General features: G+C 40.6%; 1 protein-coding gene across 2 annotated transcripts; it reads right to left on the minus strand.

Annotated features, from left to right (window-relative positions):
- Positions 1–19,106: 19,106 nt before the first annotated feature.
- Positions 19,107–99,939, minus strand: mpped2a (metallophosphoesterase domain containing 2a). Of its 2 annotated transcripts, XM_085276139.1 has the most exons (8): positions 99,473–99,939; positions 98,016–98,125; positions 96,943–97,214; positions 71,201–71,382; positions 62,732–62,957; positions 23,810–23,925; positions 22,310–22,423; positions 19,107–21,038 (listed from the first exon to the last, which is right to left on the minus strand). In XM_085276139.1, the coding sequence occupies exons 3-8, from the start codon at positions 97,053–97,055 to the stop codon at positions 20,920–20,922; spliced, it is 870 nt and encodes a 289-aa protein (XP_085132265.1). In that variant the 5' UTR covers positions 97,056–97,214; positions 98,016–98,125; positions 99,473–99,939; the 3' UTR covers positions 19,107–20,919. The 2 variants fall into 2 exon arrangements, with proteins under 2 accessions (XP_085132265.1, XP_085132255.1); XM_085276129.1 differs by lacking the exon at positions 98,016–98,125.
- Between the last annotated feature and the right edge of the window lie 44,240 nt (positions 99,940–144,179).

Below are 144,179 nucleotides of genomic sequence, written 5' to 3' on the forward strand. Positions count from 1 at the left end.
GTGCTTGCTTATAGGGGGCTGTCTGATTGTTGGGTATTTCTTTGTCTTATTGTAGGGTCTTTACCTTATAATGTAAAGCACCTTCAGGTGACTGCTGTTGTGATTTCGTGGTGTATAAATAAAATAAAATAGAATTATGTTTCATACAGGCAGGTTTGGCCAGTCCTGCAGTGGATCATTAAAAATGTGACATAATTTTTAGATTAGAAATCTTAACATCAGCTGTTCTCACCTAATCCTGTCAAAAAGTGCACATATATTTATGTAATACGCATTGCATACTAGTGTATAAATAAATACATAAATGTTTGAAATACACGATGCCTGATTGGCGCTCACAGTTTCCTATAGGGTCCACTTGTTTACAAGGAGACAGGGAACATACATAAACGCATACATCATTATAGTATGATACTAGTAGATGAACAGAGGTGTTCAGAAACATTTTCTCTTTGCTTTGTGTGAGTATAGAAACAAACAGAAGGGGACACACGGGGACACCAGATAAAATAAAAGCAGCATCAAAGTACATACAACATTGATTTGACAAACAAGACAGAGCCAGAGCAATTGATTAGAAAATCCAGTATTAATGACTTTGCTCAGCACAGTACACAGTGTTATTGCAGCAGAATCACCCGAGGAATCAAATCAGACCAAAGTAAACACTGTTTGCTTTGAATTACTTTCAGTATCAATACGATCTAATATGCATATGAAAATAATAAAATCTGACTCCACTAGTTTACTCATGGTATCACTTCGATAGTACTGAATTAAACCGGGGGACAGAATTACAGGTGCAGCACTTCATACTGAGGGCTGTATGTAAATATGTTTTAGAGTAAATGCAGACACTGCTGCATCCTGGTGTGATATTATAATGGGAGACAGAGAGAGAGAAAGAGAGAGAGAGGGCATGTGAACGCCGAGAGGAGGTGCAAAGGTGTTACTGGGATGGGGGTGCGGGGTTTGGTTGGAGAAGCTCATTCATCAAGTCATTACGGGAGGTGGCTCCTGCGGTATTTCAGGCTGTCCATCAGTGGAGGAAGAGGAGGATGGGGAGAGATTCCCAAAGGAGGACCAGTGCTCGGCTGCCTCACCCACTCACCCATACCCCCCCCCCCCCCCCCCCCCCCCCGGCTGTTCCCACTCTGCTTCTCCTCTGACGGCTCACCTTGTGACTACTATTACTCCCCCTTCTTCCTCTCCTCCATCACCTCGACTTCCACTTTATCTGCCCCCTCTATTACATCTTCCATCCCTCTCCAATTCTCCATCTCTCACTGCACACACCACACACACCACACACACTACACACACCATCCTCCCTCTAGATTCTCACTACGTCCCTCACTCTCTTCCTTTTTTACATTTCTCCTGGGAGGCAGCCCCTGACTCTCAGATGTCCCTCGCATGCCAAAAATTACTATTGACATTTCAATTCAGTGGGGTTTTTTTCTCCTACTGCTCTCTGCTGATGCCTTATAGCAGGAGGACATTTACATGTCAATGGGCCAGACAAAAAAAAGGAGGCAGAGTGTGCCTGCTCCTGTTCTGAAGACAGTGGCTGTAACACTGAATTTGTGGTGACGAAGAGGCTTTGTGTGCTGGGTCCCTCTGGATATTTAAAATGGATTATTAATATATAAAGAAACTCTTTGCCAAGGATAAGGTATCATCAGCATTTTCTTGTGGCTTTACAAAATGTGCCACAACCCCCTCTGATCTGTGAGGCAAAATCCTGGATTTTCAGATCAGACAGTTGATCTTCAATCCGTGAACCGATCAGCGAGTCTGCCAATCCCCCCCCCCCCCCCCCCCATGTAGCCAGAAAATGTCCAGGCCATTTATGTCCACAAGCCACCAGTCAATGTTTGCAAATGTGTATAAATAAAAAAAAATTTCATGAGCATGGCCGTCACAAAGGGTGTTTATCCAGTGAATTTCAGAAAATCCCTTATTTCTATTGCTCTCCACATGATTACCTGCATGCAACCAGAGCTTTCTCAGATACCATTGGTTAGTTCAAGTGGACAAAAAAAATTAGGAAGCCATGTAGAATTAAAAAACAAAAGATGACAAACAACTCGGTTGATAGAAACCTCTATTAAAAATTGAACATACGCTTTTAATACTTCTAACTAACGTAATCTGCAGTGTTGCATCAGGTTGTGCACAAAGTGAACAAGTCACAAGTTCCAAAACCAATTCTGAAAAAGGTGATCTGAAAATAATTTGCAAATTTCATAAAGCCATATTTTATTCACACTAGAATGTATTTTACTATTTCATGAAAAATCATGTTTCATTTTGAATTTGATTGCAGCAACACGTCTCAAAAAATTTGGACAAAAATCAGCTGGAGGAACAAGACTGGGTATAAAAAAGAACAGTGTCTACAAATTGTTGAACTATTTCAGAAGACTGTTCTTCAATGTTCATCAGTTGTGAAGACTCATTCGTCACCTACAGTACATAATTTAACCAAAAATTTAAAAAAAACCTGGAGAAATCTCTGCGTGCGAGGGATGAGACTGATAATCAATACTGGATGCTCGCGATCTTCTGACCCTTAGGTGGCATTGCATTAAAAACAACCATGATTTTGTCCTAGAAATGCATGCACTCAGGAACACTAAAAGAAGTCACACAGTTCACCGTGTCATCCACAAATGCAAGTTAAAGCTCGTTCATGCAAAAGACCCATACACAAACATGATCCGGAAACATTGCTGTCTACTCTGAGCCAAAGCTCATTTAAAATGGATGAAGGAAACAAAACAGGAAAACAATATTAACTCCTAATTACAGCCAATAAGAAACATATGCAAACATGTGGATTAAGTCAAATTATTATTAGCAGTGCACACACAGATTTTTTCTCTCTGCCACTTGCTGGACTGTCTCAAGTTCAGACCTGACGACACAGCCTTCTTGATAAGTTTTTCTTCTTCCTATTCCTGTCTGCTATGCCACCTTCTTCTAACAGCAAACAACAAAAAAGCAGCACACTAGCCACCACTGTATGGTAGACCCTAAAAAGAAAGGGTTAGCAGATATTCATCAGGGAATAAATAAATTCGTCTTTGTCCCTTACCGCACACATATGGCTTTCCAGTCCAACTTACTATCGAGTTGCAGACCAAGACACCAGTGGTTAAAGACCACTTCCTTCTCAGTGCACCAAATGGTTTATTGGTGTTTGTTGTATCTTTCTCCTACCCCTCTTGAATTCCACAACCCAAGAGGGTTTTTGCAATGGTAAGATGGAGATGATTGCACTCCAATCTAGAAAGTCCTTAATTTCTCCTCTGTATTCCACATCTTCACCTCCTTTGATTAAGCCGACAACTGCTGTAGCGTCAGGAAAATTTGGAAGGAAGCAGCTGTCAGTGTTGTGCTGGCAAGCTGCCATATAGATGGTGAACAGCAATGGGGCCAAAAGGGTTCCTTGTGTTGCTGGGGTGGTGTGCAACTGTCAAATCTGTAGAAAAAAAATCCTGTTTGGATCGTCAGCCAGATTCTGATCACTATCAGTTAGTGATAGTGATCACTTTTTCCTCCATCTTGCTGTAGCTCCACTCTTTAATGAAACTAAAAGTATGACAAAGGAGACCGAGGACTGTGCAGCAGCTAGAATATTATCTATATCAGCTGGTCTTCCTCAGTCTCCCAGGCATGCACGAACTATTGTTAAAAGACAAGGAGATGCTACACAGTGCAAACATTGGACTTGTTGCTGTCATCAAATTCAAAATATGCTAATATATATATATTTTTAAATTTACATTTACTCAGTTTAACATTTTCTATGCTCCTCTGTTTCCAAGTTTTGCAGATCATTGCGTTCTGTTTATATTTACATTCTACACAGCGTCCCAACATTTACGGTATTGGGTTTGTATACTTCTGCAGAAACCTGGATAACTTGGATAAAGCTCTATTTACTTTTCCAATACTGAACAGAGCTGTCAGTATGTTATTTAAGCCCGCTAAGCAATAAAATAAAGCACATTGTAGACAATGTTTGACTGTGTTTGTCTGCAGCGTATAAAACCTGATATTGCACAAGAAAAACAAATAAAACAAATCTTTCTTTTTTTCTTTTTTCTTTTTTTCTTTCACTGGGGGCACCATATGGGTTATGTGGGACAAGACAGGGATTAGAGATATTGATTGCTGGTTGAATATAAGCAGGGGCGTGAGTTGTCCCTGAACCTTAAACACAAGAAGGGTTTCTGCACTCTTGGAGTAATGCGACTTCAATTGATTCCATAGTGTGTTTGATATAGAGTCTACCCAGAATGCAGTCAGTTTATTCATGCATGAACACATTGGAATGTTTTTGTGCCAGAGTATATTTCTCTCATAAGCAGGTTTTTCAGACATGCATCTTCATTTCCTAAGCCCTGTAAGGTATCACCACCTGACGGGTCCCGAGGCACCAGGGATTCCGCCTCGCTGTGATTATCTTAAAGGAGATGCATTGCATATGTAAATGTCCTGTTTTGGAGCGAGCTGGCAGTTGTTCAAGCGAGTAGAGGATAAAAAAAAAACCCTCAGCATTGATCTGCCCTTCTGCATTTAGTCTGGGTTAAGTGTTCAGCTTCCATTAGGACCAAATTCATGCAGGGGTTTGTATAATTATGCCAGAGTCAATCCCCATTACTCCTTAGCACTATCGAGCAGCTGCTTACTTTAATAAAAACACATGTCAAATTCAGGGAGAAGAGCTGCTGTGTATGTCCGCGTGCCCGTTTTTTCCAGCGTGCGTGCATATTCTTGTGTTTGCACATAATTTGAATCAATACACATAGGAAGGAGGCATTAAAGCAGCAAACCAGTTGCAGGAGGCAGAAAAGCAGCAAGGAGGCCTTGTGCACCAAATGTTCTGTGAACTCCACAGTCCTTTCAATCAGTGCAACAAACAACTCTTTCAACATTTGTCTCTTTCTCCAGGACACGATTCCTCTTCTCCGCTCCGTACTGGAGACCATCAATCTGTAGCTTCTCCCTGTTGCCCATCTTTCATCATTTCTGTGTTTTTTTTCCCCTTCCAATAAGAGCTTTCAAGCCTGACCTTTTGTGCCTTTGGAAAGGACTGCTGTGGGTAACAAAGACTGCCAACCAATCACAGATTGGTCCAACTGGCCTTGGGTATGTGAGTCTCATTCTTAATGATAGGAAAGCCAAATTTTGGGATTGCTGCTGCTAACTCCTAACACGCATGCAGACACGTGATCACTTCCAACTCTGTGCCCCTGCCCTGACTAGCAATTTGTTATTTTTACAAATCATGGTCTCAAAAAAATGTTCAAAAGAGGACCAGTAATCTCTCACAGCCTTTTTGTAATGTCATGAATTTACGAATACAACAAAACCTTTGCTAGAGGATTAAAGGAGTAGTTTAACATTTTCTCAAATACTCTTTCTTACTTTCCGAGAGCTTAATCAAAACTATAATTTATAGTACTGTGCAAAAGTCTTGAGTTAGCCCTATTTTCTTTTACAGTTTGCAAGAAAACTTGGAAATAAGTGCATTATTGAAACATGGAAACAAACATGGAAATACAGGTTGCTCAGAAGCAAAGCTGAAATGCTCTCGCACCTATTCTTGCTTCCATTGTCATGCTTCTGTGTTCTAACATGTCCTTCCCCTCCCGCAGTGAGTGGCTGTCGGTGAAGAGTGTGGAGCCTAGACGTGAGTTACTTTTCCCTGGATTTCTGGAGTCCCGTTTTCCCAGCAATGTTGTATATAGCACCTGGTGACTGGACTGTAAATAAATACACTTCTAATTGTAAGATTTGAAGTCCTACCTGGCATCTATGACAACCACACCAAGATATGGCAAGTTTCTGGCTACAAACTCGTTGGGAATACCTTAATGTATAAAACGGCTATTTAATGCCTGTCAAACGGTGTCATCTTTGGCATTTCCAACCAAAAAGAATTTCATATGTTGACAAAGCTTAGATTCATCCCTTTAGTTAGGTACTTTTAAATGGCAAGAAAGTAAAAAGAACTGAGCTCAGTTTGACCAACAATTTTGTTTTAAATACTAAGGCAAAGATTGAAACAAATGCTTTTCTGAGACAATGTTCTGTTCAAAACACAAAAATGAAGCAACAACAACCTGTGTCTGCAAAAAAGTTAAAATACAGAGATTGTTTTCCGGTGGATTTTAACAGATTACGCTGCTTTCACATCATCATGGGAACAACTTTGGTTCTTTTTGATAGCTTGTTGTTGTGTTTGTCAAAAAATTCTCGTGTTTCAAACTCCATGCCACATATGTAGCGGTGAGAAAGTAAGGACGATTTGAACAGTGTGTCACCACCCTGATGAATAAAGCATAGCACACAGGAGAAGAGTTGTGTAATGTCTTTGATGGGCTGGCATTAAACATCACACTGGGCTGCACATCAATATGTGTGAGCTCTCACAGTAAGACATTGAAACACCAAGAATATATCCAAGTACTGACTGTCTAAAAGTTTACCCAATCACTTTATGACCAAAGATGACGTTTTTGCATTCACAAAAATCTTTTAGCATAAAGACCAAAAACAGAGGAAACATTTAGCCTGGCTGAAGGCTATGTTATGAAGAGCTACTGGTTTTAGCTTTAAATTGTATTTAGATATATAATAATGTGCAAATGTTTTGCTTCCAACATTTTTAAAGTCTTGAGAAAGTTGTTGAGGAAAATCTTTGAAAGCCTTTCAAAGTTTCAAAATATCAAGTAGGTGACATCACCCACTGTTTTTGAACTAGTGTGAAGTAATGGTCTAATAAAATACTAGAGCAACAAGGTCCAGTTTAACAACTTCAAGTAGTGGATGAGGCCTAGTTAAACTCCAATCAACTACAGCTGTCTGTGTTGGGACTAGAGATGGACCGATCCGATATTACGTATCGGTATCGGTCCGATACTGACCTAAATTACTGGATCGGATATCGGAGAAAAATAAAAAATGTAATCCGATCCATTAAATATCACGAAAGCACCTCACAAAACTTGCAACACGCCGTAACTCGCCTCAGAACGTTAGCACGTCGGAGCAGTATGCATCACGTGATAGAGCAGCTGTGGCATGCGGGACCTGTCGGTGGTCTGGATAGCATTTGGAGCTTCGCTAGCAACCCGGCATTTCATCTCCGACAAAGTTATCCCCGAGAGAAGTAAAGCAAGTGTGTAAGTCCATCTCTGAATGTTTGTAAAGCATTCCTGCGTTAAGCTTAACAACCGATATATGGAGCGACTGCCTCTTCTTGCTGCTACTTCAATCATGAAACTGCTTAATGATCAGCTGAGCGGAGCGGAGCAGAAAGACATACTTTTCTTTCTTATTCTCATTTAAAATGTCTAGCTTTTAATAAATAATTATCTGACACCCAAAGTTTTAATTTGATGCAAAATGAATAGAAGTCAATTACTGTATATAGTAACTATTAAGTCTAATATATATATATACCCTAGTAAGCTATAGTACTTTTTCCTTTGGGAAGGCACCATCTGTGCAGTCTGCAATTTTGTTGAAGAAAGATGTTGAATCTATTTAATATTTTAATACATTGAAAAATAATTGATTTCTGTGCATTTTTTTTCCACACTGCATCAAATTAAGGTTGATTACGTCGATTAAGCATCATGAGGTGGAGCGTGAGGGGTGGTTCCCTATTTTTTATTTATTTATTTTTGTTGTTGCTGGGAGTTGGAACCCTATTAGTTAGGTTGCTTAATATTTACGCTAAGTACTCTTTAAAATACCAGAATAGGGAGGATGGTGTAGGTTTAAGTTTATTAGATTGATCAGTATTGCTGAACTATGAAATATTTTTTTTTGCATACAGGTATAACAGAATAGCTTTAGTGTAGTTGTTGTTTTAAACTTGAGTATGAACTTATACAAAATGCAGCAAGATATTTAAAAAAAACAGTTTTGTTGAAACACACTATATCGGATTCATATCGGTATCGGCAGATATCCAAATTTATGATATCGGTATCGGACATAAAAAAGTGGTATCGTGCCATCTCTAGTTGGGACACGCGTTTGCACATTGCTCCATTATCGAGGAAGAGTTCTAAAAATTGCCCCTACTCAGGGTTGTTATGAAGGGATAAACTATCCTCAAAGTTCAAAAGCATCATTTCTACCAGGCTGTAAACCTGATTTTGAATGCTGTTAAGTTTACCATTTTAACATGGGAATGTATGGAGACTGACTCGGTTTTGGAGCCAGCCTCAAGTGGACATAAGTTTCTGTTAATTCCAAGTTGGCTTCATTTTTTTCAGCTTGGGAGGCTGAAAATCATTCCACAACATCATACCGCATCTATCTTGACTGATTTAACACCTGTAACACACACAAGCTGGCCTTTGGTTTTCTGCATGTGTTCATCATTAACTTTGACAAAGATGACTCCCTTTGTCTACTTTCTTGTAGGACACACAATTTGAAGGAAACAATGTCAATGTAAATGACTGAAGTTTTTGATGATTTTAACTGTTTCGAACTCCAGAGCCCACACTCTGGGTTTATGGCTTGTTATGTAAAGATGACGAATTCTGGGACAGAACAAGGGGACAGAAATTTTATGCATGCAGATTTAGGAGAGTCTCTGGTGCAATAGATGCGGCTGTCTGTGAGAGTGTCATTGCGATTACATTGATGTAGTGGAACAGAGAGTGAATGCCATGTTGATGGGAGGGAGATCTTGGATGTTTTATAGATGGAAGTAGGCCAGGGAGTGTGGAGGGAGGCTTCCGGGTGCTGTAAATGCAGAGTAGGTGGAGTTCACTGATGAACTCCACTTCACACATGAGAGAGAGAGATTTTTGTGGAGCTGTCCTTCTTCCCTGACTGCCACTGGAGATGAAATTGCAACCAATTTCACTGAAAGTAATTTACAGAGAAGTAGAATTTCATGCAGATGCTGTAAAAACCCAATAATAATCTCGAACCAGGGGGAGCTCTTCAACCTCCATGTCAGGAGCAAGAAGGGCAATTATTTTATTACCTCTTCCATTTTTATTTTTTATCTACCTGGTCCCCTTTGTTGCTTCAGGTTAGCTAGCTAAGGCTAATTAGTGAGTTGCATAGCAACAAGAACAATAATGAATGCTCCTTCAGCCCTTTGAGCTCCTGTTCTCTCTGTTGCTAGTGAACCTAACAGCTGAGCTTTGTAAATGAGCTGGAAAAAAAACCCTGGATCAAATTGCAGCCGTGATGACGGTCATAACAACGGCTCTGTAATAAAACCTGATGAACGTTGTCTGCAGATGCTGTAGATCTATATTCCGCACAAATGTTTTTTCTTCATCTGCTTTCCTGTGACGTCCTCTCAAACGCAGTAATTGAGGATTTAATTAGTCAGAGAACAAAGACAGCTTGACCTTCTCTCTGCAGGTTCAAAATATTTGTGTGCATCACATGGTGAGCACACACTTCCTATTTTCCTCAGGCTAGTGTTTTTCCTTAAATACACTCGGTTTTTGATTCCTAACACACAGACACCTTGATGGAAACTCACATCCAGCTTGTTTACCGAGATGACATCGATAAAATGACATTGTGTGTTTCTGGGTGCCACAGGTTTGCTCATCTTCACTGAGTTCCACAGGAGAGAGAGAGAAGGATATCCTTGTTATCTACCCAGCGCTCACAAAGACAGTAATTACACAAAAGGCCATTCAATTAAAGGAGGCCATGCACCTACACGGCTAGTTACGAAAAAAAGAAAAAGAAAGCAGAATCGTTAATTAAATGATTTAAACCTTGACTCAAGGCCACCGCACTGAGAAAAAGAGAGATGAGAGACGTCCCTCGGCTGAATCCTCTGATCAACACCGGAGGAACACAACAGTCAAAATAAGTGAATAAATAAAGGGAAAAAAGCATTAATAAGTTTCTGCTGGTAAGAGATTTTCTGATATTTGCTTAAAGTTCTGTTTAATCAACTAAAAGAAAATGTATTCCACACTATTCCAGGTGTATGTTCCAAATGATTTTAAAGGTGCTATTTTAAAGGGAAACGTCAATATTGTTACCGTATAGCAGACAATGGTCTTTCCTGAACTCTAACCATACACCGACAAACATAAAAAGTACAATGATGCTCGTCTCACTGCAAGGGGATATCTGTACTGCAAGACTGGAGAGACTTGAAGCAAACAATGTTTCCTCGTGACAGTAATAGAAAACAATGTAAAGTAACTCAAGTTACCTTTCCTGAAACACTTGCTTTTGGAATTTCTAACCATTTCATGGTTTGATCCCAGAGTTGAAGCTTTATCATAACCGCTTTTGCACATATGCCAGGCTGGTAGATTTGGGACCACATCTGAGGAGGCAGAAAAATCATCAGATCACAGTGTGGGGTGTCTGAGGTAAAACAGTATTTTACTGTTTCCACATTGTTGTACATTCAGTACTTGTGTTCAATTTGAGCTACGAGAGCTGTAGTTGCCAAATGCAGTGGCGTGATTGGTCAGATTTGTTTATTTACATGGGCGGTGTGAAAGGATTCATTAAGAATAGATGAGTCTGAAAATGATTTTTCAAGTCACAATATATTTGCATGAATTTCATGTGTCCGGTGTGTAAAGGGTCAGATATTTCCAAGTGGGAAGATGTTTGCCTGTACTAAATAGTAATAGGTTACAGGAAACGTTTATGTTTTTTATTTGTAAGAAAAAATATTATGCATCAGCAAGAAGTGATCAGAAGTGACAACTTGGGACAGAGAAACATGTTTTATGCGTTTTAACAGTACATCAATAAGTAAGACATTATATAGGCTTACAATACCTTACCTTACAAATGCTTATCTTACAATATGGAGTGCTATAGGAATTCAGCTTAATTCAGAATCAGAATCAGAATCAGAATACTTTATTGATCCCTGGGGGAAATTATTTTTTGTTACAGTATATATATTGAATTAAACTGAATTCATTTTAGCTTTCACTTTCAAAAGAAAGTCTGAGGAAATTGCAAAGAAATTGCAAAGAAATAATTAGAACTTCATGGTGTTTGTTGCTGCAGAATTCATTGAATTTGCTCTCAGTCACAAACGAGACGTGTTTTCTATTAAGGGTTTAGTTTTAATGAAGTGCAAATGTTGCCTTAATTATGTGCCATGTATCCTTAAAGACCTTGTTTGTATTTATGCAGCATTTGCCAAAGAAACAGTGTTTAATTCATCTAACAAAAGACATCAAATGCTTTCACATTCTCTGCCGAATCCTTTTGAATTTCACTGCGTGGCAGTGCAGAAAGGAGAGCTGCTGGATAAACAACTGTGACACCGAGGTTATCATACTCAATTAAGCCGCCATAGCTGAGAAACAGATCTTTTGTCATGAGAAGGCAGAGGGGCCGAGGGCGAGGCGGTGTCTCATGTCGAGTGGCTGCTGTTAACTCTCAGGGCAAACACAATTGACACTGTGTGCCAACTATAACAGCTGTAGTGCGTCTGAGTGAGTCTCAGTGTGTGTGTCTGTGTGTGTGAGAGAGAGTGTGCCAGAGATTTGCGTCATCAGGGAAAAAGAAGAAACTCTGGCGCCAACGGAGGGTTTCACAGGACAGAAGGAGAAATTCTTCAGGATTACGAGAAGAAAAATCCTCTTCAGATTCTCTGACCATCTTAAGTCTCATCAGTCTCTAATTCTGTTTGCTGTTTGCATGTGACTGAACTGCTGCAGCAGAAATTGAAATGTTTCGTTAATGCTAAATGTCTTGGAAGTCCTTGGGAGCTTTTCTCTTTTGTTTCTTTCTTGTTTCTCAGCATGGTTCTGACATTCATAAACGATTAAATGACTCACTATATTTTAAAAGACAACAAGGAAAGTCTTCAAATGTTTTGTGCCATCACAAATGACACCTACTTGTCTTTTGGTGTGGTCACTTTGCTTATTTGACCTTTTTTCCCCACACATAAAATTCTCCCATTACTTTCCAGGATTTAAAAGTCTTGTCATTTGTCTTATGATATTGTAAGGCTTTAAGAGGCAGTTTTACCCTGAAATTACCCTCAACCCAAAACAGAAAAGAATACATTTCTTTGTAGTATGTCTGACTCCTTGCTTTATTTAGTGTGAGCTTGCATCTTCCAGTTTTGGCTCCTCAGCCAGTTTGTGGTGCAGGTTTGAAAACAATTTTGTTTTTTTAAATCAAGTTTTTGCCAAGGCACCAGCCTTTCCCAGAGTGCCCTCTTGACCCTCCCAGTGCTGTGGTTGGCACCCTCATCAGCCAGCACAGCCATAATGCTCTCCATATGGCAGACAACATCTCCTGCTGAGGGACTCCTTGATTTCTATTAATACACACACTGTAATAAAGGGCTCAATTGAATTAATCAGCTTGAAGACATTAATCAGACATTAACGAAGTATTAACCTCTGCACTGCACTGCTGTTCGCGGTGTCTGCCTGCCTGTTTACATCTCCACTCACATCGACCTGCTGCTCTGTTCCTTGGAAGGCTGATAGTTCAAGATCTGCTTTTTATGGTGCTGACATGAAAGCTGACTTTGTGGCTAAGTTTTGTATTTGAGAAGGCAAAATAAATTATCCACATCATCCACAATGGAAAAGACATTTTTCATTTTTTAATAAAATGGAAATGTGGTGCAGCAGGTGTGGTGCGGTGGTGTGGTTTAGTCTTGGCCGTTGGTGTAATAGTATGAAAAACAACATTATTTTGTCATCTATTTTGTCATTTTTCCTCATATTATATTTTTTAATATGATTGCATTCGATAATTGATATGCATTTGAAATGTATTGAAAAGCTGGAAAGTTTCCACTGGAAAAAGGAAACAGTTGAGTTTTGGTGTCACAGATACAAAGATGTAATAAGGGGTGACGCTGACTGTGAAGTAGTACAGTTGGACAGGGAAGGAGCTGCATAGATATATCACCTCAACCTCCTTAAAGTATGGAACAGTGCCACCTGAAAGGAGTAAGTGCAGCGGATGGTCCGTGGTCCTGGTGTCCCTGAAGCAGGCAGGGCTTCACGGCCAACCCAAAGAAGTGTGCTGCTGAATGGAGGGAGGTACAGTATTTGTGGTACCACTTGGGAGGTTGCATGTGTGCCCTCAGATGGATAAAAGAGCAGCCATTGCATCCTGCTCATGTCCCAAGACCAAAAAAGAGGTGAGACGATTCTTGGGGCTGGCGGGTTACTACCGCCGGTCCGTACCTAGCTTTGCAGAGCTGACAAGCCCTTTCACCAAAAAGGGTGCCCCAGATCTGGTTCGGTGGACAGAACAGTGCCAGGTGGCGTTCGTGCAGGTGAGGAAGTCTCTCTATGGGGAACCTTTGCTCTAAACTTTTCCCTCCCTTTTATTCTGCTGACTGACGCCTTGAACAGAGGGCTGGAGGCAGTTTTGTCCCAGCAGGTAAGTGGGGCGGTTGACCGCCCAATTGTGTACATCAGCAGGAAACTGTGTGAGTGGGAGGCCAGGTGGTATGGTGGAGAACGAGTGCCTGGCCATCCAGTGGGCGGTCGACTCTCTTCGTTATTACCTCCTGGGCCACCTCTGTTTAAGTTATTCAGATTTTCTTAAGTACCATCAGTAATGTTTCTAAACAACATTAACACTGAATAAGATCCTAAAGCACAGTAAATTTATTGTATAATTTGCCCCTGTTGGAGGAATATGGGGCTACTCTTATCCAGGCTTAACTGAAGAAGCAGCAGAGTTCTTCTTCCAAAAAACCTGAAGTGTTTTTTCTTCATTTTCAGGTGCAGTTGTTGCAGATCTTTGTTCTGTGCTATGAGGTTTGTCATCATGCTGCAGCTCAAGTTTCTTACAAAGTTTCTCCAGTTCTTCTAATTTTGGTTGCTTTTCTTTATTCTTTTCTTGGAGTTCTTTGTTTTTCTCCTGCAGTTCTTTATATTTTTCTTCTTGAACTTTCTTTTCCTCGTGCATGTTATTGTTGTTTGTTGTACTTTGTCATGGATGGCGAGTAACTCTTGATGTTTCCTCTGCAGATTGTGAAGCGTACACCGGATGTCTTTATGTATTTTTTCCTGTCTTTGCTTCTACTCTTGCATTTCAATGTTTGTGTATTGGACTTCATTATACAGTCTCTGCAAATGTTTTTTTTTTTTTTTGGGGGGGGGGGGGGGGGGCTAAGGGGGTAGACTCCAGGGGGTAGGTAATTCTCCCTCAACAAACATTACACTTTGCACAATGCGATCGAGACAAGTACCGTTCTCGTGGCAACCGGAAAACCCAGACTCATTACTAGTGGTAGCGTGCTTTACATCACTGCAAGTGATGCTTTGCACCAACCTCCCACAGGGGTGGCCACTGAAAACACATGCTCAGCACCTGAAGATTTTTCTCAGAGTAATTTCTGGTCATCCATCCTATAGCATGTGTTACAAGTACTGCCATTTCCTATGATGACACGCACACATGCATACACAAGCTCACCAAGTGAAAACAGCTTCACTATTGCTGCTGGCAACAATTTGTCTGTTACCTGTTTGGCAAAATCAAAACATTTACCGTCAGATGGGAAAGCTACACTGATGCATTTGACTGTCACGAATTCTGATTGTCCATTTGCAATGTTCTTGATTAGTGAGTAATGGGACAACGGTGGCCAATAACTGTAATTACGGTAATTCACTAAACCCCACACAATTATTCAATGAGGCGCCTACAAAACGGCAGCAAGAAAGGAGAACACGAGCGAGACGGTGAAAATCAAGAAGGAGGTAAATTATATACCATTAGACAAATCTAGCCTTTGTCTCTGCGGTGATGTAAAGAAACTGTGGAGGCGCTAATCATCTCCAGTCAGTCAGCAGATCCACTTGTGATAATCACACATTGTATCGGGGTCGCGGGGGGTCAAATCTCTTCCAGTTCAATCAGCTCTCAGAGATTCTTTTGAAACTCTGAGTGCGAAGAGAAATAGCTGCACAAATCCAGTCCTGCGGGGGAAATAATTAACTTGGGAAAATAATCACCCAGTGAACTTTCAATTTGATTTAATTCAATCAAGTTTTACACTTGGAACTGGCTAAATTAAAACTGAAGCAGTGCCTGTGTCTGGTTTGCACAAAGCTGTGGGTGACATTTTAAATGCACGCCATTTTTCACTTTTCGCTTAGGAAATGCGAAAAGGCTTTTTTGTTCTCTTTTAAACGTCACAAAACTCTTTTTTTCTCTTTTTAATCCCCATTTTCAATTAGCTTCTTCAAATAAACCCCAAATAATGTAAACTGTTATAATAAAACATTTGGTATGAAAGATGTTAAGTAAGACCATGTGGGAAAGATGAGCAAATGGAAAGCATGAGCCTGCATGCCTCTGATTTAGAGAATTATTTCACAGCAACCCCACTCACGCCAAATGAGCTCCAGATTACAATAATACCACCAGCGGGCAATTAAGTCCATATAAACAGCGCATGCAGAGCGCTGGCACCAGGATAAGCCACACACGTTCCCACAGGTTGATGTGGGCGCTCGGAGCCTTCACCCTGTCTTCCTTCGAATCCGTCAGGAGCAGATGAAGGCTAACCTGACAAACATCCAATATTACCAGCAGCTGCCTAGGCAAGGATAATTAATACAGCCGGCAATTTGGCGGAGCTATAAATGTCCTGACGCTGAGACATCAAGGGCTGACTGACAGAGAAACTATCATTAACAGAGAGGGCAGGAGGGAGACAAAGAAAGGAAGAGGGAGAAGCAACGATAATCCAGGAAACAGAACAGATCTGTCTGCGACACACTAAGAAAACCAAACGTAATTATCACTGTCAAAGGATAAATCCACTTTAAAGACAATCCTTTGTTCATTTCCTGCATAGTTGATGTTAGCTGACTGACTGTTTGGAGCACTTCCAAGGCTGATATATGTAAACTCTTCATGCTGAGTAACTTTACCAAGGAAATAAATAAAATAAAATCAGGTAAATTCAGCAGCACAATTTGGTTTTAATAATAAAAAAAAAATCTAAAGTACTGACTCCTAAATGTAATTTTAGCAATAATTCTCTTCACATACGCTGCCTGACTGGCATTTTCTTCATGGTAATGGCGCTAATGAGTGTTGCCTACGTAGGACTGCCAGGAAGAGACACAGAGATAAGTGGAATGGAAATGAAATTCACAGACTTGCAGAAATGCCAGGCAAACTAACAGTTGGCAATTTAGACGGTCTATTATAGCAAATACCAGTAGTAGAGATGTGGTTGTGTGGCATATGGCTCCAATGCTGGGTGGGTAACAGGTTGAATTTATCTAAACTTAGAGGTGTACAATTGAAATTATTACCAGAATGGGAGGTCTTACCTCCCCAGCCAGAACATGGAGTTTACAGTGGCTCAAATAATTATTTGATTCCACGCTGAATTTGTAAGTTTGCTCATTTACAAAGTAATAAACAAGTAATAATCATCGTGTTTGTTTCATTTTAATGCAGAAAGACTATCAGCCAAAAACAAAACAAAAACCATATAAGCTGACTGACGCCATGGAGTGAAAAAGTATCAACCACCCAGAATTCAGATTCCCACATATTGTGTGCCTGCCACAAATTACAATCAATTAATTATAGATCTCAACTCATTTTGTGTATAAAGCCCACGTTCATAGAACCATTTCATTTCATTCCAGCCTCTCCACCACCATGGACAAGACCAAAAATGTCAAAGGACAGCAGGGACAAGATAGAGTTGCACACACCAAAAACACCAGCAAGAAGCTTAGTGAGAAGGTGACAACTGTTGGTATGATTGAAGAAATATAAATCTGATCATAAATCGCACTCATACAAGATCTTGACTCATGGGGTGAGGATGATCATAACAAAGGTGGTGGAACGACCACAGAACGGCGTAATGGATTGGAATCTTGCAGCGCCTGCACGATCCCCCTACTCAAGAGGGCACATTTAAAAGCCCCTCTTAAGTTTGAATCAACCAAAGAACAACAAACACACAGTCGAGCACGGAGGTGAAAACATTATGCTTTGGGGTTGTTTTTCTGGTAAGGGTACAGGATGACTTCACTGCATTGAGGGGCCAATGGATCTTCAATGGATCTTCATCCCTCAGCCAGAACACTGAAGAGCACAAACATACCACCAAAGTTACAAAGGAGTGGCTAAAAAAAGAACATTAAGATCATGAGTCGGGCTAACCATTCTTTAGACCTCAAACCTACTGAAAAACTGTTGAAGGAGCTAAAGCTTTAAGTTGCCAAGCAGCCGCCAGTAAACCTAAAGGATTTACAGAGTTTCTGTGAAGATGAGTGGGCCAGAATCCCTCCTGAAATCTGGTGACCAACTACAAGTTTGAGTAACTACTCAGCTATGCTTCGCTTCGAACATATTTATTTCACTCAATGACATGCAAATCAATTTTTAACTTTTCAAGTGATCAAAAAAACATTTCCCCTACTGTACATTACCACCGACTGTGTTACAAAGTGGTGCATGACAAGCTCATTGCTTTATATGTGGATGACTTAAAACTGATGTTATAAATGTGCAAATGTCCACGTTCGGACATTTACCTTTGTTAGCTGAGCATGTTGTTCATCAAATTAGCATTGACTGTTCAGTGTTTAACATTAACACTGGAGTTCCAACATATTAACACAGGTGCAGTTGGCTAGATAACAGGCAACATGTTAAAGCTAATTCAAATTGTACTGCTCTGTAACAATCATATTGCCTTCATATATACTGACACTATATGAGGGTCTGGATCAAAGGACTGAACACTGCAGATCCACAACATGTGCCTACACACGATTTGAATAAAAGTGCCCACATGCATTCACACCCGCTCTAAGAGACCGAACAGCAGAGCCAGAGCAGCCATGTCTCCTCCTGCTCATCTGTGGCCTATGTTAATATGATTAGACTGGATTATGGTAATGTGCTGGGGGATCTGGTGGGTGTGGGGCGATGCCTTGCTGCTCTCGTTTCGGGGAATAGTTAATTGGTTGGGCTGCTTTGATGTTGTGGTGATGAGAGAATGGGGTTGGTGGGAAAGGCTGGCAAAGGCGCTCTACAACTCGAGCCCATTTTATTTTTGGCCTATGAGGGATCTGTGCTGGCAAGTGGTAAAAAGGAATGAAACCTGATGAAACCAATGTGCAGATCTGCAGCTGAAACACTGTGAATATTCAGATGAGTGTGGGAGAAACGCGAGCCATATTTGAATTCTCTGTCACTTTACTGTGGCATCTAGAGTCAACTGTTGATCTCTGTTTTTACCAAGCATCGTTTGTGATACAACTAAAAAAACTATTTTTATTTTTATTTTTAAATGTATGTAGTCTTTTAAAATCTGGCACCTGAAATGTCAGCATATTGATTGAGTGCTGTGGATATTCAAAGCATATAACCGTCAGTAACAGATCTTACCTTTCACTAATAAACCGTAAGACTAATCCAATATTTTACCTGTAGTCATGAAGTCATTTTCATATAGCAAGCTGATGAGTTCAGGGTGCAAACAAATTGATAATTTCGCTTTAGCAGTTTTTTTTAATCTAAACAGTCACAGCAGGAATAAAAATCCGCTTCACTTTATTTACAACTGTGGGGTCAAGACTTCTAAGTGTTTTGTTCTGGCCTCACCACAGAGAGGGCTGGCAGGTGTGCTGCCTGTTGAGGCAAAACACCTGCTGTGAGGTTAGGCTGTACAGATAAGCATACATTTACTTTGTAAATAAGTATTCAAATAAGTATTAGAAAGTAGGCCAAGCCTGCTCGCAGCTGTGTTGACTGGCTGATACAAACCAAGATCGTTTTTCATACAACTTCAGCTTCCTTTTTTTAAAAAAAAAGCAAAACTCTTGGTTGGTTTTGCATAAAGTGGATTGTTGCCACAGTAAAAGTGGATATACATATGGCACATAACATCAGGGAATACATGGAACGCCATAACTAAGTGCCATAATATACAGAAGCATCTGTGCTGAGTATGGCCTGGAAGTCCCCAGGTCAAAATGGGAGACACCAATGGGGTGGAGAATGGTCGAGCCTGTTGGACTTCCAGATACAGACGGACAAACTGGTGGTGGCTAACCATTTTTGGAATAAAAACAAAGATGGAGTTTCATAAGTAAAAATCTTGCAATTTTATTTGCATATAAAGGCAGCTAAATATATCACAATGAACTGAAAGAGAGAACTAACATTTCCATGAAGAGGGATACAATCAGAGAAAGAGCGAGAGAGGAACAGAGCACGAAAAGAGCATTTACAGCGGCAAAGTTGAGACAACTATTGGCAACTTTTTTTTTTGTGCTAGCAAGATTGCATTTACACACAGTGCAAAATTAGAAAAAAAGCAATAAAACACAAATACTATCAAATTTACACTTTAAAGGACAACTTAACCATGTTTAGGCAGGTGTGTTGTTGGGAACAATCAGCACCTGTTGGATTGTGACAAATTTTTCCTCTCTCATCCAAAATAAACATCTACCCTACTGGGAGAATTGATACAAAAATCATTAAAGAAACGTCTCAAGAGATTTTTAACGAGAGAATTAAAGAAACATGGCAAACATACAGGTGCATACAGAAAAAAATGCACTTTTTTTGTCAAACAACTTTTAGTACAGATGTTTTACAACATGAATATATAATATATATATTTTTATACATTACATTTTCCAGATCAGAAATCCATAACGGGGCAATACAAAGGGAATTTTTCCGGCTGTAACTGGATAGTCTTCTGTCCCTGCGTTGGTTAGGTGTTGTTTTGCGGGGATGATGGGTAATAAATAAGGACTTTTTTCTCTGAGCTTGCAGAGAAGGGGGGCTCTAGCTGAGAACATTAAAGCTAGTTTAAGGCAGCGTCCCTGTCAGCCAATAAGAAAAAAAGAGGAACTGACAAGAGGTTCGAAACAAACAAGAAGAACCCAAATATGAAATATCGTGATGACACATCCATGGTATGCATTATCTGGCTAACACAAACCAAACGTTAAAAAAAAAAAAAAATTATACAAATTCACATAGCATCATTTATCTTACAGATCTGACCATTATTTATCAAGAGCAAGATTGTTTAATCACAAAAATCCCCCTAAAAAGGAGAATACCAGTATCAGCCAGGCTCATAGCTCAGCAGTCCCTCCAAATCTGCACACATTTAGACTTTAAAACATTTTTATATTTTTAATTCAAACATTCCAAATTTCTGTTGTAACAAACCATGTGGTGGTATGGAAGCCTTGAAAGAGAATATACCGTACATTTAATTTAGTTAAAAAAGAAGAAGATAAAATTCAATTTGAGATCACAGATTTCTTCCCTGTGGCCAAGTAGTGTTTTAAGAGCGTGCAAGTTGAAAGCATTGTTCTCATCTGCCGTTCTGCACTAAGGCAACATCTTTTTGAGGGATTAATTCTTCCTGTGGCTGACAGGAAGCGGAGTGTGAAATGAAGCTGCGCCGACATAATAAACACTCGACCCTACACAGTCAAAATCAGGACAAAAGAAAGTTTCTTCAGGGATTATCTTTGCTTTGTCAAAGCCGTTTCTCATATCGAACAAAGCTGGAAAGCATTCTGGAGGAAAACGGGCCCTGATATCTCCAACTGTTCTGACTGTGTGCAGATGAACAACAACAAGAATAAAAAAAACAGACCGGGACTGCTGGCACAAGCTCAAAAACAAAACAAAACAGAAAACCTAAATAAAAAGCAATGGTATTCTCCTTTAACACTCCCACACACGCTCCCACCCCCACCCTGTCTTTAAATCCTCTCCGTCTCACAACAGGTTGGAGAAGATTCAAAGTTGCCAAAGAACCACTTATAACTTTATTTTTAATTTTTTTTAAACTTGACATATTTTTTGAAAAGAAATTGTTTTTCCAGCCCTTGACCCTCCCCGCCCCCCCATCCTCTGATCTCAGGAGCTGGAAGGGTTGGGCAGGTCGAACACGATAGGGGGGTTGGTGGGCTGGAAGCTGACGGTGCAGGTTGAAGCGTTGATGAATGTCGTGTAGCCGTCTGTCATGATCCCGTACCCTGGGGAGGCGGGAAGGGGAAAATGAGTGCCAGAAATAGGTAACATTCGATCATGTAACAGAGTTTGTAATACACTGTTTTTACCAAATCAGTCCTTTGATCACTCAATATACCAATTTCACACACTCAGTTTAGCAATTTGTATGCTTGAATTTACTTTGAGTGTTTCCATGAATTCACAAGGTTCATTTTTCAGCTTTATTCTACTTCTCATCTTGCCACTAATTGCTGTGAACTGTTTGATTTGGGTACAGTTAATATGCAGCAGTTAAACACTTTAGACCACACACATACACACGTGGTCAGAATACGCTGCAGGTTCTTTGCATGTTGCATCAAACAGCAAGACGTTAGCAGCAGATCCTTTAAGTCCTATAAGCTGCGAGTGAGACCGGCAGTGGATCAGGCTTGTTCAAGCACATCCCTCCAGCTATGCCTGCTTTTTTGCTGTGTTACTTCCTTGGACCACAGGCAGCTCGTGCTCACTAATGCTGTGGGGGAGCACCACACAAGCATCAGTGTTTGGGAGATGAAGTTCTGTGACCCACTGCTCCTGCAACCAAAACCTAGACTGCAGTAAGTGATTGTTTAATATGTCACAGCACTTGGCCCGTGGGGTTGGTATGAGTCAATCAACGTTACTTATTGTGTTCTCAGTTAACTGATCATTCGCATTGCCAAGGAAGTTATGTGATTAGTTCTGTTTGGTTTTTGGTCAAGTGGAAATCACAGTAGCTCATTTGTGCTTGTTTGTGTATTTGTCTTCACACAATGAAGGACTTTGGCTATTCAACCAACACAGCTGCATGTGTGCGCAGTTCTCCACAAAACAACAGCACAACAGCCAACTGGCTGCAGGTCTTCACCCTGAAAAGCTTCACCTTGTAGACTAAGGTCTGCAAAAAGCGCTAATGTGTTTGTATTGTGTGTTCCCTGGCACCAAAATAGACCAACAGAAAAAAATAGTGGTTATTAAATAAGTAAATGATTACTGTCCAAATTATTATTTTTTTTCCTGAAATTCATGGGCCCTGAATCTGTGCATCCCTAGAAAGGTAAGAAACATTAGATTCATCTTCCTTTGTCTTGACACATTTTAAAATCAACAGAGCACAATTTGTTGATTGTGAGCATGTGCACGTGTGTAAAAGATCCTTTTTCTACACTTGCACTTGCCAAAGGCCACCTCCCCATCATGCAATCAGAACGTATTCTCCTCTGAGGTCCCCAGAGTCAAGGACAGTTAACAGTTTGGGTTTTATTCCCAGTACCTTCGTGTATGCCTCCAAAGGCATGAAGCTTGGGTCGCACCCTTTTCTGGACCGTGTTGAGCAGCTCTACACAGCCAACCCGCTGTAGCTCCTTAGGAACCCAGTCTCGGAAACCTGCAGAAAGATTTCACAGCTGTCAAAACAGTCCTGGTGTTACTGTCTTTGCTTCCATTTGATCAAAACAACTGTTACCTGTAACACATCACCTTAAAATAAGCAGCAGAAAGATGTAAGTTAGCATTAATGACGTGAAACCCCAACAAGAACAGCTGAAAAACAAAATGTCTCAAGCGTGAATGTAAATGTGGAAACAAACAAAAAACACAATCACCACCAACATACATGTGCGCACACACATATCACTCAGTACTATTAACTGGACGACTCCATATGGCCAACACTAAGCTCTACAGTAAAAATATCTGTGAATATACGTATATCTCCATCTATCATGTTCTGAACATACAATGGGTTTTTATGTTGAGCAGATTCATGCTGACATTAGCAGCCATTTATCACGAGTGCTGAGATAGTCTCCATGCACAAGGTCAAATAAACTTTCCCTTATAGTTTGAATTACTTGAGTCAGCAGTTCAGAGCATTATGACTACTACAGGTCAAATCGGGAGTGGACCTTTTTCCCCCCAAAACTTTTTCAGCAGATATTAAAATTTCGGTGAATCACTACCAATTCACGCACAGCTTTTATTAACTCAAACTACCAGTTGAGGCTCACTTTTGGCACTGTTTGACCACAATAGAGAAGTCTTATTTCAGAAGAATTATGTAATAGCAGAAATAAAACAACTGTTCATTTACTGGGTTCATATCTGAATTTCATAGCTTTAAAATGTGTCTGATGAATCCATATTTTTTCTCCACACTTGTGCAACACCCCTCTTTTCCCATCTCATTGTTTTGGATCTTCCATCTTTGGAGAATCATCCTAAATTTTCATCTTAAGCTGCCCCCTTCCTCCAGTGCTGCTTTCCTATCCTACGGTCTCTCTCCAGTTGTTCGCAGCATCTGTCACACTGCTGTGAAATCGAGTTTCCATGCAATCAAACAGCCACAGTGGCTGCCGCAACAACAGCAGCAGCAGTAACCCTCCGTAGGCGAGAGGAAAGGAAATCACTCAATAAAGCCAGATGGAAAGCACAAGGAGAAAAACACAAAAAACAACACAAACACATAGCAAAAAACAACAAAAAACAAAAACAGGACCCAAACAACCAGAAGGAAAACTAATATATATATATTCACTTTGTTTTTCATGAAGTCAAACACAAACATTGAATTATGAAGCATGTCGGAGTGTTCACTTTAGTTACTGTTGGATTTAGATGGAAACAACATTGATTATAATGTAAGACATGCGGAGATCTGCTCAAAGACGACCTACTGTCAAGCCACCAGTGACTTCACATGCATTTTGAAGAAAGAGCCCCGACTTCATTAGAAACTGCAATGCAGGGGCTGTGATTGGTTAATTGGACTCACCGAGTGGAGGTCCGTGGGTCATCAGGATGTCGATGCCCTCGGGGATGAGGTTCCATTTATCCAGCAGAGACTGTCCTCGAGGCAGGTTGAACCCCCATCCGTTAAACCACGGAGTCCTGCAGAGGCAGAGGGGAAGAGATCATATTAACATCACTCGGGAGAGCAACTGCACCATGATTACGCAAAGCAAAGATGATATCAGAAGGCAATAAATACCACAAAATGTATGCACCTCTGTGCAACATTACCAAGTCAGTGTAGCAGATAAATGGCTGTTTAATAAAAGCACATCTCATCTTGTGTCCCGGTTTATTCCACTGACTAATATATTATGTAAATGCTACATTTTAACCAGTTAAAAACCAAACCAAAGATTAGAAAAAGGTAACATAGTAGTAATAACAACTGGCAAAAAGGCTCATACAACGATAATGCAAACTTAAGTCTAAAATGTTTCCAAACTACAGAACAGGATAGGGTTTTTCTTATAAGACGACTCCAGGAAGTTGTGCAACACATAACTACAGTTCAATTTGTCCCATTAAGGCCTCAATCACATAGGCCTATAGACTGGTCGGCACCCCTAGCAATGACTGGTCGCTAGGCAAAAACTGAAGAGTCCAAAGAGTGAGACCATTTGCCTTCAAAGTAAAAGTTTCCCCTTTTGAAATGTGGTGGTTTCAGCAGTGAGACACCAGTTTTGCTGTTTACTAGGGGTGCAACGATACACAAAATTCACGGTTCGGTTCGATACTTTGGTGTCACGGTTCGATATTTTTTCGATACAAAAAAAAATGTTCATGCCTTTTTAATTTGTCATTTATTAAATTTTCACGGCACATTCTGCACCACATCTCAGTGCGTTCATCATTTGTTTGAAGCCAGCTCACCTCCTGCAACTACTTTTCCGAGAATACGTGCTTCTTTTGTGGTTCGGACTCCTGACATTTCTTTGGAGGTGGAGGAACATCACAGTAATTGCTTAAAGGAGCTTCTTCGACATCTTTAAGAGTTCTAAACAAATGTCTGACCTCCTCCTGAAAATCTTATGTACGCAAACACGCGTTGCAACTTCTTATCTTGTGCGCGTTTTTTATTTTGACAGCGAATGCGCACCTGCAGACCACTTATGTGCAGCCCTGGTTATTTAGCTCGTCATATTGCAGCCACAGAAATTCTTTTGTCCATGAAACCATAAAGCTGCACTTTCTTTTTGCCTTATAGTCTGATTTGTCATTACGTTTTGTGGTAAGCTTTTCTTTGGCTGTCACTTCTTCACCCTGACCTGTCTTATTTGGCTCAGCAAAACTAAAATATATATCCTGCTGCTTTTACACACGCACTCACATAAGCTCAGCGATTCTCTGCGCGATCAACCTCTCACATGTTTAAGCTTGCTGCAGGAGATTTCACTTGTCATGTTTGCATAGTAAGCTATCGATTGATAAGACGATGTCAGAGGAATTGGTGTGCAAATTATCATCACTCACCAATCAGTGCTGTCGCTCTCTATACACAGTTTGCGCGATTGCAAAGTGAAAGCAAAAAACAAGCGCAAATTCAAACGCGATTTCAATATGTCACATATTGACAGTGGCTCACCGATGCCAATGACATAATTATCCAGCTACATTTCCGAAAGAATGCAAAAGCATTGACATATATTTTTCCTTCCTACAATAGGCCGACGGGCAGGGCAGAGATAGATTTCAAATTCAAATTCAAATTCAAATTTTTATTTGTCACGTACACAGTCATACACAGTACGATATGCAGTGAAATGCTTAGACAACTGCTCGTGACCTAAAGAAAAAAAAAGGAAAGGGCTATGAATAAGATAGGAAATAAATATGAAAAATTAAAAAGTGTAAATTTAACTAGGAATGAATAAAATATAAGAATATAAAATATAAAATATAAAGAATGAAATAACTGTACAACACAAATTAGAATGAAGGGTAAATTTAACTGGGAAAGAATAAGATAAAATATATAAATTAAAGTTAAAAATAAAATTACTGTACAACAAAATACACAATACACAGTATAGAACTATATAAGAATGTATGAAGAAATATAAATAAATAAATATATATATACACACACACACAATTTTTGGATTTTGGTAGCCCGACTGGAAAAATCGCTAGCCCCGGGACGTCGGGCTAGCGATTTTGCGAACCCTGTATCTGATTGAGGAATCACTCATCTTTGGAAAAGAGAGTTTATTACAGAGAAATGGCTCTTTCCAAAATACTTCTTCTGGGCTATATTCTCAGCAGCATATTAAACATATCAGGTCCCCATAAGGAGAATCATGTGCTAACGGCTGTCTAAATGACTCGGTAAAGTTTGTAGCATGCGTGCTTGTTGTTTTTGTCTGCTTCCACTTGTCTTTGCACTAGGATGATGTCGGCGTAAATGTGCAGTCATATTCGTTGTGTTCCCACTAGTGCTGTCAGCATAAATCTCGTTGAAATGACTTTAACGCCACAACACGGCAAATCTCCGTTAACGAGTTACCGCGGACCACCCCGTGCATGGGGCTGGACGGCCAACACGTTAATGAGCTAACTGCGCTAACACACTAGCTCCCACGCATGTAATTGAGCATTGCGTGGCACATCCAACATACTGTTTTACTTTAGTCCATGACTCGCTTACCTTCAGGGTCATACGTCACATGAAAACCAAAATAGTTCCAAACGCCAGATCTGAATGAGGGTGGGGGAGGTTCAATTTGCCATGTTGCAAGGAGAGCTTAACTTCTGTCTCGCTAGCTTGCCCTGCGCTCAGTGAATCTGCGTTCGACTACTCCGCCTAGGCTGCACTGTCGAGCGCAGATCCACTGAGCGCTCAACACAGACAGCATCGTTAGAAGGAAAGCTGATAAAATAAATTAAAAATTTTGTATTGTTCGATACATATGCGTACCGAACTGAAAGCACTGTATCGAACGGTTCAATATCGATATTGTTGCACCCCTACTGTTTACCCGTGAACATGGGAGTGATTAGTTTGGAGGACTGGAGAAGCTTTAAATTCAAAGGGTCACAATCGTTGATTTGTTCATGTTAGAAGCCAAAATAAATGACTGACTGTGCAGGCCTGGTAGGAGGAAGAAAAAAAAAAGTGAATTTCTAAACAGCAGGGATCCACATCACATGTCAACCCCCACTCCCTCTGCTTCCTTTCTACAGATTGATTGACAGCAGCCGGGCCACCTCCAGCAGCCTGGATGGGAGTCTGCCTCTCTGGGGTGACAGGCAGCATCTCAGCCTTCCCCAGCAGACACAAAGAGCCTCGATCTGGCTGAGTGGGAATGAGGAATAGATGGATGGATTGGATGGATGGATGGAGGGGGTAGAAACAGATGAAGAAATAAAGTGAACTGCACAGGGGTTAGATATAGAAGCAGAGCTGTGGAAACCAAAGGGAGAAACAGAAATCGAGGAGAGGCTGGTTGATAAATTGAGCCTTCATTTATCACAATAGTGGTAATAGCTGAAGAAGGCTGACAACACAGGAAAGGAAGATAGATTATCATCACATAATACCTCAGTATATAAGCTGACCTACTGCTAGAAACCCAGAAAGAAAGAAAAAATCTTTTGATTTTAATTTTAGGGTTTTAGTTCAGTGCAGCAGAGTCACTGATGAAAAGATGACACCATTCCCAGGTTACTTTGGGACAGACTGCAGAGTTTAGACCAGCTTCCTGTCACTTAGCAGTGGTGCTGGGTATGGCATTTGACCGAGGGGAAATCAGGGCTCCACAAACATCAATAGGCTTTGTTACAGTGAAAGATGGACGCTCCAGCGCAGATCAATACCTACTGTTCCAGAGGAGGGCCAAGAGGGGCTAAACAGAGCTAGCACAGACTTGAGATGTGTAAAACATAAGATCACAATCCCCCCGGATCATTCTAAAACACAACTGAGCAACAAAACTACACTGCTGAAAATAAGAGCCTTAAAAAAAAAAATCCTATTAATTCACTGTGGTGAGAGAAACAAGCATTATAATGCAGTCTAAGCTCCAGCTCAACCTGTTTGGAGTATCGAGTGTTCTTATGTGCTTGGAAAGAAAAAAAAAAAGAAAAGCCAGTGGCGGCGGCAGAAGCTTGCTCTTTGATTTGCTCACTCAATCGTTGCCTCGTTCTCTCGCTCAGTGGAGAGCTGAGAAATGAGGTTAAAAATGAAATGTGAGGAGTGCGCAGGGGAGTGAAGGCCACAGACTGAACTGATTAATTAGAACTAATCACACAAATCGGAGCTAATGGAAGTCTAATGGATTACTGGGAAGACTCGCCACTTCTCCGATGGAAACAGTGCTGCCGCTGCGGTGTGGACAAACTTAGAAAGCTGGTGAATCAGAGCAGAGCTGGCCTGGTCGGCTTGCTGCACACAGAACGCACCAGCAGAGCATTTGTCTGCCTCAGGTTTTGACTAATAGCGACAAGGCCAAACTTTGAAAAATAGCCAGACACATTGGTCCCCCCCCCCCCCTCCCCCCTCCAGTAAAATAAATCATGGTTTCTTGCAGCAGAAATAAATAAACATCTGGACCCTTGATTTTGCTCTGTGTTTCACATGTTTTCTCTCACATAAACACATTCATCTGAGAGATGAAACATAACTCCCGACATGAGCTGTGGATCCAGAGCCAAACTGAAAGGTCCTGACTGAATGCAGTACTGGCTGCTACAGATCGACACCACAATGCCCCCATTGTCGGCTGTCTGCCTATGAAATATACCTTCTATGCAAGTGCATTTGTTAACCTCTGCCAAGATTAATGACATCCCAGTCGCATAAAGGAGAGACTGTTTCCTGCGTGGCTGTGACACAGGTTTTATTATACTGTACTGTTGAGTGTATGTGTGCGTGTGTAGTGGGCAGAGTGCGCATCCAAGAAGCTTCCGAGTAGGATGTGAGCAAACAAAATGTACTGCTACCAGTCTCCTTCCTGACTGCATATATGCAGGCCAATGCATGTGTATGTGTGTACATTCTGAGCCCAGTCTTGCCTTGACACTCGCCATCTGGAGAGCGTCACCGTGGCAACAAAGGAGAAGCGTCTGGAGGCAAGCGCAGTGGGAAGTAAAACACAGCCACAGAAATAGAAGCAGAAGTAAGAGAAAAGGAGAAGGAAGTGAGGAAGGATGTGCAAACACCGCAAAGATGGGAGAGAAAGTGGAGGAGTAGTTGTGCAGATAACGTGGAGAGTGAATGAAAAAGTTCACCTGTCAGATGTTGTCAGGTTGCTTTTGTGCAAACTTGGGAAAAGCGAGTGTTTAAGTTCAGCGGGAGGATAATCAAACGTCACGAAATCATCAGGAAAGGTGAACCGTCTTTAACTCGAACACCACTGGTTTCAAACACCAACACGCAAAACAAAAAGAAAAAAGAAACGCTGCATTAAATGCACAAGAAATGGGTAACCATAGTAACAGGAACATTAACCGACCCCCCCCCAACCCCCAAGGGAATCAAACAGTGCCAATGGGTTAAAAATCTGCAGCCTTAGCTGGCAGTAAGAGGTAAACCAGACAGAAGCCATTTAGCCCTCGTGTGCAGAACGCCAATATTCAATTAGGCCGGTGGACATCATTAGGACGGCAGCACGGAGCCTCTATGGGCGTGACACCACTCTTAACCCCCTGTACTCCCCCGAGCTGTTCTTTCTGGGTCCTGTGATAAGCTACAGGACCCCCCCCCCCCCACACACACACAAAAACACAATGCTTGATTCTTCTCATTACATCTTTTATTCTGACTCCTCCCTTCCTAAATGGATCATTTTAAGCATTTTCCTTCTCACCACATCTCATCGGATCAGCTGTTTTTAATGGTAAATGGTAAATGGTCTGTATTTGTATAGCGCTTTACACTATACACAATCATCCACCCATTCACACACTGGTGATGGCAAGCTACAGTGCAGCCACAGCCGCCCTGGGGTGCACTGACAGAGGTAATGGTAAAGGTCCACATTATTCAGTAACATCATGATGAGCCAACACGTGTTGTTGGTGTTTATGTTAATAGTTTGAAATAAACTGTGATTTTGTGACAGTACAGCTGATATCAGACTTTCAGTGATTATCACCATTACAAAAAAGTATTAATTAACAGATAAGTAATCAGGTTAGTGCGGTAAGCTTATTTGTTAGCGTCCTGTAAACAAGAAACATCATGCGCTCAGGGGAGGAGATTAGAGAAACACGACACTAGGGCTGGGCTATATCATCCTGTTCACGGTAATACCGGTGTAATTTTGGGCAACGATAGGAAAATGAAATATCGCGATAGAATATGGGTAAAACGCGCATGCGCAGTGCCTATGTTTACATACGCACATGGCGGCGACGCAGAATGAGAAGAGCGAAAGCGGATTGTTAAATGAAACGGATGAACCAGAATTGGTTTGTAAAAATGCTGCAACTTCGGTGGTGTGGAACTGGTTTGGCATTTGTCCGTCAGATACACAACAAAGCACTATTTTTGGTAGAGCATGCTAGCGGGCCGTCTTTATTACCGTGTTGTTTGGAAAATACGGCACACTTAAAATCAATCCTTTGATTTTTCTGAAAGTCAACAGTGCCCCTTATAATCCCGTGTGCCTTATGTATGAATTCTGGTTGTGTTTACTGACCTCGAAACGATTTTATGTCGTACACGGCGCTCGAAAATCTGTCAAATGTTTATGTTTGACTTTGCTAAGCTACGAAGCCGAAGTAGGCAGGAGCCTCGCGGAGTGATACGTACTGTGCTTCAACATAATATTATGGTATTGTGTGTGTATAACCTCTTTTTTTGGTCATATCACCCTGCTCTACACGACACCCTCTTGTTGATTTCTGTGCCGTGTTTACACATAACCTGGTTTCTAATCTGCTTCCATGACAAAAAATGTACAGACAGCAAGAAGAAGGGAAAAAAAAAAAGACTATTGAAGGAGAGAACAAGTCACAGTAAGGGGAGCCAAAAGAAGTCTCAATCGTTCGGTTTTCATATCAGACAAAAACTGTACCTAAAGAACCAATCACTGCTAGTCCATATTTGAATGTGCACCTTCTGTTTTAACCAAAGACATCTACTCAGGTTTTTGATCTTACAACACTTATCTTATAGCAGCATGTTGACTAACTGACACTGTTGCTCGACACCAGCTTCTTTTCTTACGGATGAGCTTCTTTGTTTAGTGCAGTCTAACATATTTTTTGGCCTTCATAATATAGATCACAAAGAATAATGCAGTAAGATGACTGTAAATCCACCCAGTCTAAACTAAGGTCAAACTCTTCCATTATGTTCCTAAATCTCTCACACACACACACACACACACACACACACACACACACACACACACACACCTGCATTTACCGTGTGCAAAGAGATTGTTTACCAAACACAGTACAGACTCACAGCCACTTCTTGTCATATCTCACTCGACATACATCTGAGTCGGCGCTACAGACCTAACAACAAACATGATGATGCTTGAAACATTAGGCAAACACTGACACTGTGCTACTGTATCACTACACCTTGTTTATTCTTTGAGCTCAAAGACCGAACAAAGACTGGCTCCTCACACACTGCATCAGGCCCTAAAAGGCTTTGGTGCACCTGTTTTATGTTCATACCAAGTGTTCATTTGTAATCTAAGGACAACAAATGATGATAAGCACCTATCATTTTTATATATTTCCTGTGTACAAGACAAGCCAACACACCAATGGATTTATCAACGAGAAGGGCAGCTAGCCGCCATAAACAACATTAAAAACTGGTCACTTTGAGACCGCAAAAATTCTAACCTGATTCTATGTTTCTTTACCTAATTATATGGAAATCTGGCCAGTATTTATTGCTAGGTAGACCGATCAATGGCTGCCATCTCATATACATGAGCATCCACTAACATTTGTTTTAAAAAACACACAAACACTGACATAAAGAGACTTCTGATGTCAGAAGCAAAGGACATGCTTCTTTTTAGTTGGCATTTGCATTCAGCACTCACAGAAAGTCTCACAAGCAGAAATAGACAATCATTTGTGAAAGCAGAGAAGTAGGAAACTGACCAGCATGCAATGAAGCTGCAAACAAAATCAAGTTTAAGGGGCTCAGATTAAGTTATTGCCTGTTATCACACTCTTTCTGAGCAACACTGCCAAAATCACAGGTGAAAATACTGCAAACTCTCAATGTATCGAACAGTATTGTCCCCTTTTCTAAAATCAGGTCAGTGTGTGACCGTACCCATGTTACCCAGTAACCAAGAGTGTGTTTCATTTAGAGGATTTCTGCTTCTTTTCCATACTTAATAAGGGCTTGACACTCAACTAGACCCCTAAGGAATGTTCCAGCAGGATGAAAAATTGTGCATACACGTGTGCGTGTTTTGGTCATGTTGAGAGCAGAGATAAGCTCGAAACATGTCACAGGTAAAGTATGATACTCTGGCTAAAAGCAGGAGCACAGCTGCACACTGGGATATCAGCTGGGTGCTGAACACAAAACAGGGACCAACAAGGTGCCTGTGACCAGCTCAGAGATAACAGCAGAAACAAGGAGGGAGAGTTAAGAGTGTGTGTGCAAGTCCAGCGATCCATCGTGTCTGACCTCTGAGTCAGAGCAGCCCTGGGGTCAGCAGGGGGAGGGGTCTAATTGATCAACCTGTCAGAACCAATGAGGAGGGCCATGTTAATGGGACTTTTATAAGCCCCGCGGGACGCACCGCCTGACACTGAAAGCCGTATGAGTATGTGCAAAGCAGAGTTCATTCCCTGTGTGTGTGCGTGTGTGTGTGTGTGCACAATCCCAGAGCCCAGGTAGCCTTATTAAAAGGAGCCAAGTGGAGACTGGCTGGGTTTTGACAAATGGCCTCTCAACACCAAGGCCACCTTTGCAAACTTTGGGGACAAGGTAGAAGGCGAAGTCACAAGGGTGAAGGGGCCATGTTGTTGTGTGTGTGTGTGTGTGTGAGTGTGTGTGTGAGAGAGAGAGAGTGGGAGAGTGTGTGCGTGTTTGAGCTCTGCTCCAGCACTAATAACCTGTGCCTGGTGACTGATGGAGTGTGGAATGGATTAATCTTGCTGCAGTCATGCTGCCAAACACAGAGGCGCTAAGGGTTAGCCACCAGACTTAGCTCACTTAGGAAAGGCTATAACCATGGGGACCGGCTGTTTTATACACACACACACACACACACACACACACACACACACACACACACACTGTCTCCCAGGGGTTCGTCTCCACACCGAGATGCAGCCAGCTGCAGTTTGACCTGCGGGCTGCTAATGTAAAACAAGCACTGCAGACACCTCACAGCAAACACAGCTGCTCTCGACGACCCGGCAGCTCCCAGCACGAGAAACAGAGGAAAAGAAACGGCAAAGGGCCAGTGCCCAACGATGTAACAGGAAATCAAATAAGAGTAGAGAGGGTCAGAGTGTATCCCCTGCCATTATTACATCTAAGAGACTTCCTCAATAAACACCTAACACCCCCCCGCCTCGCTCTGCAGCACAAACTCACAGCCTAACAGCAGCCGTAGGTACAATGGATTAGCACAGACATCAAAGACTCCACAGACTCCACTAACTGAACCTGAAAGTGCCCGTCTATGAAAATACATGCAATGCATCTGTGTGTCTGTGTGTGTATATGTTGTCTGTTTTGCCAAGAACTGAATGTAGAATGTGGAAAGCTGTGGCTTTTATGTAAGAACTAGTCATTAAGTTGTTAATATAATGGAACCAAGAGTGCTAAAACGATTTACATCCAACCCACAGAAAAATGGTGACTTACAACTATTCAACAAAAATAGAAAAACAAAATCAAAACACAATTTGCCTTTTTTTTGCTGGTATAAATGCCTCAGACACTTCTGACTTCTGTATTTTGATTACAATGTAAGAAGGCTTGTGCCTTAATTTTAAAAAGCCCGTATCAATGTTTTTTAGTAAACCTAAAACAACCGTGGCTGCAGTAAAAGTCTGCTTGGGTGCACAAGAATTAATTAATGTTGAGGAATTTAAATATTTGGGAGTGCTACTAGACTCTAAATTATCCTTTAAAAAACACATTAAAAAGTAGTAAAAACTGTAAATGTTAATATACAGAACTTTAGACATATCCGCACATCATTAACAGACACAGCAGCTATGATACTGGCTCATATTGAATATTGTATTACAAGTTGGTCCTATACGAGCTCTGCTGCTACTGGGCCAATTGAAGTATGCTACAAAAGAGCATTGAAAATATTAGATAAAAAACCTTTTTCATATCACCATTGTCAAATTTTAGAAAAATACAAGTTTTTGAATTTTACTAATTTCACATTATTTAAATCTGCCTGTCAAAGCTATACATGGTCTGGCGCCTCCACCAATGAGTGATTTTATTAAACAAAAGTCTAGCAGTGTTGCCGGGTCTCGACTGACTCGAGCCACTGTTAGAGGTGATTGTGAAATGGCATTCAGGCGGACCACCTTTTCACAGAATGCTCTGTCATATCAGGGTGTAAGCTTCTGGAATAGTCTTCCACTGTCAGTGAGGGAAAGTACAAGTCTACCCATCTTTAAGAGTCACTTAAAAGGGCGGCTGAGGGACACACAAACATGTAATCATGTTTAATAATCATGTTTTATATTGGACGGGAAAAAGAGTTAGTGTATTACAAAAAGGGAACAACTGTTAGTTCAATGGGTGAACACAATATCACGACGGTCAGGGCATGTACAATATTGGGGTTTGTGCAATATAATTGATGTGTTTCCGTTATTGTTATCTATACTGTCCTCTGTGTCCACTCTCCTTGTCATTGTTTGTTCTAGTATAATGTGATCACTGTTTTTGTCCTTGTCACATGACCTGTAAATAGTGTCTCTGTATGTTTTTACTAACTTGTGTTTAACACCAACCTGCCAGAGGGTCTGCAGATGGAAATTAGCCCAAGGCTATAATCTGGCATATTTACATTTGTTAAAATGTTCATTAATATGTATTGCCCCTCTTTCTAAAAATAAATAAATAAATAAAATAAATAAGTATAATCAAAAACACCAATTCTGGTTCCCAAAACACCAATTCTGCACAAACAATACACTGTAGGACAATTGTATCAATAATGCATTACACTGCATTATGGTAAATTAACCAATCTTTTTTTTGTCCCACTCTAACCATAGATCGACCTCAGTGTCAGTATTAACTGGTGTGGCACTGGGTGATAATTCTGCCCCAATATTAGGGGTGAAACAGACACATCTCTCTCTCTCTCTCTTTTTTTTTTTATCTCAAAAACGGAGAAAATGTCCACCGTAGTTTACTTGATTTTCAGACTGATAATCAAAATAAAATGAAAAATGGCAAAAACTATTTTTTTTAATTTCGCCTTAAAAATGCTTATTAACTGATTGTTAAACTGTTGTAAAATAACTTAATAATCATTTTTGCTTCAGTTTTAACATTTTCTACATTTCTTTTCAGATTTATTAATCTTACCAATTTCCTTTCAAGTCCAGTTCACAGGACCAGTTTCTACTCAGCATTACTCTTCTGAGGCATGAATGCAAACATGTTTGTTAGTTGTAGTGACTTTGTTTTCTAGACCATCATTTGCCTTCATTGGTCCCACTGAAGTTTAATGTAACAATGCAGTAAAGTTACATTTCCAACAGATCTCAACTTAAATCTGTTTTGGTGCCTGTGAAATGCTTATTACAAGGCTTTGTGTGAAGCAGCTGTAGTAGCAAGATGAGAAAAGGTATAAGAGCTGCTTGCGGACAGCTCAGGTGGGGTTGGAGTGAGCAGTTAGGTGTTATGGGAACATAGACACGACTACATGGAACACGGAGTCCAAACACTTTGAAATATGGATCCGCCAGGAAGGAAGGCTGGTCTGAGAAACTGTAGCCCAGACTAATAAAGAGAGGGAATCTGGGTCCTATTCAGAGGCTGTATGGGAGCTGGGGGCAGGGGCCAAGACCCATTCAACCTTCCCTGAGACACAGGGACAAGGGTCCATTACCCTCCTCCAGCCCCGGCCTCACCGAACTTGATCCTGGAGAACAATGTATGAAGGGGGGGAGGGGCGGCGGGAGGGAAAGGAGTAAGGGGAGAGGATAATATCTCTGGGAAATTAGTGAGTTTTCTTCTGTGACAATAACTGACAGGCAAGGTTTCATTACCCAGCTCTGCTCCAAGGACCATGGCTGCAGCGTTTTTTCTACGCATTTCAAAACGGGACAAGGTGAAAATGGAATGAATGCACGCAGTCGCACAGGTGTGTCTTTCAGACAATTACAAAGTCTTACTGCTTTTCTTCCTCGGCACAAAGACGACAGCTCCGGGTCTACAAGTTAATTGAAAAAAAAGAACTGAAAAAGCTGTTTTGAACAGTTGAACTTTCATTTCTGACATACAATACTGACAGCAGATAAGACATGAAAGGAAATTATTAAAGACAGCCATTGTGCGTTTTGGCCTCTGCCAGTTGTTGTACCAATTCAGGCCTAAAGCTGAAGGTCTGCTGCACATCAGACATGAACAGAATTTAAACAGAGTCAAAGAATAATGAAAAATAAATTGAGTTGTCTGACATGGAAAAGTTATAACTTAAGAAGAATTTGGACTTCAAATCCTTGTTTCTTTATGAAAAAGACACACGGTGTTCAAAATAAATCACTTTTCAAAACGTCAGGTCTGTATTATCTGCCCAGGTCCCTGTGCATTCTTTTACTAGGCACTTTGCAATGCTAGTTTTTATGCCCTGCATTTAAGGACACTTTTCTGAATGGCCTCTACCTTTACGGAAGCTTCACGGTCAGGGTAATGTCAGATTCTGGTGACTGACGTCAAGTGCCACTTCAAAGTGAATTTTTTCTTCTTCTTTTTGTCCCCTACTCCAACCATCTTCACTAATTTCTAAGCTCAAAAGTTAATGGTGACTGCTACTCGACCTGTACATACAACTAGGGCTGGGCGATATTATACCGTTCACGGTAATACTGATACAATGTTAGGCAACAATAAATAAATTAAATATCGCGATAGAATATGGGTAAAGCGGGCATGTGCAGTGTCTTTGTTTTCATACGCACATGGCCGAAAAAGCATGGTGGCAACGGAGAATAAGAAGGGGAAAAGCGGATTGTTGAGTGAAACGGATGAACCAGAATTGGTTTGTAAAAAATGGTGCAACTTCAGTGATGTGGAACTGGTTTGGTGTTTGTCTGTCAGATACCCACCAAAGCACATTTTTTTGTAGAACATGCAAGCGGGCCGTTGTTATTGCCATATTTGTTGGACTAAGGTGCTCGTAAAATGGCAGTAATCTGGGTCCAAAACTCCATCCACTTAGGGTCCCAAAGTTAAACGAACACTGCGGCATCACTGAGTTAAAAACTGTCTAAATTCTTTCATCTTTAATAAAACGATCAGCATTGCCACTTTACCAGGTGTAACAATTAAGTTTAATATCCAGGCATCCATGAAAACAGAATTTATTACATTTAACAGAGTTAGAAGTTAGCAAGAAGTTAGCGGAAGTTAGCTTGTTAATTTCACTAGTTACCTAAGCATGATATACCATGTTCTGTTCTGAGATTACTGAAAAAATTTAAACATACAGCTCTGCTATCACTTCCAACATAAATGAAGACAGAAAACTAAACAGCAGTGATGTTTGTAGGGTTACTGAAGTTAGGCTAGCTGGTATGTAATGATGTGCTACGTGACCGCTAGCGACACAGCTATGTTAGCATAACATAAACAGTGAAGCTGCAGGATGAACGCTAACACTTTTCCACTCAATAAAAGTTAACGCGAGAGTTCCTGATGGTTAGAGACAAATGCAATCGCATGGCAGGATGCTGTAAACGAACCAAACTTCAGTCAGGAGAACAACTGAGATAATTCATCCACAATACGAGGTTATTGTTAATATACTGCAACAACATGGGAATAGAGCAGAAGTGTGAGTTGAATAAAGTTTGATTTATCTGACTGCTTTGTTTTGCTTAATGTACCTTATAATCCCGTGCACCTTACGGTCCGAAAAATACGTATTTGACTTTTTTATTTGGCACACTGCAGTTTAATGTTGCAAAGCACCTCTTTTTAACTTTATTGGATATTATACATGGTTATGCTCAGGATATGTCAGCCCATTTCTACTGGAAATCTTTTTTGGTTAAACTGTCAGCAAGAAATTTGCATTTGCACTGTTAAATTTTTATATAGCTTTAATGCACATAAAAACAGCTGCTTGTTTAACCCTCTGGGCTTGTTCAAAATCACTACCCTTTCAGCTTGTTCGTGGCCAAAAGTGGCCACCAAAAGATTAGGTCTGTAATTTTTATTATTCTTATGGGGTTTTTTTGCCATTTTTTCTGCATAAAGCTTTTGACTAACTTCAGTTCTTTTCAAAAATATAAAATAGTTATTACTTTTTAAATTTTTAGCGCTTTAAACACCAGTTTGTCCACTGCACTAGCTGGAAGACAACCCCAAATCTCGCAATTTTATATAATTGCATTGCTACTGAAATTTCTTGTATTATTAATAGTAGAGTCTGGGACATGTAATTGATTCACATCAACATTGATTATAATGCATTATTATTTTTGTGCAGGGAGAGCAAAAACATAAAAACTCCCTCTCAGCTTGTTCGTGGCCAAAAATGGCCACCCCTTGTTTACGTTTACAAAATGCTATAAAATTCATATATATTAAGAAAAAATTCAAATTCAGAATTTTAACCCTTTAAATACCAGCTAGATCACATAATCCTAGGAACTCATAAATGGAAAAAATCATAAAACTCCGATTTTTTTCCAAATAAAACATGCCATCTGATTTATTTTCTAACCATGGTAAAGGTTAGATGTATAGCAATAATTAACAGTATCAATGAGTTTTATGCATCTTTGTTCTTTTGTACAGTGACAGAAAAACAAGAAAACTCCCTCTCAGCTTGTTTGTGGCCAAAAATGGCCACCCCCTGTATATGTTTACAAAATACTATAAAACTAATATATATTAAAACATTTTTCTACTTTCATTGACTTGATTTTTTAAATTAGCACCAGTCCTAGTCATGAAAACCAAAATATAATTCAAATTCAGATATTATACCCTTTGAATATAAGTCAGATTATGTACTATTATAGTAAAAATAGTAATAAAGTATAGTAATAGTAATAAAGTTCACATTTTTTAGCATATGAATGATGAAACCTAATATTTCTTTTTATCATCATGGCAGGTCAGTAACAGTAACAATGATTTATTTTTACTTTTTTTTTTTAGGGGGGAAGATTGGGGGGGGGGGGGGGGGGTTGTGAATGAATGGCCACAAAGAAAATCACAAATGGTGTGTTAGTGGCCAGAAAGGCAATTTAATGACCATATAACCACTGAAATGACCAATAAAATGATCAAAATTTATATTCCAGTGTGTGCCTCTGTGTGCATCCTCATTAGCAGCAAGATGTACTAACCACAGTAGAGTGGTTTTTGTAGGCACACTTTCTACACCTGGAGCAAGGGGCTGCTGTTCCAATCCAGGAGGTGCACCTTTTGCACCTTCTTCTCATTTTGTTGGTGGGGTGTGGGTCACACTCTGGTTCAGACTACTGTATCGTGAGATCAATGGCAGAAGTGGCTGAGAATTAAGGAGAAGAGTGTCTTTCAGTTGTTGAGGTCACCAGCATGTGTCCCAGCTCTCCCAGGATCACTCTTCATTTGTAAGTTGTAGAGGACTCCCCCACTTCAGTGAAGTTGTTTCCGGCGGGACAAAGGCATTGTATCCCAAGACATCCAGGAGATTGGAGAAAAGAGCCATCAGCCATCAGTTAGTTTTCCTCCTACAACTCGAGGTGCCAACACGCTCTAAGTTATCCAAGCAATATTTGTGCCTATTGTAGTTCAGGATTGCTTCTTGCAGGATTGCTCCTTTATTCCCCATCACTGACTGGTTCCTTGTGTGTTGCTGTCAAAAGAAGCACATTCCCACGTTGCTTTGGCATGTGGGATATCGCCGTGGTAGTTTTGGTGAAGCCAAAGACAGACAACAAAATCTTCCTCTGTTGCAACTGGAGGAGCTGGGGAGGAAGCTCTGGGTTGTTTCCCCTGTGCCAGTTTTCATCTGAGGGGTTCCTCTGCCAAGGTGACCGAAGGAAAGACGTTGTCCTTGGAGCTCCTCCGTCAGTTGGAGTCTGAACCCCTTTCCCTTTTTTACTTCCTGAGAACTTCCAGTGTTGTCATCCAACATGCTATGTATTGCTTTATTCTGGTTTAGGCTCACATCTCCACTTCATCTATAATCCTCCAATCCTCAAACCTTCGCCTCCCGTGCAGGTTTGTAAGGGTGCACAGCAGATCGGTCTCAGAAAGTGCTCCTATGTTCTTTTCCATCAGCTGCTCGGCCTCCACCTCCATGCCCCCAACCCTAATCCTACCCAAAGAAGAGGATTCAGGCACTGGCTAGTACTCAACATCAGTGGTGATGCAGTCAGCCTCTTTGGAGATTGTCCCCTCATTTTCTGGAGAGGAAGTTTCTTCATCTTGGGCAGATGTCTTTTCTTCAAGGGGAGAGGACTGCTGCTGTCCTTGCTCTCTGACCAGATCATATAGGCAGTGCTTGAAGCAGTGATGACCTTCTTGCTATATCGCTAGAATAAATGATCTGGAAGCTGTTAGGCTTACTTACAGCAGTAGCACTGTCTGCACCTGCATAAACTCCAGGACACGTTTACAAACAGTGTTTGTTGTTGTTTGCGCTGCAGCTGCAGGTTTGAACTCTGCAAAATGTCCTGTGATTGGGTTTTGTTTTTGTTTCTAGAGTTAATATTTTGGTTGTGGTATCTTTTTATGAAAAATACAAGAGTAAAAGTGCTTTTAACATGTGCTTCAAAGCTAAATTTGACTGGGAACCTCAAAGCTCAATAGCCTGCATCCACAGAAATTCACTGCAGCCTATGTAATGTTTGATGCGTCATTATTTATTCCAGTCTATCAACATGTTTGTGCTGCAATGTCATGCACAAACACAAACTATTAGATCCTTAAGATCAAACCTATGTCAAAATTGTTTCATTATATTGGTCCATTGGAGTGTGGTAAGCCATCAAAGGCTGCTACTAGAAACTCGGAATATTACATGAAATTGCTTGCTTGGCCAAAAATGGGTAAATGATGTAATTTGGACCCACTAACAAAACGGAAAATATAAGTAACATATATAGGTCAGTTCCACACAGCAGTCAGTTAAACTTTAAACATTTCAGATCACCTTTATCAAATATGCTACGGTTAAAAATCCTGTAAATGGAGAAATGCCAAGGGGTGGACGCTAATTAATTCTTTTTTTTAAATCTTCATTTAACATGATGATAATCTAGTTTATGACCAAATTACCCGCTTTGATTATTTTTGCTATTTGTTTGTCCCATAGGGTAGAATGAGACTCAGAGACTAATGGGAAAGAAGGAAGCACATTTTCACACAGTCCTGTCAAAAGGCCTGGAGCAAAACCTGCCTTGTCGTGACATGACAGGCCGACCAGTATTTGCTGCAGAAGTTAAAGGCCAAGGGAGGAGGACGAGGGATGGTGTTAAAGGCAACAGGAAGGGGCACGAGGTCAAGCCGGTGCAGATACATGGCACTCTGTCTGCAGCTATTGTCTCGACCTTACAACGAGTGGATGTTACCAAGGGCACAGAAACATAGCGGCAACAATAGGCACCGGAAAGCACACAAACTGGCATTGTTACTCTCATGGGTTTGTATACAGAGAGCCAGAACAGAGACAAAATAAAACACAAGGCTGAAAAGGGCAGCCAGTGCAACGGAGCGTAGGAGTTATGCAGATGCACCCATAAAATATAAACCGCAAAATAGCAAGTTTGTGTAAATACAGACTTTTTGGGGGACAAATCCTATTTATTAGATATCTAGATATCAGGGAGCAGGTAAACTTCCTTGGAAAACATTTTGATATTTGATTAATAAGTAACCTATCAAGCAAAACTGGGAAGATTTTCTGCTTTAAACTTAAAAATTACTGGTTACAACTCGATAGGCAGCCCACTGACCTCAGAGCCACTAAGGCTACGTCCACACTAATGCATTTTTGTTTCAAAAAGGCATTGTTTTCTCTCCGTTTTGGCCTCCCGTCTACACTGAGATGGCGTTTTCGCTGAAGGAAAAAGCAGCGTTTTGTAAACGGTGCTTTTGCGTCGCAGTGTGGACAGTGAAAACTGAGACTTTTTGAAAATGATGACACATTTTAGTCATGTGATGCAGTCAAGTGACCAATTAAACTAAGATAGCGGAGGGTATTATACAGCAGTTGTTTTGTTTGCTCTCAATTTTGACAGCCCTATTAAAGATTAATATCAGTTTGTACATGCTCCAGATAGCTTTTCTTCAAATTCTTTAATTCTCACTCGCTTTTGCAACTTTGTACTTTTGTGTTACTCACAGCAACAACTCCACTTCATTGTTAGTCCATTTAAAAAACTCGGTGCTTTTCCTCGACCCATTGCTGCGACGTTTCAAAGAGCCGGAAAGTGAATAAACAGCAGACAGAAATGAGGCAGGTCAAATCGTCGTGCATTTTACACATGCGCAGTACTGGAACGTAAGCGTTTCCGGCTGTTTCAATGTGGATGCACAACTCTGTGAAAACAACTGAAAACGATAGCGTGAATGCGGAGCGTTTTCACATGAAAACGCCGTTTTCAAATCTATTGTGTGGACGTAGCCTAAATTCTGCCACTAATTTAGCAAATACTCCACCTTAATTTAACTTCTCCTTCCATTATTACTTGTTTGCCTGACCCTGATAACTAAACAGAGGTCACACTTTTCTCACCTTTTTATTTACGACATTACCTCCTTGTTGACACCTGTGTGTTCCTACCACCACCATTGGGGGTCTAAATTCAGCAAGTGGAGATAAGCAGAGTCCTGTCCTTGCTACTGAAGCTGTGCAGAGGTCAGCAGGAAGGAAGGGAAGTGAATGCGGGACAAAGTGAATGCTATCACAGCCGAGCAGAGACCAGTCGGTAGGCTGCCCTTCTGTTTACAGAGCTGTCGTTACTGCTGTGATTGATGGCTCACTACAGACAATCCACATCGCCCTCATGGGCCACACGGTGGGAGACCAAATGGGAAAAGCCAAAGTGTGTGAAAGAGTGAAATAACAAATTTGATGAATTTTATTCTTTCATTTTTTTGTATGTTAAAATTAGCTAACGATATTACATTTGCGTGTCTAGTGAGGCCAGCTTTAATTATCTATATATCACTTTAAGAATAATTTCCTAATTGAATCCTAAACTTTTAAAAATAAATTAAAAAAAGAAAATACATAAAAATGTTTACACAGTAATCCAAAAAATTAGATGGCTAAAATTATATGGACAGTGGAATATTAATTTCATCTAATAAGAATTAGAGGAAGTGGGAAGTCACCATAAAAAGCTCATGGGCTAAATTTAGATTAAAGCCAGTTCCTTAGGTCAAGGCCATAGGAATAAGAGGATTAACCTAGCATGTTTCTGATGGTGGGAGATCAGGGAGAAGTTCATCCCAAATGTGTTTGATGTGGTTCAGGTCAGTATCTGTGCAAGCCAGTAAACTGTTTTATTTTTATGGCATTTTTTATTTATGGGCCTAGCTTTGTGTTCAAACACGAAAGAGGCTTTAAAAAACAGCCTCAACAAAAATGGAAGCACTATTGTCTAAAATATCGTTGTTCGTGTAAGTGGAAATTTTCCCTCAACTGGAACTACGCACACAAAAAAGCACTTTCAGAGTCGCCCACTATGGCGCCCCCTTGTGCATAAATAAGTTACTGAAAGTCGTTTCTTTAGCACTAAGAAACCCAAACAAATTAAAACCAACTCCATTTCAAAAAGTGAGTAGATTTTTGTCCAGACACCAGAACTTAGCTTAATTATCTTTAGTGAGAAGACTGAGGTGTAATCTTCACACACTAATGTGAACTTTCATACAAAGGACCGAACCTGATGGTGGTGTACTTTTAGAGACTAGCTACTGTGAAAAAGTAACATACTGGCTGAGCCTTTGCTTCATCCTTTCACATTTCGCTCCATCTTAAATGATTCATGTTTTCTTTCCTTTACAACTTGCAAGAAAACTCAGTGCACCTTTTTTCACTCTATCAAAAACCTTGCAGCACTTAGCATCTGCAGGGCCGTGTCCAGACTTGTTGTCATTGATGGTATTTATTTCAGCTTTTTATGGCTGTTGAATTCAGCTGCGCTGCCACTTAGATTTGTGACCTTTCACACCAAGCTCTGCAGACAATAATGGCAAGGACAGTAAGGTACACTTTGAGCTGAAGTCTATGCTCAGGTGGGAAAAAAATAAGACACTGTGGTAAAAAGTGCAGCTAATGCAGGTCTGCCACTCCTCGGGCCTCGGCAGCTGGGGACACAGGGTTTCCTCTGCTTTTCAAATATTTATCCCCTCATAGTGCGAGGCACAGCATGGGACAGAAAACAAGATGGAGTCCTGCTGGGCCCAGGAACTGCCACTGTACACACACATATACACCAGGACAAACACGGCAGCGAAAAAACAAACAGTTGGGCAGATCCGGACACATACATGCACCCAGTTTTTAACCAGGATTACAGCGCTGATAATGATGGCAGCTGCTATGAAGTAGCAGCCAGTTCTGTCATATGAACAGGTAGCCCGAGGTCGCGTTCAGGGGGTGACCAGAGGACCGTCTGCTGACAGATTGCCTTTATTCCCTTGCCGGTTGTTGAGCCATCTCGGGCTTCCATCCAGGCAATTCTGATTGCATTTTATAGCCTTGAGCAGCCTCCTCATGTTATGTATCCCTCATCATGTATTAGACATCTGGGTAGCTCTGGGCTCTTCTAGTCACTTCTATGCTCCCTGCTGTGCTGGATCGTTTGATTAAGCCTGCATCGCCTGTAATCAGACTCAGAACTTCTTCCAACCTCTACCCCATATCTCCAGACCTGCTTCCCAACTTCCTGACCCCAACAAAAGGAATAACAAATGAAACCACTGCAGCAGGTCCCTTCTAGTCTGAGAGGTTAGAGGTTTGATATCTAAGAAAACTGCCACCATGACTTTTTATCCCCAACATGTTTTGTGTCTAGTGTATCAGATAGAAATTCTTTAAATCTAATATTTCTGTTCAAATGTTAATCTTATTTACAGGTTACAAAAAAAGGAAGATATTGATCTGGTTATTTTGTCAGTGTGAACATGTAATGGAAAGCCTTTTGCTCTTTACACTGTCCTCCTTCAGAATGCATAAAACGTTTCTGATTTTTTTTATGTCTTTTATTATACGTAAATTCCACATTATTGATATTGTTTGTTTGTTTTTTTTATACCAAGCAAGAAGTAATGAATTAACACTTCTTGAGCTATTTCTCCTTTTTACTGCAAAACATCTGTCAAGTTTTTTAAAAGTTTTTTTTATTTTAACACTGCCCCCCCCCCCCTCAAAAAAAAGAAAAAGATTTTGATTGATCTTTAAAACTCAACTTTGAAAGCTCGACCCACGACTGTTGACGCTTGGAAAATCTTCTCATCCAGAGTTATCTCCTGGAAGAGGCAATAATTGGTTTTAACTTTGTGTATTTGTGTCTTTTCTTTGCTGTCCCTATGCCTTGTTTGCTAATGTTTGCTTTGCTACTGCAGTTTACAGTCGTGCTGTATATGTCTGTACCCCCCCCCAACCCCATTTTAAATCAATAAAATGTTGATCACAAAAAAAAAACTCAACTTTGGCAGACTGCTTGCTGGGGGAATCACTTATCTTTTAACACACTGGGAGACAAATTGTGTTATTCATTTGCATTTTCTAACCTGTTAAACTGTGAGCCTCATGGAACCCATTTATTACCGCATCCTCACCTGCCCCATCGCTAAGCTATTTATTATCAAGGTGACTAACCCGCACAGCCATTAGCTGCAGTGCTATTCATATCCTGTTAGTTAGTGAAGGTATGCTGTTAATGGGCGACGTGCCATTAATTCTGCAGGTACAAAGAGACGTGACCCCATTTCAGAAAGCCATGGTGAGCTGGGTGCGGTGCCATCACATGACCGCCGTGTGGTTAACGGGCCTCACAGGGGAAACAGACTAACAGTGTGTTTACACAGTGGCATCTCTGAGCTGGTATTAATAATAGAGCCACTTAGCATTCAGAGGCACTGGTCTCAGCCACGCTGTTTGTTTCACAGGTCATTAAATTTATGCCGCAGCCCTAATGTTCATTACAGCAGCAAGCTGGCCAGGGGTCTGTAACACTCGCTCACTGTCTTTAATCCCCCGCTGTATCCCCAACACTGGCTCTCTTTTCATCCCTCACCCCTTCTCGCTGCATTTGCTTGACAACAATCTCTCCCTGGTTTAATTAAAAAGACACTGCCAATGCTTCCAGGTTTCCTGTCTTTCTTTCTTATTCTGACCGTATCTTTAAACCTCTGACTGCAGGGCTAAAAGAACAATTTTAAATAAATGCCTCAACAAATATTTTAGTGTAGAATAAAGGTTTATGTTTTAGAAAAACTGCACCCTACAGTGAAGCAATTCTTCTACCTGTGCTGCTGTGAACTGTGCCAGTTTCACCTTGGTAGCCAAAACTGACAAGGAGAAGGTGAGCCCCGCTCACGCTTAACTGCTGCTAATTCCACTTCCACTGTGAACAAGCCAAAGTCACTGTGTAGCAAGCTAGCTGAGACTGGAGGTCAAAATGAAAGACAAAATCCAACACACATTGTGAAAAGTCATTAGGGACTAACAGACATGATGGAACTGGGAAAAGATGGGAATTTTTAGTAACTAACACAAAAACATGAAGAAATTACTTTTCCCCCCCCTCCTTCAGCCAAATAATTTATTCTTATGTTTTTGCTCATTACTCTCATATTCCTACTGTCAAAATATAACAATTAACATATCACATCTCCCACATCGTTTGTTAACATACGTGTTTAGTCCTTTTACAAAGCCACCACTGAGAGTGTTCTAACCTATTGCATATGCATCTGGTACACTAGCTGCACAGTGGCTCAGAGGAAAGCACTCCAAGGGATCACTAACACCGCCCAAAAGATCACCTGCTGCCCTCTCCCCACACTGGAAGATCTACACAACATCCGCTGTCTTAAAAAGGCCCAAAACATCATAAAAGATACCTCACATCCTGGCCACTCCCTGTTTGAACTCTTGCCCTCATGCAGACAGTACAGAGCAATTAGCGTAACGACTAACAGACTCAAACACAGCTTTTATCCAACTGCAATAACACGTCTGAATACTGCTACAAAAAAAATGTCCATCACGCCACTCTTGTATTAATCTATGCGCTAACTGAAGCATGTATGTGGGGATGTATGTGAATGTTTGTTGATACCGCTTATTAACACTTTAAGTATTCTATTTATTTTATTATTGAATTTTATTGCTTTATTTATATTTTGATATCGTTAGGGATGATGCAATGATCGGGGACCATTTTTAATTTCATTGTACCTGTGACAATGAAGATTCTCGGCAAGATTCTGATTCTAGTTTATAGCTAGTATCACTATTTTTGGAGCCTTTTATATCCTTTTCCCTAACAACACTTGCACTGCAAACAATGTTCTGACAATGGATATAACTACTTGTTTAATATTACGTGCTGATATTGCAGATGGTGCATAAGGCATGGCGGGAAAAGTATTAAGACATTCCGACTTGGCCATCCCTCCCAGTAAACCTGTGTGCAAGCCAGACTTTGTCGTGACAGATGCAAGTACTGCAAAAGCTGGTTAAACACACAAGCTCTCAACAGCTTTTCATGTATTTTAGAGTGACCTGGGCACTTTAACTCATACCTGAGTTGCAAAATTATTACAGGCTAGATATGACAAATGTCTTGGGTTTTTTAGTTTGTTATTTCAGTAAGCTTCTCTTCTGTGTCTTGTATCTCTATATTCTACTTGCACTGGGGTACAGTCCTCTTCTCTTTTAAGGTGCTTCTAGAGCAAACAAACAAACAAAAACAAATCATCTAATAGATTGACCAGGTGGGTGCACGTTTAACATGCGTGCACACTCTGTAAATCAACACTGCATGATTGCATGCTGGAGCCACAAACAACCATCTTGTCTCATAGGCTCCAAATCGCCAACCAACCCATTCATTATTCCTTAATGTGGCTGATTCTCACTATTCTCTCTAGGAAAAGACAAGAAAACAAAACAAAAACCCAAACCACTGCCACACTTTCCTGCAGGAGAAAACAAACACAGCAAAGAGCCTGTTTAATTGAAATAATCCTCTTGGAAATTCAGTGCACCATACAGCTGCTGCAGGAAAAAGGAAAAGTTTGTGGGTCAGACACCAGTAACAGCGACAGTCGCTTAACAGCTGAGGCAGATACAGATCACAAACCTAAGAATGACGCAGATGCACAATAAAGTACAATTTTCCATGAAACACAAAACAAAAACACACAGGAAGGGTGGAGAAGTACATTTTAAGGGGTTTGCTTATGTGTCATCCATTTTGAATGAATGTTTGAACATTTGCTGTCACAAAACAAAAGAATTACCTAATAATGAAGGCAAACAGCTTTGTAGTAAGCCTGAGTGCATTTACTGCTGGTACTTGTGCCGTGGGCCTGCATGGCCCTGAGAACAACCAAGGACTTTTTGTCACGAGCACAAACCAATTCCTGATGCAAACAGGACCGGCGATCTGCAGCTGCATGCTGGACCTAAGCTGAAATGCAGCAAGACAATAAAAACATGGTCTACTCATCTCTACTCCATCATCATTAAGTAAAGAGTGGAGAAGGCGAACAGTCGTTATGTTACAGCTCACAAACCAGCAATCATGTACGAACATTAAATCAGAACGGACACTCTTTGGCTTCAGGTTAGAGGAACTCAGTGCTAAAAGCAAGAGCCAAGTCCTTGTGACCCCAGCCAAGTGGAGCATACAGAAGACAATTCAACACGTTAGCTTGCTGGACAAAACAGGTCATAATAGGGCTTTCTGCTAGCACCATAAGAATACTATACTGTCTGTTCTCAACCGCCACAGTTTTTCCATCATCCCTTTTCCCTTCTGCATTTTCTTTCCATCTCAGTTCAATTCAGTTTAGTTTTATTTATATAGTGCCAACTCACAATAACAGCTGCCTTATGGTGCTTTATATTGTGAGGTAAAGCTTTTATAATAATACAGACAAAACCACAACCATCAGATGACCTCCTTTGAGCAGCCACTGCTAGATATTCAAGCGTGCATGCAGAGCTGGGTCTCCAATTCACTGAGCATGGCTTCCAGAGCTGTAAACGGGCTACATTTCGTACAAGTATTGTAATTACTATAGAAGGCCGAGGAGGAGCTCAACATCTGACACACTGAGTGGGAAACTGCGTAAGGGACAGGTGAAGAAGCCATGCTGCTAAACAAGCGAAACCCTAAAGACAAAATGAGTAAATTTAGCAGAGTGTGCTTTGCATAAAGCATGTGAAGAAAGCACTGTTCACTGTAAAGGCTAAAAATGTGGAAAGACAATAACAGGAATATAACAAGATAATTTTTTTCTATGATGTAGTGGTTATATTGTTCTACATATACTGGTTTCAAGAATGAGAACCAGATACATTTTGATTAAATATTGATAAAATGTAATTGCTGCCCAGTTGTTCTCTTGGGCCTTTGATAGCAGATGACCTCACGTGCTCTGTGTGTATTTTTTACTCATTACATGCATCTGTTGTCCCTTCTGCCCGATCAGGCCTGAATCTGAGGGTTAGCAGTCTAGGATCAGAGGCTCTGCAGAGCATTGCGTGGTGTGCCTTTCTAATTAAACCTGACGCTCCAACTGAAGCCTGCCAATCCCAGGGTCAAAGGTCACCACCCAACCCCTGATACAAGCAGGTACTCAGCCACTGTGAAACAGGCTGAAAGGCAACCCCCGCCAACAGTCTCCCTTCCCCCATTTATTTAGCTCGACACTTTCCCTGGTCCTTGCTTCTCCTTTGCTTTTCCTTCAATTTCCTCTACTGTTTCTCAGAGTTTTGTCTTTAAAAAAGGGTGGGGGGTGGGGGGGAAGCCTGCCTTCATGCATTTATCTCGTCCTGACATAGGAGAAAGAGTAGAAAGGAGAAAAGGAAAAGAGCAAGGGGAGGAAGCGGAAGAGCTTTTAAACAATGACTGAACATCTATAGGAAACTCGCACTTCAGAGGCCTTTTAGGTATGAACGTGTGGGAACCATCTCTCTGAAGGCCATCAGCAGAGGGCTAAACATGTCTGAAGAAAAATAAATATACTGTAGGTGAAGCAGTTAACTGCTGCACGCTCCTCTCATGTGAATGATCCAGTGTGTTCATCAGAACAAAGGAACAATGTTGACCTCTACATATCTGTTCTGTAAGAGACAAGTGGAACAGGACCTTCTTGAAATACAGTGAAAAATTCTTTGGGGATGCTGAGCTAAGGAGAACAACTGCATCAAAGAGGTCCATTTAATCACAATCACAATCATATATATATATATATATATATATATATATATATATATATATATATATATATATATATATATATATATATGCAAAAAAAGAGTGAGGGAGGGAGGACAGAAACTGCTTCAAATGCAGCGTGAAAGTTCCTTGATGAATTCGGTCCAGCGAAAACTAACCTGAGCTGTAAACACAAGTCACACGGACTCAGAGATCTCTTGTTTACTGGTCAGAGTTGTAGCAACAGGCCGACCCTGGAGGTCAGACACGACAGGCTGCAGAGGAGTAATCACTGCTACTTCTTTTTGCCTTTTAGCTTTCCAAACCAAGATCAGCTGCTGGTTGTTAACATCCAGCTTAACACTTTCCTACCCAGAAACTATTGTGTTGTTTTCTTTGTTTTCTTTTTTTAAATGTAGTTTTCTTTTACGTGAATTTACGTGTTCAATCCTATTCTAGTCTTGTCTAGTTTGGTGGTTTATCTGATATGGAGACACATGCAAACACACTGACAACCTGAATGCAAAATTACAATGTATTGGATCAGATGTTACAGTTACCACCCATCGCTGGGTGGATGGGACATGGGACATATTTATCAGCATGAATCCAGATAATACATCAGATTATTACACTTTTTTTTTTATTAAATTTATAGCAAATAAATATTTGTGGAACAGAAGAAATAAGTGAACACAATCCAGTCTTCCATTTTCTCAATCATTTATCCCACTTAAGGTCACAGATGTCATGTGGTGGAATATTGGGCACATCTTGAGTAGGTTACTACTCTTTCACAACGAGAGACACAGAAAGCCAGAAAAACACGTTCTCAAAAAATGGATATATTTATATAGGATGCAAACTTTTCTTTTGGTAGGTTATATTTTTATTAAAGATCAGAAAGACAGACAAAATGAAAATGAGTCCAAGAAACACATCAATCTCTGTCAACGCAACCAAATTTAGCTTAAGATGAGATGCATCTCCTCTTCACCTCCTGTTAAGTGTCTCACAGCCACAGATGGATGGCATTTCTCACCCTTGTGCAAAAAATCAAGGGCTTCCACATAAAAGATGGAAACCATATTAGGTGAAAAGAGCCAGGTGACTCATAGCAGGCAGTTCTGCGGATTGATGTCATTTTTTTAAGTAGAGACTGTGTTCTATATTTCAGGTACATTTTAGATGCATTATTTTCCTTAAGTTTGGCTTCACAAATTTAAGAAGAGGAGGAAGTTTCTATCCCAGGGATGAGGTCACTGCCATCTCGGATAGTGTGGACCGAGCTATCACACTTTCTGAAAAAACACACACACCAGCAAACCGTCAGGAACAATTACCTTCCAGCCACAGGCTCTGCGCATTCTGCAACCAGAGCCTGTCCACACTACCAACAGCAACCTGACCTCAGCAGCACCAACAGTCTGCTACACCATGAGAGACGAAACACAGCTTTGGCTCAGCAAAATATAAAATTATTAGTTTCATACACAGAACACTTTTTTTTTTGCCCGCTTTACAGCTAACTCATGACTGTACCGCTAACATAAACAGAGCAAACGTTTGAAATTATTCATCATCCTTGGAGAAAAGGAGGGAAAATGTGACACTAAATATCAAAATCAAGGGCAACTTTGGTTTATTATGCATTAACTTTATATTTTTTCATTTCTAACAGAACTGATTTTCTGATGAAAACAGAAATCCTACAACCAGAGACACACAGAACAGCTTCAATCCAAAATAACAAAAACAATCAGTCAATACAAACCAAAACCTGATGTCCGGAGAGGCTTCTAAATCGATACCAAACTAAATGACTAATGTGTCTTTTATTGGATCCACCACAAGTGTCAAGAAAACGTCACCACAATTCCCACAGCGTCTGGATACGAAATGGGCTGGATCAAAGCAGATGGAGACAGCCGGGCTTCTTGTTGTCCCCGTTGGGAGATTCTGATATGACACTAGATAAATGTCTAAGTGTTTCTTCTTGAAAAACTGTAAACCTCTACACCGAATCTGGCAGCCGTGCCAGCGTTTTCATGGAGCAGATTTAAGTTATGCCATGTTAAAGTAAAACAGCTGTCACCTGGAATGAAATTCATTGTGATTTCACTGCAAACAAAAACTTGATCTTATTTCTGCAAACTTGAAACTTAACAAGCTGACAAGATTGAAAGCCAGAGTAAATGGATTATCTTTTCTTTTTCCAAGTGAATCTTGCACTTTAGCCCAGAGATCCAGAGCAGGATTTTGGCTGTGTCAGCCTTTATCCAGGCCTGCGAGTGTATGATGGAGCGGCCGGCCGCTGCGTGGAAGACCTCTGCCTGGCCAGCCGGTGACTGATACGCATGAGGCCATGGAGGAGAGCTTTATTAAACGACTGCAAAGACCCATCACTCTCCTTCTGACATATTGGGGGCTCACCTTGGGCTGGGGATGGGAGGTGCAACCAGAAGCAGTCAGAGAGACGTAAAACACTTAGTCGGCCTGTATTAACACACCGCTGTGAGGATGTGCACTACAGTTGTACTTTTTTCCCCTAGTACACTACACATTTTACTTTTGATGTTCTTGTTGCATAATGCCCATTTGACAAATATACGTGCCTGCATGTGTATGTATATTGTGAGTGATTTGGAAGGAAACACTAGAAGCCATTATAATGTGGAGAGTGACCCTCTCACTCACTCTTCTGACGCACACACTGGAAACACTTTACACAGCTGCTAACCTGGATGCCCCCATCCTGCCTCCAACACCAGCTGCAGGAGGCTCCACACAGTCTGCATCTCTGTAACTCTGCAGCTGTAGTAGCACCCATGGGTGCGCACATACAGCAGGCGCATCCACCACAATAGAGCCCAGCTAACAGATGCTTGATGATTTCTGTTTTATGCGCCATTAAGCTAAGGTGGCACCATTTGAACATCAATAAATCATTAGCTCATTAATGAGCTGAAATATTGCAGTAATTAATGGGACACTTGGAAGTCTGTAGTCTGGGTAAAAATTTATGATTTTTTAGATCCTTAGATATAAAAGTTGTCGGTATAGTTCAGTTTCAGATGGTCACCTAATTTTTAACTCTATGTAAACTTTTTGCACTACACTAAATGTAAACTTCAGAAGGAATTTAGTACTAACAGAATGTATAGGCTTTAATATAATAATAATTAAAAAAAAAAGAATAAATGAATCGCTCCACTTCAGTAAAAGGGAAACTAAGAGCATGACTATAAGAATCAGAGTCTTGAGACTGAAGTCAAATCTGATGAATTGCTTTAGATGCTAAAAAGACAAAGAGGGCTTTTGCAACAGGGATTGAATGGGTTAAACTCTTTAAAATTAAAGATAAAATGTCTTTAAACCCTGGTAAGTATTAGACTGTTACCGTGAGTTTATGTTCATAGGTTGCTGGTTCCGACAGTCTTATTCTATATTCACATTACTTGTTTTAACCCATTGTGAGAGGGGTTAGCTACTGAGATTAGTAGCTAAGTTATTTTTTTTTCATGGAAATCTGAGAAGAGAATGATTTGCATTTTAATTTATGAGGTAGTTTATCAAACAGCTGTACATTAATTTTCTAAGACATATTGCTTCCATCCATTTGTTTTCTATGACATTACAAGAATTTCTGGATAAAAAATTACCAAAGCCATTGGCATGCATTTACACAGAGATGAAGTGTTTAAATTGCTGTTACCACTGCGTGGTTTGAGCATAATGTGACGCGTCAGGTTCAGAAAGTTTCACTGAGTGAGGTCTCTGCAGAGTAAAAGAAAGAGGGCAGAACGGCTGTGAAGCCCTTGACTTTTTGGTGACGGACATTTATCAGGGCCCATTGCCTCATTGGAGATGTGTTCTCACTCTGACAGGTAAAATAGTGTGTCACCACATGTGTGCGTGCGTGTTTTTTTGTGTGTATGTGGTGGGCAGACGGCCAACAAAAACTAACAGAGGCTGGCGCCAACAGAGAGGTGACTTAGGGGTGATTAAGCTAAAAGCAGCCAACACAAATGCCAGATCTTGTTGACGTGGACAAATGAAAATAGCGCAAGTTAAAACTGCCTCCACTCACCTTACTAAAGTTTGGAAATAACTGCGTAACTGTGAAGAAATTGTTGTAAAGAGAGAAAAGAGAAACATGACTCTAGTTTTTTAAGTGCCAATTAGTGTATGCTGTTAATAGAAATGATGAAATCCTTAACATTGCATATTTGGCCCATAACGACCTCCCCAACCGATAAGGATGGATTTGGGCCTAAGAAGGAAAAGCTAGTTCGACAAAAAGAAGACATAAAAGTTAAATGGAGAATTCAGCGTCACACTGCGAGGGAACTGTGGTATATGTAGGACTTTAGGATCAAAGTCCAAAGTAAAGTTGATACTGCTGACACATTTCGGTTGATGTGCTGTAGTTATTTAGTTGATATAAATAAATCCACTGTGCAGTTTTGCTATACTGTAACCTGGCAGGGCTGTAACCTATCCTAGCTACCAAGCACATCCTGCACAGGCCGCTAATCTATCTCAGGGCTAACACAGACAAGACAGACAACCCATGTGCACACACATTCACAACTACAGCCAATTTAGAATCACCGAATTAAGCTAACATGCATTTTTATTTTCAGATTTTCAGCCTTCTTTTTGGTTTAAGGACCAATTAAAGATTGTAATAACCTGCCTCTTGCCCTACGACAGCTGGGACAGGCTCCAGCCCCTCTGTGGCCTTGCATTAGATAAGCAGATGAGGACGGATCAAGGTGTGCATAAAAAGAGGTGGATAGAAACCAAACTGTTGTTAGAAAGGCTCTCTCTTAAAACAAAGTCAAGTAACACAGTATTGTTTAACATGTAATCTGTAGCATAACGATTTGCAGTAAAAAGTAAAAAGCTTTGGATCAAATGCAGACAAAAGTATGTGGTCAGGGTGTTTGTATAGAGTATCTATCTGGGGAGATGGGGAGAGGAGGCAAAAATGACTTCAGAGGAACATGCACGCGCACACACACACGGCTGACCTTTACAGTGAAAAATGAATACATGAATACAGCTAAAATCTGCAAATGACAAATCTGCATTTGGCCCTCCAGGTTTCCCTGAGGTGTGCATCAGAGAGTCAAATGAGGGCAGTCGGATTTAATCTGCCACCTCTGGGAGGCACACGCTTGGCACACACTGATTTGCTACTGAACATACCAAGCAAACCTTGATTGCGATTTCGCTGGTTAACAGAATAAGTGCTGAGAAGACCGACAATGGGAGAATGAAGAAAAGGGAAAATGAAATAGAACAGAGGAGAAATGAAAAAAAGGAACAAGATTAAGAGAAAAAGAAAAAAAACGGGGGGGGGGGGGGGGGGGGGGGGGGGGCAGATTTGAAAAGTAGGAGAAACCTAGTCACTCTAAAGTGGATGGCAGAAGGAGGAGGGCTGGGAGGATAAAGGAGAGAGAACACAAGGATAACTAACAGTTTAACCTTCAGCCAAAGAGTTAAGTTGTGGTCAAGTCCAGAATCACAAAACAGGCCTGTCTCTACAGCGAGCAGAGCTTATCAGAGTCTGAATGCACGACCCACCCCTCTACCAATGTGTGCGCTGATCACGCGGTGCATGAAGACGATCCATTTCTAATTTAAAACAAAAACTACCGCTACAACATTATGTTTAAACAGCTTGTTTAGCCTGACAAACACTGACAGAACCCAAAACAATACAGCAAACAGTCAAAAAAAAAAAACCTGGAAAAAACAAGTCACTCGGAATATTTCAGAGTGAGCAAGGACATTTTATAGCAGCTGAAAAGCTCCATTTGATGACAGTGCTGACCTCTGAAGGAACAGAGCGTCCGACAAGAAGGCTTAGTTTGTAAGTAGCTACAATGTCGCCAAGATTTCAGAGCCACATATTTTAATGGCGCTAAATTATTCAATTATATCTCACACAGAGAAAAGACCCTGTTCATACTTTAAAAGCTGTCCAAATATAACGCCTGATCTGTAGTTGGTAAAAGGCAGAATCAAAGTCTTTGCTCTTCAGTGTCTCAGCGCAGATCTTAGCATTTCAAGTTTTTAAACCTAAAGCAAAATCCGCAAGACTGCAGGAACGGGACTTTACTTTTATACCGTTTAGAGAGGCCAGAAAAATGGAAATGATGTTGGTATTTAAAAAGTAGATTAATATAAAGCAAATTCTGAAACTCAACAACTTTCTGTTTAGTTAAAATATTTTTTTCCCGGAGCATAAACACCTCATCTGAAGAAAATCCCAAACTGTCCAGCTCCACGAGACCTTCAGCTGCTCTTAAAGAGTTTTGATTGACAAGGTGCAGAAGCCCGCTCATCCTTCCACAGTGTGCACATACGAGGAGGGGAGGCTTAGCTATTCGGTCTGTTAAGCATCTGTCATTAAACAGTGCGAGTTGTGTGTCTTTCACAGTACACTGCTTTCACTCCAATCACCTCTCTTTTCCAAACAGGAGTGAACCGGGCCCGAGCACGGCTTTACTCAAAATGTTCCGAACGCAGCACCGGCAGCCACGAGGCATTAGAGTGTTTACCAAGTCAAATAAAATTAGCTTCTGATAACGACAGGAAAGAGGTGGAACATGTTTGTTTTAGAACACACTGTAACGGACACGTGGGCATCCGCTGACAACATTTTGTCCTTTGTAACACAGAAGTTGCATTCATAGAGCGGATATCAAAATGCAAATGGTTGACAAAAAATAACAGAAAGGACGTTGACGACTAAAGAATCACCAAAGCTAATCTTTTAATCAAACAATTCAAACTGTTCCTGGTTTCAGCTTCTCCACTGCGAGGAGCTGCTGCTTTGATTTCCAGCTGAACCGAACAATCAGCAAGTAGATGTCACCCAGGAAAGTGCAGGTGTGATCATTTCAAAGGCCAATTTACAAAATAATAATCAGGAGCTCAAACGACAAAGAAAGAGCACTTTCACAAGAAATGTTTTGTGTAACCTCTTGCTAATCGCTTCCATACATCACCCCCTTTTTCTTTGCCATTGAAAGCTCAAGGATCTTTTCTTATAGAAGACATTTGTACAACATTTATTCACCATCTTCCTTTTCATGTTTCAGGAGCTGCATTTTGTTGTTCTCAAGGAGGTTACTGTAATTCAAACCCTTAATTCAGCCACAAGTGGAAATAGTTCAACCCACAGGACAGCAAAAAAACCCAAAGAATTTATTTTGTAGATTTTTCTGGTCAACTTTTTTTTCTCTCTCGCATAAAAGACATGTGCAGCAAATACTACAGAGTTTTGTTTAGGGGAGGAGAATGGCAGGAAGGAGTTCTTAGATTAAGGATCAATTCAACTTTATGAAGGCCAGCCAGTTTCTTTTGACTTTACTGAAATGGTGTCAAGAAGGGAAGAGAAACTTAATTTTATAACTAAATACTGATAAAATGAAATAAAAGGATTGAATGAATTATAATTCATAGCTCAATCTTTAAATCTTTCATTCTAAAATAAGTCCGGTAAAGAAACCGAAGTGAGGAAGAAAAGCTAAGAAAGGTTTGTGGCTAGAAAAAGGCCGACAGGGTCTAAGGGCAGAATTTAAATACCTCTGCTTTACATGCTGACTTGTAAATACTATGAAGTACATAAAACCTGTACAGTGGTTCTAAAAATCACAGAGCTTGCAGAAGGCCAAGATGTTATAGCCTCTCAGTAAAGCACAGACTTATGTTACAAATTTACCTCCCAAACTCCTACAGCTAGTTAACCAACACACATCAACTATAACTATTAATAATGATTTTCACCTGTAGGGGTTAGGAGTACGTGAGATGGTAAAAGTAAAAAAAAACAAAAAAACTTGATGTCAGAGTCAATCAGAGGCAGAGTGAGGGGGGTGATCTCAGAATATCAGTGGGAAAAATAACAGTTCACAGAGAGTTCACTTCTCTTTGGAGCTGCATGATAGCGAGGAGTTTGCATCTCTGCTCATCTCTCAATACATTTTTTCCCCCCCTCACTAATAAAACGAGCAGCACGGGAGACACATCAAAAATCTGGGGCATTTTTTCCTTCATAGCTGGTTTTCAGATACTCTAGCGGAATTAATTGACCGATCCAAGTTGCCAGCAAAAATTTACCCCATAATTAAGCAACCACAAAGCTATGTCAGTGGTGAAGCTCGACCTTTTTCAAATCCACCTTTATCCCTGAAGAGCTGAGTTCAGAACAAACTTTACTTCTCAGTTTAAGGAGATTAGAAACTTGAATCCATTTGTGTGGGAATATTACTTAATTAAAAAAAAACAGATAGCTGCTCTTCAGTCATTGATCCAAATATTTTCACTGCAAATGGAAACCTAATGACCTGCTGCAGACAAATAGAAAACGGATTATGCTGTCGTAGAATCTCATTTTCATGAATAAGACCTGCACAGTTACCATGGCTGGTAACTGTGCAGGGGCGGCTCTAGCAAAGTTTAGCCAGGGGGGCATTAACAGGAAAAGGGGGCACAAAGACATACTTTTCTTTCTTATTCTCATTTAAAATGTCTAGCTTTTAATAAATAATTATCTGAATCTTACACTGAAAGTTTTAATCTGATGTAAAATGTATAGAAGTCCATTACTGTATAGTAAATATTAAGTAGGGATGGGTATCAAAACCCAGTTCTTGTTGAGAACCGGTTCCCACTGTTTCAATTCCTTGGAATTGTTTGCCATTTTTGCAAACGATTCCCTTATCGATTCCAGTCGCCCCGAATGACGTCACCATGTTGCAGAGCGTCATTTACCTGGCAGGAAACATGGCGGCTCAAACGCTCAAGTTTGGCTATACTTTACGAGAACGGATGACAACAGGGCAACTTGCAATACTGTAAAGTAGATATTTCATTTAAGGGAGGAAACACTACGAATATGCAAAAGCATTTGCTCACAAAACACGCGATAACCTTAAATGAATGTCGTGTTTTTAATTCCGCTCCGGACTTGTGAATCTCAACCCAGCCTTATTACAAAACCTGCCATTACTGTGCATTTAGGTGACCATGATGAGAGAGAAAGACAGAGTCTGGCTGGCGCTCGCTGGCAGTTGTCGCTGCAGTCTACCGGTAGCGTCTCCTTTCAGGCCAGGCCTTCAAAGTGAAAACAATCAGCTCTTTCATCTTACATGCAGAGAGTGGTAAGTGGACTCAAAAACTAAAAATCAGGTTTTTCTTCTCGGAGCAAACAAGCTTTTGAAAACAGAAGTTCAAATCACAAGAAACATCCAGACTGCCTTTCGATCATTTTTTGTACCCGTCGTTAACAATACATATATTTTAACTAGACAAGGCTGCTGCAGCAATAATAATAATAATTATTATTATTACATTTCACGTGTTTTTAAAATAGGTCACTGGGGATATGAACAAATGAACTATTTATTAACATATATGGGAAAACTGCAATATCTAAAAGGCATGATTTTCTGAAAAAGGCTAGTGGCATTTATCATGAGACTAAAAGTTGCCCCACACACACACACACACACACACACACACACACACACACACACACACACACACACACACACACACCACAAACTGTATTTTCAGGGACATTTAACTCATTCACTGCCAGCCATTGGCAGTGAATGAGTTAAACCCATTGACTCATTCACTGCCATTGACGGCTATAGACGTCAATGGCAGTGAATGAGTTAAGAAAATGAATGAAAACAGATGCTCATTAAAACAATTTCTCTGGTTAAACCACCCAAAACTGGAGAGGTTAGTTCAGACAATACAAGGACAACCTGCAGTGGTAGAAAATGTTCACTGCTCAGACATGTAATTATCTAAAATCTGGAAAATAGTGACAAATAAAGATTGATAAATAGCACTTCAATTCAATTCTGTTTTATTTGTATAGGGCCAAACTACAACAACAGTTGCCTAAAGGACCTTTTTTATGCAAATTAAAGATTGGAATAATACAGAGAAAAACCAACAATCGAGACAACCCACTTGGCAACAGTGGGAAGGAAAAACTCCCTTTTAACAAGAAGAAACCCGTTAAAGCAGGAGGTGGTTTAGGGAGGGCAGCTAGCTGCTGAAAATGGTTGGGTGTGAAGGAAGGTTGCGGAAGAGAGCCAGAAGCACAGTGTTAATTTCTTTACAGTGAGTACTTTCAAATTGCTTGTGCACCTTCAGCTTTTTACTCTGTAACAACCTGAACAGGACATTTAGAAAAAAAACCCCATTTTCTTTGCAAAGATCTTTATTGTGGCTCTGACTGCTTTGATGGATGTTCAGGTTTGAATATTCATTTCACATCAGGTTTTCACTCACGTAAACATAATCAACTTGCTTTTAAAGCAGTAGCAGCAGCAGCAGCTTAGAGGACGACTGAACCCCGAGCCGCATTTATCAGGTGGTTGTTACACGCTACATTTCCTGAGTGATGCTGTCGGGTCCCGGCCTGTAGCAGCAGACCGCTGAAGGCTCGGAGGGGCTCGGCCACCCAGGCGGCGAGATGGCGAGCTGTTGATGAAGTGAGGGGTCACTGCAGGGCTAAGTGAGACCTCACACTGGACAAGGAGTCCAGACCTCAGGCCACGGTGGCATATGGGTGTGAAGGAGTTGAGGAAGCTGAGCAGGAGTAGGTGTGGGGGGGGGAGGCCAAGCTGTCCACTCGGCCTCTCACGAGACCCCCAGCTGTCACAACAGACATTTACCAGGCCTCACACTAAACACCCACCAGGGAGAAGGGGAGGGGTAGCATCCTTCCCCTTTCAAACAGAGGGATGGAATAGAGGAAGGACGGAGGGGAGAAAAAAAAAAAAGAGTGTAATCTCATCTTCCTGCTCCTGTGATGTCTGAGGAATGCTGCGTTTTGCCCCCGCCTCTTCCCTGCCACTCTCCTCTGCCACTTCTGAAGCCAGGCTGCAAACCTGCTAATTATAGCCGCTAAAGGATGAACGTGTGACCTCAATAGTTATTTTAGGTCTGCTGTGCAAAGAGAGCAGAGACAGTCACAGCAGGACGGGGAAAGCTCCAGCCTAAACTGTCACACAGCAAGACACACAGCTGCAGTGCAGGCGGGCCAAGGTCAGACTGCAAGACTGTTCAGATACTGGGAGATGACAGCAGCTCACACTGAGCTACAGAGGTTTCTTTCTATTTGGCTTATCAAGCAAAGGCAAATGGATCAGATAGCTCAATAAAAAGGACCTTAAGACACAGGATACTGGCAAAGAAGGAGCAGTGGTCCAAGATCACCAGGACAAAACTGCAGCTTCTGGGATTCATTAGATTTAATTTGATAATTTGTTTTAATTTAAGACTAAAATAATTAGTTAATTATCAGATTAACAGATACAGACACATATGGACATTTCTATGGAGTGAATCACTGAAAAAATAACTCAAGGGTGGATGAGTGTGGCGATGTTTTAAGCAGAGATGACCGATGGTTAGATTTACTGCAGGTTGTACGTTATGGGGCTGCTTTCATATAGATGTACATTTAATATAGCATATATTAAATATATTTGCTTTACCATTCGGCTTAATCAGGTTTTATGTATGGTGTGTGTGTTTTAAGTTTCACCTTCCTAAAAGATCTCCTCCAGAGAACTATAAATTCTTAAAATCAATTAGCGAATGGATGATAGCATTCTTTAAAAATATGAAATATAAGTATTAAAATAAAACACGCACATAACAAATCCTTATCTGGTGTGGATTTCTACTTCCATGGTGCAAAAATCCATGCTTTATATGAATATTTATAAAAAAAAAAATAAGGGACAGTGTAATGCTACTACTAAGTACAACAGTAGATTCAGCAGTAATCTCAGGAGAGTTTTCTTCATCCTCAACTCTTTGCGCACACACTTCTCACTGTAAGAAGAACTCCCCTCTGCAGTCGTCTGCTGAATGAACGCCTCTCACACCATCTCCGTACCCAACGTGCTCCCCTTCCAGCATTACTCCCACACCTGAGAGGCTATTCACAGCGTCCTGGTACCACACGTATCACTTAACCCTGTGTCAAAACACCGGTGTAACATAAGCACGAGGTGCAGGCGAAGGTCCTGAGCTCATAAAGGAATGTGCGTTCTGGGAATAACGCTCTGCATGTACGAGAGGTCCCTTGCTGTGAGCGTGCAGCAGACTACAGAGTTACTGCAGCGAGTAGCTGGAAAGCAGCCAGAAACTGACAGACTTGGAGAAGGCATACTGTCACCTCAGGGATCCACAGCACGATGAGACAGAAACGTGACTCAGCGGTTATGCTGGGCAGACAGTGAGGAGAGCAGTTTTAGTCATTAAAAAAAAAAAACAAGTAAACAGGTGGCACTCTTACCATGGTGTCCCGTATATCCGGAATCCCTTTATGGTGACGTCTGAGTCCTGCAGGTACACACAGTTTGTGAGCAGCGACTGGACATTGTCAAAGTCCTCTGGTTTGAGCTTCGACACTGAGGGGAATCGGTAGTAATCCTGCTTGACCAGCTCAGCCATAAAGTCCTTATCGAAGGTCAGCTCATGGTTCCCCGCGATTACTACCTTAAACTCATACGGTAGGCCACCTAGAAGATAGAAGAGAAGCCAGGGAGAGGATGGTGAGCTGAAGTCCCAAATCCACACATAAATCTACACACTAAGCTCTGGTTGGAATTGTTTTCGGGGGCTCGATAGGCAAGACTGCCTTCCTCAGACATTTTTAGCACTTCCGAAACACTAAGTGTAGTGATATGGGACTTTTGTGGTATATTTTTGACCAAAAAAATTAAGAAATAGTGAGATAGATCTCTCAGAGTTTTGCTTATTATAGCAAGTTGGACGTTAGAGCTAAAACTCTAATAATGACCTTAGTCTTTTTATTCCTGTAGATGCAATCTAAAGAGAGCCTCTCATCCTCTAACATCACTGGTCGACAGCATTATAGTGTCAAAAGTAAAAACTTAAAGAGACCTAAAGGTCAGAGTATGGATAACATTTAAATTGATCTGATCCTTTGAAATTGATTTGTTGTGCGTTTCTGTACAGATCTTTGTCAAAGGCTTTAATATCCTGTGTCCTTCAGTTGCAGATCTGTTATGAGCACAATACGTGATTCAGCCTTAATATTATTCTTCTGCCAAAGCAGAGGCTGAGAAACATCAAGGTTTATACACAAACCACTAAACCAAGTTTCGAGAAACTTGCAGGAGAGGTGGAGGCCAAACAAAGCGAGAACTCATTAACTTTTGATGCTGATCTGGATCACTTTCTTTAAAACTAGCTTTGCTGCTCTCCTAGTGCCCCTCTGCAATATTAAATCAATGAGAAATGAAAGAAACATTAAAAAAGTTCACTTAAACTGAGAAAAGTTGAAACCTTTTTTCTTTTGACCAAATTTTTTTTTTTAATTCATGGGAGTTATACAAACATGGCATACACCAAGGCTTGGCACGTTATTTGTGTACCCTGCCTTAGAGTTTGCCCTCCAGTCCCTAGATCGAATAAGGTGTTCTGAGTCAAATCAGATTTAGCAGTTTTTTTAAAGGCTGTTAATTTATCTATATCGAGCAGTTTAAGGCTGAACAGCATTTTATAAAAATCACACAGTAGCTGTATGTATTTTCCACCTACTCCCTCTCTACAGAAACAGCAGTTTATCCCAATAGTTTGTATATAAAGAATACACTCCCTCAATCGCTCCCTGTATACCTAACCCTGAGTACAGATCAGGGCTGGAAAGAAACTCAGATAATTGGAGGGAAAAATACCCTCAATTCAGACAGTCAAAGAGGTTACAACCACAGCTGACGGCTCAGTTTGACCCCAACAGACTACCGTCTATCTCTGTAGATGCCAGGCAGCTGGAAAAGGCATGAACCTGAACTAAATAGCGAAGAACATCTATTACAATTCTCATCCCCTCATCTTTCAACTTCTGCTGTGCCCTTTTCGCTCTCCTCTGTCGAGGTGATTTGTCCTGGTACCCCTTCGCCATCAAGAAACTGACTTACTACTTTATTCCAGCCGACTGAGCACTCAACAAAAGGGCCTGGCCTTCATCACCCTTCGACTCACTCTCTATATTTCTCTTCCCCCCCCCCCCCCTCCTGGATTCTGTGTTTTAGGCTTCCTGGTGCTCTTGCTCCAGTCCTCCTTCCTTTGTCTTCTTGAATGCCCTGCGGAATATGTATAGACTAATATGCAGGCTCATTTTGTATAGTCAGTTGAGAAAAAGCCATGAGAAGAATGAGCTCTGAGGGAGCGGTAGTACTCTGCCGCCCCCAAACACAACTGTTAAAACACACAATCTGACCACAGCTAATGATTTTTGTTTTAAAATAACAGATTAACCTCCTGGGATTTTCTTGAATTATCTAAAAACTGTTTGGTCTACAAAATGTTAGACAATGTTTCTTTAGCCAAAAAGTCTTTCAACAAGTTTCATTGTTTAGTTACACCAACCTCCAAAATCCAAACATTTTATGCTCAGTATCAAATAAAAAAAAAAAAGCAGACGTGCGAGTCTAAGCTAATGCATGTTTGGCATTTCTGCTTAACAAATTATACAAATTATAAATCAATTATTAACATCCTTCCAGATTAATTTTCAATCATTTCCAAGCGCATTCTGTCAGGTATTGGATCTACTTTAGTGGGAAGGTTTGGATAAAATGAATACTGACTTGTTGGTATGCTAATGAATTCATCCTGATTACTTAAGTACATTTCTTAACACACGCTGCCACACTTGCTGGCTGTCATGCCATATAGTTCTGTCAAAGAGTGACTGTTCATACCTGGTACTGTAGTGGCCTTCTGCAACAAGGTACGAGTCTGGTTTTTGTTTCATAATGCATACACAATTTAACAAGCTGTGAACGTTAATATATGGAACTTCAAAAGAAAAGGAGTTGTGTAATTGCAGATGTTACACAGTCTAAATATGAGATGAAACACACACAAAAATGACACTAAACGGATGATTGTGCAGCCAGCATCCCTTGGTTGTCCAGATGAAGACAGAGGTTTGTATTCAAGCAGGTTTAAGCTGACTTTAGGAGATCTGCTAAACATGCTCAGTAACAAAAATGGTAGAAATTCAGTGTGTGTAACACTACAGTGCTATTACAGTTTTATAAGTGAGATGTCTATATCCATCTATAAAAATGGAGTTTGACAGGAAGGTAGGTGATCCCAGTTTTGTGTAAAATGCTTTTCTGTGCTTTGTTTTAAGTGTTGCCATTTATAGAAGAATGCTGTGATGCAAGCGAAGAGGATAAATTGAATAAAATGCTGAATAAAAAGTCCAATAAAGAGTATTTATTGACTAAAATTGGTTTGGATTCATAACGGAAAGTGGAAGAAAAAAAAATTGAGCATATTGCTCAATTTCTGCAGAGGCAAAGACCAAAACTGGAACTAAAACTAATAGAAAGTGAATGCAAGAGAATAAAAATTCAATCAAAAGACATCAGCTCAAGACAAACAAAAAGTCTGCCACATCCAGCTCAAGTGTCTGTGTGTGTGTGTGTGTGTGTGTGTGTGTGTGCGTGCGTGCGTGCGTGCATGTCTGGAAAAGAGTGTGTGTGTTCTCTAATACTGGAAATGAAAGAATCATGGCTCCCCGGTCTATAGGTTTCATTCCCGCTGCTCTAAATTAGCTCTCGATGCATCTCGGGATCATAAATTCCAGTGTAAACTTAAATGAGAGCGCCGTCTCTCAGTCCCCCAGCACTCTAACTGGATCACGCATCCATTTGTACGCTCACACAAAACCCAAAGCGAATCATCCGACACCAGGCAGGGAAAATCTGGGGAAAACATAATTACCACCAAACTCCGTCTCCATTACTCCACTGGGAATTTCTACTGCTTTTTATTGCTACCGTGATACATCTAACAGAGTCCTGATGCTGTGATACACCTGGATTTATTTTTCATTCTTCACCGACAGCCAGAGGTATGAAGGAGAGTACAAAGATCAAAACAAAACTCTGAAAAAAACGAAGCACTGAAATGTTTTGTCATACCTCTCAAAGAGGCAGACGAGACATTTAAGACGACATCTGCACATTAAAAACATTTCATTTAGAAAGTGTTTTCCACAGTGCAACACTAAAAATACACACTTTGCCAGGGTTGAATAGGAGTTTAATAAATCATCCTTTTGTCTGTTTCTATAAATTCATCCCTTAAGACATGCAGAGTAATCAAGCTATGCAATTTTATTTAAAAACCTATTTTAATTAGAGCCGAAACAAAAAATATACCCCTATTTAACAAAACAAACATTCACTCATTAGTCAGTATCTAGATATTTAAATATCAGGGTTTCAGCTCAGAGTTGGCCTATGTCAGTAAACATGACCGGCAAGAATACACTCCAGTGTTCTGCCTTCCTACTAAGAAGCCAAAGGAAAAAGATATATAAAACCCACCGACCTCATTAACATTATTTACCTACTTACTTCCATATATTTTGAGATGAATTTAGTCATTTTTGATCATGCTAGTCCCTTTCATAGTTTGTCTCTTCAACTGTCACCGTGTGTGTGTGTGTGTGTGTGTGTGTGTGTGTGTGTGAGCTGGAGGGTAGAGCAGTGTGTAGTCAGTGAGGTAAGACATGGAGAAGAGAAAATAGTGAATAGAGATGATGACAATCCAGCATCAAAATCTTCCCAGCAACTGTTAATTACTAGAAAACAAACAATGGACTGACATCATTGAACCCCAGTGTCTGATTGCAGTGGAGCTTGTCCTAACTATAGCCTCGCTGACCTACTCGTAGATACAGTCTATATGGAAAGAATTCACTGTGGTTCACTCGTTCCACACAGCGTCATGTTACAACCTTATTCCAAAATGGATTAAATTCAGTTTTCACCACAAAATCCTACACACAATATCCTATAATGACAAGGTGAAAGAAGTGTCTTTGAAATTCCTACAAATTAAAAAAAAAAAAAAATAATAAAAAAAAATAAAGAGGTGCATGAGTAGGGATGGGAATGAAGAAGAATTTAGCGATTCGAATTGCATTAGCAATATGACTTATCAATTCGATTCCTTATTGATTTTCACTGGGTTCTCTTTGAATCTCCACCATTGGTAGAGAACAAAACAGAGCAAAGAAACCAAACACAAAAAAACAAACAAATGAAAGCATTTATCCTGTGATCGTTGGAGGGAAAAAAACATTAATGAATGCTAATGATGCTATGTGTGTGCTGGAGGCGTAAAATGTGGATATTTTACATCTCTAAGATGATGACCTCAAATGCTGTTTAGCAGGGGGGAAAAAGCACAACTGAGAAAAACTGGAGAGGTTTCGGTTTTTTTGTTTGTTTATTTGCAGCTTGATTAGGTAATTGAGGTGATTGTACGTTTTTAAGTTGGGCCAAATGATTTATTCTTTACCCACACAAATGCGCACACACACACACACACACACACACACACACACACACACACACACACTACAGAGCAGCTTGGGAGCAGCTTAAAGTAGGAGATCAGAGTCAATGCTCAGCCATCAGACAGTCCGGGTCAGGGAGATCTTGCTTCTCAGCATCGATCTCCAATGATCTCCTCCAAGAGGCCAAACAGCAGTCGATGGCCCGGACAAACTGCTGTCTCCTCTGTAGTGTGAGAGGAGCAGATAGATGAGGCGGCACAGACTTTTCCAAAAAAAAAAAAAAAAAAAAAAAAAGCTGCACACCTACAACAAATTCCTCCTCCATCACAGAAAATCTGTTCAGATTTATCTGATGAGACCTCTGTTTTTCCCCCAGTTTCAGCTTCAATAATGCTTTGTACCATTAAGATACCTACCTGCAGGACGCCGCTTCTGCCCAATAATTAAACTGTGTTACGCAACTGTGTTGACCTGGCAAACATTCCATACATTTTAATCTGGATCTTTCACCCTGAGAAACACTGAAAACAATTACTGAACTGCTGTGCCTGACAAATGTAAAAGACGGTCTAGTCTCCTGGTCTCACTTTCACTCTCTGAAACTCTGCTACATCAACAAGGTCCAAAGGTGACCTTTAAGCCAATATCAAACCTTTGACAAGTACTTGGTTCACATTCATTCGAAGCTGTTAGCCATGTAAAGCTAACAGCAGAAATGAAAGAGCCACAAGATAAATAAACTACATTTCTCTCATTGTGGAGGCTGCAGAGACCTGTGTGTCATCTGAAGAGCAAATGATAAATATGATTAAAAAAAGAAAAAATAATACAGCACAATCAAATAGTTTCCATTTTAAATTTAATTATGTAAAAGTGTAACGATGCCGAAAACTAAATTCATTTATTTAAAGGTTTTTTCCAACAAGCAGCTAGACTACCCCATTGCCATTTTCTACCTCTTCCACTCTACATCAGTCATTTGAGTTGGAGGACCAGGTGTATAGTCTGCAGACACACAGTCTTCTATGAGGCATTAGCAGGCAGGGTGCTCCCAACTACACAAAGTCATTTTCCACTTTGCTCTGCATCGATTCCCCATTATGGCCAATATCTCTGTTTTCACTCTGGATGAACAAAGCGCACAACCACGTCTGCACACGCAGACACACACGCAGACACACACGCACTGACTGTCTGCGTTGATGGACAACCTCCTGGTGGGGCCAGGTGCTGTTTAAGGGGGAAAGAAAAGGGACGTGTAAAAGCCAGCATTAGTGTCTGTTCTTTTTTTTGGTATGAGTGCATGTATGATGTGTGTGTGTGTGTGTGTCTGTTCTTTTTTTTGGTATGAGTGCATGTATGATGTGTGTGTGTGTGTGTGTGTGTGTGTGTGTGTGTGTGTGTGTGTGTGTGTGTGTGTGTGCGCGCGCGCGCGCGTTTCAGGGTAATTAAGGGCAAAGCACCTGAGAGTACTTTAAAGAGTCAAGCTGGCAAAGTGGGCGTACTACTGTGACTGACAACCAATCACATTCATAATTCATAAAGCTGAAAATGCAGACTTTAAAGGTTTAAATGTGTTCTATCAGCTCTGACCAACTTTTAACGTTTGCAGCAGGTTTTGAACTTTCAACACTCACATTCAGCCTTTCACATTGTAGTTTGAACTGTTTAAGATGCGTCTCAGTGTAGAAAGTCCTCTCTCCTCTACTCTTCATCATGTCTAGCAATATTTTATGTATGTATGTATGTATATATATATATATATATATATATATATATATATATATATATATATATATATATATATATATATATATATATATATATATATACACACCAAGGTAAAAAAAAAATCTTAGTGTGGACTGACACAGTGACAGGAAAGTAACCCTGGTCCATAAAAATATTTGCAATGTATCTGCAGTCATGTGTTACATGTTACATGGAGTATAAGAGCAGTAGGCTGTGAACTCAACAAGACTGTGTATTAGGAGTGAAATGAAAATGCCTTTTCAGCCAAACTCTATTAAAAATGAATTAAAAAGTGGATACAGAGTGTTGGAGAAGTGGATCATGCTGCAGGAAAGGGCTGAGAAGTTTCTGTAAACTAGATTTTTATTTGGCTGTGAAAATTGGGTCAGTGCTAGAATCCACTGTAAATGCAGTGAAAGCAGACTGACTGCAGCCCCTGTCATCTTTGGAGAGGCACAACTTTGACAGCCACCTTTCAACTCTACAGGGGGGCAAAGTGTTTGAAACTCAAAACACAGATTTCGAGGAGTACTACTTCAAAAGGTTTACAAGCTAAAGGTTTCCACTCTGAAAATATGAAAATAAGTCGTGACAGGTTCATAAATCAACTTTAAAAAAAAAAATCAATGTTTATTCTCTAAAATTAAACGTTGTTTTCGTTACAGTTAAATAACACCACCACCAATGCCACATGTTCAACATTTTCCATTTTCCGTCCACTTTTCAGCACACAGATCAAACTACTGAAATCAACGATATGCGCTGATTGAACACAAAGTGAGTTGTTTTTTTTTTGCTGATGAACTGATTTTGCAGGCCATGTTTATTAAACCCCTCCGGCCAGAAATATTATGTAGGGCTTGACAACATCGTGAATTGTCTCTGTGCGACAGTTCAGAACATAAGAGCTTGTGAGGGACTCCAATTCGTCAAACAATTTCCTTCAGCAGTCTTCACTCTACATGCTCAGGGACTGCAATCAAAGTTTAAAGATTCTTTCAGCTGCTCAGCTTGAGCCCCCTCCTGGTCTTGAACCAGGGAGACCAGGGGGTGTGTGAACGTGTAAGCCACACAGTCATAAAGCTTAAAGGTTAAATGTAATTTCAGGACACTGTTCTGGCTGATCAACAGACAAATGCAAACAGTTAAAACTAAAGAAAAAAATAATTCAAAATCCTGAAGTACTATAGCCCAGTCTAGTTAGTGGTACCTACTGATTTAGAGTGTGAGAGGCACAGGCATGGAGCATGTGTGCTTCTACTGAGTGAAACATGTCTATAACATGGGGCCAAAAATGGTTTCATGGGTCCACAAACAAAGCACTGGCTAACGGTTCTGAAACCACACAACTTGGAAAACACATACACACATGAAAGCTAAAGATTTACCTACAGCATGGGGCCAGAGGGAGAGGTGAAAGGTTAACTGATCCAGGGTGTTAGGTCAAAGGGGTTAAACTGGACACTTTAGCACAGCAGTTGGGGCTAAACAGAGGGGAGGCGGAGGGGTTCATTGTGTTGTCTGGTTAACAGTTAAACATGCTTCAGGCCCTGCCTCCTGCTCTTTAGAGACTTTGCATTTGTACGTGTTTGTGTGAGAGAGAAAAACAATGCATGGATCTAGAACAGCTGTACTGAGCATGTGGGTTAAGTAGTTCAGTACCTAGCCAGTCGTTGAACTTCTTAACTTCAGAGGGCAGGCCCAGCTCAGTGAAGTCACCCATGTGCAACAGCACATCGCCATAGGGCATCTGGATGCCATCTGTACGCGAGTGTGTGTCTGAAACACACACAAACCTGGTGTGTCCCGCTGGCTTGGGAGTGTCATACGGAATAGGGTCCACCCTGAAAAAGACAGAGAGAAAGTTGTCGTCACTAAAGCTGCATTACATGACTGACTGGGACCTGACTAGCTCTTTTTCAGTAACTGAATTAATTACCAAAGACTATTTAGTGATTAATTAGAGTCAGTATATTGATCGCAGTACAATCTCAGTGTGTGGCTGTTGTCACAAATGGTGATTTGATACATTTTGCCACCATTTGTGACAATAGCTACATACTGAGATTGTTTGAAGACACTTTACCGTCTATTAAAAAAATAATAATAATTGAATTGTCTGTAGGACCTGAGCTTCGACTTTCTCAAGAAATTTCTATTTACCGTGTCATTAACAAAAAATTAAAAATAATGAAATTGAAAGTAGTCAAACCTGATTTTTATTTATTCAATTTCCAATTTTGAAAATGACCATCTGAAAATCTTCTCCCCGTTTGTGATAAAATATAAAGTATCCTCAAAACAAGACTTTTGATTTTTTTAAAAGAAGAAAATATATACTAATTTCACAGCAGCTTTTAGAAGGGACACAGCAGAAAATAGGACGCTTAAAAAGATCATTTGTTGTGCAAAATAAATTACACGACTCACAGGATAATGCATGTAGCAGAGTAAAATCCATCTCAAAGAAAAGAGGGGACATTACAAGAGCACCGAAAAAAAAAAGGAAAAAAAAACAAAAAAAGTGTAGTGTGGACTGGAAAACAACCAGTTTGCTGTGGCTGATTTCGGCACATAGTGAGGGCAATAGCTGTTTTGTGGCATCAGATTGGCTAAAGAGATGGTGAATTAAGGCATTTCTGTGTCCTTTCTATCCATTATCTAAAGAAAAATCACTTAGACCCAAGTCTGGCTGAAAAGTAACTCCTTTATTTAGCATTTTGTTTGTTATAAGCACTTGTGTTAAAAGGAAAGAAAAACCTGTATTTTTTTCCTGACAGGAGGGAAAAAAAATCTTGTCTATAATTGAGGTCTACAATGTGCAATCCTCCACCACTCTGGCACTAGACCATTATTTCATTAGAAGGGATGTCACTCCGTCGACAACATCAGACACATAATCAACACTGCAATCTCCAACCTGACAAGTATGCATGTGCACACACACACAAACACACACACAGAGTTAAACTTGCATGTGTGCACAAACGTGGCGTGGAAACAGCCAGAGAAGCAGATGAAATCAAAAGGTTTCAGACTGGAGGAAACGCCATTAAAGGAGATGGAGAAAATAGGCACTTTTGCACAAAAGAACATCTTATCTGGTCTGTGTGTGTGTGCGGCTGTACTTGTGTGTTCACATTTTCACGTTTTTTTTCTGTGCCACACAGATCAGAATATTAGACGTGGCCAGCCAACAGACAGCCTGGATACTGGTGCTGCTCCCTTTTTAAAACACTTTTTGTTGAGTTAAAATGTCGCAGGATTGTGTTAATAGTAAGACAATGGTGAACAAGCTGGTCACTGTCTGTGACAAACATCTCTAGTGTGCAGTCTGCTGTCGGTCTGATTCCAGAAACCCTCTCTTAGCCTCCGTCAATGTCAATTCTCACCCTCAAAGGAAAACCTTACGTATGCACAGCATTCAACCTCCAAAACATTACAAATACCACTCTTCAAAAAGACGCGACTTCATTTAGTGGCTTGATCATACCCATCAGTGACCCCTACATAGAAGTGCTATGTTGTGATTTAGAGTATAATTTTTTAAATCAAAAGCCAAAGAAAAAAGGTGCAAATATATTTTCACCAATATGATTTTAAAAAATCAATACATGAAAGAATGACTAACTCACTGAATAGCAAAAATCATTCAAAAGTCATATTCATTGCTTTGTAGCACTGACCATAAAAGGCCTCGCACATTCAGAAATGCTTTGATAGAAACAGAAAAGTTAAATCCAGCTGACAAACTTTTATCATCTCAACATGTCTGCATCTCCATGTAGAACAACTGTTTGTTGTTGTTAACTCTACAAAACTACATGAACTCAATGTACTGCAAAAAATATGCTTAAACACTGACTGACATGCCAACGTCGCTGTGCACTAGGGATTCCTTGGAATTGTTTGCCACTTTTGCAAACGATTCCCTTATCGATTTCAGTCGCCCCGAATGACGTCACCACGTTGCGGAGCGTCATTTACCTGGCAGGAAACATGGTACCTAAGCGGCTCAAAGGCTCAAAAGTTTGGCTATACTTTACGAGAACGGATGACAACGGGGCAACTTCCAAAGTAGATATTTCATTTAAGGGAGGAAACACTACAAATATGCAAAAAACACACGATGACCTTAAATGAATGTCGTGTTTTTAATTCCGCTCCGGACTCGTGAAACCCAGCAGCAGCGGTAACATTTGCACGTCCTCTCCCGTTAATGCGGCAGGTAAATAATCAACAACAGTGCATATTATGTTAGCGCGATCTGCCTTATTACAAAACCTGCCATTACTGTGCATTTAGGTGACCATGATGAGACAGACAGACAGAGTCTGGCTGGCTCAGATGCTGGCAGTTGTCGCTGCAGTCTACCGGTAGCGTCTCCTTTCAGGCCAGGATAGACGAATGTCACGAGCAGTGACTAAGTTTGTGGTAAAAGGCTTGCACTCATTTGCCACAGCAGATGCCCCTATTTTGAGTGAATGTGTTTAATTGTAGGCAGGGACATTACTGGATATTCTTGTGTAATTGCTACAGAATAATTTATGTTATACTTTGTTATTGTTACAGAAGAATATTTATTTTATTATTGTACATTTACAATTTTTTTCCTGGGGACCCTGTGACACCCCATTGAAGAGCCGTAGGCTCTGGATCTCTTAAGATCTCACTGTTGGGTTTGTAAGGCCACATTACTCCTAAATTTCTATCTTGTTCAAAGAGAAGATATAAAACAAAGTTCTAAGCTATTCGACCTTAGTGTTCTCCTTTTTTAAAAAGAATCGATAAGAGAATCGATAAAGAATCGAATCGTTAAACAGAATCGAAAATGGAATCGGAATCGTGAAAATCTTATCAATACCCATCCCTACTGTGCACTACATAAAAAACCCCTCGATTTTCAGACAGGAAAGCTTACAGATTCCCACCATTTATCAGCTGTTTACAGGTTGTGAGGTTTGCAGACCCCAGCCAACAGCCCCCTCCCCCAAAACAAACAAACAAACAAACAAACAAAACTAACAGAAAAAGCAGAAAATGAAATGGGTCCTGAAATCCAAGACGACACTGGTAACCATAGCGCTGCATTGTTTGAACGTGTTAGATAAATGAAGGCACGCATACTTTAGCAGAATAATAAATACTTTTACAAGTAAACCACTGTGCAGTATTTCATCTGATAAAGCTCTAAAATCATGGATCTGTGACTCTTACAAAACTAACAATACCTGAAACAAACTTTCCCTTCACTTACCTTCTCTTTTGTTCTTAAATACAAAGGCAGAGCTATGCCATTCACACCCAATACCAATAATCTAAGAGCAACTTTGAGAAAAGACCTCTTCAGTTATTATATTGTTCCTTTTAAATTTTTAGATCTTTAATGTACATTGCAGTGTAGGGCTGGGCGATATATCGAGTTTAAAAAAAAAATTGATATATTTTTATACGAGATATGAGATGTGACAATATCGTTTATATCGATATAGTATAAGTTAAGTAATTACACTCGTGGAGCCGCAAGTTTGCCTGTCTTTCATCCACTTTTGTCTCTACGCAACGTTATTCGGCCTCGCCTCCCCCTTCCCCATAGTGATGGGATTTCCGGCTCTTTTTAAAGAACTGGCTCTTTCTGTTCGGCTCACTAAAAAGAGCCGGCTCTTTCGGCTCTGAACCGGCTCTTCAGGTTGTTTTGTTGCTTTAATTAATTTATTATTAACAATAATATAAAATTATGCACAAAAGGAATTACTAATGTAAAAAAAAAAAAAGTGGTTTTATTTATATATGTTTATATATAAATATATGCGGTGGCCCCTAGAGACAAAACACGTACAAACTCCAAAAAGCACGTACAAACTCCAAAACACATTTCTAGCATGAACTGAACTTCCAAAACAGAGCTACCTAGATCACTTAAATTACACAATTGAAAGCATGAAAGCATATGTGTATTGTTTGTGTATTTATACACAAGCATTCATATATAGTCAAATAAAAAAAAATAAATGTTCATTTACCTGTTACTACCACACACCAAATCCGGTCGTTGGTACTTGCTGGCTTGTGTAGCCACTAGGTAACAAAAGTTCAACACTGCCCATAACATCCTGGAGCATTTATGTTATCTTTTGTACGTGCTTCAGAGTTTGTACGTGTTTTGGAGTTTTTACGTGTTTTCACATGTTTTGGAGTTTGTGCGTGTTTTGGAGTTTGTGCGTGCTTCAGAGTTTTTACGTGCTTCAGAGTTTGTACGCAGTGTTGCCAACTCCTCAGCAAGGAAAATCGCTATTGGTTGTCCTAAAAGTCACTAGAAGTCGCTAAATGACATCATCGCCTAATTTGCATAAGCAGATTAGCATGACCAAATCTAATCTAATCTACGCGTTGTTGGAGAGAGAAATAACATCGTGGAAGAGACATAAAGTGAGTAAAAAACGTCCTAAATGCATTTAGAGTTTATTTAGAACTACAAATTAAATTTCTTTTAGCAATTATTGGTTTTTTTTAATGTCACAATTCCAACCCTGCTCCTTTACCCGGGCTTGGACCGGCAAAAGTGACCCGAAATAGGCACTCTGGTGGAGTTACTTTGTGTGTGTGTTTATAAGTAGTTTTAATCCTTGTGATCCACAAAACAGCATAAGAGTAAAAGAGTAAAAGAAGAACTGACTGCGTTACAGCACCCGCTGCTTGTTGAGAGTAAAAGCGATACGCACGTTCACGTCTTTTTTTAGCGACTTTTTTTTTTTTTTTAGAAAACTCGGGGTCTGAAAACTCGCTAAATATAGCGACAAAGTCACTAAGTTGGCAACACTGGCTGCACGGCCTAAAATCATTTCATTTTCTCAAAAGTTGACAGTGCGCCTTATGTATGAATTCTGGTTGTGCTTGATGACCGCGAACCGATTTTATGTGGTAGACGGCGCTCAGAACTCTGTCAAAAAATGTTTTGGTACGACGGAGCTGCACCGCTTGATGGATTGTCGGAGCATTACGGCTGCCGAGGAGCCTCGCGGAGTAATACGTACTGTGCTTCAACGTAATATTACCGTACTGTGTGTGTATAAGAACCATAAATGGCGCCTGTTCAGCGACGTGGTTACAAAGAGGATTTCAAACTCCAGGCTGTCAATGACGCAGTAGAACTTGGGAACAGAGCAGCTGTAAAATCTGTCTGTCTTTGTTATCATGCTCAGCATCTTTTAGTTTACATTTTGACAGCACAATTGTGAGCTTTTTGTTATGCACAAAAACAACATTGTTTTCTTTTATTTATGGAGCATTATTATTTAATAAATGCTCATAATTTATTTTTGAGTAATGTTTTCATGTACATCTATCCCGTATGTTAATAAAAGTGCCTGTGTGACATCTGGGACACAGCTTTGACTAAGAACTCTCTTTTTGTTTTTACTTTATGGCTTTAAAAAAAATATCGAGATATATATTGTGTATCGCCATCCAGCTAAAAAAATATCGAGTCCTATCAGTCCTATCCCAGTGCCTGATTCTGGTCTACTGACTACAGTCTGACCAGTTGCTTGTGTCCGCAGTATTCAACCAGAAATCTGAATCTAGCCTTCGACTTACATTTTCTTGCATGTCCTTTGCACTCAGTCAGCATTTGCTATTTGTTGCTTCTGTCCCTTCTTCCACTGCCTCAGCTGGGAGACCTCAGCTTTGCTCTGATACACTGTAGCATATGAAGTGCCTCAGTTATCCAGGCAGACCTCGACTGCATATTAAACACACTGAACAAATTAAAAAGTAGCCACAGAGTTAATGATATTTACTATTGACTGTGTGCAGTAAATGAGTCTCTCTACTCCTAACACACACACACACACACACACACACACACACAAACAAAAAACAAACAAAACCAGCAAAGTAGCGTGTACATTTGACTGTAGCAGCTGATTAGATTTGGTGCTCTGTGGTACCTGGGCGGCATGCAGCTTTACAGGATTGGACAGTTCTCGTCATGGAGAAAGGACAAATGCAGAACCACATGGGATGACAAAAATACACACACACACACACACACACACCCACACACACACACACACACACACACACACACACACACACTCAAAAGCATTGATATTAAAACAAAGCCAGAAGAAAAACAACCTCCCCTTTCCTTTGAGATTTAATCCGCCCAGAGAATGTAAGTAAATACCAGCAGCCCCTATCAATTAGAGCAGGCCCAGGCCAAGAAACCTTCATGACAGTAATGCATTGGTCTCACATACACACGCACACCGAAAGAGAGAGAGAGTGCGCCCCTGTCTTTCTTGTTAACATATGACTGTATAACAATCCAGAGGTTCATTAGTAATGTATACAGGAGTTCAGGAGTTCAGCGGTGCAGCAGAGGCCTCTGATCTATTGTAAACGGAGACAGCGAAAATGAAAAAGTCTTCCTGTGCTCCAGAAGCAGGTAAAAGAATATTCTCCAGTGACAGACTGAACTGTGTTAGCATGAAGGTTTGTGTTAACATGTCTGAGCTTCGGTGTGACATCAGAGGGAAGACTGTGGAAGGGGGTGGGGGGGGGGGGGGGGGGGGGGAGAAAAAGAAAAAAAAGAGTGGTGGGGGGAGAGGAGAAATGCTAATGCACTTGGGGAGGGCAGGAGCACACTTTGAAATCCGCCATGACACTGGAGCTGACACAAAACCGAGCTTTGCGGCTGCAGAAATATCTCGGCGATGAAGAAATGCCTGTGATCCTTCAGCTGGGAAACCGAAGGGCATTAACTCTGTTCACCTATGGCTGCAACACATTACTAATGTCAATTTAAAGAAATCCAACTACACTGCTGCAACAGTTTTTATTCTTACTGTCATGCCCTTATTGTGTCTTTAATTACAAAATTTGCAGATGACTATAAATAATCTACATTTTGGAACTGAAAAGCTCTTCTCTCTAACAAAACAACAGCTTGTTTTTTCTTTCTTCCCTGCTTTATTTAAAAAAAATAAATAAAAAAAAGTTAAGTATCTCTTCTAAAGTCATTTATTCATGTCACACAATGCAGCAGATTGAAATTTGACAAGGACTTTGTAAATTAATCACTTCAATATCATGATGTGATTATTAACATTAGAGTCTGGAGTAATATAAAACCCTCACATAAATACCGCGCTCACAATAGCAGCATTAAAGTCACAAGCTGGAGGTGCTTTGCAGAGAGGAAAACTGAACAAAGTAAATGTGAAGCGCAGCTAAAGCGTGGACCTTATACAGTTCTTGCTCACATGTGTCATTGCAGAAGAGTGCAACTGTGAGGAAAAACAACTGTGTGGGAGAGAGCAAAGGAGGAAAAGAGAAGTGCTCTCTGATGTCTGTAGGAGGACATTCGTTTGACTGAGCGCACTTGGCTCCGTGGCCTTTTGAAAAAACACACAAGCAAACGGGGTCAAAGTGCTGCCTGAGCTCGCTCCTCTTAACTCGGTGGAGATAAGAAGGTCGCCATCTCTGTCACTCTCCTGGCTCGCTGAGCTCTTTAAGGAGTCCACATAATCATTATGATTGATTGCATTTCTTCCATTTTCATTTTTTCTTAGTGGAGAAAAAAAAACCCCCCACAGATCTCTAGTGTGTGCTGCACAGCACAAAGAGCCGGTTACATTTAAATCCTGCTGTCCAACACAAACAGATGACTTCATGTATACAACCTAAAGGAGAAAACAAAAAAAACCAGGAGTCACTGCAGAACTGTAACCTCCCAAATATTGCCACCGTGAAAGTCATTATTTTATCAAAGAAACTAGAGTACAAAGACAAAAGAGAGATAGGTGAGCCTGAAGATCCCAAGACTCTTAGAGACACCATAGTCTGAGAGTTTATTGCCTCTTTCTCAAATGTCTGAGCTCTGACAGCAGGGATTGTATTGTTTTACTCTGGAAATCTGTGCGTGTTCGTAATGATGACAAAATGTGTTCCTAATAGGATACACCTACTATAGCAAGTGACACAAAGGCAGTTCTGAGTAAGAATGGCATTAATATGAAGTCAGAGATCAAAGATGGGTAAAGTCTGAGCAATCATTTGCGCTCTGACTGATCTGCTTGTAAATGTTTTTTTGTAGCCTAAGTTTTAAAAGCTTGTCCAAATGTTTTTGCGGTCGTCTTTATAAGCCATTTAGTTACAGTTTGTCACAAATGTTCATTCATGTTTTTGAAACCTTAGACCCCTTTCTTCAAAATTCCTAATCACAAAGTCCAACTTCCAATTTGGGTTTGAACAAAAACCCCTGACCCTTCTGACAAAAACCGCACGAATGGCATGAAAACAGTGTTATCCATGCTCAAAATCACACAGTAGTGTTTTAGATCACACAGAGCCAGTCAAAATAATAACAGTACAGTGTTCAGAACACAAAACCCAGATCTTTCCAACCACATGTGGCTCTTGTGTAATTCTGCAAAAGCTACAAAAATGGGATGCAAAAACAGAAACAGGACCCACCACTGCCACCCCCATCTCAAATTTTGCTTTTTATTCTTATTATAAGTGTTGCATTGAAACATCAGAATACAGTAAAGACTACTATGGACGCTACAGATGACCTGTTTAGGCCAGGTTGTTCATTTTGCTCTACTTCCTTTATTTACAGACCAATCACAATAAAGCACACAGTAAATGTTTATATTTAATACATACTGGATATCCGACAAGACTTATGAAACATGAAGTAGGACTATTTACCGTCCTTACTTTTAGTATGAATCAAGTAAACATTATGTTGTAGGTGAAAAATGTGAAAGGAGGCACTCATCGTCCAAGTTTCCCAGAATATATTTTTCCCCTCTTTCTTTTCATGTGGTTCATCATTCATATACAAAAACATGGTCTATCACAGGTGCTCAAATTTCATCTGTTATTACTGTTCTTGATCTGGCTCTTCCTCATCTTCCTCCTCTGCTTCTCAAATTGCTCCCACCTATTGACCTTCAGCTCACCCTCACTGGTGTATAATGGTCAACTGACATCATTAACAGCAAGAGTGAACAAAGTGTGCTTTGGAAATGACATCTGTGCTTTAGTTGTTTTTAACTTCTTTCTCACTGTTATTGTTTTAAAAAAAGTAAAAAAAAGGCCAAATAAATTCTGCAAATTATTTCTAACGTGGTGAAAACTGTTAAAGATTTTGCCAAAAGAGTGACTGATTCAATAAACTGGCTGTGGACACTGATAATGGGCTTCGGAGCATAGAAGAGAGTGTTTTAGTAGTTTAGAAAATCTGTAATTATCCTCTTCCAATAGGAGTGCTCCGACATTTGAAATAAACTTTATGCCATTTTTAGGGATAATGCAATGTGATTAAACATAAATACACAGAATTAAGCTGATTTCTCAATAGAAAGAAGAAAAACATCTATGCAAGATATTCAAAATCATAACAACTGAGCTTCTGTTTTTCTTTGTCACACACTTACCGGTTAACACAGTTACCATAGTTACCGTGGTTAAATTCCCAATTGCTAGGCGTTACCGTTTCGAATTTTAATCATCATTAAAACCATGTTTGACTGTCACGCTTCTAATAAGTCACGGTAATCGCTCTCCAAGCTCCACTGAAGTTAGCAGCAGTCTTCCAGATGCCACTACGCAGGCGCAGCTACAGAAAGACGCGAGTAGACAGAAGCACTGCAGGGAATTTTGTCAGTCTTTTCAACATTTTTAATGTATTTTTAACACCATCAGTGACTGTTGTGACTAATCAGTTTTAATCTACTGAGATTTTATGATTTTGGACTTGTATACAAGAATAAACATTATGTAGGGCTGCTCGATTATGGCAAAAATGATAATCATGATTATTTTCACTGAAATTGAGATCTCGATTATTTGATGATATTTATTTAACCCTTTAAGACCTACTATAGAACCAAGTCCGCCAGAGCTTATATTATATTTTTACATGCTGTAGTGCCATTTGTGCGAGCATTTCAAGTTGCTATACAACTGTTATAGCCCATATTTTAATAATATGTATGCATTAAGTCCATAGTAACTACATTAATTGCAAAAAAGTGCAATAAACTACAAAAAAATTGAAAATCGTTTTTTGTATTTTTTACATATATTTCTACTTGGAGAAATTTAAGAGGTTTATCCCTCAAAGCTTTAAATACAAAAAAGTTGCAAAAAATAGTTTACAACAACAGGAAATTTATTTTGATTGTCTTCATAGTTTTATTTTGGAGATACAGCAATTTTTATATACTGCAGGAAAAACGAAAAAACAATCCTATGATGCAAATTTGCAAAGAAAACAGCATGTGCATCAAAATAAACTATTTCCAGCAGTGCAATTCGAGTTCTAAGCTCCCAGAAACTATTCAGAAAGGTCAAACATGACCAGTATAGGCTTTCAAGGCCTACAAGTAAAAAACTACAATTTCCGCGAAAATGACGTCACTTCCGGTTTCGGCCAGGAAATGGCGGACATGCGACAGTCGGCTGACATCTGTTTCACTGTGGGAAGTGTTACGAACAGCTGATCGGATCGGCAAAGCGTGTTTCTGGAATATTATGTTTTTGTTCCTGCAAGCGCTTTTTATGCAAGGAAACCGAGACCGAGGACAAGCTGATGGCATAAGATGTAAGTACAACTCCTCTGGTTTCATATGCAAAACAAATTATTGCGCTAGCTTACACAGTTCAGGTTCTACAGGGATTTAAAAAATAGTTACACAAAACGGAGCATGCTGCTCTGACCGGCTTTAAAGGGTTAACAATGACATTCTCCAGCTCCACTGTGACCCTTAGTTGGATAAGCGGTTAAGAAGATGGATAAATAAATGGATGAACTTCACTTAGCAAGTTAGTCTAGCAAAGAATGAGCATGCCTGAAATCTGAAAACCACAGGTATCAATATGGTGCAATAGGCTTTGATTTGGGATCTGCTCCACACCAGCAAAGCTAATGACATCTGAGCTGTCCCCTTGTTTCCGTCTCAGCTGCCCATATATTTTATACCTGCTACCACCTGCTACCAAAGGATTAGCCTCTTCCTGTTTCTTAGTTGTTAATGGAGTTGTCCCATTAATCAATGGAGACCACCAGTGGAGTGGAGTTATCTAAAACCTCCAGGGTCAAAAGGAAAATGTGGAAATAGTCTGCAAATTAACCGAAACTTGTCAGCCTATCCATACATGATACAGAGGATCACGACTTGTATACTCAGTGATTCACTGACCAGCTGAAAGACGCATCTCATGTCCGCTTGACTCTAAAATATTTATTTTAATATTTGTTTTAACTGATTAAACGTGTATACTCAGTGCTAAAATGTTCCCATGTGACATCAAAATTAAAATAAGCAAATAGACTTTTCAGGATATCTTGCTTCAAGTGCTGGGGAAATCTGTAGGAAACAGGAAGAGGGCAGAGGTTTGCGGTACAGAACCACATTAAAGGGGAAACTGCAGGATTGAATTACTGTCTGAAAATTTTATGTCCGATTCTGGTACTACTAAAAAGATGTTTCCAATAATCAATTAGCTGTTAATTTGAAAAGGTATCAGCAATTTATATTAACCACTCAAGCAAAAGGCTAAAGCTCTGATTGGGTTCAGTTTCTCAAACATTAATTTGTCATTTCAAGAAAACATTTTTACCTTTTTTTTTTTTTTTTTTTTTTTAACATAATTTTTTTCTGTTGCAGCCCATAACGCTTTCCAAGAAGAAGAACCAACTGAAAACAACGTGATGTTTACACTGGTTTATTAGTGAGTATCATGCCGTTGGTCACAAAAGTTGTTTTGATTGTAAACTGAGCAGTGTGCGGTAGAACGACATAAGAAAAAAAATCATAGCAGCTGACAAATGATAATGCACTTCATTTTTTTTAGAATATAAAGAGAAATTTGATTACGTGTCGACTTTGCAAAAAGAAATGGAAAGCTCAGGCAAACAATGAAACTGGAGACAACAACAAGACTACTTTTTCACCACTCTCAAACTCCCTTTATCGCCCTTTCAGGAGAAACATCAACACACAATGCTCCCCATTTCCTCTGTCTATAACCTCTGCATCAGCTCCCCTCCCCCTGCTGTAAGAGTCGCACACAAACACACCGCTCACTCATCCACACTGCAATACCATTTCTCTGAGAGGAGCACTGAGCGCCTCTCTTATCTTCTGCGTTTCAGCTGTCTGCGTTAATTCAATAAACTTCAGAGGAACAAAATGAACACAGGAATAATGGAGAAAGGGGCGCTGGTGGTGGGGGGTGCACAACTGAGCAGAGAAGAGAGGCAAAGGTGGGAGACGAGAAAACGGGAAAAATCCAAGAGGGGGCAAAGCACAAACAGAACGTGCATTTATGAAATAGTTAAGAAAAAAAATGAAAACACACAAGTATATTAGTAAAAATATTCAAATCAGAATTGATTTTCAAGAATGGTGAAATGTGGCCTTATGCTTTGATGCTCCCCCCCCTACTTCATTTGTTCAGCTAGTGTGTGTCCTCCTTATCCCTCCCTTAATGGCTGAGTAGAGCACACAAAGCCTGCACTGGAATATCAGCGCTGGAGAAACCTTCCGGCACTGCGCTGAGAAATAAATTGCTTCTGCTAATGCCCCTTTCATTATGGCACAGCCCTTAATTGTGCTGCTGACAGTCTGCCTGGCTGCAGGGCTGATGGGAGAAAAGGCTGAGGAGACGGTCATGACGTGGTCCCCGGGGCCAAACACCAACCAGCAGACTGCGGGGAGAATAAAGTAGTGGAGCTGCGTGTTCACCTGGACAGACAACATGGGACCAAGTCTGTATTAAAAAGTGACTTTTAATATAACAAGATTATTCCAAAGACTAAGAGCAGAGCTGGTTTTAAGGTCTCATTTAGAATACATATGTATGTATTTAAAGCGCCAAGAATTTTTTAGGATTTATAGGATAGAGTTTGATCTCCGAAACAACTGTGGTACCAACCAGAACTATTAAAAACCACAGCCTAGCCATGCAGATCTGATTGGCTTCATACCCAGTTACCCAGTTATCTTACCCAGTTAAGAGCCATATATCATTTCCTTCCTTAAGAATTTTTGCAGCTTCGTTCAGTTGAAAAATACCATAACGCGCGCACGCACGCACGCACACACACACACACACACACATACACACACACACACACACACATTACATCACTTTTTAAAAACAACAGTCTTCCTCATTTTTCACAGAGAAATGTGTTATTTATCTCCCTTAAAAACAGTAGGATCCACTCACAGATTCACAAAAACCTCTGTGAAAAGAAAAGGAACATCTTCCATAAAAATCAACTTCCACAAAGTGTTACGAAAAGACATAAAACGACTATACAAATGAGTCATTGCTAAAGTCAAGCTAAACACTCTTTAAACTGCATAAACGGACGACTTGTCACATTGAGAAGCTGCAGGCTGAGCGTGCTTCATGTTAAAGATGACGTGACATTATCAAGCGATTGTGCCCTGCGATGCCAGGTCCAGCATGCAAGAATAGACCAAAATCTCAAAGACATCAAAAAGGAAAAAAAAAAAAAAAAAAGAAAGAAAGAAAAGGAGACCTGTCCAATGTCAACTGTCACTTAACCCTCACCACCACCATCCCGCCAGGCCCCAGCAGCAGGTCAGGGGTAGAGAGGGAACTTAATCAGAGGGTTCTCCTGTTACAAAAGCCCCTCCACTCCTGCTGGCAAGCAGTGGCAGGCCGACAGAAACAAAAGGCAACCGAACGCGACTAGCGCTTTGTTCTCAGGAGAGCTGTGACTGTGACTGCTGCTCCTCCACAAACTGTTTGCGGTTAAAACAGAAGAAGGGATGCCGAGGTCAGGGGTAAACATGAGGCTGGGAGCTCTTTATATGCCACTGACTCGTGAACACAGGCTACTGAGGCGTTTTCAATTCTGGGAAAGTCTGATTATGGCGAATCAATAGTCTCATAATGCGAGTGAATTGCTCTTCACTTTCTTATTATTCAGGCTGATGCATTCATTTTAGCCATTTGTTCTCAGTAGGGCCTGATGTATAATTTCAATAACAGTTTTTTTTTTAGTCTAGTCTACAGAGACTGCTAGGTCAAACTGACTGAATAGGGGAGATGGAGGACACCAACCTGTACAGCTACGTCCATCTCATTTTCACTTGTCACCATTCCTTGTTAGAGTAAAGTAGAAAGGGACCAGTGCATCAGAAAGATGACTGCACCACCCAAACATCTGACTCTCTTTGCTGTTTTTTCTAATCAATGAATAAATCGAAGGCGTGGGTAGAGATTAAAGAGATCTAAATCTGGGCTAGCATTGCCATTACAACCGATCTAAATCACAACCATGTGACCCAAATAAACAAAGGTGAAGAAGCAGCAGGGAAACCTCACACCAAGCGCCTCACATCAGACAAAACAAAATCTTGAACATATTTTAGTTCCTGACGGTGGATCATCATCTGTCATCTGGAGACACTTTTGGTTAAACCAGACAACCACAAGCAGGAACAGACTCTGGAAAGAGGTTTACCTTCAGGGTGTAGGTGAACTACAAACTAATAAAAAATAACAGCATTACAACAACAGCAGTGAAATAGTCACCAGTGAAAAGCAGACTGTGTAGCTGCTGCTTTAAGAAACACTACAATTAAACATATTTGGTCCAATAAGAGTTTTTTTTTACCCAAGCTGGCAGCCTTAGTTCAGCTCCAAGGTTATTATCGTTAACGAAAACTAACGAAATAACGAAAACTAGAAGTGAAAAAACATTTTCCGTTAACGGAAATAAAAATAAAAACAAAAAAGGAAAACTAACTAAAACTGTAATGAGTGTTCACAAAACTAACTAAAATTAACTGAATTTATAGCAAAAATGTGTTTATTTTTGGTAGATGTGTGTGTGTCATACAATAGTCAAGGGTGAAAATGAAGTTTAGTTTCCAGATTTTTTTCTTGCTGTCTCATTATGCCAGCAGGTGGCAGTACGTTAGTCGAGTCGTCTGTGTTACCGCTCCGTCCACGCGCAGAATCATGTCAGGAAAAGTCAGGAGAAAGCGCCAGAGTCCAATTTGGGATTACTTTGAACATGACTGTGTTTTGGATAAAGCAAGTGTGGAAAGAGACAAATTATGAGGGACATTTCTAAAGGGGAAAAAAATCCCACAAACCTTAAAGTGCACTTGAAAAGTTCACACAAGAAGGCTAACCTAGCTTACCTTGAGAAGGGAGCACACTCAACCCTCATCCCCAGAAAACAGAAGCTAACCCCAGGCAAGCTAGCGTGATGCATCACGAGACAACAGGACTGGGATATCGACATAACTGTGTGAGTCAATTGCCCTCAAAAAGTTTATCAATTCACTTGAACCAAAATTACGAACACCCGATGCTGCAAGAGTTAATAGTCTCATTGGGGCCAAGATATAAATTTTATAGTTGCCTGGTATCAGTGGTTGTTCATCTGCCTTTATTCATTTATTTATTTAAAGAACCCATAGGTGGGAATGTGAGTTGTCTGTCTCTGCGTGTTAGCCCTGCGACAGACAGGCAACCTGTCCAGGGTGCAGGGTATGGTAGCTGGAATAGCAACATACCCAAGGTTAAGCAGAAGAGCATGACTGATATGATGAAACTGGGATTTTGTTGCACTTAATTATTGCAAACACAACTAAAACTATAACTGAAACTAATCAAAACTAAACTGAAACTAAGGATTTTCAAGAAAATAAAAACTAAACTAAACTAGCAAACAATTGGTAAAAACTAATTAACTCATTCACTGCCATTGACGTCTATAGACGTCAATTGAAAAACTTACGTTGACTGCCATTGACGTCTATAGACGTCAATTACGTTTTTCAATGGGAGGGGCTAGAATACAACCTCGGGCAGCTTGTCAGTGAAAACTGAAGCCCACCAGCAGTAAAAGTAGACCTGCAAGGAGGTGCAGGGTTTGCGCACGTAAGGGATTGCGCAGTGAGACAAAAATGTGGTGCAAGTCTCGTTGTGTGCCCTTGCATCCCGGAGAGTGTTATAATGATTACCACACAAAAGTGAATTATTCATTGTGAATAAATGTTTCACTATGTACACTTTATTTTTTCATATATTTGTAAATAAATTGTTTTGATAAAACATAACCTTTCTCAGTGTTATTTCTGTTTTATAGAAGTGAAAAACTATTTTATATGTTAGAGGTGTCACAAAGCAAGAAATATTAGTGTCAAAGGCACTTTTCTGCTTGAAATGTATTTTTCACAAAAAGCTCGTTTTCTCCCTTTTTTTGGTCAAAACAGGCATTTTTGGTGGAACCCACCTCTCTTCTACAGCTGATTACTAAAGAATGGAAAATGGTAGAAACAAGCTTTTCTTTTTGGATGAAAGAAGAGAGTCTGTTCTTCATTTTGGTAGGTTCAGCGTTTATATGATCATAACACACAGTTTTCTGTGGCTCTTCAAAAATGAGTAAAAATGCTCAAAAACCCTGGCAGTGAGGAGTTACCTGATTTGAAAATGGCTGGCAGTGAATGAGTTAAAACTGATATAAAATTGAAAATCTGAAGTCAAAACTAAATAAAAAATAAAAACTAATGAAAATTGCAAAACTATTAAAACCCTGTTCAGCTCACACTGTTTTCTTAATTATTTCAGTTAAAATACAATTAATGCAAATCAATATGAAGACCACAGAATCTACCTTTAATCCAAGGAATATGAGTATTTGTGATTCGTGTTTAAAACAAACAAAACCCTGAATATTGACCAGAACACTTGCAAGTGTATTTTAGGAGTAATTATTTCTAAACAGAGCAGCCTTATTAATACCAATTTATTTATCCAGTGTATGGGAAAAAAATTAAGGGGTGGGGCATCTGTCTTCATAGCCTTTATTGTGTTGCTTAGCTAAATAGATTACGACTATCCATGCTCTGTGACGTAATAGAGAGTTGAGAGTAGAAAAAAAAACCCTGAAACTGAGCAGCAGGTTATTTGTACATAAGATGACTGCATAATGCATTTAATGTGAAAATTCACCACTGCAACAACATACGGCAAAGGATGGAAAAGCATATTAGGTCTCCTTAACAACTATACCGTGCCACCCAACACTTAAAACATCCACCGTACCTACAGCTAGGGATGGGTATCGAAAACCGGTTCTTGTTGAGAACCGGTTCCCACTGTTTCAATTCCTTGGAATTGTTTGCCATTTTTGCAAACGATTCCCTTATTGATTCCAGTCGCCCCGAATGACGTCACCATGTTGCGGAGCGTCGCTTACCTGGCAGGAAACATGGCGGTTCAAACACTCAAAAGTTTGATTATACTTTACGAGAACGGATGACAACAGGGCAACTTGCAATACTTCCAAAGTAGATATTTCATTTAAGGGAGGAAACACTACGAATATGCAAAAGCATTTGCTCACAAAACACGCGATGACCTTAAATGAATGTCGTGTTTTTAATTCCGCTCCGGACTCGTGAATCTCAACCCAACAGCAGCGGTAACGTTTGCACGTCCTCTCCCGTTAATGCGGCAGGTAAATAATCAACAACAGTGCATATTATGTTAGCGCGATCTGCCTTATTACAAAACCTGCCATTACTGTGCATTTAGGTGACCATGATGAGACAGACAGAGTCTGGCTGGCTCAGATGCTGGCAGTTGTCGCTGCAGTCTACCGGTAGAGTCTCTTTTCAGGCCAGGATAGACGAATGTCACCGAGTGACTAAGTTTGTGGTAAAAGGCTTGGTGCAAGCAGATGCCCCCGATTTTCAGTAAGTGAATGTGTTTAATTGTAGGCAGGGACATTACTGGATATTCTTGTGTATTTGCTACAGAATAATTTATGTTGTACTTTGTTATTGCTACAGAAGAATATTTATTTTATTATTTTACATTTACAATTTTTTTTCCTGGGGACCCTGTGACACCCCATTTAAGAGCCGTAGGCTCTCTTAAGGATCTCTTAAGATCTCACTGTTGGGTTTGTAAGGCCATGTTACTCCTAAATTATCTTGTTCAAAGAGAAGATATAAAACAAAGTTCTAAGCTAATCGACCTTAGTGTTCTCCTTTTTTAAAAAAGAATCGATAAGAGAATCAATAAAGAATCGAATCGTTAAACAGAATCGAAAATGGAATCTGAATCGTGAAAATCTTATCAATACCCATCCCTACCTACAGCTGAACTAAAGTGTGCTGTATATACATTTTTGATACGTTTTGCATATCTATATACATATATACTGTCAAATCTTTATGTACATAATCAAATATAGTAAACAGTTATCCATTCCAACATTTTTGCAAGCTGCAGCCTGACTATAATATTAGGTTAATGTGCTGGTATGGTGGTGACACTACAGAGCCTTGTTGTTCTAAATGGCTGGTTCGTCTCAAGAACTCAAACAAACATGAATCAAAAGCAGAAACATTCTGTTTTCTCCTGTTTTTACTTTTGGTCTGCAATGACCAACTGAAGCTCTGAGGAGAAGGTGTTTGTTGTGCTGTGCTCACTGACAAATCAGACAAAAGGAGGGAGCTTTAAAACTTTTCTATTTACAAATCACACATTTATTCAACAATTATATCACCAATTATGTGAGCCTTTTCATCTTCAAAGCAACCCCCCTGCTGAAGGGTTCGCGTAAACAAGGTTTAACTTGTTTATCCACAATGTGATCGAAGAAAAGCAGGATCTCCTGGATGGAGACACAGTCCATTTCATGTTAAAAGTGGAGTCACATGGGTGGAAAAGCTACTATTACTGACTCGGAGATGGAAACGTCCTGTTGAATTATCATCCTGCCACCTCGAAAGGATTCTTCTGTCACGTGACTCTACATACTGAGCAACCTCCCTCTTTGCAATGAGCCAACTCAGACTGACAAAAAAAAGCTGAATTTCACCAAACGCAAACACTACAGCATTGGCTCAGAAACGGGTACTGTGCACAAATCCAGTTCCAAAATCCATTTCCTCTGCTGCTTTTACAGCTCTCCTCTAACAGACTAGAAAAAGGAAATATGGCACATAAAAAAATCCTTCAGGAGTTCATTAATAAAACCAGGACTGTGCTGAAAATGAAAGTGTCAAAGCCGTGCGTGTGCTTCTCTTGGCGTTTCCTCACCAGCTCGTGTCAGAATATCCACGTGTATTGATGCACCGGTAAATGATTCATACTTACAATCTCCTCAATTATTCACAGGGCAGGAATAATTAACGAGGCACGTGGAGAAGAAGGACTTTGTTAAATGTGGAAGATTTTTTCACATGTAGAGGGGTCGGGGGAAATTCCATTTTTGTGCATTGCAGTCAATGTAATGAGCTCAGGTGTCTCCAGTAACTGATTTTAACAGACAGTAAACAGTAATAAAGCACCAGCATCACAAGGGAAAAGAAAACATTTTAAGACTCTCAACCTCACCATCGTTTGAGGGTGGAGCATCTCTGTATTCACCAGTGATTTTTGGGTGTGAAGCTGTACCGGTTGGCTATATTCTTTTTTTTTAATTTTGGCTTTCTCAAAATTTTGAAAAACACTTCAAAATCCTGCCACATTTTACAACATACACATAGATGGATGCAATTCTTATTTTCCTTAATTTAGGAAAAGCTTTTCATTTATCAGATTAAAAGTATAATTTTTTCTGGTAGTATCGACATAGGTAATTTCCACTGCTTTGTATTAAGATGAAATGGAATAAATATAAGTACACGAGGAATTACAAAGCAATATAAAAATCTTTTCTCTCCATTGCTTAAATGTTCTGGACGGCAACAAGATTTGTTTTTTCCAATCTCTCTCACTCTCTCTCTCACACACACACACACACACACACACACACACACACACACACACACACACCACTTTAAATCCTAATAAATGCTAAAAATTATAACATGTAAGAATAAATTCCAGGCTGCTCCTAATGCTTCTATTTGATTATTTATTTAGGTGCATCAGCTGATAACAATACATTTTTAAAAATTATCCAGCTGTAATGAGGAAAGTCAAGTTTATATCTGCCACTTAATAACCATGGGATAGCAAGGGAAATGATTTGCTTGTTTTACTTGTTCTTGTGACAAAAGTTAAAACTGAACACTTTAAACCTGAAACACAAAGAAAAGCTGAGGGGTACAACGGGCTCACTGTGAAAATAAAAAGAGAGGAAAAGGCAAAAACACCATTGTCCATATTCACAGAGGTTTTAAAAATGCTCCGACTGCTCTTAACTCAGCAGAGTCCCTTTTCAGGTGCCATTAAAAAACTCAGAGTGAGGAATGGACAAGAACTTTGCAGCGTAGGTTCTTCTCCCTGAGGCACTGCCATTGGGCCTTCATTAAAAATCCCAGCATGATTCTTGTTAGTGATGCTGAATCCATGCAGGGAAACTCGTTCCGTAATGACAAACATGATTTAACGGGGCTTACAGGTTGGGTCTGAAAGAAGATATCACAAGTCAAGGAATAAAATTCGAGATTTAAATCGGCTATTCCTCAAGAATGGATAAATAATGTTGTTCAATCCGATTATATCTTTAATGACACAAAAACGTCTCCCATCACCGACCCTGGTGGTGATTGAGAAAGCTTTCTCCGCTGACACTGTTTTGCTGGCTTGCATGGCACGCACATCCAGTGGGAATTAAATAAATTAACACTCCAAAGGCGTTAATGGCGTAATGCAGTTAAATCATCGAGCGAGAAATGCCAACGCATCTGCGATCAAGATCAACCACCAACAACATCATCTCTGCCCAATCTAATCCGGTGCACTTGATTAACTCCTCGTTATTGCAGGCCTGGATCGCGTTTCTCCCTCCAGTGTTTTATGCTGGGTGTTTTTTTTTTCCATGTCTCACCTGCACACTCCACTGCTTAAAATGTGATTACGAAATCTTAGGTTTAGGAATAAAAGTAAGCAAAGGTAAGGATTTTTTGTTGGGCACTTTTTACATTTTTGACAATTTCATGTTATTAATAATAACAATAAAAAAACACTATCAACATGTAACTGATTGGAAAAATGATCATTTCTTGCAGTACAACTAGGATTTAATTCCCCTTTGAACCTGAAGAAATTAAAGGTTAAGAGCAATCCAGTTCAGCTGTCTATGTCAAAATGTTAAGAGATATGACTTGCCACCAACCTTCCCCCCAAGTCCAGTAACATCATTTAAAGTCTTATTAAATCCTGAAATGTAAATGTTTTTCAAGAGCTTTTCAGGAGTCCTTTTAGTTTCAGCTCTGCCTGTCTGTCTGTATGTGCCTGTGTGTCAGGCCTTCCCACAGTCTTGCCCAGATCCTGCCCAAATTGGATACGAAGTCATTAGTGTCCCAACTCGAAGCATATGTTCCAAGTTGCTGAGCATTTCATTTCACAAGACGATGACGAGGGGGCTGAGGAGAGGGAGTTAAAAGGAGAAAAAAAAAAGAAAAGAAAAAAAAGAAACACAGTCGGCACAGAAAAATAAACCAGACGCAAACTGGGCCAGACTGAGCCTGTCGCTCACTCACACAGAGGCAGGGGCGTCCCATGCTCCGAAGAAAGTCCACTTTGACTTCGGGGTCCCGTTCCACAGCATCAGCTTATGAGCGCCACTGTGTGCGTGCGTGACTTTCTACGTGCTCTACATTCATGTTTTCATATGCGGGTCAGGGAATGATACCTTCCACGCCACACAAAAGGCACTGCTGTACTCCATCTGAGAAATCTAAATATTCTGTCTAGGACGGGAGGGGAAAAAAACATTAGAGCGAGGATTATATTTCAAAAGGCGGGCAACCCCCCACCCCCAGCCTCCACCCCTCTCTCTGCTTGCAGAGAAGCAACAACTTTATTTATGTCCAAATACTGCAGATGCAGTGAGAGAACGGCGAGCAAGTCGGATTATTATCTCCCAAATCTAAACAAACCTTTACTTTCCTCGAACAGAGCTCGTATTCTATAAGCACTTAAACATAGCAGGGAAGGGGGTGGGGGGATGGGCTCGGAGGATTGTGTGTGTGTGCGTGAGCGCGTGTAATCTCAGGGTTCCCAGACCGAGTTTAAGAATGACAGGGTAAAACACTGCAGGCTCTGTGGAAGCCAGGAAACAGCCTAATGTATTTATCCAAACACATATCTGCTGAGAGGCCCCATGGCTTTAACACATCCCCTTCTACACGGACTCACCTCCAAAAAGAATCACACTGAAAACTGGACTTAAAACACCCCCCCCAAAAAAGAAAACAACCCCACAATGAGCAAAAAATACAACAAAAACAACAACAAAAAAACCTGATTACAGTGATTATAGGAATAAATACTGAGATTACATTCTCAAAGTTTTCAACCACTGTATTATTACATTTTTTCCACTCTGTTCCTCTTGCACTGAACTGAAACTCCTACCGTAGACCCTCTTTCACAAAATAACACCAAAAATACACCTTATAACGACTTTCTTACAGCCGCATCTGTTCTCGTTTGTCATCGTCTGGAATAAAAGTAAAACAGTCTCCAGGTGACGAATGAAGATGATGAACCACTTTTGGAAAATGTTTTTAAGTTTCCCTGTAAACATCAGGAAGATCCATCCTTTTCCTACTTTGCTTTCTTCCCCTCCTCCTCTTTCCATTTTCTTCCAAAAATGTTTTTTGTAAGGCTTTCACAACTCAACTTATGCACAACTGCTGCAGCACTGCAAATAAAAAGGCAGGGAGAAACCATAGTAAGACTTCCCAGGGAACCAAAAACAAACCCTGTCAATTCAAGAAGCATAAAAATAATAAATCCAAAAATAAACCATGGTATTTCAGAAAAAATGTTACCTCAGAGAGGATGTGTTTGTTTTTCTTTGGTTTTTTTAAATTTTTATAAAGACAGAAAAAATATTGTGTGGATGTTCTATTATTTGCCTTTTCAAAGACTGCGGAAGCCTCACCAAACATCAAACCAGACTCTGTTCTGGTGAATCCTGTGCTGCTCGACATGTGTTAACCCAGACTCACGACGGCGCATTTGTTCTGATTTTTAATGTTGTCTTTGCGATCCATTAAAACAGGACTGATGTAACGCAAGCTGATAGGTGAGGTCGCCTCCCTTTTCACCACACTCGGAAGCACGGGCACTTGCTGTACTTGGCAGCCCCACTTGCAGCTGAGGAATCCCAAATCAACACAGTGGCACAATTGTGAGAACACTGCCAACACCAAGAGGAAGGCAAAACTCCATTGAGCTGTTTACAATACTCCATCTCCCAAAAATAATCCTGCTTACATGAATGTGATTATTATGCACACACACACACACACACACACACACACACACACACACACACACACACACACAGAGAGAGGATTGTGGGACTCTGAGTGTTTCAGGCAAATGATATTTAAAAAAAAAAAAAAAAAACAAAAAAAAACTTGTCTGCCAGATGTTGCTGCTCCCTAAAGTGAATCAGTGCAGCTGTTTGTTGAAGATCTTGGACTGACTAAAAACATCTCCTTTATGATTGTTTACATATCTGCATTATCTCAGCCTCTCACACTTCACATACAAAATTAATTAATTAATTTAAAAAAAACTCCAGTCCTACATGACAATCTCAACAGCTGCCATCTCGGTTCAGCCCGGTGCCACCACCACATCTGCAGCCCAAAGCAAAGACTTCTCCCGGCCTCTTATTTGGCTTCATACACACCAAGGTGACGTGGTTACTCCACTTAATACGTTGATTTGCCGATTTTTCAGCTTCACCTTTGATTTCAGTGTGATCTAAGAACGCTGTAACTGCGCAACAAGATCGAACATGTGTGCACAAATCTGTAATCGTGGCTCTGCAGCTCTCTGGAACAGCGTCTCAGCGATCTCTAAGATGTGATTTTGAAGGGATTGAATGGATTCTCACAAGTCAATCATATGTTGTTGTTTTTTTTTGTTTTTTTTTTTTACCATAACATTGCCTAAACTGACAATTTTATAATTACCATTTTCTGTGCTAACAAGGAAAGCTGGGAGGGGAAAAAAGCCATGAGCTTTGCTGTGATTTTACCCCCAACAACGTAATTATATGTGAGGACTTGGGAACGGCACATTTGTACAGACCTCACTGTGAAAGCTGTCTACAACAAAGATTAGAATGCTTTGGTTAGCGCTCTTATGTTTTGGCGTGGGCTGGATTTTCTCACATTATTGTACATTTTGGTGTTTTGACTTTCAAAAATTCAAAGCAGCGTCACCATCGACACTGCTCTACAATGTTTATTTCGGGCATAAATTGCATTTATCCCTGTGTGTTCCGCTCACGATGTAGAAAAAAGAAAATAAATTGATGGGCTGTGCTTTTCCCCATAAATAAATGCACACGTAAAGGCAAAAAAATGAAAAAGAAAACAGGAGAAAAGAAAGAAATGACAAACAACTCCATTACAGCGATGATGGAAACTACAAACAGGCTCTTCAATCTCTTCCTGGCCCTGCTGCAGGTTAACTTCACAACATACACAGAGAATAAATGTCACGAGCACGCAGTGTACACAAAACCAGCAGTCAACAACCTTTTGGAAAAATCTCACAACTGCTCTAATTGGAAGAAGACACAAAGTGAGCTGCAGCTCTGTTAATATCTGGTCACAGCTAAAACACAGCGTTGTAAAGTGTGTTTGTGTGTGAGGGTGTGTGTCGAGGGTTGATGGGTCACAGCGCTCTGACCCACTAATGAGAGGAGCAGCATAACCACATCAGACAAGAGCAACACTAAGTAACTGGTCTAATAAATAACTAAGGAGAGCGCCTTAATGCAGACAAAGCATCCACATACCGCAATGACAACATGGCACAAATGATAACCGTCTCACAGCGAGACCGCAGCACACACCGGTGAGCAGTACGCACCAACAGCACACGCAAGAAGGATTACAAAAATAAATAAATAAAACAACACCACAAGTTAGAAAAACCAGCGCAAGTATGTGTGATGCACAGAATCAGTGTTAGTCTGCAGATGCTGCGCTTTTGTTCAGTGCTTCACTGCCGCTAAAACTTTTATTCACAAAGAATGATTTGTACTGCGTTACATCACGCACCACCATACACTCAGTGAACAACAGAGACTGCATTAAACCTGCTGGCTTCCTGTATTGTTCTTAAAGCGTATGCATGATTCTGAAATTAGTTTAAAATGTCACAGAAAGTGCAGGTTTATAAATGACACTGCTGCAATGTGTCATTTATATATTCTATTCTATTCTATTCTATTCTATTCTATTTAAATGTTCCTCGTGACCAACTCAGTTTGGAATAAAGATCACAAATAAAATTCATTTGGAGAGAGAGAAAATATTTCTTTCTGATTTAACTTTGCCAGCTCATAACAACTGTGTGTGTGTATTTGTGTGCGTGTGTGAGCGTGAACTTACATGTGGACGTGTGGGGGCTGGAAGCGGCTCTGGTTGATGTTGTAGTGCGTGAAGGCCTGTGTGGGGTTGGAGCTGTACTCGTCCACAGTGATGGTCACTTTGCCATGAGCCATCCTTCCACAGTTTGGACATGAGATGCTGTTCGTTCACCGAGATTCAGCAGCGAGCCGTGCGGCGGTCATCCTTCAGAGCTGCTCTCCAGAAGCCCAGGAAGCCTCCCTGCAGCAGCAGCAGCAACCCAGCCGACTGACTCGACCACGACACACTGCTCTCTGCACCGACAGGAGACACACACACCAGCTGTTTTAAAAAGACGTGCACTTTCTTCTGAATACACTCACGAGTAAGGGCTTCACATAAGAAAATAAAAAAAATATCGCAGGTTAGACTTATACATTTTAAAGTGAATGTAAATGCAAAGACTAAAGATAAAGCACGCATGCATGCAGTGACGGCATGTACAGTCTTATTCAGCTTCAGAGAACAGAAACCACCTGAAATTTGCTAGGAAAAAAATCCTCAAACAGCTCATCAAACACATCCTCATAAAAGCCTCAATAGAAAAATACAATGAGGCAATTTAAACACAATTAGCAGATGTACTCTACCTTTAAAAGCAGCAAGGGAATTTTTTAAGAGTGAAGTTTACAAAAAACTCTTCTCTGACTTTTTAAGCAACAATTTCTACTCTGGAAAGCACTTTATTAGCTTCAATGAAAACATATTTAAATGTAAAAAAATTAAATTTACATAAAAAATTTCAATCACTACAAGCAAATTAAAAAACAACAACAAAAAAACAAAAACAAAAAGAAAGGCTGCAGGCAGAATGTCTGCTGGTGAGGAATTGCTGCAATTGCTTCTATAAAATGAGAAATTCTTCACAATGCATGCATGCATCAAAGAGGTCTCCTTCCCCACTGACTGTAAGCCAAGCACAAAAACATATCCATGCTCCAATTTTGAAAGGATCCAGTAGCAATTAATGAGATGCTATGGCATCTCTGCTCCACTGTACAACAAAGACTTAAAAAAGAAAATGCTGCTATGATGCATCCCTGGAGCTCACTCACCAGATCCGCTGTGAGTCTCCTTGCACCCTGAGCCTCCCTCCTGTCTGACCTCCCTAACTGATAGTAGAGTGGCCACTGTGGGCTTTGACAGCCGTTTTATACCAGACCTCCTGATGCAGCCATGAGCAAGAGAAGAAAAGAAAAGAAAGAGGGAGAAAAAAATGCCCTCAATTTAACAAGTCTGTCATATCTTTTGGAGGGAAATCAACAAAGCTCGAGAGTTCACATGATGGTTAAATCCTTGGATGGAGAAGTGAGATAAAAACAAAGAAAGCGGCTGCTGGATAAACAAGACTCCAATTTAAACTTTGTTTTGTTTGTTTGTTTTTTAAAGAAAATGTCCTATTTTCACTAAAGCATTGATTTATGTTTTCTGGGTCGGCTGCATCCTGCTTCCTATTATGCACGTTATAAATTTAAGTCAAAAAGATATATGCCAGCCGAGAAAAAGCTGGTTAAACTAGACTTTTAAAATAAAATAAATAAATAAAAATTAAAAATGCATGAGCAAAATCTAAGCAGCTCCACTGCACACTCAACTCTTTACATTTCAAAGTGTGGAAAAAAAGAGTCACATTAAAATCCTTGTTACACATGAAACAAGTGTATTGATCTTCCTGGGCCTTAAATTTTAAAAAAGAAAAGAAAATGCACTTCTGTACAAAACTGCCCTATCGGATGTCCTGCACTTCACCTCCTCTGCAATCATTAAAAAATCTGAACCTAGTACTGCTTCTGCTGCAGTTACTCGGAAAATGTGCTTTTTCTCTGCAAATGTAGGCCGAAAATCTGTGTGCAGCATGCTCCACAGTCTTCTGATTTTGTGTGTGTGTGTGTGTGTTTCTATGTGTGTGTTGGGCTGCCGAAACTCGCCTGTCTGTCTCTACCTTATGGCTACAGTAGTAGCAACTAGCACTCTAGCTTAGCCTGCTAAACCTGCCCTGGCAATAGATTTTTTTATTATTATTATGCACGCTGTAGCTTCGCGTTGAGCTGCTTTTCTGTAACGTCGGTGCGCGCACACATGGTCGGTGCAGTCCTCGGATATGTAGCGCGCTCGTACGCCAGCATATAGCTAACTTCAGGAGTAGAAATCACTCCGGTAAGCAGAGGAGGGGTTGAAGGCGAATAAATTGACCCTTTCTGATCACACGCTCACACAACGATGCGTTCTATGCGCCGCTCGCTATTAACACCGCCGCTTGCAGGAACGTACACAAAAAGAAAGGTCCGTGCAATCCTGAACTCTGCTTCTGAGATACTAAAAGCACCCAAAGGTGGTCAGTGTCACAACACCGTCGCGCTAACCTCTGGCTCTTCCTCGTAAATGACAAGCCACCTTATAACCGACAGCTTTGTGTCAGGGGTTGCTTTTTTCCCCCTCCTAGTCTCCTCTCTTTCCCCCCTTATTCCCTTCCCTTTTCGGTTCTCAAAGAAAAGCGGAAAGGTTGTTCTACCTTCGTCGTGTGGGTTTTTTTTGTGCGTGTTTTTTGTGGCCGGAGAAAATAGTGTCGGGTCGGGGTCGCCCTCTACGCAGCGGCGGCGGAGGAGGCGGCGGCAGCGGCGGCGGAGAGACGTGGGTCCATGCGGCAGCAGCAGCAGTAGAGCGGGCAGGTTCGTACACGACCGTCCGGGGGTTGCGGCAGATAGGGCAGAACCTTCGACCCGACGGGACCTCTGCTGGCTCCTGTGGAAAGAAACCAGACAAGAAGAGAGCGGAGGGGGTAAAAGCCAGAGAGAAGGACGAGAGACACTGACAGACAAGAGAGAGAGAGAGATAGAGAGAGCGCGAGAACAGCTTGGGTCTGACGGAGGGGGAGCCGGAGTGCAGTGAGTCGAAGCTGCCACTGGGGTCAGAGAGCAGGAGCAAGCACAACCCCCCGCCACCTCCCGTGCGCGTGCCCTTACCGGCGGGCACACGCAAGAGGCAGGAGAAGTGAAGGGGAGGGCGGGGAAGGAGGAGGGTGCTCGCGCAGTCCCGCTCTATGCTGCATTCACTTACTTTCGGAAATGGCAAGTCTTGTCAAATGAATGAAATGAGTAAAGATGATTAGACAGGATGAGTATTTTTTTGTGTGTGGTAACAACAACGTTGCTTTGGAATAAATAATACTTTATTAAACCACAATGTATATTTACATAATTATTATTTTAAGCCCATGTTTCTAAACTGCCAGCTAATTTACAAACTATATAAGTATTTATAGAGCCTAGACTGCAAAAATGTGATATGTTGTAATATTCAATTGATTTATTGAAGATTGATCAGTCGTTTATGTGGCGACCAAAAGATGCTGGGAATACATGTCTGTGGGGAAGAAAACAAGTATGTCTTGTATAAATGCTACAACTTATTAATGATGTGATCTTTATAAAAGGGATTACAAGTAGTAGCAAATACGTTATTTATAAAGAGTTGTCAAGTGAGTTAGCTTTTAATAAATATAAGTTTCCAAGTATTGGCTGATAGTATTAATATTTAAAATCTAAATTAATGCATTTTTGTGGCACAGAAGATTGTTACCTGGAAAAAAGCTAAATTCTAAATTATTAAATATAACTTTTTTTGTTTTTTAAAGAACATTACAAAGAGTCTGTAAGTATACCTAATGACTTAATTAATGATTTATAAGTCATAGAATGCATGCTTATTAAGCTGGATCAAAGTTTTTGTCTTAACATATAGCTTCTGCTATTATCATGCTTTGTCTTTTATTATCTAGAGGACAAATCCAAATATCTATAATAGTTCATTCAGTGTCTTTTGAGAACATTAACAATAGACTTGGCAGATTACCAAACAGCCTTTAGTTACAGAGTAACACCATGACAAACACTCATCTGAGGAATATTTCATAACATGAAAACCTAAACCTTGAAATACTAAGAAGCATCCATCCAGGTTCCGAAATTTACTGTTCTCCCTCTGTGTCTTCAGTTGGCCATGAAGAAAGCTGTGGACTGGAAGGTTTGCTTTTGGATATCAGGCATGGTCTAATAAGAAGGTTGTTGATTTTATTCCTTGAAATATGCAGTAATCAATACTTTTGGTAGCTGTACCTTGAACTTGTTTGTAACAAGCATATATACTGAAGCTAACTGATTGTCCTGGCAGTGACAGACAGGAAAGTACTGAGAGGAATGCACTTTATCTTTTATGGGTAAACTGGATACCTGTATGCCTCACTCTTTCCTTGTATTTGAGCATCAGCTAGCATGCACATTCTCACACTGAAACATAGATCAGTGGAAATGTTGACCTGGAATATTTTTTTCATAAGATCACAGATGTGTGGGAAATGGTGCCAGAGTGTAGAAGGTGTTGTAAAATCAATGATTAGAAGACAGCATGGCCCCTTTGGGTACACAAGTAAACAATACTAATGAGTACCTGTGGGAGTCCATCACACAACCTGAAATGGGGCAGCACAGTTTCCAAACTGGGAAAATCCTGAAACTTGGCTGACTGGTTGTAAAAGCAGCTTCCTGATCACCAGGGTTTAACTCACCGACTATCACTTCTCTGAAGTATAAGTGAAGTCTAGGAAAAAGGCTTGTCTTGATTTTCTTCAAACACAATTTTTTGATTGATCTTGATTTTTTTTGTGTTTCTCTCTCATGGTGTGCAGCCTTTACTATGATCTGTTTGTTTAAAATGTATTTCCACATGAAACTGATGTCACATTTTCAGTATTCAAGGTATAAAGCATCAGATATCGCATTCGTGTAGAGAAATAATCTGATCTCAAGGTCTGGGTGCCATCAGCTTTGAATTATACTCTTTTTCAGTGCATGGTACAGACTCTATTGTCATCACCTGAGCAAAGCAGGGTATCTGCCATCTTAAAAAAATCAAGTTTGGCTCAGTGGGAATTAACACAATTATTCAAACTATACTCTTGTACATGGGTGCACATAAGTGGTCCGCAGGTGCACATGCGCTCTCAAAATAAAAGACCCGCACCAGATAAGAAGTTGCAACGCGCGTTTGCATACATAAGATTTTCTGGAGGAAGACAGACATTTGTTTAGAACTCTTAAAGATGTCGAAGAAGCAAGCTCCTTTAAGCAATTACTTTGGTGTTCCTCCACCTCTAAAGAAATGTCAGAAGGAGTCCGAACCGCAAAACAAGCGTGTATTCTCGGAAAAGTGGTTGCAGGAGGTGAGCTGGCTTCAAACAAATGATGAACGCACGGAGATGTGGTGCAGAATGTGCCATGAAAATCCCACTTTAGCGGACAACTTCTTATCTGGTGCGTGTTTTTTATTTTGACAGCGCGTGCGCACCTGCGGACCACTTATGTCCACCCCTGCTCTTGTATCATATAACTAACATATAATACTGTGCAAAAGTCTTCAGTCACCTCTCATTTTTTATATTTTTATCTACTGTATTTTTGGAAATACAGTAAATGGTAAAATGGTAAATGGCCTGCATTTGTATAGCGCTTTACTCAGTCCCTAAGGACCCCAAAGCGCTTTACACTACATTCAGTCATTCACCCATTCACACACACATTCACATACTGGCAATGGCAAGCTACATTGTAGCCACAGCTGCCCTGGGGCGCACTGACAGAGGCGCAGTAGATAAGGCAAGAACAGATTTTGTACAATTCTAAAATCTGATGGTACATTTCTATTTTTATAATTCTGTCAGATTTAACAAAATCCCATACACCACTCTCTAAAATGTAGTCCCAAACCATGACAGCGCCACCACCGTGTTGTTACAGATGACTCTTTGTAAAAACGCATTGTACTCTCGATTTAGATTAATCTCTCCTGAAGACCTGTTGCTTTGATTTTTTTGTTGGGTTCTTGTGTAATTTGATCTTTTCTCTTATTTAGTTGTATTATCAATCTTATTTCATACAATATTCTGTAAAGTTTATAAATCATGACACATGATGACACAAATGTTCAACACTGCAGGGTATCCTTTAGTCATATCCTGCTTTAAAACAAAACAAAATAAAAAAAAACAGTGCTTAATAAATCAATCAATGTGAGGTCCACATTTTATAATCACTCTGTAATCTTTCCTTAGTGGTTTGAAAGGTAATGTATTTTTTGTCCCCAGATAATGATCCATACTAACTTTGAAAAACTGATTTTGCCAATTGAAACCACCCCAATCAGAAAACAGTGAACGCTCTACAGTGGTAATCGATCAGTGTCTTAAAGCACCTTTAGTCTTTTGCAATTTGTGGTGTTGAATCCAAGCTTCCACATACTGACATGTTTACAACAAACATCCACTGCTCAAGCACAATGAATGGCGTGCTGTGTTTTGCACTGTTTGCTAAGTGTTCATTGTTCATTTGCAATCCTTACTACAAGTTTCTCCTCCAGGTGAGGCCCTGTCTCCAGGGCGCAGCAGCACAGAGCTTTATGGACGAAGGGTTTGTGCTGTTGAGTTTGACTGTAGCTTTGACTGGTAACTCAGTGTGAACTGATAACTGCATTAATCATTTTCTGTCTTGCAATCAATCTCATTTCAAATAATGTAAACATGCCAGCTGTAAGTTATTGTCCACTTCTGAAAAATGGAGGTGCCCAACTACTTCCATCATAGTTAATGATGCATCACATCTACAGGATATTCACAGCTCGGCACCACATGTACACCACATATGCACAGAATGACCCCCCCCCCCCCCCCCCCAAAAGTTCTGAATTATATTGTTAAAGCTGTTGTTTGTAAGGGTGCTGCTGCCACGCGATGTTCACGTTCTCTTCACGTCTCGTTTTCTGGCCGTTCACCTTGACTTAATTCGCTGTTATTGTAGACCTTCAGTGTTACTCATAGTCATTCAGCTATAGTCTCATTAAACTAACGTTAGTGCGGAGTTATCATGTGTCTGTGAAGGGAAACCTCTTGCAGCAAACTATGTAATCTACTCAGAAAAGTTACCTGCACAGCCTGTAAGAAAGAAGAGAGTATTGAGGATAAAGTGAACATTTTCATAGCAAATTGAAGGCTATTAAAAGTCTCAGCTTTAGGCAACATTAAAAAGATGAAACAATAAATCACTATATATTTTTTCTTTGGTCTTTATTAGACTAGAGTGTGTGTTGTGGGTCATGAGTTAAACTGCCTACAGACAAACTTTAAATAATTGATGATAATTTAAATGCTGCCACCTCTTTCCTTCACTGCTTATTGCAGCTTATTCTTTGATCCCATAAAGCCTTTCTTTGAAATATTATGGTTGACCTCCATGTTTGCAGCCTTCTCTGAATCTTTGAATCAGTCTCCACCTCACCTCAGTGACCACAGAGGATCTTGAGGTGAAAATCATTATACGTAAGGTAGAGCAAATCAAAATGAAGGGAAATTATTATTTTGCAATTGCTGTCTATCACTGAGTTCAACAGCAATTTAAAGCATTCAAGACTAAAAAAAATATATATAATAATAAAGCATTAATTTGTTAGTGCCAAGGCTATACCTTTTAATATACTGATGGGATTTTTGATGAGAAAAGGCTGCGTGGGACTATCCATAATGGGCCCATCTGAGAGGCTCCACCACATTTACATGTCTGCCAGTTGAGGCAGGGCTGGCTTTTTTCTAATTTTACTGACATGCTTCAATTTCCCAGGACCATCAGCGCATCCCCCCACTGCCACAACAGCCCTGCAAGTCATTTCCATTTGACTTTTCTCTTATCTGCGCAAAAAAAGAAAAAAAAAAGCATTTCCATCTACTAGCCGGGGGGTGTTAATGTGAAAGCAGGGTTTAAATTTTATGTGGAGAGGCCACATTTAAACATTTGACCAGCGTTTGTTCTCCTGACTGCATATAGAAAACTGATGATAGATACGGGACCAAATGTCAGAGAAAGAAATGGCTTTTGCTGTGAATGTTTTATTCAGCCCCGTGCCGCGCCAATCACATTTATACAATAGAAAATGTAAATGTTATGCAGAGTGCTAAAAAAAACCCCACACTATATATTTTATGACCTTCTATAAAAGAGGGTAAAATGACTTTCCATCCAAATAAGGCAAAAAGAAATGGAACACATATTTAATGGGAGAAGGAAATAGGAGTGCAAGCTTCTTGCGGGAGGCACAGGGTGATATTCACTTAACCTACCGGCCGCGGCGGTTCACCGGCTCTAACCTGCACAGATTTATGCCCGTCTGTGGCACTGTCTGTCTTCACTGCCCACCTTGCGGATAAATAAAACGAAAGGCCTGTCTGTCTGAGAGGCCCATCCACACATAGGCAGGAGTTGAGGTTTTTCAAATGTTAATGTCATTCAGATTTATGGGAGGCAGATAGATGGTTGCTGAGGGTATGGCAGGCTAGATACTGTTTATGTCATTGAAATGCACACAGACAAAAAAAATGTTTGCCCCTGAGCCACTGCAGCAGCAGCAGCACTCTTCTGGCACCAGCCTTGTGTTTAGAAATGAACACACAAAAATGAATACTATCTCAAGATTCAAGTTTTCTTTTTCTCACTTTTCCTCAGCCTGGTGTTATAGGACTGATAAAAAAAAAAAAAAGTAGGGGAGAGGAACTGAAATCTACATACCAGCTAATTTTATTAGCACATAAAGTGCTTTTGTCCAGTGGAGCTTGAAGAGAAAGCGAGGAGCAGAAGTGTAGGACAGAAGAAAGGCAAAAAGAGAGCATACTGGCATGAAAGCCAAGTGTATTAATTCCCCTCCCATTCTCCTGCTGTGTTGTGATAGACTGAGTAATATGCAGGCTCACTTTCTGTGCCAAAGGCTAGACGGAGGCTCACTCAAGAGGACTCTGTGAGTCAGTCTCTCTCTTTTTGCCTCCTCTCCGTCTCTTTCTTCCCAAGCCCCTTTCAACTTTAGCAGTGGTAAACTGCAAAAATAAAACAATCACTTCATTTCCCGCCCCACCACCCCTGAGATCCAGCTTTACTCGCAACCATTCAACACAATCAGTGTGCCTCCGCTCCATCTCTCCATCTCTCCCCACACGTGTGTGAAAATGGTCAATACCGTATAAATTAGGAGAACTCTGAGGCACGCTGTGATCCACGTGGAGTGAGCGTGTATTAAATTACGTTAATTGACTGGATGAAGTTCAGAGGAGGACAACACTGGGCTGCACTCAGTCCTCAGCTGCTCTGCTGAAGTGGCTCCTGTTCTCCTCAGGTGATGACCTGAGCAGGCACATTCACAATTAATCCACTATTTAGTCTTTCACGGTGATAACTTTGTTTCCGTCCTCTGACTGCATTTTCCATGCACAGTTTTATGAGTCAAAGCCTGTAAGTCCACATGATGTATTCCAGTGTGTGGTATATGCATGTGGCGCACTTAGTATTGTGGAAACCAGACAGTGCATTACATATTCAATGGCCTGAACAAACTGATTTAAAAAAAATTCCAGTAATATTTATGATGTCTTTCAGCAGTCATTTGGCATGAGAGCCACTTATCCTTCCTTCTTTTGAAATTCACTTTAAGCCTCTTGTTGGGCAGATAAATGGCAGGAAGGGGTTAGACTTTTAACTTGTTTTTGCTCTTGTTGTACAATAAAATGCTAATATTGAAATGCTGTTTTCAGTGTTCTGTCTGCTGTATGTAAAAGGGTTGAAAACACAGCACTTCTCTGTGTGCTTGTGTGTATTTGTGGGTGCAAAGGTTCACCATTACACTTGCTTCTAAGGATCAGGCGAGTGAGAGGGAAAGGAGCAAATAACAACGGGATAAAAGCATGTCAGCAGGTCAGCTGGTCAGACAGTGAGGGCTGATCTTCCAAATGCAGAGACTCACCCAGAAAACAGAGCGACAGAAAGAGGGCAGAGACTGCAGATGAAAGCCAATGAACTCAAAAACAGCAGAGAGGGAGAGAGAGAAGCAGAGAGAGGAGGATGATTCCTGTGAACATAAGATTAAAGGAAATATGCACACTTAAACAATGTTAAAATTATCCCTGGAAGCATACCATACTCTGTTTCAGCTGGCTTTGCACCTCTCAGCTTTGCTAAGCTCTTGATGCAGAGGGCACGGCTGAGTTGCAGACTCCAGTGTTCCATCTGCCTTCGTTTCAATGATGCATCAACTTAAAAAAACTAAACTTTCTGGAGAAAAAAACCCAGATGCTCACATTTCTTTTCTTTGCTTCTAGTTTCAGCTTCTTCTATTGCCATACCAGTGCTGATGCACAGGTTTGGGTTAAAATTGTTGGCAAAGAGGTACATGTTGTTGAGTTGAAATGCTTATTCATATTGACTGCTGGTGTGCAGCTAGGAGGCAAGAAAATTTTTTGGACCATTCTAATATCTGACAGTACCTTTCTGCGTTTTGCTGTGAAAACCTCCTTCGACATCTTCCATGCAAACCGCAAGCCACAGCTGCCCATAGTTTTGTGGGAGATGTCCACTTGTCTGCAAACAGCTGCCAACTACTCTCCAAGAGGCTGTGAATCTGTGAGAAGTGCAACATAAAACAGAAACAGACTGTATAAGCTGCACATTTTGATACATGCTGGCTGCACCAATTAGGTATAAGTTTTACTTTGAATGTGATGCTTTGGGTGTGCGTCATACTTCCTCAAGTTTTACTACCGCTCATGAGTAGATAGTGAGTGTTTGCAGACCACTTGGCGTCTTCCATGCAAAGTGCAGCAACTGTGGCAATCTGCTAATGGCCAAAGCAATCACAGGGACGTTTTCAGCACAGCTCCCTCTTTCACCTACAGTATCAACGGCCAGCACCCTCCAGAAACCACACACAACCAGGGAATACAAATTTCATCACTCCGCACACATGGCACCCAAGTGGGCTTTAAGTCAAATAGTTTGTCTTCCCTGCATATCTTGCGGTCTACTTTGTTGTTTTCTTGGTCAAAATCAGTTGGCTGTATATTAGATTTTTCTAGAGCCACTGCAGAGTTTGACATTAGCACAATTAGACAGGACTTCTGTCTACAGCTGCCACTTTTCTTTCTTTTCCAGAGACTCTAGTCCTAAAGGGTATGCCTGTAGGCCTGTTTCCAGCTCCATGTTTTTTTTTCTTGGACTCCACTGGTGTAGCTTTGTATGATTCACAATTCAAAGACAATAATCCTTATTCATGTTCTGTGCTTACAGTTTGAGCCGTATGACTTTGATGTCATCCAAGAGGAGGAAACGGAGTGTTTAGAGCAGCCAGAAGCCTTAGAGTTTGGCTCACGGGGCTTTCTTGTACATACCTCAATTATTTGAATCTGTGGCCATGTTTATTATGAACACTCACCATTCATTGCAAGTAAGGAAAAGCATAATAGGTCATGTTGAATGGAGCAGAATGTAATGGAGTTTTGAGATCATCAAGTTGTGTTTCTGTTGTGGCTGCATCATTAAAAGTGCATTGTGTCTGAAAGCAATGCTTAGTTACTCATTTTTTATTTAAAAACAGTTTGTTCTACAGTGTGTAAATAAAATAGGATTTCTGGCACTTATGAATCATCAATAACAGATGTAGCACCGCATAACTATTTTCACACTGACAGTATCTATGACTCTAACAAGGGTTAAGGAGTATTTAGTGGAATTTTGAGCAATAACTAATATGTATGTTACAGAGTTTTCTGGGGGTCACAGGTGTCACACAAAGAACTCAACTAAAATAGCTGGATTTAAAGTGGATCATGCCAATGAAGAGGGATTTCATCAACTGCAACAAACCTTTTTTCAGGAAAGTCATATTTAAAGAAATCGGTTCTCTCTTGCACAGTCATACACTCACACCTGAAAGCTCCAGCTGCATCTCCTTAAGAGAATATGGTCCATAGTACTGAAAGAAGGGCTGTTTTTTATTTATCCTACACATGCAAATGCATCTTTTATTCTGTGCAGTTTGGCACAAAACACATGTGCATCTGGGGATGATGGACACAACAGTCGGCCTCGTTTACTGAAAATTATGTTTATATAGAACTAATTTGCTGCAGTGAATAGATGCTGAAGGACACCACCTGGATCATGATTTCTACTAATGTAACGAGGAAATGTTGTTAATTAACTTTTATGAGGTTGTCAGAAATGTGAATATTGAACATGTCAGTAAAAATACCTCTTAAATACCCCAAAAAGTTGAGCATCTTTTTGGGGTATTTAAGAGGTAACAGTTGAGTGCCACACATACATGAGGTCTTTGGGGACTTGATACCTGGATTTTAAATATATCTGTGTTTTAACCATAGATTATACAATACACACACACACACACACACACACACACACACACACACACACACACACACACACACACACACACACACACACACACACACGTTATGGTTAAATGTTACATTCCCTATACTTTGTAAGCAGAATGTAAGGAGAGATGGGGTCTGAGTTTTTAACCAAACCTTTGAAAAATGCATGTGCTATATTTACTGCTTCAGTTTTAGGCAATAAGTCAGAGATGGTGCTCTTGAATTTATGGGGTAGGAATAACCAACATGTTGTTGCACCTGTTGTTCAAACCTCTCTCTGAAGCTGGGCACCGATCTCTTTAATGTGCCGCAAGAATACAGAGCAGAAATATTGTTTACATTGAATACAATCCTTATAGCAAATCCATCTCATCCAAAATATAAAAGATAAACCAATTTAGTAGTATGTAAACATATTTTTGTAAGCAGACTTTGTTTAAATGGCTGTGTCTCTGAATGGTTCATTCATTGCTCTTTATGTTAGAACGATGTGCCACACGTAAACATCCAGGTCAAGCAGACCAGGAGTCCAACTAGGGTGTCAGCTGCTAAGAGCATTTTGGGCCATATGATGTGTGTTAACTTTAACAAAATAAATGATGAAATCATTTAAAGTGTACAGAGTTATAGATGTTGTTGTTATGGTGCTACATGGTAGCACCATTTCTGTGTCAGAGTGGATGCAAGACTGATTTATTCTTTAATACAGCCATGTGTTCCTGGAGGATGCTGAACTACACACTAAATCAAGGGAACATATGCTTCCAGTTTGTCTGACAGTGTAGAAAAACTGCGCACAGAAGCAGCATTTTATGGTAAAAGTGTAGTTCCAGTTAACACCACATAATGATTTCAGACTTTAGGAAGATACTAGAAGGGGATTAGGCTCTGTCATAATCTGATCAGTAGATGCTTACTTATAAAGAAAGCGGTATTTAACAGCGTCAACTCAACATCACATATGAGAAGTTTCCTCAGTGCATGCACATTTTTAAGGTCTGATTTTTATTTTACAGCACACTGAAGCCATATGTGCGTTCAGTAATTTCTGTTGGAGGCAGACTGAATGAGTGTTACCTGAGGGAGCCATTTGGCATTCCTTGTTTCAGACCTCACAAGAGCCTCCCACAGCATGCTACATCTCTACGTGGTGTGCATGTGCATGAGTGCGGCCACAGTGTTGGGCTCCCCGTAGTTCTCTGAGTAACTACATCTGCAGTGTGTGTGCGCGTGCGTGTGTGTGTGAGAGAGAGCTAGTCACGGCAGCCTGGGATGTGTTTCATTGTGCTGTTCCCTGCTGTGAAAGTTGATGGGGTTTCCCACTGAGGACGTGCAAAATGATCCTGGCAAGTGATTTGCGCATGCTTCTGTGTGATTGTGCGCGTGTGTGTGAGAAAGGAAGGGAGAAAGACAGGTAGGGTTGATGGTGTATTCTGATAGTCATTGTGTGTTGCGTGTGTGTGTGTGCGTGCCTGTGTTACAATTATGTGCGAACAGGTAAGATAGGAAGTGAGTCTGATTGAAAACCCAGGCGATGAGGTGTCATGCTGTAGCTCTCATTTTACCTCACAACCGATGGGAAACCTATTTGATTGTTGCTGTGTGACTCGTTTCAGTGGCTGTCAATTTTCTGAACTCTCCTTCGTCTGGTCAGACGTGCTTCCTCTGCCTGATATGTGAGCTGGTTGAGAGAGCTCAGCCACGTCAACCTAAGATGCAAAAGGGCAAATTCCATCCATCCATCCATCCATCCATCCATCCATCCATCCATCTTCATCCGCTTTGTCCGGGGCCGGGTCGCGGGGGCAGCAGCCTAAGCAAAGAGGCCCAGACCTCCCTCTCCCCAGCCACCTCCTCCAGCTTATCCGGGGGAATACCAAGGCGTTCCCAGGCCAGCCGAGAGATATAATCTCTCCAGCGTGTCCTGGGTCTGCCCCGGGTCCTCCTCCCGGTGGGACATGCCTGGAACACCTCACCCAGGAGGCACCCAGGGGGCATCCTTGTCAGATGCCCAAACCACCTCAGCTGGCTCCTTTCGATGTGGAGCAGCAGCTGCTCTACTCTGAGCCCCTCCCGGATGGCCGAACTTCTCACCCTATCTCTAAGGGAGAGGCCAGCCACCCTTCGGAGGAAGCTCATTTCTGCCGCTTGTATCCGCGATCTCGTTCTTTTGGTCACTACCCACAGCTCGTGGCCATAGGTGAGGGTAGGGACGTAGATCGACCGGTAAATTGAGAGCTTCGCTTTTACACTCAGCTCCCTCTTCAACACGACGGACCAGTGCAGCGTCCGCATTACTGCAGCTGCAGCCCCAATCCATCTGTCGATCTCCGGCTCCCTTCTCCCATCACTCGCGAACAAGACCCCGAGATACTTGAACTCCTCCACTTGGGGCAGGAACTCATCCCCAACCCGGAGTGGGCACTCCACCCTTTTCCGGCTGAGAACCATGGCCTCAGATTTGGAGGTGCTGATCCTCATTCCCGCTGCTTCACACTCGGCTGCGAACCGTTCCAGTGCGAGCTGGAGGCCCTCACCCGATGAAGCCAACAGAACCACATCATCTGCAAAAATCAGAGATGAGATTCTGAGGCCACCAAAGCGAAAGCCCTCCGCCACTTGGCTGCGCCTAGAAATCCTGTCCATAAAAATTATGAACAGAACCGGAGACAAAGGGCAGCCCTGGCGGAGCCCATCACCCACCAGGAACGAGTCCGACTTATTGCCGGCAATGCGAACCAAGCTCTTGCAACGGTTGTATAGGGATCGAATGGCCCGTAGCAATGGGCCAGACACCCCATATTCCCGCAACACCTCCCACAGGACACACCGAGGGACACGGTCGAATGCCTTCTCCAAGTCCACAAAACACATGTAGACTGGTTGGGCAAACTCCCATGCACCCTCATGCACCCTGGAGAGGATAAAGAGCTGGTCCAGTGTTCTGCGACCAGGACGAAAACCGCATTGTTCCTCCTGTATCCGAGGTTCGACTAACGGACGAACTCTCCTTTCCAGCACCCTGGCATAGACTTTCCCAGGGAGGCTGAGGAGTGTGATCCCCCTGTAGATGGAACACACCCTCCGGTCCCCTTTCTTATTAAAGATGGGGACCACCACCCCGGTCTGCCAGTCCACAGGTACTGCCCCTGATCTCCACGCAACATTGCAGAGGCGTGTCAACCAGGACAGCCCTACAACGTCCAGAGCCTTCAGGAACTCGGGGCGGACCTCATCAACACCAGGGGCTCTGCCACCAAGGAGTTGTTTAACTGCCTCAGTGACCTCGCCCCCGGAAATTGGCGGGTCATTCCCCTCCTCCCCAGACTCTGCTTCCTCCTCGGAAGACGTGTCAGTGGGATTAAGGAGGTCCTCGAAGTATTCCTTCCACCGCCTGACAATTTTCTCAGTCGACGTCAGCAGCGCTCCGCCAGCACTATACACAGTGCAGGTAGAGCACCGCTTTCCCCTCCTGAGACGTCTGACGGTTTGCCAGAATCTCTTCGAGGCAGTCCGAAAGTCTTTTTCCATGGCCTCTCCGAACTCCTCCCACACCCGAGTTTTTGCTTCAGCCACTGCCCGAGCCGCATTCCGCTTGGCCTGTTGATACCTGTCGGCTGCCTCCGGAGTCCCACAGGCTAACCAAGCCCGATAGGACTCCTTCTTCAGCCTGGTGGCTCCCTTCACCTCTGGTGTCCACCATTTGGTTCGGGGATTACCACCACGGCAGGCACCAACCACCTTGCGGCCGCAGCTCAATGCAGCAGCTTCGGCAATGGAGACGCTGAACATGGTCCATTCGGACTCAATGTCCCCAGTCTCCCTCGGAATGCTGTTGACGAAACGTTTCTCCCACTGAAAACGATACGTCCAGATGAAGAGAGATCAGCTCTTTTGTTTTGCAGGTACTGAGTGTCAAGTTTTTGATGGAGCACCAAAGTGATAGTTTGCATACTTCATTCCTGTGGGCACTGGCTGGTGTTGGTGTTGTGGAATGGTGGGTGTACAGGTAGTAGAGACAGGGAGTAGCGAAGTGGGCTTAGAATGCTGCCCTGAGGAGTACCTGTGCTAAGTGTCAGTCTGGGTGAGTGATGAGAGATTAGACTGTGGTTAGTTTGTTAATAAGTCAATTTATTAAATATTATTGGCTTATATTATCTCCATGTACATGTTTTTCTATCAGCGTTATAAGGTATTGTGCAAGACTTCAGGGCATTTTATTTGTTCAGATTCCCATTTATCACATGATACCACCAGAGAGGCAACTGACTGGTCCTGAATTCGTAAGTAATCATGAAATGAAATCCAGCAAACAGTCAGAGTGTCCAAGAACTGTCTTCATCAACAGGAATGATCCTGGTATTAGCGACACAGAGCCCAGTTCTCAACATTGTGGGATTACATGAAGAGGCAGCTCCCTCAGCCACCCTGCAGTAGTGATCTCATTTGATCTGGGCTTGAGGTCTTTATTCCATACTTTTGGGCAAGATCTTAAAACAGGCTTGTGGAAAAACCTGCCCGAACTGCATAAATTAATTAAAATGGGCAAAGCAATGCAAACATCATCTGAAAGTGACCTGAGGACAGAGCTAGCTTGAAACAGACCAACAGGATAATTACCCCAAATATCAAATGACCCAAATATAGAGAGAGCACCAGAACTGGCAACAGGGTGATGAGCTGCCAATTAGCAAGAGCAACAGCAGTCAAAAAGAGTAGCAGGAGGCTAAGCCATTTGTGTAAGTACTTTGATGCTTATACTCTCTGTCTCGACTTGAAAAACTTCCCTTTTTCTCTCTTACAGTGATGAGGATGCACTGAACTTTCATGGTATTAAAGAGAGTTGGTTAATCTGAATACAGGGCTCTCTTAATTGGACACATTTTATAATCCTGCATTCGTTTGTCAACACTTTTCTGTTTTAACATATGATGGAAATAATGTGTGACTCAAATTGTCACACAGTATGGCGGTGTTTTTACTTGGTTAAATATCATCAGTGTTTCCCGGAGGAGAGAGGGAGGGAGCTGGTCGAGGTGCTCACAGTTCACTGTGGAGAGTCTGAGAGTGCGTGGTTTATCTTCTGTCACTGAGCTTTCAGCGCTGCGCTCCGCCTTTCAGTGATTTACTGTCGTACAGCAGCCCTGGCACTGCACTGACGGAGTGTGTGCATTTCTTTGAGTGTGTATTTCCCAGCACCAAAAGAAACTGACGGTACGAGAACACATACGTGAGAACATAATAAAAAAAGTGTCTCAAAAATGTAATTTAATTGAAATCTTTCCCCGATATTAACTATCTATTTGTTGACAGCATTATTTCGCTAAATTAAGTAAACCGGTCTTCATACAGCCCTAGAATTTAATTTGATTTCATGCTATTAAAAGCATCCCCCCAACCCCCAACAAAAAATTCTCATCTCATTTCCATAATATAGTACAACTTGTACGTTACTGTATAATTAATGGATTTGAAATTAGACTGAAGGACGGAGGGACAGGCTGTAGCAATGATGTCACCCAGAGACAAAAATCCAGGAGCTCCTCTGTGGACAGTGAATAATGGAACAATTACAAGGACACTGTGACTGCAGACATAGTGGTTCTACTGGAATATCCCCTCCATTCAAATAAAATAAAATTGGCTAAGGGAAAAGAGGGAAGGGCAGAGCTGTATCAACCAGCCAGGGTTCAGAGAGTAAAGGCCCACTTTAATTTTTCCAGAGACAGTAATACTTTTTCACAGCTCAAACACTCTTCAATTCATTCGTTCATTACCGGTATTAGTTTTTTTTCCCCTCAAAAGGTTTAAACAAGCTACAGTATAAAATTATATGTCACACAATCCATAATTAAAAATAAGCAAATGGAAAATTAAAGGATATATGATCTACTGCCAAAGTTTCACAACAAATCACATAAATGCCCCACCACTTTTTGTCTGCATTTGCTTTTAACGTCTTTTTTATGTATGTGAATGTACCTTACATAGCACATCTTTTACCAGTTTCATATAAAATAGCTATTTACTTAAATATCACTAAAAATATAAAATCTTTGTGTTTGCTTTCTATGTAAAATGAAAAAAAAAATCAATGCAAGGGACAACAAAAGGATGGAATGGCACTAAAATAAACAGCAGGAGGATTTTACAATGAATGAATGAATGAATGTAACTGGCAACCGGTCAATAATATAATTGCATAAAGAAACACAAGTTGGTGAACACACCGCAAATACCTCACAACCTATGCACTGAGAGTTTAAATTTACAATGTTTGAAATGTTCCCGGTGATCCAGCTACTGGATGATTAGGTATTACTGTCCTCGTATGTCCACAACACCACTACCTTCTAAATGCCTGCAGAACTGAAAGGTACAGGTAATGAACCTCATGGATGAAGCCTATACACAAGTCTTACACTGGCAGCATAATTTCAGAAACACACAACTCCTTCAATTATAAAACAAAAGTCAACCTTTTTAGAGAAGACAGATGACTTTCTCATACTTATTTAAGCTGAAGTATTTGCTGTTTTGCTCTGTGACCTATTGGATGTAAAACATTTGTCTTTTTTTATCGGGTTCTATCCTGCTCAACAGATGAGCACTTTGTAAATTGATCCATTAAATGTGCTTTTCAACAAAGCATATCTCTGTTTACTTTTTTTATTTATGAATTTGTCATTTATACATTTAAAAACTGAGTGTAACATTTGCACTGACAAAGGCTAGCAAGTTTTAAACCAAACACTAACCACAAATTGTTTCATGAAGTTTCATCTTGACCCTTTTAGTGATCACCACCTTGGTGTCTTGAACACATAACATACCGACAATTTGTCACGCCTATAGGCATCACATAGTAATGTGAAAGGTGAGTCTGTGTTTCCTGTTTTACTTTGAAAGTCTGTGTCTCATGTTAATGTGTCTGGTTTTGCTTCCTTTGTCTCATCAGCCCTGATTTGTCCCAGCTATGTTTCCCTCTGTGTATTTAGGCCCTGTGTTTCTCTGTGTCCATGTCACAATCTGCTCTCATTCATGTTGTGTGTTCTGTCTGTCTGCGTACGTTTATTTGGATGTTTGCTACTTTTTGAGTTCAGCATTAAAGCTGTATTTAAGTTCACCTTTGGTTTCTGTGAGTCTGCATTTTGGGTCCTTTTCCTGCCTGCACACAGCCTTCACATGACAGAACCATAATTTACAATACAAACATTAGGTTTCATTGAGTATGACTTGAAACAAGTGACTGAGACAATAATGATGTCAGGAAATAATTTATTGAGGTCATAGATCAAGCAAGCTGTAGGAGGTATTTTTGCCCATGAACTTCTACGCAATGTGAACACATGAATCTCCCCCTACTGGCTATTGGAAAGTATGTAATTTTAAGCCACGCTGGCTTTACTTTTCACAGCATGTACTCACATTCATATACAGCCTATGATCTATAAAAACCATTGTGATATATGGTATATTTAGTGTGGTATATAACACTGAAGCAAACACTTCACATGCTTTATGTATTTCATGATTGTATTTTAATTTGCTGGAATGGTTTTTGACCATCTCTTCACACATGTTGCGCAGAAACAGGATGATGGTGTAACTGTAACTAACTGTACTCAGGTTTCAGTTTCCACACCAAAAGCATATTTGTGATGCACACAACATGAACTCTTCCTCCCTGGTTTTAAGTGAATCAGATAGGCTACCCAGCCCCCACGAAGGAGATTACACAAATTTATGCAAAGCCTGTAAATGATTTATAGTGCAGAGCACAACAAGGGGCTTTTTTTCTTCTTTTTTCTTTTACAACACAGTGGACAAGATGAGGAGAGAGAAAGCAAGAGACACCGAGACCTTCAGTAATCCTTACACTCACCACCACATGCTCTTCCTATGCCACTGCCAACAGGAGTGGAGCAATAAAACGTGATGGAATTTCGGCATTTTTTTTTATATCATAAAACTAAGAGTCTGCTTTCAAGGCATATTCAGCCATTAGTGTTATTTCAAAGGAAATGGAAGAAAGTGCTTTTTCTCCCAGCACACGGGAAAGCTATTGTGGCTAATTCTACTGCCATGCAGGCAGCAGAGTGCTCCAATGGTGGAGCCCCATTCAGGACCACAGCACTCACTGTTGGCCTTGGGTCTATGTTTAGACAGAGCTTTTAAGCACTCGGATGTCTTGTGTTGACTACAAAAAGAAGAAGAAAAAAAGAGAAATCAAACAGCATGTGTGTGTTTGAGTGTATTTGTTGATTGCGCCTGTGTGTCTTACTGTATGTTTGTATAAGTGGGAGTTCTTCATCAGGGGGTGGGTGGGGATAAAAAGCAGAAATTCTTTTTCCTCCTCCCGTGGCAATGTCAACCCCCCCCAAGGATCCAACGCGTGGCCAGGTTTATACACTATTCATAAAGACCACTGTGTGGGAGAAAAATAGGCCTATTATTTCCAAACAATAATGGGATATATTTGTTTTCCAGCCCTGAGTGTAGGATTTTAGTGAGTTTGTATACATGTGTATGTGTGAGTCACATACAGTACATAACATCCTCAGACCTTCCTATAAATCATGCAGTCAGCTGAAGGCTATGCTGAATGTGTGTTTGAACCCTCACCTGGGCTTAATTATACACTGAAAAGTGTTTGCATGGGGTAGTAAAATAAATAAATAAATATAATAATTTTAATCCTGTCATCAACGTTGACACTTAACCATATCACACAGTGGTTAGGCCCTTTAATTCAGCTAAATTTTCTTTTTGTTATTTATATATTCAATACATTTTTTAAAATCAAGGTGTAAGCCTGTTTTTCTGAGGTAATTAAAAATGTATTTTTTAAGCTATATTCTCATAGGACATCAAAGGCAAACATCATTTTACAAAATATAAACTATTATGGGAAATTTAACTGAATCTAAAGTATTTAAACTGAGCTAAGCTTCAATCATTGTTCATGCTTGCCTTTCTGTAAAAGTCACTGCTATCTGCTTTAGCTGTGTGACAGATTGGGGACCTGCCCAATGTCTTGCCCATTGTCAGCTGGGACAGGCTCCGGCACCACTGCCCAACTGATAAGTGCTTAAGAAAATGGATGGATAGATGGAATGATTACAGAAGTGTTAAATGTAATTTAACTCTAAATACAAAACGGTCTCCTGGTATATTATTAAGATCCCTAGCAAGATCCCCACATTGCATCAGAGACTCACTTTGTGTCACGGTCCCCGTGTCTCTCTGGTTGGCCCACGCTGGCTACAGGTTTTGTTGTTGTTAGTTTTAGTTTTTTGTCTCTCCTCCTCCTCTCTGCCTGGGTGGAGCTCATTACAGGCTCTCACTCTTGGCCCACGCACCCCTGTGGATGGTGTCCACCTGCGGCTGATCCGGCTGATTTCCCCAGCTGCTATTTAAGGCAGTGGCACAGAGCAGCTCACCGCTGGAACGTCGAACCACCTGAGTTCGTGCTCGCGGCATATTCAAAGAAGAATCGCTTACACGTGTTTTATGTTGTGGAACTAACCTTTGACCTTCTGTCTGTAGATTCTGGACCGAATCACCGGACCTGTCCAAGTGGGGCAGTGTGTGGAGTGTTGGAGCGAGTGCGGCTGAAGAGGAGTGCGTGTGTGCGGAGGAGCGGTGGCGGTGACTGAGTGGAAGAGGAAGCGTGTGTGTGGATTCCCCCCCCCTTCTCTCCCTGGAGCCCTGGACCCCCTCCCAACTCACTGTACATATATTTTGCACTAAGGTGATCCCTATTGTAAATAAATCCCCTTTTGTTTCCTTGAAAGAACTGTCTGCGCGTGGGTCCGTTCAGTAGCCATGACACACTTGGGCTTTGTTCAGAGCCATGAAAGCATGGAACAACTGTAAGGATGAAGACAGAATGTGGTTAACTCAGACTCATTTGTAAATGCAACATGTTTTTAGCTGTTGCAAAACACCTGTTGTAAAAGAAAGCTAGAATTTTCCTTTTCCCATTTTCTGAGTTTACCTGTGAGACCATGCTGTAAAATGCCCTTTAAAAGTTGGTAAGTTAATTCAATATACTTTTGGCACAAACCCTTTCAAGTTTCTAATACTTGTAGCTAATTTCATTTACTCTTGAAAGCAAAATTTGCTGTTCAAAATATCAATGTAGCATCTTCTTCACAACCAACCACAGCTGACCCACAGTATTAAGCCTACAGAAGCTCTGAGAGAGTTTATCCTCATGATTTCCTATCCAGCAATCTTGTCAGTGCCACATTTCCCCCCAAGGCTCCTGAACACCAACCGCCATTGCCGACTGACGGAGTGTGACCACCCTGCCTCCCCCCTTCAATTCCAACTCCCATCCACACAGCTTTACCAGGTGCTGAGCCCCCGTACTGTCCCCTTGGCCCAGTCAGCCCTCCTCTCCCATCCACCCCTTTAACCCTGTCCTTCAGACAGCATTGTCTGGACAAACAATGGAGTCATTGTTACCTCAAGGTGGCCTATTGTGGAGGGTGTTCACCAGGGGCTGCAGAGGTGACCCTGACAGTGTAACTCAGCACGCCCCTTAACCCTCACCCCACATACACAGACACATGCTCACATATACTTCCCAAAGTTCACTTGTCCATTAGGGTTTCAGGTCACAGGGGACATCCAAAGTGGAGAACAGCATGTCCATGCTGTAGCACTGTCTATGTGTTTTCAAGCCACAACCTTGCGTTCACACTTTCTGTAAAGGCAGAAATACAGAGCCAAACTTCTTTTACTGAATGTTTTTTCACTAAATTATAAGTGCACTGCAAGGAAGCATCTTAAAAATGCTCTTTGGAGAGAATATTTTGAAAATGCTGACATGCAGTGTCAGCCAAACTTGTGCTCTCTCCCAGTCTGTCAACACTTGAAAATGAAAAGATTTCGTGGGAACAGTTAATGTGATTCAAAATAAAATACAAGTCACACAGAGAGATTCTGTGCTGCGTCCTATTGACAAACATCTTTCACTTGTCTATGCAGACTTCTATTTCATGGAGAAACTGTAAAATTGAAAAACTAAGAAGAGTTAAATCTCACAAGAACTAGTTTCATTCTCTACCTAATACTGTGTTCCAGCTGAAGTTGGACGTTCTCAATGAGAATGTTCAAGAAGAATGGCCCCTCAGGGCAGATTTCCAACTCGGAATATCAGAGTAGCCCCACCAACCCTAACTTAACAATCCAAGATGGTGGCATTTAACTTATCATCAGTAAACCTTAAACGGACATCCAACTTCCGAGGTAAATTGAACACAGCATTAATCATACTGATGAACAGAACAGACATTTCTTAGGAGTACTGTTCACACTGGACCATTTACATAGCATGTTACACACAACTCAAAATTTTTTTTTTTACAGTATGAGAAATCAGGCTAAACTTTTCCAATAAATCATCAAAAAGCTGCCTACTTTTCTTTTCATACACAAAGCTCATTCCTTGTGCAACCAGTGTTGCTCATATTTCCAGTTTAATACTCCCTCTCCATCTGTGAACTGTGGAGGGTCTGTATCAGCATGAATTCTATTCAAATAATCTTGAATGGGGTTATAGAGAAAACCCTGTTTGTCTCTTCAGGTACTTCCTCTAACTTTTCCTGGGGGATCCTTGGGCATTCACAGTCATTGTAGCACAACCCCAGAAGGTGTTGCCCTATCCCTGGGACTTCTGTCAGTTGAATGTGAGCAGAAAAACAGAATAATAGCCCCCCTTATCCTGCTCATTTTAAAGAGACTGGTTAAGTGGTTTGAATTAAGAGTGGCCTTGTCCAGATTAGAGAAACCTTGAGTTATTTTCTCTGCAGGCTAAAATATGTAAGGCGAGTAAATCAGATATTACAAGCCCTGAAATCTGAGTCTGAATTTTTAAATAGCTCTCTCTCAAACTAAATGTTTATTAGCTTATTAGGAACAGCCCCTTCTTAAAGGTAAAAGAGGTTTATTAAACATTAAATTTGTCATACTTATAAATATTAGCAGTTTCAGCCTAAATTCCAGCTGATTGTGATGATTCAAATGGTGATACAATTGTACTTGTGTACAGAAATATGTGGCCACTTTTTTCTCCCCTAGATGTTTCCCCTCACTTAGAGATTCTGAGGCACAACCACAAATACAGAATCTGTCACATAAAACACACATAAGTGTTTTTGCTTATGCAGAAACATTTGTGATCTAACAGGACTCATCGCTCATCGTAAGGTGCTGACTGAGAAAATAGGGTTTCAGGGCCTTTGAGATAAGGCTTGCTCAGCTTGCACCATTTTGATGCTTTAAATCATGTATAAGTGTAGTGAATTTCATGTTAAATTAGTTTATCCACCTTTTTCAGGAGATATTATTATCCTCCCCGACAACCTTGTTCCTAAAAATTCCTGCAGATAAAAACTTTTATTTCATGAAATGGAGTTAGGCTGTCTAATCCAACATTTCCCCTCTGTTGGTATCTCCGTCTGTAATGCTAGGGTGTAGATAGACGACCCATCTGCCCATCTCCCCTGACTGAATACCAGGCTATCATCTTACATACACACAGTATTCTCTGTCAGTCTGTCTCCTTCTGTCTGTCTGATGGAGTACGACATGGAAACAGACTCCCCTTTGTCAGTTTATTTTGCTGGTTTGCTGGGGGTTGGGGTAGTTTAAACCCACTTCCTGTGCTGAGATGCTAGAAGAAGGCATTTGGCTCTTAGAAATGGTTTTCAGCTGTGAGCTTTTATGATGTATAAGTTATGTCCACATTAGTCACCTATTCACTGGTTCTGGTACCCATTGTCTCTCAGGTGGCAAGGAAGTATCAAAAACTTTGATTACTCTTGGTCTAATTCAAGGCCCTATAGAGTTTTGCTTCCTAACAGAAAACACTACAATACAAATTTCCATCCAGTTTCTAACTTTTCACTTGTTCTATTAAGGCACCCCAACAGATCCTGAACCAGCATTCTCTGTCTCTTTCTGTCTCTCTTATATCAACAGTGCAGATAACATTGCAGGTGAACCTTTCATAAAAGGCTCCAAGTACCCAACTCAGCACATATACTATTTTATATGGTTATTAGGTTATTAGTCCCATTAACCTTTGAAAATAGAACATGGTGGCCATTTTCAAGGGGTCTGGGGACTCCAGTAAGAAAAAAAAATGTCAGCATTTATTAAAACGTTGTTGTTTTTGAACAATCACCATGTGAAATCATACTTGTTTGACCATGCAGGAGTTGGCCTCAGAAACCTGAAATTACTCAGAAGTTTCCTTGTTTCAGATTCAAACTTTTATTTTTATTTTTTCAAATTAATTTGATAACAAGGTGCTGGTGTGTAATAGCTGGGATAGCAATTTAGTTTCAGCCACATATAGCAGATGTAGCGCTTACCCAACTCTCCTGTGGCTCCAAGAAACTGTTGAAGCTGACTCAGGATCTAGAAGGTTCTCTACAATTTATGATTTTGGTGGTTTGGTTGTTGGCTGAAAGGTGGGGCACAACCTGGTTAGGCAAAATTGCAGGTTCTCACTATAATGATAGCAGCTTATGTTCTTGTGTATGTCTACTCCCTAACTCCTCCAAGATGTGTCAGTCAGTCTGGTTGATACTTACTATGTAAACTGCCTAGGGTACAAGGATTGTCAACATCTATCTAACTTTTTACAAGAAATCCATACAACTTAATTAAATTATGTGTAGTAGTTGATCACTAAACAATTGACAACATTATGAACATTCTGTGTACTTCACAATACATGTTATATGTACATTTATGGGTACACACACATGGATATGTAACCTGCACAGAAGTTGAAGAATAAATATATGTTTGTCTCATTTGTTTGTTTGGTGTTTATGAACAGCCGTTTTTGCCATATCACTTTAAACAGCGATATAATGAAGCTCAAAATAATTACACGATAAATTAACATACATATATGTGTTTTCATACACGATTTAAATACATAGCAAAGAATTTTTAGACTGAATTAACTGTTTGAGAAATATAATTTTAAATTTCTGTTTACTTACATACTGTTCGTAATCTCTCAGACCAACACCTCATCAGGTTCACTCTGAGGATGAACACAATGATTTCTCAAACATTTCATATTTAAAATCTTTAAACATATGTTTTCTTGCAGGTTTTAAGTTAGGCTAAAGACTGTGGTTAATAAGTAAAACTGTTATTTTAAAGTTATTATTATTATCATTATTTCATCTTCTTACCATCATTGGATTCCCTTTCAACGATGAATTAAATTTCAATGAAATCTTCTTATCTTGCCTTCCCCACATTATTTTTTTTAGAACTTCCTATCATGTTCTTATATTTTTCCATGTCTAAAATTTGCTTTAATCTTTTCTGAGCCCACATCTGTTATAGGAAATTTGTTATATATTTGTTTTAAAACCTGAAAACGTATAAAATAAAAAATTGGACACATGAAAAATTCAATTAAACCTCAAGATTCAAGACCATGACCGTTGCAACTCCCAGAGTAAAACTATTGTTTTCTATGTTACAGAGAATCAAAGAAGGTCCATTTGCCAGGCAATTGCATGACTAAGAGAAAAAATAACTTTTATCCTCTATTCCCTTTTGAGATTTTTCCTTTTTATAAAATTTGTACTTTCCCCCCTGTTTTTCTTGATTAATACTGGAGACAGTCTACAAAGAAAATTTGTGATGTTTTCTGTTTAACAATTTGTGGAAATAGTTTAAGTTCAGAGTTCACATGATTTTAACAGAAGCCTACCCAGCATTAGATATTAAATCCAGCATCAATTTGACATTTACATGTACTAATTATTTATGTGCTTACTGTAGTAGTCTGCATTAATGGTTCAGGTCTCCAGTCCGTCAATAGATGAAGTTGTCTTTGCACAGTAGCAGCAGTTACTACTAATGCAAATGAAGGATTTTCTACTTGGCTCAACTATCAAAACATGTTATTGCTTTTACTGTGAAAACTTAGAAATGCAATGTATTTGTCACTGGAATCACTTAGCAAACATACACTATAAAGAGTACTTTTTGTTTATGGTGGTATGCCACCTTAAACAAAAAGTTTTAAAGAGTTGTAAATTGTTGCTTCCATAACTAAGACACCGCACAATACTGTTACTGAGATGTTTGATGGGCCCAGCCTGACACATGCAAAATATGCAAGTCACTGTGTGCTAAGACCAGCACCATGTCTGGGTTTGTTTTGACAAACACTACATGGACAGAAGTATTGGGCCACGTGTTTCCAGCTCTGCAACAGGTGCATAAAACCAAGTACCTGAAGTCTGCCTTCACAAACATTTGTGAAAGATCAGGTCAGTCTAAAAAGCTCAGTGATTTTTTTTTGCTTCTGGACAAAACTCATAGTTACAGTTTACATAGTTAAACAGTATGCAGCTTAGTGTCAGGAGGTGCTCTGTATACAAATATTAAAGTCAGTTATTTTTTGTCCATTTTCTTTAAAAAGCATGCACTGCAATGTCCCAGATATGTCTGAAAAACAGCTGTAAAGCCTTTAAAAATGATTCCAATGTCACAGGATATTTTTAAGCTACTGTTTCAAATCTTTTCAGCCAGCCCAATTTTTTTTCCCAATAACTTAGTATTTGAAAAACTGAAAATACTGAAAAGCATGAACTGGAAAAACAAATTATTTTACAATAACAATTATTGATTTATCCCCACAAGCTGCATGTCTTTGGACGGTGGGAGGAAGCCGGAGTACCCGGAGAGAACCCACGCAAACACGGGGAGAACATGCAAACTCCACACAGAAAGACCCCGGCCTGATGTTGGAATTGAACTCAGGACCTTCTTGCTGTGCGGCAACAGTGCTAACCACCAGTGTGGGGATAGGTTAATTGGATAACCCAAATTGTCACTAGGTGTGAATGTGAGTGCGAACGGTTGTTTGTCCCTGTGTGTTGGCCCTGCGACAGACTGGCGACCTGTCCAGGGTGTACCCCGCCCCTCGCCCTATGACAGCTGGGATAGGCTCCAGCGCCCCCCGCAACCCTGAAAAGGATAAGCGGAAGTGAATGGATGGATGGATGGATGGAATTATTGATTTATTAGTCTTCACATTACTATAACATAACTGCATATTAACATGGCGTTTTTCATATGCTGATTTCATTTGGCCTTTTTCTATTTGTCATAACTGTAGTAAATGCAAATGTAGACTGTTAACAATAAATAAACTGCTCTCTAATTTTCAAGGCACTTTGGGAACCACTGCTCTAAAGTGGCTGTAGCGATTGTTAAAGAAGTAAAAGAGAAAGTTATATAGAGTCACAAAGTCAGTGTGATGAGGGTGGATAGACAGGCCAACAAAAAAAACGGTTTTAAACACAGGAGACAGCTGTTTGTTTATTGATTCAAGCCAACTCTCAACATTTGTTCATAACTCTTCTATAAGCTTAACAGCAGTTTTAATACTGCACACATAACAAAAAATGTCCTCTAAAGTAGAAGAGGTACTTATTCTAACCCCAAACCCTATCTTTTTCTAGCCCTAACTGAAGGTATACGTCTTCCTAACCTTTCACCGCATTGTAGCTCCATAAAGGGGGGTCCCTTGCCTGTTTGTTTGAGCTATCTTCTGCTGATAGTTCACTCTTATAGTTCCTGTGGATTAAGACTTTTGATCTTTTGACTTTTGACTAGGACTAGTCGAAGACTTGTTTGGAAAATATTGTGGACATTCTTAATCAGATCGCATTTTTTTTAAAGTAGAAGTTCAAGTTAGCTAGTGGATTAGTATTACTTTAAACTTATTATGGCTAACAGTAAACACAGCTATCACCAAATCATTAAAACATTAACAACTGCAACACTAAAGAGTGATTAAAAAAAGCTTTTTGAACAGAAAAAAAGTGGAAAAAAAACTCATGCCTGTCCTCTGATTTCTTGTTTATTAGAATCTGTTATATCAGCTGATGTCCATCAGTTAGAGAAATGCAAATAATGAAAGAGAAGGCTAAAGACTGCTGATGTTAACGGGCATGTGCCCTCATCACCGGGGTCAGCAACGTCATGTTGGGTGAATCGGTGAAGTGGGAGGAGACAAGGTAGATGACTAATTAGAACTCTAAAACACTGGGCAGGTCACAGAGGTCAGATGACATCATCAGGACATGTCAGTGTATTGTAGAGACCCCACTATTGAAGTGGACTCCACTACAGTTCATCTGACCTTTGACCTGTTTCAATAGCTAATTAGTTAGTGCAGATCATCAAAGTCTAACTACATAATGCTGTCGTTTTTGATCTCCTTCTGTGTTGTTGGACATTTGCTGTCGCTAATATTTTCCATGTACTTGTAGATGTTTCTAATTGTCAGTAGATTTGTCTCCCTGTTTGTAGAAATAAGGTTTCAGTGTACGGTGTTTACTCTCTGCCATTGGTCTGTAATGGGAAGCAGTTTCTTGATTGTGTCTGATTATGTCTAAACTAACGGGATGAGCCGGGGTCTCTTTGAACGTCAGCGTTTCTGCTGGAGTGTTTGAAGTGAAATCCAGTAAATGCCATATATTCCAACTTAAAGTTGTTGGAATATATCTACTAGCACTGACAATAACCACTGACATTAAAAATAAACAGATATCGTGACAACAAAACCCATGATAACACTGTCATAATTATCGGGTATACACTTCTGTATGCTGTATTTTGATGCTGGTTATAATCTGCTGTAAACAGTAAATGGAAAACAATGCAATTTTTGTTCTCTTAATTAAATGAACACGTGGGGGCTGACCAGAAGTGTAACTTATTCACCTTAAATTGAGAGTAATGTCTTTGTTGGTCCAAAAGCTTAAGTTAACCCATTGATTCTCATTCCTGTCATTACAATATTCATACCATCCTGTTCCTTGGTTCCATTCGCTCCTCCCCTTTTGTCTGACTCCAAATGCTGACCTCATGGCTGCAGGAGTTGCTCTATTAAACAGCATCTTACCTCTTTAAAATTCACAGTCACACTAAAAATACAATTACACCTTACTCCTTTGAACTCCTCTCTCCTGCCACAAATACTTTTGTTGCCACTGTCTATAGAAAAGGGAGAAAGATGTTAACTTTATTTAACAAATCATCTAGCTGGGGAAAACACGACTACGCAAAAATCCATGCAACCTTGCATTAGAGTTTAGAAAAAAGACTGAGTCACATTATGATAGGACACAATAGGTCTCTGTTTGCTTCAGAGGTTCCAGTCTGATATTGTGAGCATGAATAAAGTGAAATAGTTTGAGTGAGTGAGCACTGTATCCATATAGCAGACTGTTTTTTAAGTGTCTCTTAAGAGGATTCCCCCACTCAGATCATCTTGCACTTTTATATCAGTGGAATTTAGTCTGATTAACACATAATTTCACAGTGATAAGTTTTTTGTAAATGTGACACTAGAAACAAAACCAATAACCCAAGCCACACCATATTTGAACCCTCCACCTGTCTCGTGGTTCATACCTGGCAGGTCTCATTTCTTTTTACTGATGAAACATGAATTTTGGTGCTTATGCTGCTGGTTGTGTAGCAAGAATGTTGCAAGACTGTCACACTATCAGAGAGAATAAAAGGTCCACTGTAATCCTAGTCACAGTGATAAAATGTCAGTATACCGCGGAGAGCTCTGCCTGGATGCAGCTGCTGAGCTCCTGACAGCTTTGTCAGTTGAGGTGGAGATCACACTGGCCAGCAGCAGAGGAAGCAGCAGCAACAACAGTCATTCTCATAGTTTCCATCTGTCCTTTGGGATATGAATAGCTACACCTGCAAGCCGTCTGCCACAGAGAAAAGCGAAAGATTTTTTCACTTTTGCTGCTACTCTTGGGGACAAACAGCATATTTAAATATTGGCATTTCACGAAAGATACCTTGAAACTACAGGCACACAGGAAATGGAGCACTTAGCACCAATATAGAGGACCTAAAGGGGTCATTTCTAGCTATATATTTTTTGTCCTTGGACTGTTACAGAATTGCAGGTGGAAGAACCAAATGCAAACTCTTACAGCAGCAGAATAAACTGAACATAAATGTTTATTCAAACTGGTGGAAAAATCTGCAAAACAAAGTTCACACAGGAATCAGACAATTCAGGCAGTGGACACACAAGGAGCAAAAACAGACACTGTGACAAGGACTGATATACTGATATATATACACTACTATATACACACACAGAAGAAAAGATAAGGAAAAGACACCAGGGAGGCTGTACTAAACTGAAACATAGAGAAGTAAATACAAATTAATACTCAAGATGTAAACAGAACCAAGAATACAAAAGCAATCAGAACTACAGCCGTAAAAACCCAGATACAAAACACAAAGAACCCCAGATGCTATGACACTCAAAGCCCTGGATCAGAGACCCAGGGCGTGAAGGTCACTAAAGTATCTTGGCATGATTCGCATTCACTGTTTTAATTCAATTCAATTCAATTCAATTTTATTTATATAGCGCCAAATCACAACATAAGTCGCCTCAAGGCGCTTCATAGATACAGAGAAAAACCCAACAATCATATGACCCCCTATGAGCAAGCACTTTGGCAACAGTGGGAAGGAAAAACTCCCTTTTAACAGGAAGAAACCTCCGGCAGAACCAGGCTCAGGGAGGGGCGACCATCTGCTGCGACCGGTTGGGGTGAGAGAAGGAAAACAGGATAAAGACATGCTGTGGAAGAGAGACAGAGGTTAATAACAGATATGATTCAATGCAGAGAGGTCTGTTAATACATAGTGAGTGAGAAAGGTGACTGGAAAGGAAAAACTCAATGCATCATGGGAATCCCCCGGCAGCCTACGTCTATTGCTGCATAACTAAGGGAGGATTCAGGGTCACCTGGTCCAGCCCTAACTATATGCTTTAGCAAAAAGGAAAGTTTTAAGCGTAATCTTGAAAGTAGAGATAGTGTCTGTCTCCCGAATCCAAACTGGAAGCTGGTTCCACAGAAGAGGGGCCTGTTTTAGCTTCTGTCTCTTTAAGAAGTACCAGTGGAAAAATAGAAATATACTAGAAATATAAAAAGTAACTTTTGTCTCTGTCACGGCCAGGGGATTAGCAGGCCGCTGACTAGTAGTGTTCTCTCTCTTGCTCTCTCTCTCTTGCTCTCTCTCTCTCTCGCGCCAGGGCGGAACTCATGGTGGGTTCACGCCCTCGGCCCACGCCCCTCTGAAGAGGAAACACCTGGGCCTCATCAATGCAGCCAGCATTTAAGCCAGGGAGTTGCGTCTACTCATCGCTGGATCGTTGTGTGTGACTCGCGTCAGTGCAGCCCGGCTCTGAGCAAGTTCTCTTTTGCTTCCCTGTGCAAAACCTCTAACGTGTGTTTTCTTCTGTACATAGATCCCCCGGACCCGACCCTGCATTCCCCGAGCGGATTCCCTTTTTGTGTGAGTGTGTGGAGAGAGAGTCAGAAGAGGAGCAAGTGTCTTTTCCCTACCTGGATTTCCCCGGAGCCTTTTCCCTTTTACCGCTTTGTATATAGCACTATCCCCTGCACTGTTTGTATATACACCTGGTGGAACTGTAATAAATATTGACTGTGCCTCTGAGTCCTGCGTGTGAGTCCTCAAGCGAACCGTGACAGTCTCCATTGAAACTAGTTTCAAGCCATTCGATACTATAACTTGCCTCCACCAGTGTGTGAATGTGAGAGTTAATGAATAGTGGAATTGTAAAGCGCTTTGAGGGTCTCAAAAAGCGCTATATAAATGCAATCCATTATTATTATCATTATTATCAACACTACACTACACAAACGTTGTTACAGTAGTGATGTTACTGAACTGATGGTAATTTTACTAATAGCTTATATTGTTTTGCAGCAAACCTGTCTATTCACATGAGCTTTGTTTCACGCTGGGATTTTTGCAGTGATCAGAAATATTTATTGTTCATAAATGAAATGTGTTCACAATAGATTCTACCTGTAGGGATCCGTCTCTACGTATTGCACAAAGAAGAAGAAGAACAACAACAACAAAAAACTGCCCATGTTTCCATTTGGAGCAAACAGCATTTCAGCAGTGGGACTGTTTGACATAGCAGCTGTGTGTAGGCTGTGGCCTTTGTACAATAACCTTGATTCTCTAGGGAATCTGGATTCCATCTTTAGTTTGGAGCTCATTAAGCTGATTATTCCCATAATCTCTCTGATGGTAGGCTGAATAAAGAAAGGCACATTAGTAATTGCCTTCTTACATATTGGTCTGTTTGGCCCTGTTGCCTGCTTCAGTAAGTGACACAACGATACAGTGCTCTAGTGTGCAGGCCTGAAAGAGTGTGAACATGATCTCACAGAGAACAAGACATGAAGTCTTAAAGAGACAAAGGTGATTTTTCTATGCATTTTCTATGTTTCACTTGAATCTCTTCTTTTAGTTGGTATGCACACACACACATACACACATACACACATACACACACACACACACACACACACACACACACACGTGTGCTCCTTTGTCTCTCTCCTGTCACAGGTTTCGTGACATGACTGACAGCTCTGACACCACCAATCAGCTGTGGCTCAGCAAGGTCACCCTGTGTTGCTTGACTCTAATTGGCTCGTGTGCTTCTACCTGTCGTCCCTGTCTGCTTTGATCACTGCATGTTAGTGATCAGTGGTTGTGCAACTATGTACAATGTGTTTTTGTGTGTCTGTGTGTGTGTGTGTGTGTGTGTGTGTAGTGTATTGTAGTATATGGTGGGGTTAAGTTGGGAAGGGAAGGTGGGTGGTGTAAATTCAAACTGAGAGAGGTTGTTAACGAAGGTAATTAAATTGCAGCAAAAGTCAATTAAAAGCGTGTGTGAGGCAAAAGTGGCTGGACATACATATTCACTTTTATAGCTTCCACTGTTTCCACAGTCACTGATTAATAGCTCCAAATAAAATGTCAGTTAATTTTTCAGAAAATGTAATTAGTTATTGCATCATTTAAAAATAGTTGCACTGTACCTTCACAAAGATTTAAGATAGCACTACAACAATGTTTTGTAAAAGTGCGTTTTTACTTGGAAGGTATACTCAAGCCTCTAGTTAGAACTTATATCATGTTCTTATGAAGCTCTGAATGCTAACCAGTGCAACACTGTGACTTTACTATACAATTAATCGCAAATTATTATACAATATATACAGAGTGCTTAACAACCACCACCTGATGTAATGATTATGCCACAGCTATCCTCAACTTTCATGTTTCTATAATGGTTAATCCACCAGCATGCACAAGCTGTTTAATGGAAATGATTTTTTTACTGCTAAAATATAATTACTGTTACATGAACGTTCAAATGTACTGTTTTACAAAATAGCAGAAAAATTAGTAAAGCACACTTAAATTTTTTTTTCAAATTACAGTTATCTACTTGCATTCCTGAACAGAAAAATAAGTTTCAGTGTTGAAAGTGATTCTCAGAGCAATGCAAAGTGCCAGCTCAGATTTATGAAGTATAATAATTCAATTCAGTTTTATTTGTATTGTGCCAATTCACAACAACAGTCATCTGAAGGTGCTTTATATTGTGCAGTAAAGCCCCCCCAGTAATATAGAAAAAAACCCCTAGCAGTCAGATGACCTCCCCCACCAAGCACTTGGTGACAGTGGGAAGAAAAAACTCCCTTTTAACAGGAAAAAGGCTCCAGCAGAACCAGGTTCAGGGAGGGTCATCTTCTGCAACTGACTGGGGTGAGTGAGAACAAAAGACAGACTGTGGAGGAGAGCCAGAGATTAATAATAATTAGAAATTACTAATGATTAAATCCAGAGTGATGTATAAACACAGAGAGTGACAAGAGGTGAGTGAAAAAGAAACAGTTCATTATGGGAAGCCCTCAGCAGTAGGGGTGCAACGATACACAAAATTCACAGTTCGGTTCGATACTTTGGTGTCACGGTTCGATATTTTTTCGATACAAAAAATGTTCATGCTTTTTTAATTTGTCATTTATTAAAATTATAAATATATATTTTAACTCAAAAGTACAGTTTTTAAATTTAATGTTGCTGAAACAACAAAATGATAAAAAAATATATATATATATGATCGAGAAATCACTCATCTTTGGAAAAGAGAGTTTATTACAGAGAAATGGCTCTTTCCAAAATAAAAGCTATACTATATGCTTCTTCTGGGGTATATTCTCAGCAGCATATTAAACATATCAGGTCCCCATAAGGAGAATCATGTGCTAACGGCTGTCTAAATGACTCGGGTAAAGTTTGTAGCATGCGTGCTTGTTGTTTTTGTCTGCTTCCACTTGTCTTTGCACTAGGATGATGTCGGTGTAAATGTGCAGTCATATTCATTGTGTTCCCACTAGTGCTGTCAGCGTTAATCTCGTTAAAATGACATTAACGCCATAACGCCGCAAATCTCCGTTAACGAGTTACCGCGGATCGCCCCGTGTGTGGGGCTGGACAGCGTCAACATGTTAACGAGCTAACTGCGCTAACACACTAGTTCCCACCAATTGAGCATTGCGTGGCACATCCGACATACTGTTTTACTTTTGTCCATGACGTGCTTACCATCAGGGTCATGCTTCACATGAAAACCAAGATAGTTCCAAACGCCAGATCTGAATGAGGGTGGGGGAGGTTCATTTTCGGGTAGCGTTGAGGCAGTTGCCATGTTGCAACGAGCTTAGCTTCTGTCTTGCTAGCTTGCGCTGCGCTCAGTGGATCTGCACTCAAAAGTGCAGCCTAGGTGGAGTAGTCGAGCGCAGATCCACTGAGCATTCAACACAGACAGCATCGTCAGAAGAAAAGTTGATAAAATAAATAAAAAAATTTGTATTGTTCGATACATATGCATACCGAACCGAAAGCACTGTATCGAATGGTTCAATATCGATACGAGTATTGTTGCACCCCTACTCAGCAGCCAAGGCCTATTGTAGTGTAATTAAGGGAGGATTCAAGGTCACCTGATCCAGCCCTAACTATAATCTTATAAAGAATAATCTTAAAAGTAGAGAGGGTGCCTGTGTCCTTAATCCAAACTGGGAGCTGGTTCCACAGAGCTCTGCCTCCCATTCTACCTTTAATATCCTAGAAACCACAGGTAAGCCAGTAATTTAGTCATGGGGCAGGGATAGCTCAGTAGGTAAAGTGGTCGCCCCATGATCGGAAGGTCGGCGGTTCGACTCCACTTAACGGCTACCCTGAGGTACCCCTGAGCAAGGTACCGTCCCTACACACTGCTCCCCGGGCGCCTGCTTAGTGGGCTGCCCACTGCTTCACTGAGTGAATGGGTCAAATGCAGAGAAAAACAAGTAATTTCCCCATGGGGATCAATAAAGTATCCATTATTATTATTTTGGGTTTTAAACACATTTTTGACACATTTCTAAAATATTAGTTTTTTCTTGTTTTATGGCAAGTGATCTAATAATTTTGTTAAGCACTGTATGTGTTATATATTTTATGACTGATTACTTTTATTTTATTGTGTTTTTTTTAAATTAGATTTTCTTCCATATATGGCAGGGCATTGCCATTAAAACACACATAGTTTTAAACAGTTTGCTCGGGAAGGTAAATATATTCCTTGCAGCCATCAACATTTCAGTTTGCCAAACAGATGCAGTCTCCTCTTGCCTTAAATTACCCATCAGGCATTGGAAGCCCGGCTGCAGCTAGTGATCAACTCCCTAAAGGCCAGCACTAATCACCTCTGGTTAGTAAGCAGCAGGATCTGCTGCCAGATTCTCCTCATGCCCCTACTATTGTCTTGACCTTTGTGACCCTGCTGGCTGCCCTTTGACCTCTTGCCACATGATAAGTGTCTGTGACCTCTGACCTGTTTGGATAATTAAAGAGGCAGGACCTTGGGGAGAGATTGCATTGGAAATCTGTCGCTGATGATTTTGTGTTAGTATGAGGTAAGGATCCACAGATCAAGGCATTGTCTATTTTTAGGAGTAGCAACAGAGCATGAATGTTTTTGGTTTTCTTTACTGTTCCTCTCTGACTTACTGTTCCAACTGTAGCCACTTTAACTGGAAAAAGATGACTGAATATATTTTTGGTGTGAATCTTCATCAAGATGTAACCAGTAAAGATTGCAACAGAGCCTAACTACAGTGCCTACTAGGAATACATTAAACAAACACTGTACATAAATGAACAGTGTTTAATTCATCACTGCCTAGAAACCTTCAGAGGAATTCACAGTGTAAATTTATTTTCAAGAAATTGTTATCCTCCTCTAAAAAGCCCCTCATTAGAAGGAAGTGCACTCCTAAAATCCAGGAACTTTGGAGAGCTTAAACTTTTTTTATTGGTCCAGTACTCTCAGGATTTTATTGTCAACAGATGTTTGGTCATCTTTTTGTCTATTTTGGCAATAGCTAATAAAATCCTTTACTTTAATAACTTAATACTTTAACTACGGTATTTTCGGGTGTTCCACCCGTGAATCACTACCTTACCATGGTGGAGGGGTTTGTGTGTCACAGGGTTCCCAGGGGCTATGTTGTCAGGGGCTTTCCATGGCAAATTTGTCTGGGTTAGTGACCAGACAAAGAGCGATTCAAAAACTTCTACGAGTGAAAGACCTAGTGTCATGGTCCTGGGTCATTTGACCCAGCGTTTTGAGTTTATTATCATGCGTATATAAGATTTTCTTAAGGAAGACAGACATGTGTTTAGAACTCAAGCTCCTTTAAGCAATTACTTTGGTGATCCTCCACCTCCAAAGAAATGTCAGAAAAAAAACAAGCGTGTATTCTCGGAAAAGTGGTTGCAGGAGGTGAGCTGGCTTCAAACAAATGATGAACACACAGAGATGTGGTGCAGAATATGCCGTTTGCCATTTGTTTGAAGCCAGCTTACCTCCACGCAAACGCGCGTTACAACTTCTTATCTGGTGCGCGTCTTTTGCATGCGCACCTGCGGACCACTTTTATACACCCCTGTTTATTATTATGATCTTGTGTTCTAGTGTATTCTGCCTATGTATTTGGGTTTAGACTTTTTAGTTCTTAGGGTTTTGGTTCCGTGCTTCCTCTGTTTTGTTGCCCATGTGTTCCCTCCCCGTTGCCATGTGTGATGTCTTGTGTTAAGCTCATGTCTGTGCATACCTGTTGCATATCCTGTTTTACTTTGATAGTCCCTGTCCTGTGTGTAGTGTGTCTGGTTTTCAGTGTTGGGGAGTAACGGAATACATGTACCGCTGTTACGTATTTAAAATACAAAATATGAGTAACTGTATTCCGTTATAGTTACCGTTTAAAAAGGTGGTATTTAAAATACAGTTACTTTGTTGAAATAAATGGATCACACTGCGGTACTTTCCTGTTTCATATTGTGGCGGGTCAGGACTGTTTGGGTTTTGTTTGACAGCTACGTTCTGTTGTTCCAGGCGGCAGCGTTACGGTTGCCATGGTGACGCTCTCTCTCGGCGACTGTGTGTTTCCTGGGAGAGAGACCGCCTTTTTGTTGTTGTTGTTGTGCTAAGCTAATAGGCAGGATGCTACAGGCAGAATGTAGCCTCATGGGCAGTGTAGTCCGTGCTGCGGGGAGAATGGACTGCCATACCCGTTATGTGTCTGTGAGCGCGAGGAGGGAGAAAAAGGAGAGTGGAAAAGTACGAGTTGTCACCGAGCAGAAACGGGAGCTGGAAGCATGTAAATATAATAATAACCACTGCAGCCAAAAAGAGTGCCTGACGAGCCCAGTTTTAAGTAAGCTATTAAGACTTGCCTGTACAGTGTGTTTGTGTTTTCCTCCGAAACAATAAGTTCCGTTGGAGCAGTCTTTCAACGCCTCTCTCTGTCTCTCACAAGCAAAGTTGACCCAGACAACAAAGTAAAGCTATTTTTCGGCTACAAGCCTGACACGGAACCTGTCATATTAGCCAGAGGTCCCTTTACTATAGTGATGGGTCGGTCACGAACGAAATGGCTCTTACGGTGTGTTCACACCGAACGCGATAGAGGCGGCCAGAGCATCAGGTTTATATGTAGAGTCAATGGAAAAGCGAGATGACCCGCGATTGCGGCTCCCGCGAAAATTCGGGAGCAGATTTGCGTCGCGAAAACACCAAAACGCCTGAAACGCGCGTCAGTCTAGCGCGTTTGGAGCGTTTGACTCGCGAAAAAACCCACGCGCGTGAGTTTTTGTGTTGCATTTTGTGCATACGCGCGTTACGCGTCTACCGCTTGAGTTGGAAAAATCGAAACTCCAGCGTCAAATGGCGCCGCGACAACCAAACAAAAGCGATACGCGCTTTCGCGTCTTGTAGGCTTAGAATCTCAGGGTGAAGTGGTGAAGAGAGCTGAGTGAGCGTTAAAGTGAAGCTTTCAATTTACCGGTCAATCTATGTCCCTACCCTCACCTATGGTCACGAGGCTTGGGTAGTGACCAAAAGAATGAGATTGTGCATAAGAGTGTCGGAAATGGCAGTACTTCCGGTGATATGCTTCAGTGAGCATGTAACACCCTCAGTCTCTGGGCAACCACTTCAGGTGACATGTTAATAGGAAGCAACTTGTCTCCAAACAATTATGATCTGCCTCAGGCTGACTGCAGACAGGAAATGTATTCTAAATAATTATCATTTGATTTATTAACACAGACAAAACGCCAACATGTTAAAATCATTCTGAGTAAATCTCCACCAATGAGTGCAACCCTTCAGTAGCAGCTGGTTTTAACTGGTTGCTTTAAGTTATATTTCCACATGAAAACAAGGTTACTGATTTAACTGGAAGTAATTTTGCAGTTAAATCACCTTCCTGTAGCAACTAAATCACTATTTATGAAGGAATTTTTATATTTTTGTTCTTTCTTTTGAGGTTTTGGATTGACTCTGGATGTAAGAAGTGTATATTTATGTGTTTGTATACAGCAACATATTTGAAAAAAGACAATTTTTGCTGATTTATCACTACAGTTTGCATGTAATTGCCTCTGTCTTGTGCTCATTTTTTTGCCATCTTAATTATACTATGCAATGCTTAACATGCTAACACATTAAACAGAGGAAACACTGCGTTTAATAGCGATGCTGCTTTTATTTAATTTGAGAGATTTAGTTTTCATTTTGTTCACATGGTCATATTTTCAGTTATTAAGATAAATTTCAAAAAATGTGCACTACTTGCAGAGATTAACACTCTGTCTGTGCTTTTGTTAGAGCAGTTGTCATGCTGTAACATGACAAACATCCATCAGACATTTAAAAGACCACAAGTATTTGTCACATTATCTTGCTTCTCTCAAGGTGGCCAAAATGACTGCTTAACAAAGGAATCTTCAGCAGACATAGAGCGGAACGACCGTCTGAGCAGACGAACAGCAGTGAATCTCTCCTGTACAATCAAATGACATTCCACACTTCTCCGCTCAACGTGGTTACTGTTGCTAAGGTTAGAAAACTTTATCCAGTAATAACAGCGGCAGAGGGACATCCATGTCAATGTGATTTTCCCTCTCAGTTCCAGTAGATTCTGAGAGAGAAAATGAAAGCAGGGAACCAGTTGTTCAGTTTCAAATTTTGGGGACAACACAGGTTTTGAGTCACTGTAAGGACAGAAACAGTCAAATGCTTGAGGTTTCATCTCAGTAATAATTCACCTTGAGTTCACAGAAGCATTGCTGCTTGTATCTTTGTATTTCTACATATGGGCTTTGAAGCTTTTAATGACCAGGTTGTGCGATACATCTCAGAGGTTTTTACTTTCACCAAAATACAGCAGGCTTAAATAAGAACCTTAAAAAAACATTAAGGATGTTGTTTGATATTTTTGAATGTTAATCCTTGAGACATATTCCCACCTGAGGGCAGAAAGACTGACAAATAGCTTTTTGTTGAAACCTTCAGCAACACTGACTGATAAACATGTCAGTAAAATGATTAGGTTTAGTTTCTTTATTTTTGCTTGAAGCTGACCTTGTGCTTATTTTCAGTATTGTAATGTCAAGCTAGGAGAGCTTTGTATGATTCCTCTAACACCGTAGACCTTCAACCAGGGGCGATTCTAGGATCAGAGCTTTGGGGGTGCTGAGCACCCAGAGAGCTGCCCAGCCAGGCAAGATAAACTTTACTCGTCACGATGAGACTTCTTCCCTGTCTCTGTCAGTCCCTCCATCCTTAAATGTCTCCAGTTGTCCCGAGTTCTCTCTGACTGTCTCCTTGGTGCATTTAAACCCCTGTTCTTCCCTGTCCTCATCGACTGTTGTCTTCATCTCCGTATCAGTCATCATAATTTTACCATCTCTGTGCAAGTCTGTAAATTTCTTTATTAAATCATAAGATTCTTAAATTCATTAAGTCTCTCTGTGCCTGGGTCCTCGTCTCAAAACATGACATCACTGTTTTGTACATTTTAACACAATTTAATCCCCATATTTGTGAAAGAAAAGCAAAACACTTTTTTAAAAGTCTGTAACAAAACCATCAAATCTGATAAAGGTTATTTAAATGCTGCAAAAGAAGAATGGATTGGAATAAAAAAAATACATATCCTAACCTTCATTACTGGGGGAAAATGATGCTCATAGTGAGTAAGAAGTAAACTGAGTGCATTTTTTGGACAGAGATTCACTTTTAATGTGTATGTATAATAAAATACAGATATATAAAAATACACTCCAAAAATAGAGTCCTTGAAATGTACAAATGTACAAAATATTGATAAAAAAATATATAAAAATGGAGGCAACTTTGCCTGTGGTACAATGTATGAAAATATCTTTACTGCAGATACTAATATGGCGCTGCAGATTTTTTACTTTATTTTAAACTATGTCACCTCACCTTGAGGTTGGCAAATCTGTCTATCACTTTTTGGTGGTCAACTATCTCAAGCAGTTAAACGGTTTCTGTTTTGCCTGTCACTGTTCCCTGTCTGTTTTCATACCTGGTTCTTCCTGACCTTGTACTCTCTCCTCACGTTCCCCCTATACCTCTCTCCCCCTTTGGACTGACAATCATACACAAATAGGTTGTATTTAATTAGATGAAAAAATTATATTAATGTGAAAAAAACATATTAGTAAGATCACTAGTAAAAAAAAGTCCTCTCTCAGTGTACTTTCAACCAAAAGGCAAATAACCCAACCACATGGACATCTAATAAAAGATATTAATATTGAAACACTGATCCAACATTATCCTTTATTGGCAGATCATTTGTTCTTACACTTTTACCTGAATGTTGCTCCTGGGTTCAATATTGGCACAAGCACATATGACAAAAGTATCAGCTTCTCTCATTCCATTTCAAACAGGACAGTGGCAACAACAGCAGGCTACGGACAATTTTAAGTTTTAGATTTTAAATAGGCTGTATACATTTCAATGGGAGCAACAGGACGGTCAAATGTCGCTGATTTTACTACAGAGTAGGACGGATTGTAGGGTAGCAAACATTTTTAGCTAAAAAGAAACATGGCCTGACTCCTACCTAACTATATAAAGAGTAACTGAAGGTTAAATGCAGCTAACATGTCCTGTTTTAAGCCAGGCACTTCCACCTCCGCTCCGCTGCGTCTCAGCCACCATCGCTCTGGCACAAAGGGCACCAGAATATTGTCAAAAAGAAAGTAAGAAATCTTTGGGCATGCTTTGATTCAAAATGGGCTAAAAACAACCCTGCCTTCAACTCATACACTAAAATTAATCTAAAATTAGCAAGCTCCCTTCCTTGCTGTTAAGCCAACTTTGATTGGCTGCCCCTAATGAACAAATTTTGAGTTGTCTGCTTTCAGCTATTATCTAGAGCCAAGAATGGAAAATCTATCAGAAACAGCATATTCAGCGGCATCCAAAGCCATATTTAATATCAGCATCCACTACTGTAACAGTGTATATACACAGATCAAGCATAACATTATGACCACCTGCTTAATATTATGCTGGTCCCCCTTTTGCTGCCAAAACAGCCCTGATCCATCGAGGCATAGACTCCACTAGACCGCTGAAGGTGTACTGTTGTCTCTGGCACCAAGATAGCCACCACTAAGTTAGTAACAGATTCTTTAAGTCCTGTAAGTTGTGGGGTGGGGCCTCCATGGATCTGACTTGTTTCTCCAAAATCTCCCACAGATTGGATTGAGATCAGGGAAATTTGGAGGCCAAGTCAACACCTCAAACTCGTTGTTCCATTCCTAAACCATTTTTGTTTAGAGGCACAGCACATAAACTGATGAAAAAGGCCACAGCCATCAGGGAATAGCCTTTCCATGAAAGGGTATACATGGTCTCCAACAATGCTTTGGTTCCGTGCATCAATGTGCATGACAGGACCCAAGGTTTCCCAGTTGCTCGGTTGCTCAAAGCGTCACAGTGCCTCCATCCACGTGATGTTAAAGAAAACATAATCAGACTACGCCACCCCCTTCAATTGCTCCATGGTCCAGTTCTGATATGTTCCCTTTGTTTGGCTTTTTGTGATATATATATATATATATATATATATATATATATATATATATATATATATATATATATATATATATATATAAATATATATTAGGGGTGCAACGATATTCGTATCGATATTGAACCGTTCGATACAGTGCTTTCGGTTCGGTACGCATACGTATCGAACAATACAACATTTGTAATTTATTTTATTAATTTTCCTTCTGACGATGCTGTCTGTGTTGAGCGCTCAGTGGATCTGCGCGTCGAGCGCAGATCCACTGAGCGCTCAACACAGACAGCATCGTCAGAAGGAAGAGCGCAGGGCAAGCTAGCGAGACAGAAGTTAAGCTCTACTTGCAACAGGCAAATTGAACCTCATTCAGTTCTGGCGTTTGGAATTATTTTGGTTTTCATGTGACGTATGACCCTGAAGGTAAGCGAGTCATGGACTAAAGTAAAACAGTATGTTGGATGTGCCATGCAATGCTCAATTACATTGGTGTGAACTAGTGTGTTAGCGCAGTTAGCTCGTTAACGTGTTGGCCGTCTAGCCCCATGCACGGAGTGATCGGCGGTAGCTCGTTAACGGAGATTTGCCGTGTTGTGGCGTTAAGGTCATTTCAACGAGATTAACCTGAAAGCACTAGTGGGAACACAACGAATATGACTGCACATTTACGCCGACATCATCCTAGTGCAAAGACAAGTGGAAGCAGACAAAAAAAAGCAAGCATGCTACTAACTTTAGCCGAGTCATTTAGACAGCTGTTAGCACATGATTCTCCTTATGCTGCTGAGAATATAGCCCAGAAGAAGCGGATAGTATAGCTTTTATTTTGGAAAGAGCCATTTCTCTGTAATAAACTCTCTTTTCCAAAGACGAGTGATTCCTCAATCATATACAGGGCTCGCAATATCGCTAGCCCGACGTCCTGGAGCTAGCGATTTTTTTCAGTCGGGCTACCAAAATCTTTCTCTTCCCTGCCCGTCGGGCTATTGTAGGAAAAATATATGTCAATGCTTTTGCATTTTTTCAGAAATGTAGCTGGGTAATTATGTCATTGGCATCGGTGAGCCACTGTCAATATGTGACATATTGAAGTCGCGTTTGAATTTGCGCTTGTTTTTTTGCTTTCACTTTGCAATCGTGCGAACTGTGTATAGAGAGCGACAGCACTGATCTGTGAGTGATGATAATTTGTGCACCAATTCCTCTGACATCGTCTTATTAATCGTTAGCTTACTATGCAAACATGACAAGTGAAATCTCCCGCAGCTTACACATGTGAGAGGTTGATCGCGCAGAGAATCGCTGAGCTTATGTGAGTGAGCGTGTAAAAGCATTTCAGTTCTGCTGAGCCAAATAAGACAGGTCAGGGTGAAGAAGTGACAGCCAAAGAAAAGCTTACCACAAAACGGAGAAGTTATGACAAATCAGACTATAAGGCAAAAAGAAAGTGCAGCTTTATGGTTTCATGGACAAAAGAATTTCTGTGGCTGCAATATGATGAGCTAAATAACCAGGGCTGCACATAAGTGGTCCGCAGGTGCGCATTCGCTGTCAAAATAAAAAACACGCACAAGGGTTAGGGTTAAATTTAAAAACTGTACTTTTGAGTTAAAATATATATTTATAATTTTAATAAATGACAAATTAAAAATGCATGAACATTTTTTTGTATCGAAAAAATATCGAACCGTGACACCAAAGTATCGAACCGAACCGTGAATTTTGTGTATCGTTGCACCCCTAATATATATATATTTATATATATATATGTATATGACAGAAAAAAAGGAAATGCATATTAGAGCCACTTGTAAGCAAAGCACTCAAACTGCGATGCTGAGGTGGTTAAAAGGAACACTGAGTGCTGGATCTGTTGCCTCTGTCTTTGTCTCTTGGGAGCGAGCAATAAAAGTTTATTGTGCACCTAAAAGAACTTCCCCCGATCAGGTTGTCTGAGGAGATGAGGGGGTGCGATGCTGCTGGGTAGAGGAGGATCGAAGTGGGTGACGGTGACCTCGTGTCACCAGGTTCGTCTAATTCATCTGACATTTTCTTATGTGCTTAATTGCCATTCATTTCATAATAGAGCGCATTGTGCTCATAATGGCAGGAAATGTCAAGTCAGCTTTTAAAGGGGAGGATCTCTGCAAATTGCTTTCCTTTTAGATGAAAATATACACCTCTGTCCACGGACAAGGCTTTGGGCTGTGTGATGGCACTGTTGACACGTGTGATTTTCTACCTGATTCATCAGACCAGAGGTTGGGCTACTGTAGTTTTATTCATGGCATTTAACTTGCACCCCCCTGTCAGCTGGAAACACATAATTTCCCACACACTCTTATTTAAAGGTTAGGGCTGCTGACACACCGTTAGAACCACTGAGTTTTATTATTTTTGATGATGGATTTTCATGTTATTTTGTGTATGGTGCTAAGCAATGTGTCACCTCCTAAGTATTTTTCAAACTTTCTGACACTTTGATTAACATGAGCAATGATGCTGAAGAAAAGAAAGGACAAATAAATTATGATAATAAATACGTGAAAAACCTGACCTCAAGTATTGTAAAAGATGTAATTAAAGACTGCTCTCTTTGTGGCCGAATTTTGAGTGACTCACATGCGATAAAGGTTCGAGTTCCTATCTTAATGGGGCTCGCTTTTTGTAAAGAACAGCAGGATGTTCCCTTTTCATAGAGCACAACTCACATGTGCTCTTAGATTTTTAGCTCCTGTAGTCAGCCCCTTATTTGTTCGCTTTTCCGTCCATTTTCACAAGTATGAGGAATACAAAATGCCTGTGGGTGAAAAGACCTCTTATGCCTGTTGATGCAATCAAAATACCTCAGAAAAAAGCCAGAAAGTGCTCTGAGATTACCTTGAAAGTGAGGCACAAAGAAATCACGAGGATGCTGAGAGGTGGACGGAGGAGGAAAAGGAGGAGGAGAACAGAAGAGTGAAAAAGGAGGAGGTGGAGAACAAATGACATTCGACTCTGAGGACCACCTTGGCCACCTGATTGTTCCAAAATGAGAGCAATGCCCGACCCAGGAATGAAAAGAAAAAGAGAGAGAAAAATCAATATAGTGCAATTAAACACAAAGCAAGGCTCTGTGGAGCTGAGGGGAATTTGTTATTTATTAAACTCACTCCTCTACCTCCTTCTCCCGAAAGCCCATAACTCCCTTCAGTCTTTAATGCATGAGCTGGCCCTCTCTTCTCCTGTCCTCTCTTCAGGTAATCTGACCTTTGCAGTTCGGACTGGGTTGAAACGATTGCGAGAGAAGACCAGGGAAGTCAGGAGTGTTCTCACTTATTGATCCAAACCCCCGTCAGCTTTGCAGCAGACGACGAGTTGCTTTGATTTGGTAGAAGGAGCGAGTCGGCCTGGAATATTTTTACGCCACGGTGGTCACACTGCAGGGCACAAAGTGCAGTTCTGATTTGTTTTCTGTCACACCCACATGCAGAAACAAACACCAGAATCAACAATGTTTTTGTGTCCTTATTTTTCGGGGGACTAAAAGCATTAGTTCAACCCAAACTGCA

This window comes from Mchenga conophoros, linkage group LG1, assembly GCF_057382185.1.
Source record: "Mchenga conophoros isolate Kocher_MC1m ecotype Shallow Benthic linkage group LG1, M_conophoros_male_GT1.1, whole genome shotgun sequence".
In the NCBI taxonomy this organism is placed as follows: domain Eukaryota; kingdom Metazoa; phylum Chordata; class Actinopteri; order Cichliformes; family Cichlidae; genus Mchenga; species Mchenga conophoros.

Bases quoted from the DNA above. Each gene is read 5' to 3' on its own strand.
- mpped2a (XM_085276129.1), bottom strand. From the start codon at position 97,055: ATGGCTCATGGCAAAGTGACCATCACTGTGGACGAGTACAGCTCCAAC. The intron at 22,424-23,809 runs GTGAGTCCAATT...ATCTTTCTGCAG, and splicing joins GACCCACGGACCTCCACTCG to GTTTCCGAGACTGGGTTCCT. The intron at 21,039-22,309 runs GTACTGGGAATA...CCGCCTCCCCAG, and splicing joins CTTTGGAGGCATACACGAAG to GGTACGGGATCATGACAGAC.